The sequence below is a fragment of the Panthera leo genome (genome assembly GCF_018350215.1).
Source record: "Panthera leo isolate Ple1 chromosome F3 unlocalized genomic scaffold, P.leo_Ple1_pat1.1 chrF3_random_Un_scaffold_30, whole genome shotgun sequence".
NCBI classification, from domain to species: Eukaryota; Metazoa; Chordata; class Mammalia; order Carnivora; family Felidae; genus Panthera; species Panthera leo.
This window is the reverse complement of record NW_024962231.1, coordinates 160717-304895: the sequence shown is the minus strand read 5'-3', so window position 1 is coordinate 304895 and position 144179 is coordinate 160717. Positions and strand designations below refer to the sequence as shown.

General features: G+C 46.2%; 2 protein-coding genes, 1 long non-coding RNA gene and 1 pseudogene across 6 annotated transcripts; all 4 read left to right on the top strand.

Moving 5' to 3' along the window:
- Nucleotides 1-48051: 48051 nt before the first annotated feature.
- On the top strand, nt 48052-50475 carry LOC122212812 (annotated as a pseudogene).
- Nucleotides 50476-52194: 1719 nt separating this feature from the next.
- Nucleotides 52195-54993, top strand: LOC122212802. Its single transcript, XR_006199331.1, has 3 exons — nt 52195-52617; nt 54384-54488; nt 54571-54993. It is a non-coding gene; the product is annotated as an uncharacterized LOC122212802 (long non-coding RNA).
- A 9015-nt stretch (nt 54994-64008) lies between these two features.
- Nucleotides 64009-64826, top strand: LOC122212803 (nuclear pore membrane glycoprotein 210-like). The gene is made up of 2 exons (XM_042926767.1): nt 64009-64189; nt 64357-64826. Exons 1-2 carry the CDS (start codon nt 64181-64183, stop codon nt 64669-64671), a joined length of 324 nt encoding a protein of 107 aa, XP_042782701.1. The 5' UTR covers nt 64009-64180; the 3' UTR covers nt 64672-64826.
- A 2282-nt stretch (nt 64827-67108) lies between these two features.
- Nucleotides 67109-140411, top strand: LOC122212801 (nuclear pore membrane glycoprotein 210-like). 4 transcript variants are annotated; one of them, XM_042926764.1, is made up of 8 exons: nt 67109-67412; nt 68489-68620; nt 69730-69888; nt 72965-73056; nt 74671-74845; nt 76242-76417; nt 82909-82999; nt 140082-140411. In XM_042926764.1, exons 1-8 carry the CDS (start codon nt 67395-67397, stop codon nt 140130-140132), a joined length of 894 nt encoding a protein of 297 aa, XP_042782698.1. In that variant the 5' UTR covers nt 67109-67394; the 3' UTR covers nt 140133-140411. The 4 variants fall into 4 exon arrangements, with proteins under 4 accessions (XP_042782698.1, XP_042782696.1, XP_042782699.1 ...); XM_042926762.1 differs by lacking the exon at nt 140082-140411 and adding an exon at nt 115980-116474; XM_042926765.1 differs by lacking the exon at nt 140082-140411 and adding an exon at nt 110597-112693.
- The last annotated feature ends 3768 nt before the right edge of the window (nt 140412-144179 follow it).

Genomic DNA, 144179 nt, shown 5'->3' with positions numbered 1-144179 from the left:
GTATCTTATTGAGAATTTTTGCATCCATATTCATCAGGGATATTGGCCTGTAGTTCTCTTTTTTTACTCTGTCTCGTAAACGGTCTCGTAACGGTCTCTGTCTCGTTTAGGAATCAAAGTAATACTGGCTTCATAGAATGAGTCTGGAAGTTTTCCTTCCCTTTCTATTTTTTGGAATAGCTTGAGAAGGATAGGTGTTATCTCTGCTTTAAACATCTGGCAGAACTCCCCTGGGAAGCCACTGGGTCCTGGACTCTTCTTTGTTGGGAGATTTTTGACAACTGATTCAATTTCTTCGCTGGTTATGGATCTGTTCAAGCTTTCTATTTCCTCCTGATTGAGTTTTGGAAGTGTGTGGGTGTTTAGGAATTTGTCCATTTCTTCCCAGTTGTCCAGTTTGTTCGCATATAATTTTTCATAGTATTCCCTGATAATTACAATGCACCCAATTTACATGAATCAACACGTCAACAAATCGTAATACATGATTTTTGAACAACACTACTAAAGTAGCTCATATTCTGTTTAACTAAAGTTATGGTGCTTTCAACAAAGAAATAGCTAACATGAGAAAGAAGATTCCAGTTTCAATCTGAAGTAAGGTTATTTGTGACAAGTACCATGAAACAATGATTTTATGACATCACTATCTTAAAGAGTACCATTATTCAGAAGTTACAAAGCACCAATACCCATGTAGAATAAGATCTTGAAAAGATGTAAACTTAAGGCAAAAGGTCTCCATTTTTTGAAAATTAATTATCTGAATGATTTGAATTTTTCTTTCAATAAATTAAAAGATCTTTCAACATGAAGGAAATATATACTATGTTCTGACACCTCAAATAATTCTGCAGACATTCAGCTCAGCTGAAAGCTTCTGTAGGACTACTTTCAAGACCAAAAAGTGGAAACCAACAATCAAAAGCCCTTTCTATACTCAAAGACAAGGACTGTGGATATGGGATCTAATGAATAAGAAAATTTAAGTATCACAATAAAATACTTTTTAGAAAACAGAAAGGACTGGCAATATACAAGTTAGGAACAAAAGCATGTATATGTTTACCCCCACTCCCCAAAGTGTTTAAATAAGCACTTGAATCCTATCAGCTAAAGTAACAAAGAAATTCTTTTTGGTGTGTGTGTGTGTGTGTGTGTGTGTGTGTGTGTGTGAGAGTGTGTGTGTGTAGTACTAGGTGGAATATAAAACCACAATTCCGTTTAAGGAGTCAAGTTCTGTAATTCTAATTTGATCAAATGAGTCTGTTGTATTACGTGTTCATAATAAGAAAGTTATACATTAATTTGTACATTATATGATTTATTTTCTTCTTTTTCCTTGAAATCTATGATTAAAGGATAGCTTCAAATTAGTTTGAAACTCACAGAGCAAAAATTATGTCAAATGGCTTTGTAGGAAAAAACAGCCCCTCTGAAAATAAGAGGTCTAAGTAATTATGTGCAAATACAACTTCAAAATAAGGTAGCTGAAAATATATCCTTCTTAGAAGTGTCCCTTGTGTTGTCTCTATTTAGAATATAAATAATTTCAGTGGCCCAAACAGTAACTTTCTTTTTTTAAATATGAAATTTATTGTCAAATTGGTTTCCAAACAACACCCAGTGCTCTTCCCAACAGGAGCCCTCCTCAATGCCCATCACCCAGCCTCCCCTCCTTCCCATCCCCCATCAACCCTCAGTTTGTTCTCAGTTTTTAAAAGTCCAAACAATAACTTTCACTTCAGTTTTTCTTCTCCATGGTGTTTACTCTTACAAGTAAGAGTAATTTTAGCATATGCTAAAAATAAAACTTATGATTCCTATATAGTTATGCTATATTTCAGGTATGGAAGGCTGAACATAAGTAATTTCAACCCAGAACATTACTTGAACATCACAAAAGAAAAAAGAAGACAAAAAAGATTTCTCCTCACATCACTTGGACTACTAGACTATTCATAGAAAAAAAGCAAAATATAAAATATATAGTTTTCAGCTCCATGTAATTATCCGGAAATAAAATTCATTAAATGAGATAAGACACCAGGATTATGAGTATGGAGTACTCAGAGTCGTTCAAAGCAGATGAGAAGACACTTTGGGGAAACGAAATCCATCCCAAACAATATAATTTTATCTCATCAACCCTCTAAACACCACAACTTCACCGCTTATACCATAAGCCTTCTCAACATTTCCCATTTTCTTCTTCTCTAAAAAAAAAAAAAAAAAAAGGTTTTAGAGTCCTAATTTCCAAGTGACATTTCAACCCCCTTATTTTACCTTCATTCCATACTCCTGATTTATAAAAGACCCTAAAGTAATCATTTTCTTCACCTAAGCAGTTAGAAATGACCATGTATTGACTCAAAATTGAGGAATTAAAGGTTAAAAAAATCAACTGAAAATACACTTATTAACATTTATACTTTTATGTAGTAGGGACACCACATAATACCTCATTCTGATTAACCTCTGGCTCTTGAGATAGTGAGGTCAGAAAATTAAAATGAGTAATAGATACGTAAAATACTTGAAGTGTGCATCTATCTTGAATAGGATGAGTTAATAAAGTGACTGAAATTATGTGATTATAAATGTTTACTGTAAAACAGTACAAGATTGATGTTGTCAAATGGGGAAAAAAGAAAAACCTTTAACTTAGACTAAATATCTTCAGTACTGTGGAAAAAGGTCTCAAGGTTGAATAGTAACTAGAGAACAACAGCCACAAAGGAAGACCCTTTCATGCATGCACACACATGAAATAACAAATAAGGAAACCCCAACTCACTACAGTACATCAATGACTGATACTTAAATGATATTTTGATATCTAAAGAAAAGCTAAAATGTTGACTGCCATTGATAAAAAAGCATTTCACCAATTCATACAAATGATACTAAACATTTTTTAAAAGATGTCCTGTGAAAACCAAGCCACAATAAGTTACTGTTTTCCATTAAACATGCTGAATTATTTGACCCCATATTCCATACACTTTTATTGTGTTAAATCCTAACTGTTGTGACAGCATGCTTAGTAACTAGGGTACATTAGTTTACATCTTTTTATAGATAATCTAAGAGGGTTAATTTTTTGTGCTGACAACTCAGAGTCTGGAGCCTGCTTCAGAGTCTGTGTCTCCCTTTCTCTCACCTCTTCCCCACTCATCCACGCTCTCTCTCTCTTTTTCTCTGTCTCTGTGTCTATGTATCTCTCTCTCTCTGTGTCAAGAATAAACATAGAAAACTCAAAAAAGAAAAGAATGACTTTAACCAAGAAGATGAAGACCTCTGTACTTAAACCCAGAAATCAGTGGAGAAAGAATTTGGAGACAGAAATAAGCGGAAAGACATTCCATGCTAGTGGATCCCAAGAATTAAGATTGTCAAAATATTCACACTACTTAAAGCCATCTGCACATTCCCTAGGTACGATCCCTATCAAAGTTTAAGCACGTCTCCAAAACTAGAATAGTCCTTCAATGTGGACAGAACCACAAAAGGCTCTGAATACCAAAGTCATTTTGAGAAGGAAGAACACAGTTGGATGCATCATGGTTTCTGATTTTAAACTAGATCTCAAAGCTACAATAACCCAAGCAGTACGGTATTGGGGTAAAAGCAGACACACATATCATTGGAACAGAACTGAAGGGCCAGGAAGAAACCCACACAGATGTAACCAATTAATTCACAACAAAAGAATCAAGAATATAACATGAGGAAAAGGCAATCTCCTCAATAGATGGTGTCAGAAACACTAGGCACAGAAAAACAACACGCACAGAAAAACAACTTGACACCTATTTAACACCACACACAGAAACGAATTCAAAATGTATTAAAGACTTAAGACCTAAAACCCGAAATATCCTGGATACAAACTTGGGCAGAAGGTGTGGTATCACACAACTATGTCCTGCGTTAGGAGATTATAGGGAAGGCTTTGCAAAGCAGATCACTGCTCTCTGGCCTTGGTGCAAACAGCCAGCAGCAGTTCACTCACCTACTTGGTGTGTATCTGGGGGGCAGGCTAGACTTCACTGATCCAGTGGATGTGTATCTAGGGGTTGGGTTCTGCATGTGCTCACAAAGTCCTTAGAACATGTTGTCGCATGGAATATTTTATCCCATCTATATTTGGTTTTCACCATGTCTTCACTACGTTTCTTTCCAATATGTGGCCCACTGACGTGTTGTACATTGTTTGTAGGCTTAATGAATATGGGAGCTTGAGAGCAGCTCACGGAGATGTCCCTTAAACTCCCTCTCACCTCTCTTGACTTGCATGGAGTCTTAAGCAATCCTTTCTGCTCTCCTTGGCTCTGCTGGACAAATCCAAATGCCAAAACCACGAGGATGTTTTTCATCTCAGTCTAAACACTGAGTTTTTGGATTCGACACCAGAAGCCAAAGGTACGAAGGAAAAATAAAGAAGTGGGACTACATGAAACTAAAAAAAAATGAGTTCTGCACAGCAAAAATATCTTCAAAGGAATGAAAAGGCAACATAGTTAATTGGAGAAAATACTTGCAAACTACATACATGGTAAAGGGATAATACACAAAAGATATGAAGAACTCCTATAGGACAACAATGCAAAAGCAAAGAGCAATGATGAAACTGGCAGAGTCCTCAAGAGGCATTTTTCCAATGAAGACATGCAGATGGCCACCACATACATGAAGAGATGTTCAATGTCACTCCACATTAGGAAAATGAAAAGCCAAAGCCAAAGAGATATCACCTGAAACCTGTCTGAATGATCTTATCAAAAAGACAAGAAATTACAAGGGTTGGGTAAACTGTGGAGGAAAGCGAATCATTGTGCTCTGTTGGTGGGATTGGAACTTGGTGCAGCAGCAGTCGAAAACAATATAAAGTTTCTTCAAAAAATTCAAACTAGAACATCCATATCATCCAGCAATTTCCCTCAATAACCCCCCTAGGTATTACTCAGAACACATGAAATCACTAACTCCCCAAAATACCTTCACACCTGTATTATGCCACATTGTTTTGAATGGCCTGGAGGGCATTATGCTAAGTGAAATACATCACACAGAGAAAGCCAAATACCAAATGCTCGCACATATATGTAGAAACTGAAACAAAAATAAGAAAACAAAATACAAAAATCCTCAAAACATAATAAAACAAACTCATAAATACATAAAGATGATTGCAAAGGTGAGGGGCAGGAAGGAGGGAAATAGACAAAAGACATAAAGGGCAAAAGACATCAGCAAATAAAAAAAGACCATGTCAACGGGGAAATAGAGAGTAAATATGACTTCAATAGCTCAAATTCTAGCTTCCTCTATTTCAAAGACCTTAGTTCATTCCATTACATTCACCAGACCTACCTGAATAATAAGGAATTATGATGACTCAGAAGTTTTTGAAAGATGATTTCTTTACTTAGTATTTCATATCAAAGAGGACAGAGTGCTTAGATTACTAGCTATGTCAGATTTTCAATTATTTTTATGGTTTATTGAAGTATCATTATATCACAAAAATCTCCTTAGATCTAAGTGGACACTCTCACCAGTCAACATATGTACATACCACTAAAACAGTACAATAAAGGTAAGGTACATTGTCCATCACACAACAGTGAGTTTTTCCTCCTTGTTGTAGCGAGCATTTTGTGATGAAAACATTTTGGGTATCGAGCACATGTATCAAATTCCATGCGATGGGATATGAAGAATATAGCAATCATGGTAATCATGAAAATAACAATATTCAAGATAATCATAATCTCCTTAATTCCTGAGAGAGACAACTCACCCCCCACCCCCCAAGGACAAAACAGATGCTTAGGAGCAGCTGCTGCTGAAAGTGGCCTACACCACACCATGTTACTGAAAACCTAAAGTACCAGTCATCTTGATATGTAAGTTTGTGAAAGCCTCTGCTCTTAGGCTTTTGCTTTCAGTGAGGTCATGGTGCTGACTTCAGGATATTTTCAACCTTTGAGACAAGATTGGAACAGTCTATTGAAATGAGATATTCCCATGCAACAAAACAGTGTCCTTGGAAAGAACTGGGACCCTATCGTGGTCCAGACTACAAACAGTCCACAGCACCACACTCACACACACACACACACACACACACACACACACACACACACACACACACCAACAACCTGGGAGAGGGAGAACCCATGGAATGAAAGAGCATTTTCTCAAGAGCTGATTTCAAAAGGAGGCTGAGAGGTAAGCACTGCCTGCTGACATACACATGCACTGGTTTCTAGGGACATGGTGGTCTCAGAGTCAATTCTCCCTCGTGCTGCCTGGTGAGTCCCAGAGGAGATGTGATTCCTAAGGTATGAAACTCTTGGAACACGGGATGAATGCAAGAGAGGAGGTGCTCCACAGAAACATGAAGCACCACGCCCCCCAGATATGAAGAACAAAACCGACAAGTCTGCCTGGAACAAGGAGCTTTTCCATCCGCCTTCCTTGGGAGACTGCGAAGAAGACGTTCCCACCGAACATTTCCCAAAGATTATTTTGTGCTGAATCCCAAAAACCCAGTCCTCTCCAGCACACAACTCCAAGTACAAAAGAGTCTGGACACCCTCTAAAAGAACGAAGCTCCACTTGTTCATCGCCCATTTGCTTTGAGTTCATTGATTGAATGCAAATTGCCTTCAGAAATGAAGAGCTCAAAGGGAGTTGCACAACCCCTAATTCAGACTCCATACCCCATAGTCCCATTAACTCCCATGTTAGAGGACCGCCTTTAGCCAAAAGTGGGGTGGGATCTCCCTGCCCCTGCCCCATCAGAGGGTGCAACCTTGCTACCAGGGGCGGGGTGGGGCAGGGCAGGGGGTGTGGAGGGGGGCGGCAGGAGGCTTGTGTGGACCTGCCGCTTCCACTCTAAATGGCTTCAACAAGTTCCCTGGCTGGGCTCCAGCAACTCAAGCCCACCACCCTGACTCTCCCTGGAATGTTTCTCTGCAAACTGAGGTCCCTGCGCTTCATTTTCACAGGCAGGATTGTTTCATCCTGCTCATGACTGCGACTTCCCTGGCCCTGCCTTGACATTTTCTGACAACCGCAGGTCCACGCGTTCTTTCCGTTTGTTTGCACCTCCACCCTCCAGCCACCAACCCAGTCAGACAGGGTGTCCCCTCTCTGTACCTGTGCTTCTCCCCACCACCGGAGCCTAACCCCCTACTCCATCTCGCACCCTCCTCCTCCAGGGAACCAGGGTACAACCCATAAAGGTCACTCCTATGACCGCAGCCAGAAAGGAGCCCAAGAAGAACCCTGTAGCATGAGGGAGGGGGGTGGGGATGAAAGGGGAAGACAGAGAGGGGCAGGGGGAAGGCCACATGGCACCTTGTCACTAGGATCCCTACCTTGGCAGCGCCGCGACTGAGGCAGGTCCTGGAGGGAGGCTGTGGGTCTCAGCTGCTCCACCTTTAGGCTTCTCCAGATGGTCTTTTGGGGGCACCTAGGGGCATTGCATCATGCTCAGCCCCTGGCAGTGTTGGTGCTCCAGGAGTGCAGCTGCAGCTGAGAGGCGCCTTTGGGAGCACGTCCTGGGACTTGGCCTCTGCCTCCAGGAGCAGCAGGAGCAGCAGGGCCACCACCCTCCGGGGCTGGAGGTTCATGGCTCCCAGTCCTCCCTGCAAGTGCCCCGCTACCGCTACCTCCACAGCTACCTGGACACAGGTGCCAGGCAGCAGCCATGTCCCTGGTGGGGGAGTGGGGTGGGCGAAAGCCCCTGGCTGGCAGAGAGACTTGGTATCTTGGGGTGGCAGGTGGTCTGGGAGCCAGGATGCATAGCACAGCTGCACCCTCAGCTGCATCCCTCACCAGGCTCCGCCCCTGACCCATGCTCCTATGCGCACCCGTGGGCTCACTCCTGCACACCTCTTGGATCCAGGATCCAATTCCCTCCCCACCTCCCCCACCCGCCGCAGGGGACACAGCTGCTGGGTGCCAGGGTCTGCAACACCGCACCTCTGTGCGCCCACCACGTGGTATGACCGCCTGCCCACCAGCCTGACAGCCAGGGGCCAGAGAGAGGGCTCCAGAGACCAGGCTAGTGGGAGAGGGACTGTCAGGTGTCTCTTCCCCAGGTGGAGACCTCCCTGTCATCCCTGAAGAGACCCAGGAAGGTTTTGAAAAGCTGGTTTCACAGGGAGGTGGCTGTACATGAACTTAGTGCTCCCTCTTGCATCCTAGGCCTCTGTGTTTGTTCCTCAGTCTCCCTCAGGCTCCTGCTAACTGTGGACATCTGCAGCTGTGCACCCTCCCCACTCGTGACCCATGACTGAAAGGGCAGCCCTGAGGGACAGGGAGACACACTGGGAATACGAGACTCCTTCCACCTCCCTCCTCCTTGAAATGTCGGTGCTTTTCAGCTCTGCATGCCTTTCCCATGGCCCTACCTGGACTACACCACCATTGGTCCCACCCTCAAGTCCACCCTGCCATCACTGACTTTGTCATGTCCTTCAACTCTGTGGAACTGCCTTTCCACCTCCACTACCTCCCAACCCCCATGTTTTCTTCACAGTGTGCCTCGGATCCCAACTCATCCGTGTGATTTTTCTTTTCTTTTTTTTTCAATTTCTTTTCAATGTTTATTTATTTTGGTGACAGAGAGAGACAGGGCATCCTACGTGCAATTTTTCAACAAGCATCTATTGAACGTGTAAGGTGTACCAGACCCTGATCTGGCGGGCCAGTGTGCAGAGGTGGGCAAGAAAACTTATGCCTGAGGTTTCAAGGGTAGCCACAGGACTACCATACAGGGTGAGGAGGAGTAGAGAGACCAAGTAGTCAAGGGTTTATACGAAAGGAGCATCAAGGGCACGAACCTACACAGCACTGGAAGGAGAGCAGGGAGTCATGGAAATATAGATCAGTGAAGGCTAGTCCCAATCTCCAGCCTTCATCACATGTCCTCACCTGAGGACTTGCAAATAGGCACCCCCAGACTGGACCGGTTAGAAGCAGGACTTACAGGAAAAGCACAAAACTCGTCTGTGGACTTCATGGTCATGGTAAGGGCGCCACCACACAAGCCCACCAAGGGACTCTGGACTCTGGCAACTTGGACGTGCTGTGTACAATGAGGACCTGTTAGGACTCTTTCAAGTGCACCAGTGAAGAGAAAACTAAGCCACAAGCCTAGGAGAATAGAGATGCAAAACCTTTCTCCCCCCAGGGGCAATGTAAATGATCTCATGCTATACAAAAGCCAATGACCTCTGCTAGCATTAAAAAGTTTACCAGTTTTCTGCCTCATTGATCAGTCTCATCCCAGAAGTGGACTCCTGCTTCATTGGCTCTATACACAATTTGCCTGCATTCTCCTTGGAAGCAGCTTCCTACCTACCAGAGCCCTGACGTGTGTCTCCATGTCATGGCACGTATTGAAATGTAAGTGAATGATGTTTCCATTTCATTTTGAACATTATGCTGATGCCTCCCTTCTGGCTCTGCATCTCCACTGAGAAGACTGTTTAGCTGAGTTTACTTTGTGTGTGTGTGTGTGTGTGTGTGTGTGTGTATACATATATATGTATATATGTTCTTTATCACTGTGTAGGGCTCCCTAGTGTGGATGGAATGCTTTGTTTATCCATTTGAGGGACATTTTGTTTGCTTTCAGTGGTTTGGCTATTACACATTACCCTGCAGTGAACATTTGTGCTCAGTGTTTTGTGGGATTTTAAGTTTAAATTCTCTGGGATAAATAAATGTCCAGGAACCTGACCGCTAGCTTGTAGGGTTTATGTTCAGCTATCAAACTGATTTGCCAGAGTGGCTGTGCTATTTACATTCCCACCAGCAATGCATGAGAGAGCCGCCTCTTTCCAACATTTTATCTTTTCACTGTATTAGTTGAACTAGCTCTTCTAACAGGCAGGGAGTGATTACTCAGTCAGTTGTCATTTGTATTTACCTCATGGCTAGCGATGTAGAACATTTTCTCATGTGCTTATGCCACCTGTATGTTGTCTTTGCTGAAATGTTTCTTCATGTATTTTGTCCATTTCCCATTTGGAAAATGTTTTCCTTATTATTTTTTGTTTTGTTGCATTCTGAATGTTTTTATACTGTGTAGATACAAGTTCTTTTTGTCACATGTGTGGTTTGCAAACATGTTCGTCTAGTGTATAGCTTGCATTTTTATCATATTAACAGGATATTTTTTAATGTTTATTATTTTTTTTGAGAGAGACAGAGTGCAAGTGGGGGAGGAGAGGGAGACACAGAAGCTGAAGCAGGCTCCAGGCTCTGAGCTGTTAGCACAGAGACTGATGTAGGGTTCGAACACATGAACAAGGAGATCTTGACCTGAGTTAAAGTCGGACACTTAATGGACTGAGCCACTCAGGTGCCCCTACATTATTTTCAATATAATTTACATTATAGTATCATCATTATAATTATAATAATTATATTTATTATTTATATAATTAATAAAATTATAATATATGTTATATTGTTAGCTAACAGGGTCTTTAAAAGAGCAAAATGTTCTCTCTCTCTGACCCTCCCCCGTTCATGTTCTGTCTCTCTCTGTCTCAAAAATAAATAAACGTTAAAAAAAAATTTAAAAATGGGGCACCGGGGTGACTCAGTCGGTTAAGCGTCCGACTTCGGCTCAGGTCATGATCTTGCGGTTTGTGAGTTCAAGCCCCGGGTCGGACTCTGTGCTGACAGCTCAGAGCCTGGAGCCTGTTTCAGATTCTGTGTCTCCATCTCTCTCTCTGACCCTCCCCCATTCATGTTCTGTCTCTCTCTGTCTCAAAAATAAATAAACGTTAAAAAAATTTAAAAAAGAGCAAAATGTTTTAATCTTGATAAAGTCCAATTCACCATGTATTTTAGTTTCTGAATCTTGCTTTATTGCAATGTGTAAAAATGCACTAAGTTTAAGCCAATGGAAAAATATCCATAATGCACTTTCTTACAGTTTCTAGGGTAGAAATCCAACAAAGGCACCAGTGTGGTCACGTTCTGGGGAGACTCATCTTCTTGGCTTGCGGATGGCCACCTTCTGGCTTTGTGCTCACATGACCTCTCTCTGTATGTGTGCATGGAGAGAGTGTGCCAGCTCTCTGGCATCTCTCCTTGTATGCATGCTAACCTCATCATGAGGGTCCTAAACTTGTGACCTAACATAACCTCATTACCTTCCAAGGCCCCACATGCAAGTTTATGGGGATAGAACTGGAAAATTGTGAATGGGGTGGGAGCATAGTGTAGTCCATAGCATGTTTCTTGGTGGACTTCTTGAGGTTTCAACTCTTTGGTATTTACGCATTTTCTTAGATCATTAGGTTCACATCTTTTGTCAAATTTGGCAAATCAGCCATGATTTCCTGAAACAATTTTTTTTTTATTTTTCTCTTGAAATATATTTTTAGTCCCTACTTTTTTATATTTTCTCTTTCTGAGACTCCTGTGACATAAATATTAGTTTTATTCTTTGTGTTGTCTGTGTGTATGTTTGTATTTTAAAAATTGTAGTCATTATACTTTTCAGTTGTAATTGTCCATTATGTACTTCTTTACACCTTTCTTCCTTTCCTGAGACTTATTCTCATTTGTTTCAAACACTTTTGTAATTGCTTGCCAAAGCATGTTTTTAATGATGTCTCCTTTCAAATCCATTGGGAATCCTAACTCCTAGGTCATCATTGGCTTTGGGGGTCTGTGAATTGTGTGACATATTAAAGATGACATTTCTCTGGGGTTTATTTGGCGAGTGTTCTTAATTATTCACCTTTCATATTTAGGGTGTGTCATAAGACTCTGGATGTTCTTAAATCTGGTGTGTTAGCAAGTGGTGGGTCAATAAGACTGTGACTACCAAATGTAGCCCCAGTTCTGTGCCTAAACCAGAAGGAGCACAGTGAGCCCTGGCCAGACACAGCTGGGAAGATACAGGGCAGCAACCTGTGTGGAAAGTCACATCATCATGGCTTTCTTCTCTAGAGGCAACGATGAGTGCATAGGGTAGCTAAAACACATTGTTTGCCAAATGTATTTCCAAAGATGGAAGGATAAGTACTTGTAAAGACCAAAAGTCTGGTTGACAGTGGGAATTATTGAGGAAAAGTGTGTTCTGTGTGTTGAGGACATTTGAGAAGTTTAGTTTATTCTAGTAGAAGTAGGTAATGATGGGTTTTAATGGGATGGTTGTCATTGATGTTGGGCTTGCTCAAAACTTACATCCAATTGGCTCCTCTTACTGGTGTCTTTAGCCTAAATATCATCCCTCCCAAGACCTGCCAAAGGGAGCCAGGTCAGATAGAGGAGTGAGCCCTGAACTGGTGTGCTGACTTGTATGAGACATGACACATCCACTCTAGCCACACTTCCTGAATGCCTGCTTGGGAATGAACTTTGCCTCATGCCCACCACCACAGTGGAGTCACAGAGGAACATGCTGGTGGTCAGCTCATCTGGCAACCTCAAGGCCAGTCCCTCTCTCTCTCTCTGCATAAACTTGGGACAGGAGTGGGGTCCTCTGACATTCACCTTGGCACTCCATAGGAGATGTGGAACACTCACTATTAATCACAGGACCCGGGGTCTCATGTTCTTCCTTAGGCATACACCCAAGACCATTCCCAACCCTAGTCCAGCCTTTTCTGGGGAGCATGCCTCATGTGCCTGTTTCCTGACAGGTTAATTCTTCCTCTCTTTAGGCAAAACCAGCATCTTCACTTACACTGGAGAACACAGCAACACAGAATGGCTGCAATAAGTTGACTTTTCAGATCACCCCAATTAGACAGGATGAGGGGAATATCCTTGTACCTCCCAATGTATGGATCAGTCACTTCAACCCAAATATCTCCCTACCAGAACTTTCCCCAATATTCCATCAGTCTGGCCCCAAAGATGGGGGAGCTCATTCATTATGGGCTAAGTAAAACATATCTTTGGGAAGTTTTTTTGTTTTTGTTTTTTGTTTTTTTTCCAAAATTAACCCTGACCCTTTCTTGCAAGGAGTCATTTCCCTGAAATGGAAGTGACGTCTATAACCACTTCTCAAAGTCAGATACTTCAGCTCCACATGGGAAACCTGAAGATGAGTTCAGCTTGTTCGTGCTGCATGCCCCTCAGTGTGGCAGCAATGGGAGGACCGGACTGCAGGGTGGAGGACCGGAGGGGCTGAGACAGGTACAGTTGAGCAATGGCCCCGACAGACTCACCAGAAACAGGGTTGTGAGTGTGTCACAGGACAGTGAAGCTGAAGGTGGACCATGATTGCATTGTAGAAACCTTTGTAGACATCTTCTTTCTTCTCTGAAAATGGAGAATGCACTGTGGAGTTATACAAATCCATAGAGATGTTCCCCTTTAGCAAATGGCTCACGAACCGTGAGATCATGACCTGAAGCCGACGTCGGACGCTTAACCGACAGAACCACCCAGGTGCCCCTAAAATGTAAACATCATAAATCACAATCCACTGTGATTTATTTTAGGAATGCATGGGTGGTTCACAATTCACAGATAAAACAATTTTATAAATCATACTTAAAAAGATGAAGGGTAAATAGCATACGATCATCTCTATAGATGCAGACAAAGCATTTGACAAAATACATCATCTGTTCATTTTAACAACTCAACAAAGTGGGTTTAGAAAGTATATACCTTGGGGCACCTGGGTGGCTCAGTCAGTTAAGCATCCGACTTTGGCTCAGGTCATGATCTCACAGTTCGTGAGTTCGAGCCCCACGTCAAGCTCTGTGCTGACAGCTCAGAGCCTGGAGCCTGCTTCACATTCTGTGTCTCCCTCTCTCTCGGCCCCTTCCCTGCTCATGCTCTGTCTCTCTCTGTCTCAAAAATAAATAAACATTAAAAAAATTTAAAAAAAGAAAGTATATACCTCAACATGAAAAAGGCCATGTATAAAAATAAAACATGCTAACATACTCAATGGTGACAAAGTGAAAACCTTTCCTCTATGATCAGGAAGGAAGTACAGATATCTACTTTCACCATCTTTGTTCAACATAATACAGAAAGTGGTAAACATAGCAATAGGACAAGAAAAAAAAAAAAGAAAAGTCATCCAACATGGTAAGGGAGAATGAAAACTTACTATTTGCAGATGATATGATACTATATACAAAAACCTCAATTAATCTACCAAGAAACCACTGGAATTGAAAATTAATTCAATAAAGTTATACAATACACAATTATTATGCAGGAGTCTGTTCATTTCTATACTCGTGATGATGTAGCAAAAAGATAAAAAATCCCGCCTACAATTGCTCCAAAAAGAAATTATAGCTGAAGACTTCCATAATCTGAGACATCCAAATCCAAAAGATATAGAGAACCCCATCAAATTCAACAAAACAAGCCAAAATCAAATACATATTGTAATACAATTTGTAAAATATAGAGATACTAAAAACATCCTGAAAGTAGAAGAAAAAAGAAATCCAAATTCTAAGGAAAGACAAATGATGTTAACAGCAGACGTCCCCCACAGAAACCAAGCCAGCCGAAAGGAGTGGCATGATATATTCAACACACTGAATGGGAGAAATGTGTAGCTGAGAATACTCTATACATGAAGGCTGTCATTCAGAATAGCAGAGATAAATAGTTTCCCTGACAAACAATACTATATTGGTTCATGACCATTAAACCAGACCTTCAAGGAATAGTAAAAGGGAATTCTTTGAGTGAGAAAGACAAAAACAACAAAGACTAGAAGGAAAAAGAGAAAATCTCCGTAAGCAATGACAAAACAAACATGGCAGTAAATTAATAATTGTCAATAGTCACTCTGAATGTAGACTACATGCTCCAATCAAGAGACATAGGGTGTCAGAATGCATAAGAAATACAACACCCGTGAATATGCTGCCTTTAAGAGAATCACTTTATACCTAAAGACACCTGCACACTGGAAGTGAAGGGATGGAGAGATATTTATCATGAAAATGGATGTCAAAAGAAAGCCAGAGGAGCAATACTTACATTAGAGAAACTAGATTTTAAACCAAAGGCTAACAAGAGATGAATAAGGTCGCTCTATCATAATAAAGAGGTCTAATTAACAAAAAGATCTAACAATTGTAAATATTTATGCCCAAATTGGAACACTCAAATACACAGAACAGTAACAAATACACAGGAAGTCATTAATAGTATTAACAGATGTTAATGCCGCAATGACAGCTGTGGACAAATAATCTAAGCAGAAATCAACAAGGTAATAATTGCTATGAAAGACACACTGGACCAGATGGATTTAGCTGATATAGTCAGAACTATCCATATTAAAGAAGCAGACTACACAGTCTTTTCAAGTGCATATGGGACATTCTCCAGGGAGGATCACATACTAGGTCACAAATAAGGTCTCAATAAGTGCAAAAAGATTTAGATAATACTATGATTATTTTCTAACCACAATGCTATGAAACTGGAAGTCAGCCACAACATTTTTTTTGAAAAACCACAAATACGTGAATGTTAAACAACATACTGCTAAAGAATAAATGGACCAAATTAGAAATTTAAAAACATAATGAAAAATATATGGAAACAAATAATAATGAGAACACAGCAGTCTAAAACCTTTGGGGGGCACCTGGGTGGCTCAGTCGATTGAGCATCTGACTTTGGCTCAGGTCATGATCTCACAGTTCATGGGTTCGAGCCTCGCATCAGGCTCTGTGCTGACCACTTGCTCAGAGCCTGCAGCCTGCTTCAGATTCTGTGTCTCCTTGTCTCTCTGCCCCTCCCCCGCTCATGCTTTGGCTCACTCTGTTTCTCAAAAAAACTAAATAAATGTAAAAAAAAAATAAACATTTGGGATGCAGCAAAAGCAGTCACAAGAATGAATGATGAGTTGAGGTGCCTGGGTGGCTCAGCTGGTTAAGAATCTGACTTCAGATCAGGTTGTGATCTTGCTGTTCATGAGTTGAGCCCTGCATCTGGTTCTCTGCTGCCAAGCTCAGAGCCTGGAGTCTGCTTCAGATTCTATGTCTCCCTCTATCTCTGTCCCTCCCCTACTCACTCCTCTGTCTCTCTCTCAAAAGTAAATAAGCATTAAAGTTTTTTTAAAAAAGAATGAATGATGAGTGATTTTAGCATCTTTCCATGTGTTTGTTAGCTATCTCTATATCTTCTTCAGAAAATGGCTATTACTGCCTTGTGACCATTTTTAAGTTGATTATTTGTTTTTTGGTGTTCATTTTTATAAGTTTTTTTTTAATCCATTTTGGATACTAACCCTTTATCAGGTATGATGTTGGCAATGACTTCTCCCATTCTAAAGGTTGCCTTTTAGTTTTGTTGATAATTTAGTTCACTGTGCAGAAACATTTTATATACATGAATTCCCAATACTCTATTTTTTTTATTTCTCTAGCAAAAGAGACATGTCTATTATGAAGTTGCTTCCAGAGGGGAAGATGGCGGTGTGGGAGGACACTGGGCTTACCACGTGCTGCTGATCGCTTAGATTCCACCCACATCTGCCTAAATAACCCAGAAACTGCCAAAAGACTAGCAGAACGGACTCTCCAGAGCCAAGTATAGACAAGAGGCCCACGGAAGAGGGTAGGAAGGGCAGAGAGGTGGTTCGCAATACACGGATTGGCGGGAGGGAGCCAGGGCAGTGGAGGGGCAGCCCGCCCTGCAAGGCAGAGCCCCCGAATTCTGGCTTGCAAAAGTGGAGGGGCTGGACTATGTGAGTTCTGACAGCCAGTGGGACTTAACATCTGGAATGTTAAAAGTCAACAGCTCTGCTCTCAGAGAGGAGGGAGGGTGAGAGGACTCCAGGAGGGAGAGTTGTTGAGCCCAGGAAGACAGAGCTCAGCTCAGCAGGGAACAAAGGCACTGGCAAGTGCAATTTCCCTCTCCCATTCCCCAGCTGAAATTCCAAAGGGAACCAGTTTCCATCACTGAACTTGCTTGCAGCGGGCAAATGCCCAATGTTGTGCTTCTATGGATCCATCTCTCTCACTGGCCTGTCTCCCTCATGGTGCTCTAGGGCCCCTCCCACAGGGGACCACCAGTGGCAAAGCTAGCTAAGCCTGACCCTCCAGTCCCTGTGCACCTCGCAGATCCACCCCTTCTAATACGCCCTTGGCCAGTTCCCATCGAAGCAGCACCACAAGCCTGGCAGTGTGGATGTAGCCCAGACAAGGGCCACACTACTCCACAGTGAGTACTGCCCCTGGGAGAGGGGAAGATAAGGTACACACAAGTCTGACTGTGGCCCAAGCGGTGGGCTGGGGGCAGACATCGGCTCTGACTGTGGCCCTGCCCACCAACACAAGTTACTCCAGACAGCACAGGGGAAGTGGCTGCAGTTTGGAGTCACCTCAGGGACTACCCAAAATGATGAAACGGAAGAATTCTTCTCAAAAGAAACCCCAGGAAGTAGCCACAGCTAAAGCCGAAGCGATTTAAAGCAATATAACGAAAAAATAATTTAGAACAATAGTCATAAAATTAATCGCTGGCACTGAAAGAAGCATAGAGGACAGCAAAGAATCTATTGCTACAGAGATCAAGGGACTAAGAAATAGTCAGAAGGAGCTAAACAATACTATAAATGAGGTGCAAAATAAAATAGAGGTGGCCATAGCACGGATTGAAGAGGCAGAGGGGACAATAGGTGAATTAGAAGATATAATTATGGAAAAAGAGAAAGCTGAGAAAAAGATAAAAAAAATCCAGGAGTATGAGGGGAGAATTAGAGCACTAAGTGATGCAATCAAACGGAACAATATCCATATCATAGGAATTCCAGAAGAAGAAGAAGAGAGCTACCCCAGCTAGCTTCCTCACAGCTCCAGGGGAAAGTGGGGAGTAAAGGTGCTCCCTCCTGTATCTTCTAGTGCCTTCTCCTAGCTGGCTCCAGCCTTGTAGCCAGGCCTGGCCCCTTCCTGAATGTTCATACCTACTTCATTCAAGGAGTGGAGCGATCCAGGACTGCCTGGAAGCACCTCAGTGCCAGGCAGTGCCAAGAGCTCCCTGATGGGTGTGAGATTCTAATTACCACCTCGTGGCTGGAGGCCGTTGCCCTCCTCAGCCCTGTGAGCAGTGGCTCCTCTTCTAACCCAGGTAATTTTCCTTGTAAAGGTTGGGTTGTGCCCCGCCCACCACGTGGTCTTAGGCTGAGCCACAAAATCTGTGGGGTGCTGGCCCTGGGAGGGCACAGGCCTACTACTGGGCCTTCTAGGGACAATTCCTGGATCTGTGCACAGCAAACCCCAATAATGCGAGAGGTTATGGGTCATCTCAGAGGGTTGTTGCCATGCTCAAATAAGCAAACGTGGGGTGCCTGGGTGGCTCAGTCGGTTAAGCGGCCGACTTCGGCTTAGGTCCTGATCTCCCGGTCTGTGAGTTCGAGCCCCGCGTTGGGCTCTGTGCTGACAGCTCAGAGCCTGGAGACTGTTTCAGAGTGTGTGTCTCCGTCTCTCTGACCCTCCCCCGTTCATGCTCTCTCTCTCTCTCAAAAATAAATAAACATTAAAAAAAAATCAAATAAGCAAACGTATGCAAACTTTTACTTTTCATGTAAGTTGTTATGGACTAAAATGCTGCCACAGGGTTAATACTGTAAATGCTAGCTGTCGCTATTGTTGGATTTTAAATTGTAATTTTCTTAGGTCCAAGTTGCCCCAAAGCAGCCAGAAGACCTCCTGAGCATGCTGTCCAGAGCCACATGATGGAGCATCTTGCCTTCAGTCCCTAACACCCCTGGGGGCAGGCAGGGGACAGGCTGTTACATTCAGTATACAGGTGAAGAAGCTGAGGCTCGTGCAGGGGGTGTCCTCATCCCCAGGGGACACTGCTCAGGCCCTTCCAGCCTGCCTGAGTGACCCTGACATCTACCTATGCAGCTTCTGTGTGAGGGGCTGGAGGGGGTGCAGGTGTACAAATCCCACCACTCCCTTGCTCCCTCCAGGACTTTCAGGCTCTGAAGCCAAATAAAGCACCAAAGCTCTCTCAGAGCCTGTGGCCTGGACAAGGGATACCAAACAGAGTTTCTCCTCTCCCAAATCCAGAGGGCTGGTGTCTATGGGAAAATCCCTAACTCTGCTCACCAAGTAGCTGCAGGTACACACACAGCTAACCTGACTCAGCCACCCCATGGTCGAGTGGACAGACACTGCATACAGCCCACACTGACCCCTGCTGCGTGCTGACTCTGCCACTGTGAGCGGAGCCCACGGAAGGCCAGCCCTCATCAGCAGTACCCTTCCTCCCTTGAGGAGGTACCAGTCCTGGGTGGGCAGAGGGCCCAACGGGGCACCTGTCTCCTCCTCTACAGTCCATAGGCCCCACCTGGAACACGCCCAGACCCACCTGGGCAGGCTTGATCGCCACTGTGTTCCCAGCAGCCAGGCAGTCAGCCGTCTTCCAGGAGAGCATCAGCAGGGGATAGTTCCAGGGTATGACGATGCCACAGACCCTGTGGTACAAAGAAGTGGGTCTTCGTCTCTCCACTCGGCCTGGGTGCCAGACTGCATCTGCCAGCTGCTTCCTCTCCCCAAGCCTGACCCCTTTTCCACTCCAAGCATCTTGATATGGTGCCCAAGGTCCCCCTGAGAGAGCTCATCCCTGGCCTTCCAGTCCCTGATGGGGCAGTATGTCCGGCGTGGCAATAGCCCCTCTTCCTGGCAGGGCGCAATGCCAGGGAACATGGTTTCTCATTGGAACTGTCAGACCTGCCTAAGGACAGTCCAGTAGGGCATGACACCAGGCAGTGAGGGGTTGACAGCAGGCAGGGCCAGGGAGAAGGACAGGGATCACCCAGGTGGGCAGAGAGAATATGGGAGAGAGTTGGAAATGGGTGGGCCAGGAGGAAGTCAGCGAGAGTCCTCTTGGGTGAGGCCAGGGTGTAGTTCCATAGAGAAAAGGAAGCAGTTAGCTGAGAAGGCCTAACAAGGCTTGTCTGCTCTGCATTAAGAGATTGTACCCAGCATCTCTGTGCCCCCTTGGTCCCAGACAAAGCCTCTGGGTGAGCAGTGTCTCCATCAAAGGGAAGCCCCTCATGGTCCTGGGGGGCCTAATGATGACACGTGTGGTCCCAGCAGCCTGCTTTCCCCTGACTCCTGTAAAACACAGGGCACTGTCTTTATCAGTGTCAGACAATTAATGAGCCCGTCCACACAGAATTGCTCAGGCTACCTAGCTTGATTTTTTCATCATATTAATGATCATAGTCACCACAGAATGTTTCCCAAAAGATGACTTAGCTGAACCCAGGAAGGGGGAAGAGCGTGTGTGAAGGCTGAGGTTAGGACAATCTGGGGACCAGCACACCATCCTGGGAACAACAGGGTATACTCAGGGGTTTGGAGAGCCACTCCCCACCCCATGTACACCCAGCAGACCCAACAGGATGAGAAAGCGGAGGAAGCACGGTGAGAGTGTCTAGAGAAGAGGGTGAGGTCATCAGGATTGTGGGGGCTCCAAAGGAGAATGGACGTCAGGAAGTCCCACTGTCATGGCTGAACTGTACTCCCCAAAATTCGCAGTTGAAATCCTAACTCCAGAACGTCCTTATTTGGAAATTAGGCCATCCCAGATGTAATTAGGTAAGACGAGATCATACTGAAATAGGGTGTGTACCTAACCCAATAGGACTGATGTCCTTCAAAAAACAGCCATGTGAACAGACAGACATGCACAAGGAGGACACCAAGTGAACATGAGGGCAGAGATTGGGGAACACCCAAGACTGCCAGTAAGCCACCAGAAGCTGGGGAGACGCCTGGAGCAGATTCTCCCGCATACCCTCGGAAACAACCTGAATCTGGAACTTCCAGCCCCAGAATGCTAAGGCAACAAATGTGTGTTGCTTGAGTCTCTTAGTTTCAGTACTTTGTTATGGCAACTCTAGCAGACACATAAACCCGCCCATATAGGGACAACTTTCCCTGTCCCCCAACTCCTGGGAGGCTCTGCATTAGTATCCTCCTCAGTCTGATGGGGACAGACTGCTTGGGAGGCATCTGCAAGAGCAGTGACCATGCAGATTCCTGTGGCTGTCAGCCAGGTGGCCCCTGGTCTCCCTGCCCAGCCCTTCTCAGGCCTGCACAAAAGGAAAGGGCTCCAAGCACATGGGCTATATAGGACTCTCACTCTACACTCTGACACCTGGGCAGGGGAGTTCCTTGTTGTGGGGGCCTGTTCTGGGGCATCATCTACATATTGTGTCCTCTGGGGGACAGGCTGGGTGGGAAGCCCTGCCCTGAGTCAGTGCCACATCCCACCCAGGCTGCCCCCTCTCTGGGAGCTACAGGACAGGGTTTTCCTGTATCCACAGCCCACTCTCCCAACAGGGGCTGCTCTCACCAGCAGGCCTGTCCTTCAGGACCTGGTGTGGTCATCTGTACTCATTTCTCTCAATGCAAATGACATCTGAACACATTCTCCTTCTGACACCCCCCCCCCCACATTCCCAAAGAAGCTGAGTGCCCTTGAACACAACCCACAGGGATGTGAGGTCCCTGCTGGTGGATCCCAGAGGCCCCACATTGTAAGGGGCACAGGGTAGGTGGGAATGCTTGCTGGGTGCTGACCACACTGGGCCTCTGGTGCACATTTGGTGATTTTAGAGGGCATTCGTCAGTGTGCTTCCCTCACATGAGTTTCTCCTGGAGCTGTTCCACGTGGTCCTCATAGCTCTCACTGTCCCATGCCTTCGCACAGCCACACGCCATGCCCTGGTTAGGAGGCCGCAGAGTTCAGCATGGGTTGTGCAGGGGTTTGCTGTCAAGGCCCCAGAACAGCTTCTGTGAGTGCTCTTGGGTTTGTCTCCTTGAGCACCTGTGCCAGTGAGTCACCATAGTTGTGCCTGTGGCAGGGTACATTTGGAGACTGAAAAGTCACTGCCAAGTTGCCTTTCACAAAGGTGGACCCTCTGCTTCTCCCACCCCCCACAAGCAGCGTGAGGAGACTTCTCTCTCCCTAGGCCTTGGGACCATCTGATGGTGAGGCATAGCCCCTCACGTCTGGGTTTAACATCATTTCCCCAATTCCTAGTGTTTTCTATGTTGATTAGGCAGGTGCCTGTCTACTGTTGAGCACTAGTTCCCATCCTTTGTCTATTTCTCTATTATTTTTACACTGCTCCTTGGTGCCCTGTAGTTCTTAATTTTATGCATATTCATTATTATAATCTTTGCACATAAAATTTTTCAGGTGTGCCCTCTGTTTCCCACTATGTTGCTGACTGATACACGGCTATTGTGGGGCTTAAGTAAAATTATACTTATAAGGTCATTGAAACAGTGCTTGGCACGGAGCAGGTACTTTAAATGTGAAAGCTGTCTTATTTGCTAGGATATAAGTCCCCCGAGGGCAGGCAATGCCATCAGTTTTGGTCATCGTTGTATATCCTGCGCCTGAAATGTATGGCATTTAGTAATCGGTGAATAAATAGTGTTTGATAGATGCGTAAAAAGGGGATGAACACTCACACTACAAATTGCGCAAAAAGTGCCTAGTGTGTGGTGAGTCTTTGCCTGGCGCTGTGATTCACCCAATAGGCTCCTTCCTGGTCAAGGCCAGGTTGTGGCTTGCTCTGGCCTGATTGATGGGGATGGTGGAGTCCTGGAAGAACCAAGGGGAGTCACTGGTAGGGGGCTCCATTGTTTCCTTCCCCTTTCCCCCTGGGCAGCCAGACTGTGCTTGGGGCTCAGAAAGGAACAGGGTCTTGTCTCCATCCCGAAATCTCCGTGACCGAGACAGGTAGGAGACCCAAACCTTCCAGACTGGGAATGACAGAGGTATCTGAGGACTTCAGGTCCAGGTGGAGAAGGCAGCCATGAGGGGCAAGGTGCCTCCTGCACTGAGCCTGGCAAAATCCTCAGACAAGAAGCTGGTCTGGGTACAGGTAAGGTCTCTGGCTTTTGAAACTGGTGCAGAGAAGGGAGGAGTTGGGGGGCCAAACTGTCTCTGGAGGCTGTGCTGGCCCAGGAGGCCCCAGCTGGGGGTTGGCTCCAGCCAAGAGTGATGCGGCAGCAGAAGGAGAAACAGATGTTAGGCCTGCCATAATACATGCACCTCTCAGCCCCATGGAGAGGATAAGAGGCATGGAGCCCATTCTGGCAGACCCCAGTGAACTTGTTGGTGATGGATATCTCTGGGGAAGGGTTGACCCATCCCTGCCTCTGGTGGGAAAACCTCTGAAAATGGCTCCCAAGGCCACATCCTGATGCCTAGTATCCAGGAGCTGTGGGCCACCCCTTCCGCAAAGATGCAGAATGGCACAGTTGACCTTAGGATAGGGAGGCGATGCAGATAACCCCAGCATGGCCTCAGGAGCCTCCATAAAGTCAGTTTTCTCCAGTTTAAGAGACTCAGAAGGACGCCAAACCTGAGAAAGGCAAGAGGATTGGGGGGCCAGAGCGAGGCCAGAGCAGGGCCTGCAATAGCCTCGGCCAGCAGCCAGCAAGGACCTGGACCTTCAGTCCTACCACAACAGGAGCTGATTTCTGCCAACACCTGAACAGGCCTACAGGCAGGGTTTCCCCAGACCTCCAGATAAAGCCCAGCCTGGTTATACCTTGACACTGACCTTGTGAAATCCTGGCATGGAACCTAGCCAAGCCTGCCTGAATTTCCCATCTGCAGAAATGAGAGCTGATGGGTTGTTTTAAACCAATACACTGGGGTCATCTGTTATGCAGCATGTAGGCTAACACACTGCCCTAGTTTCCTGCTGACCCCAGCCTGCCTGTGTGAGCTCTCACTTGGTGGGCAAGAGCTTCAGTCCCACGTGAATTTTGTCACACCAGCAAGCAAAGTAGTGGAAGGTCTGGATGGACATGACCAGGTGGGTCTTCAGGGCAGGTGTGTAGGCAGCATCTGCATCCAGAGCTTTGATGGTGGCCAGCTCTTCCTTATGCTCTTCCATGAGGTCCGCCAATGAGGTCAAGGGGTGGGGGAGGGGAGGGAGATTGGCTCAGGATGCGACCAGCCTTGCCTATTCTTTCAGGGCCCTTCGTCAATGAACAAGGGGCTCTGGCCTGCACAGCTAGCTCTGCCACACTCAGATGTGCTGACCTCAGTTTCCTGATCTATGAAATGGGACAGTAAGGTTTACTTTGCTGGATGGCTATGAGGATGATGCCCTTCTGTCCCTCTCTCCTCTCCTCTCTTTTCCTTTCTTCCTTTGTAAAATATGGATGGAGTAACTCTTTTATAACACACGTGATTCTGCAAAGCAGTCCCTCTGCCTCTGTAATAAGGAGGTCACCATCCAAAAAGGCCACCCTCTCTGTCTCTGGACAGCCTTGACCAGGGGACAGCATGTCCAGCTCAAGCACCAGCAGATCCAGTGGAGTGAGCCCCCAAGGATGGCATCTGTCGGGAGGTAGAGGGGGGATGATGGGAGAGATTCAAGGGAAGGTTCGTCTACACAGGCCTCCTGAAGTGTGAGCTCTATGAAATCCAGTTGCCCTCCTGTGATTCCGGTGGGTGTGCTTCTGTGGACAGCCTAGGAATTAGGACTGTGCCCCCTTCTCTGATATAACGGAGCCCAAAAAGCAGAGTGCCCAGGGGACAGGGTGTCCAGAGGAAGGTGGAGGCCACAGACCCAGAGCAGCTCTCAAACTTGTGCACGGGGGAGATCTGGCCCAGAGAGAAGTCTGGGACAAAAGACTGCTGACCAGCTCCTCTCTGCATTCAGCCATGGCATGGCCTAAACACCCCAAGTACACACTCACACTCCCTGGGAAGCCAACCCTAATTCCTGCCCACTCCTCACCAATAACATATCCCTCCAGTGTCCTGATAGCATCCTCTACCTTTCTTCAAACCTTGCGTGACTGTTACAGATATTCACTTAGTTGAGCATTCCAGTACTATTTGCTTCTCCCTGAGGCCTGGGACAGGATTTGGTCCCCTGCTCCCTACTGGACCTGCTACACCCACGGGGCACACAGTCAGTATGTAGCATAAGGCTTGTGAGTGAAACTGTGGGCTGGACAGACACAAGCAATCTAGTGGCGTAGCCACACGGTTACCTCAGACACAGTGACACACCCAGGTAATTTTCTAGTTAAGAATAGCAAAGGTGTAAATCACTTTTTGAGAAGCTTTATAGACCAAATAAGAAAAACACCATGTTGTGGCACTTCAAAGACTAGGGTTCTATCAACTAGAAAAACAGATGTGTCACAGGTATAAATCTGTATTATAAACAAGCCAAAGTTGGTCTTTGTGTATTGGCCTCTAGTTGTTCAAGTCTTCACTGCAGGGTGAGACCTGTCAGCTTAAATGCTTGCTGGATACCCATTTATGTCTCCAATTATTTTAAATGTAGTCCACACGAGCAGACTTTAGCTGTTTGAAGTCTTCTTGCTTTGCATCACCCCTTGACAGCTATTATCGTTGGAGAGATGGACTATGCATTTACAGCTGCTGCCTTCCCAGACCTCTGACCCAAAGATCCCTGCTCTGCTGCTGAATAACTTTGCCAGGACTCGGGAGCCCGCCCTGTCTGATCACCCAACCTCCAAAAGTTCCTTGCACCCTTCCCATTTTGAGTAGAGACCACCCCACTACCGTCTCTGGATGGTCTCCCACTAAGGGGATGTCGCATCCTGAAGCCTGTTGCGTGTTTCTACTTCTCATAGTCCTATCTTTTCCCTCGATCAGCCCCAAGTACCTCCAATTCTTCCAGACAATGTCACTTGCACGTGATGTGGCCATCTCATAAAGCTCTGAAGTAACTATCACCTGAGCACACCATTTGGGAGGCTCAACGAGAACTGAGTAGGATTGTTCACTGTCAACTTTGTTGAGCTGTACCTTTGCCTCCAGCATCCTGTCTACAGAAAGCACCAGGGGGGAAGGCATTGAAGCAACCACCATCATCCCAGAGGTCCTCAGGACAGTCATGAGGAATGGTAAGTGTGGGCTGCCACACAGGCTCAGCCTCACTCCCATCAACCTGGGCCACCACCAGATTCTTGTCTGTGAACCTAAGGAAGTGTCTAAACAAAAGGTGACAGCTTCCTACAGACTCTGCCACCAGCTCTTGGTGGCCCCACTCTGGCAGCTGTGGACACTGGCCTCTAGGTTCCTGAGAGGCTCTATCTTCTCCCTCAATGGTTCTTGGGGCCTGTCTAGTGACTTTCTCTAACCACTTTTCTGGATTTTTCTTCCTAGTATCTCTCACAATTGCATAATGTCTCAACCCTCTAATGTATTCTGTATTCCATAATATGTATCCATGGTGGTCTAGTTTCCTCATTGAACCAGGGGCTGCTCCCTTCTGAGCCAGCAATGGGCGAACCTCCACCATGGGGACTGGGAGGTTGAATGAGGCAGCAAGGCCAGCACCCTGCTTGTTACCACAGGCACGGTACACCCTCCCTGCCCAAGGGCCCAGCACCCAGGCAACCCTGTCCAGACAGCTTCCATTCAGGGATTCCCCAAACAGGCTTCAAAGTGGTAGCAGCTCATGTTTCTGCCTGAGGATCCCCTTGTTTGTATCCCCACACCCGGTCTACCCCTTTGTCAATTATTTTCTTTAAACTCCCTTCTTTAAGGAGGAGTTTCTTTAAACTCCCTTCAACTGACCCATTTGAGCATGCTGTTTTTGGCAGCCCCTGAGGGATGCTATAGGTAGGGCAAAACGGAAAACTGAGTATGCACCTGTAGGAGTAAGTGTTGTTTCAGGTAGGTGTGTGTTTGTGTGTGTGTGCGTGCGTGTGTGTGCGTGAATATGATATGCGCATACTGGGTCATGACATAAAAAGGTCAAGGTCCAGAAAATCTGACAAACATGGGATTCAAGGAAGAGTTCCCAACAGTGGGGTGTCACATATTCAAGAAGGGAACGCCCATGCTGAGATTATTGTTGACACGTGGAGGGGGAAGGAATGGCTTCATTTCTTGCATGGGGATGTTAGCTCTGGTCCCAGTCTCTGAAGCAGGCTCCAGACCTTTGGAATCCTCCCTCCTCCCAGCTCCAGCTCCCCTCTGGGCCATTCCTGTGGAGGGAGTGTAAACTGACTGCAACCATTCTGTGTGCAAGTAGAGGCTCCCTAAGCCAGGATCCCAGACAACAAGTGGAGTAGATGAGAGAGGAGGCCTTGGAGGGGGAAGGTGGAGGGAGAGCAGGAGGGAGTGCAGGAAGTGTACTCACACATCCATCTGTTGGGTTGACGGTCTCCTAGGTCTTGGCACCCCAAACACATCCCCAGTGAAGAGCTGTGGGCATCTGGAGGGTCAGCTTTTTCACCACCTTTTCCACCTGGGAAGGGAATTTTTGCACAGATTCAGTGCAGTGTGGAGTCTTCACAAGGTGCATTAGTGACAGATATGAACCCACAGAGACACACAGGAAACACAGACAGATAGATATCCACTCATGCACACACGTGCACGCGCGCACACACACACACACACACACACACACAGAGCCAAGGGGCCAGGGCTCACGGCCCCTTGGCCTTGTCAGGTCTCTTTAGCCAAATCCAGTCCTGCTGCCCTCCTTATCCCAGGGAGCTATTATGTAGGCAGCGGTGGCAGCTGAGCAATAAGAAGCGATGATGAGCATGGAATCTGAGGTCAGGCTGCTTGGGCTACAACCCCTGTCCTGCCACTTACCCGCTGTGTGATCTCAGACTGGTTGCTAGGCATCTGCAAGTAGGAAGTGCCAGTTGGCAGACAGACACTTGTGAGTCACCAGACATGACACCAACTCCATCGCTCACTTCCCTGTAGACCTGAAATTCCAGACGGAATGGCATCCTCTGAAACACCATCTGTCTCCTGAAATCTGTTCATCAGTCATCTGACCACAATCCTAAGGCCAACCTGGTATCCATCCTGGCCACCTACACTTTCTTCATCAGCTTTTGATCCAAACAAACTATCCCAAATTTAATTCCTATAGTAGCTCGTAGCCTGCCAAGACACCTCAGGATGATTTTTCAAGAGTTTCTTTTAAAAATATGCTTGCAGGGGTGCTTGGGTGATCTCAAGATTCGGGAGTTCGTACCCTGCATTGGGCTCTCCACGGTCCACACAGAATCTACTTCAGATACTCTGCCACCTGCCTCTTTGTCCCTCCCCACATACTCTCTCTCTAAAAATTGAATACAACATTTAAAAATTAAAAATAAGTTTGTAATTATACCATCACACTTCCATATATGCAAGTTGAATGTATAAGATCACTTGTTTCCCTTATTGGGAAAATGTTCTCAATTACTCATTCTCTGTCTCTTTCTCTCCTTCTCTTTCCATATAGCTACCTCCCTCTCTCCCTTTCTTTCTTTTGACATTTCAACAAAAAGAATTTAATGCATGCAGTTGGTTGCACAGGTGATGAAAGAGCTGAGAAGCTATGAGTCAAACCAGAGATTAATAACAGCAGGAAGCCCCTGCCATTACTAGACTAAAAGGACAAATGGAGGAAGTGGTGGTCCCAGAACTAGGGTTTAGGGTCCGCCAGCAAAACTAGAATACTGGAAGGGTGATCTGGTGGAGGCTGGAGCCACAGCAGCAAGGAGGAAACTGCTTGGAAAAAACACCATAGGACACAGAGGGTAGGAAGTACTCTGTAAATGCCACTTCTTAATATCCTACTCTCATATCTTTGGGGGTCAGACTTTGTCCCATAGACAACAATTTCCTCTGTTGCATTTGCCTAACTGTGCTGGCAGCCTCAGGCTATCAGAGTTACCAGGGAGAGTTTGGGATATTGAAGGTGGGCTCTTGAGTGCCCTGGATTCTGGGATGCTCAGTTTTTCCCCATGTGTCATTGAGATCACGGATGTGAGTGTTTGAGAGGTCTGCAGGGCCAAGCCCACGTGGAGGGGCCCAGGACTCACAGAGTCAATGATGCACTCGCTCTCTTTGTTGTCCCCTTGTAGCTTCCTCACTAATAGTTGGATGAAGTCCCCAAAGGTTGTTGCCACATAAACATCCTCATTTTCTAATTCCAGTTCATAACACATCTCCTTCATTTCCTCAACCAGTCTGGAGAAAAGAAGATGGGAAAGTGGGTGTATGGAAGAGGCTTGGCAGACCTGCATCATTCTAGCGGCAGAGGTTATGGTGCCAAACATTTATCCAGAAGGAAACTTCATCTCAACAACCAAACTGTCGGTGTTAATCTTGAACTGGGGTTAAGAGCCCAGTCCATGGATTCACAAGGCCCTAGTTTCAACCTATGGCTCCACTACTTACTAATACCTGACCTTGAACAAGTGGAAAACTCCGAGCTTTAGTTTCTTCACCTGCAAAACTGCAATAATAGCTCCTCTACTATTTTCTGATAAGTAAATGAGATCATCTACATTTTGAGAATAATCAATAGGACATTAAGAATAGTCACTGAAAGATATGTTAAAAGAATGAAAAGGTTGACACTCCTCAGCGGCTCAGGAGGTAAGAGTTCAACTCTTGATTTAGGCTCAGGTCATGATCCCAGGGTCATGGCATAGAGCTCCACACTGAGTTCTGCACTGAGCGTGGAGCCTGCTTAAAATTCTGTTTCTCCCCCTCCACCCCTCTCCTCCAATCTCTCATTCTCTCACTCTCTAAAAAATAATAATAATAAAAAGAATGAAAAGGCAAACCACAGATTGGGGGAAAATATTTCCAAATAAAATATCTAATAAAGGAGTTTTACTCAGAATATATAAAGATGTCTCAACTTTCAATACTAAGAAAAAAACAAACAATCCAAGTGAAAATGGGCAAAAGATTGAACAGATCCTTCGCCAAAGAAGAAATGCAGATGGAAAAAGCATATGAAAATATGTTCAACATCACAAGTTATTAGGGAAATGCAAATTAAAATGACAATGGGATGTGTCTACACAATTACCAGAATATCTAAAATTAAAGTCTGACTATATGTATCACTGGTAAAGATACAGAGCAACTGATCTCTCACACACTTCTGGTGGGATTGTTTAAAATGGTACTTTGGGGGGCGCCTGGGTGGCTCAGTCGGTTAAGCCTCCGACTTCAGCTCAGGACACGATCTCACTGTCCGTGAGTTCGAGCCCCGCGTCGGGCTCTGGGCTGACGGCTCAGAGCCTGGAGCCTGCTTCCGATTCTGTGTCTCCCTCTCTCTCTGCCCCTCCCCCGTTCATGCTCTCTCTCTGTCTCAAAAATAAATAAACCTTAAAAAAAAATTTAAAATGGTACTTTGGAAACCATGCTGGAGAGCAGTTTGGCAGTTTCCTAAAAATTAAACATGTACTTCCCATTTCACTCCCAGATATCTACTCAAGAGAAGTAAAAACCTACCTACAGAAAGAAAATGGTAGAGTAGGAAGCTCCAAAGATCCATTCCTCCACATCCACAGGTATTGAACTGGCATAATTGTCTGAATCAAATGTTCTGGAACTCTACGAGTGAGTCAAACATTTGAAACACCCAGGGAAGAAGATGATGAAGAGGCTGGTAAATGTTAGCAAATTTCAGCATTTGGTGGGGTGTTACTCCCCATCCTCCTGGTAGGAGGAATTGGGGGAAGCTGAACTTGCTCCTGGTACAGCTTTCTGGAGCCAGGGTGGGCAGTAAGGACCTTCCCCTCCCTACATCTAGATTGTGTGTTCTTCGGGCCGATGCTCCTTTTGATCACTGAGGGGCCAGCACAAAAACTGGCAGCCACAGTTTTAACCCTCAAAGACTGAAGAAGCTCCCAGGAGATTTAAAAAGGCAGTACTTTCCCCCTGCTCTTTTGGGAGTCTGACATTTAAGAAAACTGTTTTTAGGCCACTGGCTGATCACAGAGATAACAGAAAGTAAACTTCAATTACTACATACAATGAGGAATAGACACTTTACAAAAAAAGACAAGAAAAGAAAAGAAAGAACAAGTTTGGAAAAGTCACAAATGGATAAATTCAACCCTTCACAAGCAAGACTTAGCAATCACTGAAGGCTGAGAGGATTACTTTTTCAGAATTACACGACACTCAAAATGTCCAGTTTTGAACAAAAAATAGTAAAACACACAAAGAAACAGGCAAATACAGCTCATTTGCAGGAAAAATATAAGAATTTAGAAACAATCATCCTCTAGGAAGACTAAATATTAGACTTATTTGTCAAAGATGCTAAATCAACTCTCTTAAAGATGTACAATGAATTTAAAGGAAACCTTGGACAAAGAACTAAAGGGAATAAGGAAAATAATGTAAGAAAAACATGAGAATATCAATAAAGACATAGGAAATTTAATAATAAACCAAACAAATTCTCAAGCTGAGTACAATAGCTACAACTAAACACTCAGTAGAGAGGTTCAGTATCAGATTTGAGCAAGCAGAAGAAAGGATTGGTGAACTTGAAATTATCCAGTCTGAAGAGAAGAAGGAAAAAAAGGATGAATAAAAGTGAACAGTCTGTGGGACATCATCAAAGTTATCAACATTCTCATTTTAGGAGTTCCAAAGAAGAGGAGAGATAGAAAGGGCAGATAAAATATTTGAAGAAATCACGTTCCAAAAGTTCTCAAGTCTGAGGAAATACATGAATATATACATCCAAGAAGATCAATCAATTCCAAGGAGGATAAACTCGAAGAGATTTACACCATGACACATTTTACAGTCAACTTGTTGAAACCCAAAGAAGGAATTTAGAAAGCAGGAAGAGAAAACTAATTCATCACCTACAAAGGATCCTCCCTAAAATGAAGAGCTGATTTCCCTTGGGGTGCCTGGGTGGCTCAGACGCTTGAGCACTGAGTCTGGCCCAGGTCAGGATCTCATGGCTGTGGATTTGAGCCCCATATCAGGCTCTGCATTGACAGTGTAGAGCCTGCTTGAGATTCTGTCTCTTTCCCTCTCTCTCTGCCCCTCTCCCACTACCAGTTTCTCTCAAAAATAAAATTTTAAGAACATTTAAAAAGTTATTAATACAAAAAAAAAGGAGCACTAAAGAGAATTTCTTGGGCTAAAATGAAAGGACACTAAAGAGTATAACTCCAAGTCATAAGAAAAAAGGTAAGGTTACCATAAGAACACTGGTAAAGGTAACCACAGGGGTAAATATGAAAGCCAGTATTAGTGTACTTTTGGTATCGTTTGCAACTTCTCTCTTTTTCCTATATAATAGCCAAATGCAGAACACAATTATTTTAAATCAATATTAATGGCTATGAAATGCATAAAGATTAATCTGTGACAACACTAGTTGGGGTAGGAATAGAGACATACAGGATCAGAGTATACACTATTGAAACTAAATCAGCATTATGTAAATTACACTCTTATATGTTAATTGTAATAACTTTTAAAAAAGGAATCAAAGTGGTATAGTACCCAGAAAAGGGAGGGCAGTAATAAAGAAACTGAGGAACAGAAAGCATAAAAGATGTACTAAAAACAAACAGGTAAAGAGAAGTAAATCCTTCTTTATTACCAAACTTGTTAAATGAAAATAACCCTCTTATTAAAACATAAATTGAAATGTGGGATAAAATACATCCTCCATCCAGATGCTAGACATTCACTTTAGATGTAAGTACACACAACAAATTAAAAGTAAAAAGATGGAAAATGTATCTCATGCAAAGAGTAACCAAAAGACAGCTGGGTTTCTATATTACTATCAGAAAAAAATAGACTTTAGGGGCGCCTGGGTGGCTCAGTCGGTTGACCATCTGACTTCGACTCACATCATGCTCTCGGGATCCATGAGTTCGAGTCCCACTCGGGCTCTGTGCTGACAGCTCGGAGACTGGAGCCTGGAGCCTGGAGCCTGGAGCCTGCTTCAGATTCTGTGTGTGTCTCTCTGCTCCCCTCCCCCACTCATGCTCGTGCTCTCTCTTTCTGTCAAAAATAAGTAAATATTAAACATATTTTTAAAAAGGAAAAAGAAAAAAAATAGACTCTAAATCAAAACAGGTTATGAGAAACAGAGACTATTAATAAAATGTTCAACACAACAAGAGGATATAACAATTATGAACATACAGGCACCAACAACACAGCCCCCAATATATATATAGCAAAACCTGAAGGAGAGATAGACTTTTCTACAATAGTAGTTGGAGACTAAATTGCCTAACTTTCAATAATGGATGCAACAACCAGAGAGATGAGAAATAAAGAAACAGAGGAATTAAACAATGCTATAAACCAATTGTATACATACAGAACCAACATATACAGAATACTCTACCCAAGAAGAGAAGAATTCACATTCTTCTCAAGAAAACATGGAATATTCTCCGGGATACTATTTGTTAGGCTATACAAGAAGTCTTTTTGCTGTGGTTTTTTATTTGTTTGTTTATTTTTCTGAGAGAGAGAGTGCGAGCAGGGAAGGAGCAGAGAGAGAGACACACACAGAATCTGTAAAAGGCTCCAGGCTCTGAGCTGTCAGCACAGAGCCCGACATGGTGCTCAAAGCCACCAATCGAGTGATCATGACCTGAGCCAAAGTGACATGCCTAACCAACTGAACCACCCAGGTTCCCCAGGCTACACAATAAGTCTTAATACATTTTAAAAGCTTCCAAACTTATACAACATCTTTTCTGATCTCAGTGGAACACAGCTAGAAATCAGTTGCCAAAGAAAAATTGGAAAATTCACAAATAGGTAGACATTGAATGGCACACGCTTAAACAACCAATGGGTGAAAGAAGAAATCACAAGGAAAATGAAAATGCCTTTAGTCAAAGACAAACAAAAACACAACATACCAAAACTCATGGGCTTAACAAAGGTAGTGCAGGGAAATCTGTATCTGTAAATGCATACACTGAAAAAGATCTCAAGTCAATACCGTAATTGTACATCTTAAGGAATTTTTTAAAAGGGTAACCTAAACTCAAAACCAGTAGAAGGAAGGAAATAATAAAGATTAGAGCAGATACAGATAAAAGAGAGAATAAAAGGACAATACAGAAAATCACTGAAACCAAAGTTGGTTCCTTGAAAAAAAAATCAACAAAACTGACAAACAGGACTGACCAAAAAAAGAAAAACAGAAAAATACTTAAATTACTAGAATCAGAAATGAAAGTGATTATACCAATTATACACAAATAAAAAGGATAAGAGAATACTGTGATAAATTATACACCAAAAATTTGATTACCTAGGTCAAATGGACAAATTGCTAGAAACATGCAATCAACATAAACTAACTCATGAAGAAGTAAAAAATCTGAATAGACCCATAAATAGTAAAGAGATTAAATCAATAATCACAAAACCCCCAACAAAGAAAAGCCTGGGGCTGAATGACTTCACCAATCCTTCTCAAAATCATCCCTCCCATAAAAACTGAAGAAGAATGAATATGTCCCGATTAATTCGATGAGGCCCAAAATACCCTGATACCAATGCCAGAAAAAGACACTACCAGGAAAGAAAACTCCAGGCCAATATTCCTGATGAATAAAAATGCAAAAAACCTCCATAAAATACTAGCAAGCTGAATTCACTGTAAACAAGTGGAATTCTCAGTTGCAAGGATGGTTTACCTTATGGTCAACAGGGCAAGGTTTCAGTTATACACGATGAACAAGTTCTGGAGGTCTAATGTACATCAGATTGACTACAGTTAATAATATTGTATTGCGTACTAGAAATTTGCCATAAGAGTAGCTCTCAGGAGCCCCTGGGTGGCTAAGTCGATTAAGTGTCCAAATTCAGCTCAAGTCATGTTCTCTCAGTTCATGAGTTCGAGTCCCACATCGGGCTCAGAGCCTAGAGCTTGCTTCAGATTCATTTCCCTCTTTCTCTACCCCTCTCTTGCTTATGCTCTGTCTCTCTTTGTGTCTCAAAAATAAATAAATGGTAAAAAAATTTAAAAAAGAGTAGTTCTCAGATGCTCTCACTGCCAAAAAATAAAAGTAACTATGTGAGATGGACATGTTAATTGGTTTGATTGTAATAATCATTTAACTATATATATATGTATATGTATATATATATAACTATATATATAACTATATATATATATATATATATTTACATACATACATAGTTATGTTATATATATATAACATATATATATATATATATATATATATAGCTATATATAGTTATATATATATAACATAACTATGTATGTATGTAAATATATCTCAAAGTATACTATTTTATACCTTAAATATTTACATTTTATTAAATAAAGTAAAAATAATAAAATGACTTTTAAGCTATGAAGCAAGAAAAGGCAGTAATGGAGGAAGAAAGGCTTATTTGCTTACATAAGAAGCACAACTGGGTTCTGTCCTCAGTGCCTCTTGCATGATCAGATAAAATTATCCCCAGGTTTTTGATTTAAGGTAGAAATCAGTTAGCTACAGCCTATTTTTATAAATAAAGTTTGACTGGAACACACACATGCAAAGATTTAACATCCTCCCCACTGCCCCCCCTCAAAAAAACCCCCAGCATATTATATATTTTAAAAAAGAAAAAACCTTGACATATTATTGGTGCTAAAAAGCAAACACCACAGTGTTTCAGGGTATAAAAGCAATATGTGAAAATCAGTAGCATTTCTATACAGTAGAAATGAACACTACAAAAATGGAATTAAGGAAACAATTTCACTTACAATCGCATCAAAAGGAATAAAATAGCAATAAAGTACCAAGGAGACAACAGAGTTGTGCACTGAGAACTGTAATGTATTGCTGAAGGAAATTTTAAAAGGCCTGAATAAAATGAAAAAAAAAATCTTCATTTCCCTCAATTAGAAGATTTAATATTGTTCGGATGAACCACTACGCAAAGTGATCTTCAGTTTCAACGATACCTCTATTAAAATCTGAACATGTTTGCTGGTTTTCTTTTGTTTTCCTTTGTTTTGTTTTTACGTACCCAGGCCCCCACTGATCCCCCAAGACAGCTCACAGAACTCATGAAATAGTCATAGTTGTCGCTAAGATTTACTACACGGAAAGGAAATAAGGGAAAAATAGCAAAAGAAGTAGGCATAAGATCAAAGCCAGGAGGAAGCCAGGTGCAAGGTGCCAAGGACTGTCTCCCAGTGGAGTCACAAAGGCCATGCTTACTTCTTCCAGCAATGAATTGTGACAACACAGGTCTTTACACCGTGTCCCCAGAGACTCAGCACCTTGAGGTGACTTCTAGCCATCTAGACACCCGCTGCCTTGTACTTACCAAAACGACTCCCCAATGCAAGGCAAGTGCTCAGCATAAGCCATGTTGATTGCGTGATTTAGAGGCGATTGATTGTAGACTTCCAAATTTTGGTCCAGCATGTAAAGAGTTTGGAGGTCATCACTCCCATTCTCACAAGAAGAAAAAAAAAAACAACAAAAAAAACTTGAAATCAAAACTCTTCTAGGATCCACAAGAGAATTGAGGTCACAGGGAAGAGTGCTGCCCCCAACACTGGAGTGGCACACAGAGAGAAACACAGCTTACTTGAGCAGAAAGACACAAGTAGGAGTTGCTGACAGGACCACTTTAAACCGTAATTCAAGAGTTGCTGGAGGCACCATGTGAACTAATTGGGAATTAAAATTATTGAGAACCAAATAAAAGTAAGTTGAGAACTAGTTGAGAATTAAAAACTCCCCTGGAGATCTGGTCTTATGGGGGACCCACACTTTTGTGAGTTTTACCTCCAGTAGTCGCAAATCAGGTTCTCATGTGAAAGATGGGAGGAAAATCCCTTACTGCTTCTGGCAGGAGGAGGGGAAAGTAACCATTCTGAAATACCCCCCAACAGCGTTATGCTCTTAACAAAGCCTGCCCTCAAGAGAAACTATTTTATTGGAAGTTAACAAACCTGAGGGAAGGGTAATACCTATCTGTGGCCCTCTCCACATTTCCTGAAACCCCAGAATAGAGAACTGAAATAAAGATACTTGTGAAGGTCATATCCCAGGGGTACAGGCTAACTAAAAGACTGAGACCTAATCCTACAACTATCCAAGGTTTCCTTTCCCATCACATCTTAACACTGTATCAAGAGCACTCCTGCAAAATAATAGGGGGTTATTGTGAAAAGAAGGAAGCTTCTCTTTAATTAGTCTCTAGGAAGACCCAAAGGCAACAGGGAACACAAAAACAAAGATGCCCCCACAGCATTCTGCTCTTAACAAGGCCTGCCCTCAAGAGAAACTTTTTTTTTTTTTGGAAGGCAACAAATGTGAGCGAAGGGTAATACCCACCTCTGGCCCTCTATACCTTCCCTGCAATACCAGAATAGAGAACTGAAAGACACTTGTGAAGGTCATATCCCAGGGGTACAGGCTCACTGAAAGACTGAAACCTAATCATACAACCACCCAAGGTTTCCTTTCCCACCACATCTTAACACTGTATGAAGAGCACTCGTGCAAAATAATAGGTGGTTATTGTGAAAAGAAGGCAGCTTCTCTTTAATTAGTCTCTAGGAAAACCCAAAGACAACAGAGAACACCAAAACAAAGATGCTGACAACAGAGAACACCAAAACAAAGATGCTAGAAGTTTTATTCTTTGACACCTACAGCTATAACACAGCCTAACCCCTAACCAGATAAACATAAAACTTCACACTAAAGGCCTATGTACTCTAGTTTCTATTACTCAATATTGTACATCCACCTTTCAACAGAAAAATACAAGCCATGCTAAAAGTAAAAATAAACAGAAGGGACCAAGAAAGGATAAGACCCAGACTCAGATATGGCACATTTTGGGAATATTATATGGGGGAGTTAAAGATTAATATATGCAATATGATAAGGGCTTTAATGGGAAAAGTAGACAATGTGCAAGAAAGCAGTAGCAATGTAAGCAGGGAGATGGAAACTTTAAGAAAGAATGAAAAGGAAATGCTAGAAATAAAAAGTATAGTAACAAATGAGGAATGTCTTTAAGGGTTCATCAGTAGACTGGACAGAAGGAAGAAAAGAATTAGTAAGTGTGAAGGCAAGTCAACAGGAACTTCTAAAACCAAAACACAAAATGAAGAATGAATGAAAAAGAGCAGAATGTCCAAAACTGTAAGACAATTACTAAAGGAATAACATAAATATAATTAGAATATTGGAAGGAAAGGCGAGACAGGAATCACAGAAATATTTGAAGTAATAATTTCTGAGACTTTTCCAAAATCAAAGGGAGACACTAAATCACAGATACAGGAAGCTCAAGAAACACCAAATACTATTAAAAAAAAAAAACTCCATATATACATAAGCACATCATATTCAAAGTGTAGAAAATCAAAGATAAAGAGAAACTCTGGTAAGAAATGAGAGGAAGAAGTGTCTTACTTATAGAAGAACAGGGTGATATTTACATTGGACTTCTCTTCAGAAACCATGCCAGTAAGAAGAGAATGGAGTGAACTATCTAGTGTATTGAAAGAAGTTAACATAGAATTCTGTATCCAGAAAAAAAATATTCTTTTTTTTAGATGTTTGTTCATTTATTTTGAGACAAAGAGTTCACACATATGAGCAGGGGAGATGCAGAGAGAGAGAGAGGGAGAGAGAGAATCCCAAGCAGTCTCTGGACTATCAGTGTGAAGGCAGACATGGGGCTAAGTCTCATGAAACCATGAGATCATGATCTGAATCAAAATCAAGAGTCACACGCTGAACCAAATGAGTCACCAGGCACCCTGACAGCAAAATTATTCTTAAAAAGAGAAAGAAGGGGTAAGTGAGTGGCTCAGTCAGTTAAGGTTCTGACTCTTGGTTTTGGCTCAGGTCATGATCTCATACTTAGGAAGACTGAGCCCTGCAATGGGCTCTCTGCTCTCAGCATGGAGCCTGCTTTGGGATATTCTCTCTCTCTCTCTCTCTCTCTCTCTCTCTCTCTCTCTCTCTCTCTCTCTCTCTCTGTCCCTGGCCAGTTATTGCTCTGTCTCTCTCTCTCAAAGTAAAAATTAAAAACAAAACTTTAAAAAATGCTTTTCAGGGGCGCCTGGGTGGCTCAGTCGGTTAAGCGGCCTACTTCAGCTCAGGTCATGATATCACGGTCCGTGAGTTCGAGACCCGCGTCAGTCTCTGTGCTGACAGCTCAGAGCCTGGAGCCTGTTTCAGATTCTGTGTCTCCCTGTCTCTGACCCTCCCCCATTCATGCTCTGTCTATGTCTCCAAAATAAATAAACGTTAAAAAATTTTAAAAAAAGAAAAAAAATGCTTTTAAGTGAAATAAAAATAAAGACTTTCTCAGAAAAACAAAAATTGAGGAAATTTGTTGACATTACTTGCTTTGTCTCGGAGCCCCTCACACCCTCACGGCGATACACACAGATATACTAGATATAGAGGGGGGAATAAATATACATAAATGTGTGTGTGTGTATGTATATATATATATATATGTATGTATAAATATATGGATAGATAGATAGATACACATGGGTATATATACAGAGTGATAACTATAGATCTATTTTCTTCTCTGTCATCTGGGAGAGCCAAGAAACAAAAATACATGAGTAGAGAGGAGCACACTTTTCACCCATATCTTGGTTTCTAATTCCATTCTTTAATAAAAGGAAGCAAGGGTCCTAGGAGAAATGCCTGATTCCAGGGCTATGGCAGGGAATATACAAGAACATCTTGTAGTGTCACAAAGAAAGAAGAGCTTGGAAAAGGATGGGGGACATGTCAAAGGTATACAAGACACAACTGAAAGAGCTTTCACTAGACAAAGCTTAAACAATCTGAGGGGGGAAATCCGTAAATTAGTATTGGATTTAAGCCAAGAATAAGACATATTTAGAGCTCCATACTGATATAAATAAATGACTTAATAAATAAATAAATGGGAGAAAAGAGACAACTCTCCATGTAGGAAATTTTTAAATAATTTAGGTAAATACTCTGTTTTCAGGAGCCTTGAACATGGGCTGCAGAGAGTAGCTTCCTTCCAAAGAATACAGTATGGAAATGTGAGGAAAAGAGTCAGTTCACAGTAGAGACACCTTCCAAAGAATACAGTATGGAAATGTGAGGAAAAGAGTCAGTTCACAGTAGAGACACCGACAAGCATGAACTCAGCCAGGTGATTATGGTCACTATCAACAGGGATACATCGTGTTGATAGCATGCTCCCTTGATATGTGAGGAGAATGACACTTCATCTCTGTTATTTCCTCAAACCCATACCCCTTTCTAATTATGAGGGAACACATCAGATAAATCTCCACTGAGGGATAGTTTTAAAGGGGGCCAAGATGGCTGAACAGCATGGATGTTCTCAGCTTCTGAAACGCAGCTACATCATCTCCAAACCATTTTGCATACCCAGGAAATCTGAGGATTGACATTAACAATCTGCATAACTTGGCCTCAGAATTCAGCAGGAATGTGCTCTGGAGAGGTGAACTGGGAGAGAGAAGCCATGGAGGGTAAGGAGCTGTTTTTGCAGCAAGAGGACAGAGAAGGGGGGGGAGGGTGTGGTACAAAGGGAGAGTACAGGAAAAGCACTCCCAACAAAAGTAGCTGGACAGAAAGAGAAAGAGTAGAAACAGTCACAATGGACTGAACAAGAAATCTGTTCCCCAAAACCACTGACAGTGATAAAGGAGATGGTTTCAATACCGTTAGGACTCTATAAACAGGGGAGTGCAAAGTCAGAAATTCTGGAGCTCAATACCAGGTGGTTCTCTGGTGAGGAAGCAAGGCAAATCCTCAGAAGCACGCAGTGAGATCCAAGGGGTCCATAGGTCACATGGGGAGAAACCCTTCCCCTGCATGGAGGTCATTTTTTATTTTATTTTTTGAAGGTTTGATTTTTTATTTTTTTTAATATTTATTAATTCATTGTCAAATTGGTTTCCATACTACACCCAGTGCTCATCCCAGCAAGTGCCCTCCTCCCTGCCCATCACCCACTTTCCCCTCTCTCCCACACCCCCATCTACCCTTAGTATGTTCTCAGTCCTTAAGAGTCTCTTATGGTCTTCCTCCCTTCCTCTCTGTAACTTTTTTTCCACTTCCCCTCCCCCATGTTCTTCTGTGAAGTTTCTCAAGATCCATATAGGAGTGAAAACATATGGTATCTGTCTTTCTTTACCTGGCTTATTTCACTTAGCAAAATACCCTCTAGTTTCATCCGCATTGCTGCAAATGGCCAGATTTAATTCTTTCTAACTTCCAAGTCATATTCCATTGTATATATAAACCATATCTTCTTTGTCCATTCACCAGTGGTTGGACTAGGATCTTTCCATAATGTGGCTATTGTTGAAAGTGCTGCTATAAACACTGGGGTACAAGTGCCCCTATGCATTAGCACTCCTGTATCCTTTGGGCAGATTCCTAGCAGTGTCATTGCTGGGCGATAGGGTAGTTCTATTTTTAATTTTTGCACTCAACTCCACACTGTTTTCCAGAGTGACTGCACCAGTCTGCATTCCCACCAACAGTGCAAGACAGTTCCCTTTTCTCCACGTCCTCACCAGTACCTATAGTGTACTGATCTGTCCCTTTTAGCCACCCTGACCGGCGTGAGATAACATCTCATTGTAGTTTTGATTTGTATTTCCCTGATGATGAGTGACGTTGAGATCTTTTCGTGTGTCTGATGGTCATCAGGGTTGAAAAAGCGTCCATTCATGTCTTATGCCCATTTCTTCATTGGATTCTTTGTTTTTTGGGTGTGGAGTTTGGTGAGTTCTTTGGAGATACCAGATACTAGTCCTTTATCCAATATGTCATTTGCAAATATCTTTTCCCATTCCATCCTTTGCTTTTTAGTTTTGTTGATTGCTTCCTTTGTAGTGCAGAAGCTACTCATCTGGATGTGGTCCCAATAGTTCATTTTTGCTTTTCATCCCCTTGCTTTTGGAGATGTGTCAAGTAAGAAATTGCTATGGCTGAGGTCAAAGAGGGTTTTTTTTCCTGCCTTCTCCTCTAGAGTTTTGATGGTTTCCTGTCTCACATTCGGGTCCTTCATCCTTTTGGAGTTTATTTTTGTGAGTGGTGTAAGAAAGTGGTCTAATTTCATTCTTCTGCATGTTCCTCTCCAGTTCTCCCAGCACCATTTGTTAAAGAGACTGTCTTACTCATTGCTCCTCTTTCCTGCTTTGTCAAAGATTAGTTGGCATACATTTGTGGGTCCAATTTTGGGGTCTGTATTCTATTCTATTGGTCTATGTGTCTGTTTATGTGCCAATACCATACTGTCTTGATGATTATAGCTTTGTAATAGAGGCTAAAGTCTGGGATTGTGATGCCTCCCACTTTGGTTTTCTTCTTCAATATTACTTTGGCTATTCGGGGTCTTTTGTGGTTACATACAAATATTAGGATTGTTTGTTCTAGCTTTGAGAAGAAATCTGGTGCGGCAAGGTCAGCAATGCAGTGTGCAGGAGGAAAAGGTGGTCCTTTAGATCACCAGGTTTAGAAAGAATGCGTGGCCTGGCAACTTGAGGGACAATAAGAAATGAAAATGAAATAGGTCAGCTTGTGTTCACAGCTTAGCATTGCATTTTAATTAAAACACAAAATCATAATCTTTTTTTTCCCCCTTGTGGTTCAGCATGTTAACTGGTGGATTACTCCAGCTCACCCAGGGGATGGATTTGGGGGATGAGGTCAGCATGTGATACATTCCGCCTCCTTTTTAGGTTCACTGAGAGCCAGTGCAGTCCTTCCAACCGTGGTCATTCCTTAGCTCCTGAGGAAGGAACAGTCCAGAGTCATTTCCTCCATCCAAATCTGGCTGCAATGCCTGATCCCGCACAACCACTGCAGGCTTCTTCCGAGGGGTCTGAATTGAGAAAACTCTCCAGAATGCATGGAAGTTGTGAGTTTGGGTCCAGAACACTGCAAAAAAAAAATGAATGCCACCACAAAGCGGCTCAAATGAATCTTTTGGTTTCCTAATGGGTATGAAAGTCATGACTAGACTGGAGTCTATCATGCACAATAGCATTATGTTGAAAAAATAATGTACATACCATAATTAAAAAGCACTTTACACTTGTTAACATTTTTAATATATTCATTTTACTCTTGAAAGAGAGATGGAGCATGAGTGGGGAAGTGACACAGAGAGAGGGAGACACAGAATCCGAAGCAGGCTCCTGGCTCTGAGCCATCAGCACAGAGCCCAACACTGGGCTCGAACCCAGGAGCTGTGAGATTATGACCTGAGCTGAAGTACATGCTTAACCACCTGAGCCAACCAGGTGCCCCTTAAAAAACACGTACTTTTTAGAAAAAAAATGCTAACCTTCACCTGAGCTTTCAGCAATAGGTAATCACTGATTGTAGATCACCAGAGCAGATATAATAATGAAAAGAATATAATAAGGGGCAAAAGTTAGCAGAGACCTGGAGGCAGCAAACGCTCTAGGAAAAGTGGCCCCCATAGACTTGCTCTACTCACGGTTCCTACAAACCCTCAATTTGCACAAAACGTAGTGTCTTCAAAGATCAAGAAAGCAAAGCACAATAAAATGAGGTAGGTGTTTCCTGGGTAAATTGGAGGGGGAGGAGTTGTCTACTTCCTTGTTTGGTTACTTCAGGCCCAATAAGGTGGAGGCACATCTCTGCCGATGTCTCCTGCATCTGCTCTCAGGGTATGGGGTCACCATGGGAAAGAGAGAAAGTGGGGGGAGATGAGTGGGGTTATTCTGGAGCTGGGGTGCAGGGAGAGGAAGAATTCCCAGTAGGTAACTACATACTTGACCACTGGCTATCCTTCTGGCCCATTTTTGCTTGTGTCATGTCCTCCTCATTTATATGGGTCCTATGAAGACACTTCTTTCAGATTGTGAGTGGCCAGCACAGATGCATGGGCACTCTGAGGGACAAGGGATTTTGCAAGTGTTTCTTTTGTAAGCTCCCAGTCTAAGCTTGGATCGGCCGAGACAAGTGAGACATTAGGTGCCTTCTTAAGGTGAGATCCTTAGTTGCAGGCAGGGCACAGCTGAGATCCCCTCTTCTGTGAACTGAGTTGTGTTGCCCACAAGCACCTGTGTTGGAGCCCTAGCCCCCACTGGGAAGGTATTAGGAGGCAGGGCCTTGGAGAGGTGGTCAGGGTGGAGCCCATGGGATCAGCAGCCTTATGAAGTCAGTACACAGCTTGCTCTTTTGATTTCTCTTTCTCAGCTGTGTGAGCTTTCCCCAGAACCCAAGCATGCCAGCATGCTGGCATCCTGGTCTCAGACTCTCAATATCCAGACAGTAGGACACCTTTGCCCCAAAACCAGAGGACCCTACCTCTGTCAGGTCCTAGAGAAATAATTTAGCTAAAGGACAAGTGAGGTGAGACCACAGACCACACAGAAGCTGCATGGGTGGGCAGGAAATTGCTTCTGCCTGACCTCTTCCTCCAGCTTTTGTGGGATGAGGACTGTCTGACATCTTGTGTGGGCTACCATGGGGAGCATTTCTGCTGCCTGCTGAGTCAGCAAGAAATCTTGCAGCAGGACAGGGTGTGCACTGCTTCAGAGACTAGCCCCTTCACTGTCTGATGATCCCACAAATTAGAAAGGTCTTCCTTGTTCCAAGTCTTAGGTTCCAGGCACTCACCTGATGCACAAAGATCAGAATCACACTTTGGCAATTCCAAGTGTCAGGTGATATCTCGAATCCCCAAAACCCTATGGCTCACATGATTACCCCTTACAGCCCTTGGTACAGATGACATATCCAAAGCATGTAATAGGTTAAAATTGATCCCAAGCTGTGTGGCTTGTAAGTGACTGCCAGGCAGCCAGGCTTCTGGTGGTGCTCCCATTTTGGACTGGGGTGAGTACCAGATGACCAAGGACTCTTAGCTGCTTCCTCCCAGCAGGCCCATTTGGTTTTACGTCCCTCCTCTGCATAAGATACAAAAGGGGCAACAGTAAAAAGTGACCGTTAAACAAGAGGAGATATGTCAATTCTAGGCATGAAAACATATCCAGGGGAACATGGGTGGCTCAGTCAGTTAAGTATCCGACTTCGGCTCAAGTCATGATCTCATGGTTCATGGGTTTGAGCCCCACATTGGGCTCTGTACTGACAGCACTGAGCCTGATTTGAATCATCTGTCTTCCCTTCTCTCTGCCCCTCCCTCTCCCTCTACCTTCCCCTCCCCCTCTTTCTCTCTCTCTCTCTCTCTCTCTCTCTCTCTCTCTCTGAAAACTAAACACGCCAAAAATAAAAACACACCTAGCATTAGGAATCATGCATGTGCTGGCAAAGGAAAGTCACATGTGTTGGGATCTGTGTGCTGTATGGAGACAGGACTCAAAGAGAACTCCAGATGGGTCACAACCTGTATAGGAGAAATCACACCAGGCCAGCTGAACAGGCAAGTGAGACTTTATTCAAGACTCCTGCAACAGGGAAGAGAGAGAGAACTTTACTCTGAATACAAGATGAGTCTTACAGCCACAGGCAGGGAAAGGGAGTGGATGGAATATTACCCAAGACTGGGCCTCCTGGGTGGCTTCTGACATCGGCTCAGGTCATGATCTCACAGTTCGTGGATTCAAGCCCTGTGTCGGCTGTGTGCTGACAGCTCAGAGCCTGGAGCCTGCTTCGGATTCTGACTCTCTCTCCCTCTGCCCCTCTCCAGGTCATGCTCTAACTCTCTTTCAATAAATAAATAAATAAATAAGTATTTGAAAAGTTAAAAGGAAAATGATCCAGGTCAACCTGAGGGGCACTTCCATCACTGGCCCGTGTGTCAACTGGACCAAATACATCATCTTCATGTCCAAGGACCCTGCCCCTGGGAAGGGATTTTATTCCAATATTCCCATTTCACCATCAAGGAGCTCTTTAAAGAACAAAGAAGCTGTGGAAGCAGAGGGTAGTCTTCATTCTGTACGTCATCAAAGGCAGTCTAGGGTAGATAACTGTCACCACACACACCCTTGCTGTGTGCCTGGATTTTCCCATGTCATTTATGGGGCATCACTCAGCTGTGCACTTCAGTGTTCATTGTATGGAGTGAATGAGCCGAGATGCTGCTTCTTTCTCTCTAAGCAATTTGCCTTCAGGAACTCCAGAGAAACAGAACAAATAGGAAATCGTCTATCTATCTATCTGTCATCTATCTATCTATCTATCTATCCATCCATCCATCTATCCGTCCATCATCTATCTATTATCTATAACCTATCTTATCTAGCTTCCTATCACCTTTCTATCACATATCTATCAATCTAGCTAGCTAGCTCTCATCCTCCTGTCACCTATCTTTCTTATTCTTCTATCTATCATCAATCATCTATCATCTTATCTATATATCTAGTATCTATCTATGTATATATTATCTATCTATCTATCTATCTATCTATCTATCTATCATCTATCTATTGGAGAGATTCCTTTAAAATAATGTACTCTTAGGGCTGTGGAAGTTTGGTGAGTCCTACGGTTGAAGGGGAAGGCTTGCTGGCTAAGGACTCAAGAGAAAGTTGAAGTTCAAATTGGAAGGCTTTCCACCATGGAACTGGGAAGAGCCAGTGTTACAGATGGAACCCAAAGGTACTCTGCTAGAGAGAGCCTCATGGCCTGTGAGAGTTTGGCCTTTTACACAGGCCTTCAACTGATTAGATGGGGTCCACCCACACTGGGAAGAACAGTGTGCTTGACTCAATGTCCACTGATTTCACTGATAATCTCATCTAAGTAACATTCGCAGTGAAACATTCACAATGATGTTTGAACAATTATCTGGCCACTTGGCCCAGACAAATTAAAAGCAATCAACCACACTGTTTCCTAGAGCATGACTGTTCCAATTGGAGTGACTTCTCCTTTGCTCCCTCTTGGCTTGGCATCCCTCTGGATCCATTTACTTTGGGGACCTTGTGAGCAAGCTGCATTATTGATATATTCTTCTGATTTTCCTCTCCTTGATTTAGCTCCCATGCAATGAGTCCCCACAGCAGAGAATGGATTTTGCAAAAATGCAATCATGTAGAATGAAATCTGTTCCTCTGGCATGCAAGTATTCTCTTTATGGCCTGTCTCTGAGGCCACTGAAACTCTGGCCACATTTGGGATTTCCATGCCTCCCTCTCCCACCTCCTTGTCTGATGCACACAGTGACTTTCGTGCCTCGGTGACCCAACTTTTCTTGGCAGATTGACAATATTTTACTCATCGTTCTGCACTCTGAATGTCTGTGTTCCCACAAATTCATCCATTGAGATGATAACCCCCAAGGAGATGATGTTAGGAGGAAGGGGCTTTGAGAAATTAGTAGGTCATGGAAGTGAAGCCCTCATCAATGAGATTAGTGCCCACTTCAGAGAGGTTCCTGAGAGATCCCTTGTCCCTTCCACCGTGTGAAGACACAGCACGTAGACAGTCATCAGTGCCTTGAAAGAGGGCTCTCAGAAGAACCTGACCATACCACAACCGGATGTCACATTTCCAGCCTCCAGAACTCTAAGAAATAAGCTGATTTTGTTCCTAAGCCATGCAGTCTGTGGGCCAGGAACTGAATTGGTGCTCATGGCCACCTGAGATTTTTTCAGGGAGGAAGCCAGAAGTTTGTCCTGACAAATACAAGGCTGTATGGCTCTGCAGAAGTTCATCATGAGCCCAGACCTCAGCCTTTCAGAAACGCTTCGCCACACCCTGGAGCCAAATGCTATGCCTGACCAGAACACTAACACACACCCTCAACTCACTCCTCTGGGAAGGTTAATCCCTACATGGCTGTTATTTCTGAGGCTATGTCCTCCAGTGGCTTGATCCTAACCCCACCCATGGTTTTGGCCCTCAGGGGCACACCCACTAGGTCTCCTCAAAGAACTGAATCAGGACCCATGCCAGGCACACAATGATTCAGTGAGAAGCCCAGAAGTTCTTCATGTCACGTGCAAGGCAATGATGGGCTAGTAAATCTTTACTAGACATTGCAGAGGAGATACCAAAATAATACCAACACAATATTCATGAATCACAGTCAACCGAAGGGTGCTTGGGTGGCCCAGTTGGTTAAGTGTAGGACTCTTGATCTTGGCTCAGGTCATGACATCAGGGTGTGTGAGATTCAGTCTCGTGTGGGGACAGCACAGAACCTGCATGGGATTCTGTGTCTCTGCCCCTCCCCTGCTCTCTCTCTTTCTCTCTCTCAGGTGTGACCAGACAGTTTGAAGGAATGAAGCCCCAGGAAACAGCAGCCAGATACCTTGCTTGCAAGATTCCCAGCAGCCCATTCAGGTGAGTGAAAGACCCACTTCTGGGAAAGCGCCAGAACCTCGGGATATTTTGGAGACCTTGAGAAGAAAAGAGTTAACCCAAATCAGTGGCAACTGCAGGCAACGTCTGATGGCAAATATCTGGCTTGGCCTCTGCCCTTGAGGAGCTGTTAGAAATTAATCTGAGATTTCATAGGATAAGTTCCAGCAAAGTGGGTTGAAAATAGCCTACATGATCGAGGGCTATCCTTGCTGCACTTATGTAAAGAACCAGGACAAGAATCGTGAAAATATACTTACTTTGCAAACAAATTAGTCTCACTTGCACCACAGTTGGAAGTAAGGGGAATAATGTAGGTTTTCGTAGTTGTGATTTCAGCATTTACCATGACCTGAGTAGTTGCAAATAGAGTTTCTTGTGTACAGACCTTCCTACAGTTGCTGTAAAGAAAACCCTCAATTGACAGAGACAGACAGGATGAGTGGACACAGTACCATGGTCCTCAGTCCCCACAGGCAGGACGGGGATCACAGAAAATGGAATTCAAGTCATGACAGAGTGAGTTTGGAGACCATTAGCATGCATATTTGGGGGGGTTAACTTAAGAGAACAATGAAGATTCACCACACAGTTGTGTGGACGTTGGATTCTAAACCTGTTCGCTGTGACCTGTTTGCTATAAACTATGTGAGGGCTGGATCCTTCCAGGCTCTTGCAACATCTCACAAAAAGTCTCCAAACCCACGTGTGCAATTTTCTCCTATTTCTGATTTGGAATCACTGAGGACTAAACTGGCCTTTTCCCAAAGCCATGCAGGCTGAGGTGGGACAACAAGAGGCTTCCAAACCAACATCTAGTAATTTCCACCTGCTGCCTTCAGAACTCAGAACTGGGATTATAATCTGCCCCAATCATTAACCTTTGACCTTTTGTTTCCACGGAAACACCCCTTAACATCCTGATACAAACACGTACACCCCAACTTTGGTGCACCTGAACCCCCACCTCCTGAAATGAGACACAACCACAGGGCGCTGACCTCTTTATAGGACTAAATAACCTGACTTGATGACAAACGAAACACCACGACTGCAGGGCATGTCCAACCCTGTTTACACCACATCTCCCAGGGCCTGTGAGCCTCGGGTCACTGACCTCACCTCCAGTTTCTCAACTGGGACAGGAAGGCTGGGCCAGAGGGGAGAAAGAGCCAGGCTCTGCGCTGAAGGAGGACGCTCCAGATGCCGTCGTGCGTTGTCCCTGCACTGCGGGATCCAAGATGGCCCCTGGGGGAGGAAGGGAGGAGGGCCAGGTGAGAGCCACCAGGTGATTGGACACCTGGTTAAGAGCAATATGAGAGGCTCTTGGTGACTGGGCAAGTGAGCAAGATACGTTGAGAACTTCCTCTTGATTGGATACCGGAGTGACACCAAGATAAGAGCCACCTGGTGATTGGACACAGCAGCGAGCCCATCCTGAGAGAGTAGGAGATAGAAACGGGAGGTCCACTGTAAGTGGGGAAGCGCTTATAGAAGAACTTGAACAAAGAGTCTGGGTCTTCTTAAGAATGTATATGAGGGGGAGTCAAGCTCCTTCTTCCCCCGCCTTGCCAGAAATTGTTCTCTGGGACTGCACGGAGGCGGGGACGGGGGGCGGGGGGGGGGGGGTGGTCCCTGCTCTGCTCCCTGTCACTGCTCCTCAGCAAGCCAGGTCCAGGCTGCTCTGCCTGCTGAGGAGCCTGACACCCTTGCAGCTTGAGGCCTGGTCAGGCCGCTGCGCCCCACCCGCAGTCTTGGTGCTGCTGTGGGTGGGGGCTGCTGGTTCTAGCGGCCCCTGGTAAAACAGCCCCAAGGAGCCCAGGGAGGTGCTGAACACAGCACCGGGCATGCGTGCAACTTCATGTACAACCTGTACTCCACTGAGAGGAGCTGGCTGCTCGAGGAGCTACACCCCCTCCATTCCATTACCACCGCCCAGGAAAAATTGGAAGCGCCATCACCCACAACAGGATAACTGAGATAGGTATTCATCCACATTGCAATATCTTTCATAGTGCTTGGCTTCTTGGATAATGCGAATACGATTGTTGCAGGCATATTGAGATGTCTATTGGAATTTTGGGGGAATATCAACTATGGCAGCTGCTGCTTTGGGAAATCTTGTGTCAGATTTATCTGGACTAGAATTTGCAGGCCCAGTTGAAGCTTTTGCTTTCAGATTAGGCTTGTCAGTTCCTGATTTTACAACAAAACAAGTGGACACGTGGCAAATACGTGTTCGTAGAAACATGGCAAAGCTGTTGGTGTGAGTATTCTAGGAATGTTTCCTTTGTTTTTCTTTGGAAGAGGTGAAGAAGATTAAAAACTGGAAAAGAAAAATTAACCCTCTTAGATTATCTATAAAAAGATGTAAACTAATGTACCCTAGTTGCTAAGCATGCTGTCACAACAGTTAGGATTTAACACAGTAAAAGTGTATGGATATGGGATCAAATAATTCAGCATGTTTAATGGAAAACAGTAACTTATTGTGGCTTGGTTTTCACAGGACATCTTTTAAAAAAATGCGCACGACCGCCCGTGTCCCTGCCTGCACGTTTGTTACAGTGAGCCGACCTCTTGCAAATGGTCTCATATGACCCTTGGTTAAAACAGAGTCCTGGGAGGTGGGCCCTGTTGTGACTCCCACTGGCTTGCCTGGGGTGGTGACAGGCCGAGCTTCCAGGCCAGGCAGGGGGACGCGGATGCCTATGTACCTAGGGTCCCTGCTTCACTACCTGCCCCACCTGCCCCCTTGCCAGGAGGCGGGGAGGGTGGGGGATGAAGCAGCGTCTGGGAGGAAGGAGGGCGACTTGACTTGGGTTGCCCAGGGTGGGTTTGCCTGGGGAGCAAGAGGTAATGGTAGAGTGGTTAGTAATTCAGGGTTTGGAGCCGAACCCCGAAGGGTGTGCTACTCATTCTCGGAGTTGCCTTTTATTTGTTCCTTTTCTTCCCTGGGACTCTGCTTCCTCACCCTTTATATAGGGACGACAGCTCCCATCTCATTGGGATATTTAAGGATCAGGTGAGAACTTGGCTCTGCAAGGAGCCTTGCAAGCCGAATGGCTCTGGAATATTTTGGAGGTTGTAACTGGCGTTCCTATGAAACCCGGGTGGGGGCAGCCTTCCTCTTGGAGGGGCTCGGTGGGGCAGGGAGGAGGTAGCAAGGATTTGGAAAGGTGAGGCCAAGAGAGGAAGGAGAGAGCAGCCTGGCTGGGGGAGGGCTCTAGGGCAGGGTGTCTTGACCTTGGCACTCCTGACCTTTGGGGCCAGATCCTTCCTTCTTGAGGGCTGTCCTGTGCATTAGAGGGTGTTAGGCAGCATCCCTGACCTCTACCCACTAGATGCCTGTTGCACCCCCACCCAGCTATAAAAATCAAAAATGCTTTCAGATATCGCCAAGGCCTCCTTGAAAGGGCAAACTGGTCCCCCCTAAAGGACCACGGGGTGGACTAAGACACCAGGTTGGACGAGCCTATGAAGCATCTTGACCGCTGCACAGCAGTAGTTAGTGACTTGCCCCCCTCCATCGCCAGGATGCCGGGAGCCCTTCCGAAGGCAGTCAGCCAGGTTCAGGGTGCACCGCATGGTCAAGAGTGGCTGTGTCCAGGCCTGGGCTTGGCCACGACATCTGACTTTTGCTTCTCGCAGGTTCCAGTCTCCAGCCACCGCAACCCCCTGCTGGACCTGGCCGCCTACGACCAGCAGGGCCACAGATTCGACAACTTCAGCTCTCTGAACATCCAGTGGGAGTCGACCAGGCCGTCGCTGGCCAGTATCAACCTCAACCTTGGCCTGCCCATGCAGCTGGTGGCCCGGGACGATGGGAGCGGCCAGAAGAATTTGCACGGTGAGCTGGGTGGTGAGCCCAACGACCCAGGTCAGAAGGACAGGGTGTCGTGAAACCCCAGACAGACGAGAGGGGTGCTGAGGAGGGCTGGCGGCTGCTGGGGGCCTTCGCTGGGGACTCCCCTTTATCCAGAACGGAAAGGAAGCAAGTTCACTCCTCTGCTTTGATCCTGCACAGACGTTCTGTGAGGCAGGACCTGGAATCTCTATTTCAGGGATGGGGACACGGGCTCAGGGTGCACAGCAGGTGTGTCTCCCATCCCCGGTTGTACGGATCAGCCAGCCTCTGGGACCCGTGCTGCTCTGAGTCATGCTGCCTTCACAGACCCCTCGGCAGCCACACATGGAGTCCTGTGCAGCTCCCCGAAGCTGCACCGTGGGCCTTTTGCTCAGGGCCCGCTAACTCTTATGGTGCATGCAGTTTAAACAGACTCAGTGATGTATGTTTAGGACTATGGAGATTTAAGACTGCAAATCACAGGGAGGCAGGGGGCAAAACCCGACACCCGTTTTCCTCTCCCTGGACTCAGGTTTGCAGGCCATCTCGGTGCACGAGGCGTCGGGAACCACAGCCATCTCCGCCACCGCGACTGGCTACCAGCAGTCCCACCTCAGCACGGCCAGAGTGGTGCAGCCGGTACGTCCCCAGGCCCGCCGGTGGCGGGGAGGCCCCCGCGTCTGCCTGCATCCTGTCCGGCCTCCCAGTGTCCTGAGTCCCTTTGCTGGGTCGCACCCTCTGTTCACTAACCCATCCCTGAATCGAGCGCCTTCCCTCTGGCTTCTGGCCGCCAGTACCCCTGCCCCACACGCCTGGCATTCAGGCAGTCTGGCCCTGTCACCTCGAGGCCCCGGCGCACAGCTTTGGGAGCCCTCAGCCTCGTCTGTCCAGCCTGTTTCCCCCCGCCCCCCACTCGTGGCCCTGACCTCAGACCCCGCCCGAGGTTGTGCCCAGGTGGCTCGGGCTTCTGTGCCTTTGCAGCTCCAGTCCCCGCTGCCTGGAATGCTGTCCCCTCACTCCCTTACTTCCTGTTTGTTAGGCTCAGCCACAGTGTCAGCCTCTGGGAAGCAGTCCCTGAACCCTGGGCACACAGTAGCTGCCCAAGGCCTCAGATCCCCCTGTGCGCCCCCTGGTATGGTACAGACATCCCTGCACGTACAGACTGTTGCCATCATCTGCATACGCTTGGGTCAAGGCCCGCTGACCCGAGCCTCCCCAGCCCAGCATCTCATGGGCCCCCCGCAGAGGCACTGCTCCTGGGTGGCAAATGGGTGCATGGAAGGGCTCCCCAAGAGTGGTCCTGCTGAATGATACCCACACCAACGTGGGTTTTGAGTAGGGTGAAGGCAGCAGATAATGGCTGGAAGGAGAGGGTGGGATGGGGTTCCAAGGGACCCTAAGTTCCAGCAGACGGGGCTTGAAATTGTCTCCCGGGTGGGGGGGGAGCAAGGGGGTGGAGACCCCAGTGGGAGCGGCACTGAGGCTGGCCCTGAAGGAGCACACCTGTACGCCCCTGGTGGCTTCAGCCCGAGGTCGTCTGTCCCCACCTGCACAGGGAGTCCCTTGGCTGTGGGTGGCCTCGCGGGCCTCCCCCTCCAGGGCATCTGCACTTAGCCTTGTTGGCCTGTGAGCTTTTCTCTAGCAGTACTGCTCACGCCTTCACTTCTGGGTGTCTGCTCATTTGAGAGTCCCCCCCCACCCCCCTCGCGCCTACCTGGCCCTTCGTCGCCTTCACAACCTGTCCTACGCGCTGACACAGGCCATTCGTTTACTGTCCCTTATAATGTAATCCTGACATTGGATTAAATCTGCATCATTGCCTGAGGACCGCTGTCGAACCCCCAGGGCTAGCACAGGGCTGGGCGGGGACGGGTGCTGAAGCAGGTGAGTACAGGGCCGGGTTGGGTCCAGCAGTCTCCCTGGAAGGACAGGCAGCAGCTTCGCATACGGATACGGGCAGCACCCAGGGGAGTGAGGGCTGTGCTGCATCCCCCATGAGCCCCCCGTGAGGACGCCTCCACGCCCCCTCCTCTCAGCACCTATATGCTGTTTGCCCGTGTCCCCGTCCCTCACACAGGGCACTGCAGCAGGTCATCTGCTGTGCACCCCCACTTTCCTGGAGTGCGTGGGAATCACCACTCTCATGGGGCCGGGCCACCTGGGGTGGGGCACCGGCCTTGGCAGAATTCTGGTTGCCTCAAAGGAATGTGTCCTCTAAGCTGGGCTTGAAACATGATGGTTTTACTGGGGCTTATGTCCCCAACATAATGAGTGCCCTGGGGTGACGCCAGGACCTGGGGTCTCCATGCTCCTTCAGGGCAGGGGTCGGTGGGGGGGGCGACCCGCAGACTGGCCAGGGTTGGGCCGTTGCCTATGGATCTAATAGCACTGCCTCACCCCTTCAGCACGACCCTCTCACGCCTGTGTCGGCCTCCATGGAACTCATCCTGGTGGAGGACGTGAGGGTGAGCCCGGAAGAGGGGACCATCTACAACCACCCCGATGTGCAGGTACGGTCCCTTCCACCTGCCACCTGGGCGTGACCCACGGGGGGGCCTCGCCTTCGACACCCAGGCCCACCCTTCCTTGCAGGCTGAGCTGCACATCAGAGAAGGCTCTGGCTACTTCTTCCTCAACACCAGCACCACAGACATCATCAAGGTGACCTACCAGGAGGCCAGGGGCGTGGCCACGGTGAGTACGGGCCCATCTCCACCGTCCTTGTCATCCCTCGTCCGGTGGCCTTGTGGTTATCAGATTGGTTGTGTCAGAAGCAGGTGCTCAATCGCAGCAGATGCGACTTGTAACGTCTTTAGAGTCTCTGATTCATTGTTCGCGAAACTTCCATCATTTGTGACTTTTGTTCCTTCTCTGCAAACTACCCACACTCTTAGTTAGCTAATGGTTTCCTGTCAATCAGTCTGTGAATTAAAACATTATCATATAAACACAAGTCTGACAACCGTAAGGAAGATTGCTTTTTTTAAAACAAAGTTTACTGATTTATTTTGAAAGAGGCAGAGAGAAGAGAGAGTGGGAAACAGGCTCTGTACTGTTAGCACAGAGGCCAACACGGGGCTCGATCCCACGAACTGTGAGATCGTGACCTGAGCTGAAATTAAGAGTTGGACGCTGAACGCACTGAGCCGCCCCAGGCCCCCCAGGAAGATTGCTTTTGAAAGATGTATCTGCTTTTTGTGTTTTCCCATATTCCTTTCTTGACCTTCTTCCTATTCTTGCAAATATTGACTTAGCTGTGCCTGTGATATGGAAGAATTTAGTATTCTGCTTTGGTCAGTGGTTACACCCTTAGTTTTTTCTCCCCCCCCCCACCGTGTTGCTCTGTAGGCTGGCTGATTATTTCTATGCTGTCATTTGTACTTAGCCATTCTCTCTTTGTAGAGCATTTCGGTTGTTTAAATCTCTCTCTCTCTCTTTTTTTAAATAGCCGTATAGTTGTAGCAAAGGGTAAAAACAAACACCAGTATCCTAAATGTCTGCATATCTGCACAATGAGTTATTTTTGCAGTTACGAAAACCGAACTTCCTTTAAAATAAACTCACTATGGAATGTGTCAGAGAACGTATCAGATCACTACCAGAAGTCATAAATGTAGGCGGCCAAGAACAAAGACATGACACCTAAGTCGTGTCATTAAATTGCCACTGTGCTGTTGCCTTTGGGCGGCTCCAGAGGTCCTTTTCTCGGTTTGCATTCACTGACCATCTTGACACGGGTGTCACGAAATTATTTGCCTCTGGAGTGGGATAGGTGGAAAGTAAATAGGGACATGAGCAGGGTTTCCCATGAGGAACGTACCTGGAAGTGTGGGAGAGGCTTAGTTTCAGTGTCAGAGAGTAGTAGGGGGTGGTGGGGACTGTGGCAGAGTGGAAAGCAGAGACTGTGTCTAAGGGACAGCTGCGGTGTGCCTCTAGTGGCCTTTTGTTATTTTTAAAAAGGTTTTTATTTTTGTTTTCGAGAGAGAGAGAAAGCACACAAGGGGGGGTGAGGGGCAGAGGAGGAGAGAGAGAGAGAATGAATGAATGAATGAATGAATCCCAAGCAGGCTCCATGATCAGTGCAGAGCCCAGGGCAGGGCTCCATCCCACAACCCCGGGATTATGAGCTGAGCTGAAATCAAGAGTCCAACGCTCAACCGCCTGAGCCACCCAGGCATCCCTTTCTGTTGGTTTTTAACAACAGCTTAATACTGTGGTATAATTCCTATGCCATACCGTCCACCTATTTAAAGTGTGCGATTCAGTGGTGTCTAATACATTCCTAGGCAGGTGCAGCCATGACCACAGTCAGTTCTGGGGCGTTTTCATCACCTCAAACAGAAACCCTGGACGGTTGAGCCATCTCCTCCCTGCTTTTACACACACACACACACACACACACACACACACACACACATACACACATGAGTGTTGGACTTTGTCAAATGCTCTGTGTCTCTTGAAATATTGATGTGGTTTTTTGTTTCTTATTCTGTTGATATGATGAATGGTGTTAGTTGCCTTTCAGATGTTAAACCAACCTTGCATTCTTGGGACAAGCGCTACTTGATCGTGACATATAGTTCTTTTTATATGGAACTGGGCTAATATTTTGGCGTGCTACTATTTTGGCGGGTTTGTGTCGTTAAGAGTCGTAAGAGATGCTGGTCCGTGCTTTTCTCTTCTGTGATTTCTTTGTCCAGTTTGGGTATCAGGGTGACATTGGCCTCACAGAATGGCTTAGAAGTGTTCCTTCTTATTTTTGGAACAGTTTATGTAGACTTGGTAATAATTACTCTTTTAAAAAAAAATAAATATTTATCCATTTTAGAAAGAGAGAGCAGGGGAGGCGCAGAGCAAGAGAGGGACAGGGGATCTGAAGCGGGCTCTGAGCTGACAGCAAGTGAGCCCGATGTGGGACTCAAACTCATGAACTGTGAAGTCATGACCTGAGCCAAAGTCGGCCGCTCAGCTGACTGAACCACCCAGGCGCCCAGCTAATAATTACTCTTAAATGTCTGATAGGATTAACCGGTGAAGCCACTGGGCCATCATCTTTCCTTCGTGGGTAGTTTTTTGATTATAAATTCAGTCTCTTCGTTTGTTATCGGCCTATTCACATTGTTTCTTTCTGAATCAGTTTTGGTGGCTTGGGTCTTTTGAGGACAGTTGAGGTTTTTCTTTGTTTTTGTTATTTGTTTTTACATTTTTTTACATTCTTCCAGTGGTCGGCCTTGGTCTTTACCTGTCTGTGGAAAGGACGCTTTTCCCTGGTATGGCCCTTCAGTGAAGGGTGAGGAAACACGTCATAATGTTCCTGTTCCTCTCAGAGGCACAGTCTCACATGGCAGGACCTGTGAGGTGTGTGGCCGTAAATCAGAACAAGAAAACACGATCTCTCAGCACCTGGGAATAAATGTGTGCTGCTAGAAGCCCGAGATCATAGGAAGCTGTCCCCTGAGCATTTTTGTTCCCTTTATGAAAGAAAGAATAATTCCCTGGCCATCCCTCCTGCCATGTAAATGAGTGTTTGCTGTCACATCCTTCATATTAAAAGGAAAAGCTCAAATCGTAAATAATTCTGACTGCTTGAGATATGCCTTGCTTTGCTTTACTTCTGGAAATTAAAAATAACTCCCCTGTTATCAGGAAGAGGGAAGTTTCAGGGCCCCTGGGTGGCTCAGTCAGTTGAGTGTCCAACTTTGGCTCAAGTGTCGTAGTTCACTAGTTCGAGCCCCACGTCGGGCTCTGTGCTGGCACTTCAGAGCCTGGAGCCTGCTTCAGATTCTGTGTCTCCCTCTCTATCTCTGCCCCTCCCCCACTCGTGCTCGCTCGCTCTCTCTCTTTCTCAAAAGTAAACATTAAAAAAAATAAAGAAGAGGGAAGTTGCAGTTCAGAAAAATGTGCACAGTGCCAACAATACTTGGGGACCCCTTTACTCATATTTACCTCACACCATACGTTTTGAGTAAGCCCTGAGGATAAACCTACAGCCAGAGAGAGAACTTTCCTCCAAGAACAAATGCTTTGAAGAGCCCGTGTTGGACTGGGCTGCCTCTGTAGGTAGTGAGTGCCCCGTCTCTGGAGGCAACCAAATGGGAGCTGGGACCCTTGTCTGGAAAACTAGAGATGGGATTTCAGCATCAGAGGCAAGTTTCCCCAGGCGACCTGTGAGCCCCTGTTCAGTCCTACAATTCTGCAGTTCCCTGTGCAGTCCCCCTCAGCAACAGATGCTAGGATTCTCCAATCAAGACAAATATTAATGTCCCCATTTTACAGATGGTTCTAGTAAAGCTATAGCCCTTCTCTCTTGCCTGTGGACTGGCCCTTCGCTCGCATGTCTCATTGCTTCGTGGCCCTTATGGAATGGGACACGGTGCCCAGTGCAGACATCCCACAGGACAAGCCTAGCACACTATGGACGTACCAGCAGCAGCCCGTGTGACAGGCCCTACAAGAGTTGCTCTTGCCCCAGAAGGTGTCCTGAAGGCACCTTGAGCCCTGGTGTCTCTGCTTCCCATCACCTGTGCAGAGACCTCTGCACCTCGAGGTGGAGATTGGGATCTGGTTCCCCCTTGCCTCTTCTGTAACCTGCCAGGGAAGTTTTTCATGGAGCGTTGACAATCTGTGACAGATCCTAGCAGCTTCTCTCAGACGGTTGTTTCTGAAGGACGTTTACACATTTCTTTGGCATTTTCCAGCTGCTAATTAGCAACATTCTCATTTCCCTTAATCACAGAGACAAGAAAGCCCACAGGAGTTTTTCAATTAGCTCATAGAAAATGTTTCTTTCTTTCCTATTGATACACATTCGGGATGCAAGAATGGCTTCTGGGTGTTTCGGCTTCTGAGCGTCTGTCTCTGGAAGGCAGCCGCGGAGCTCATGCACCGGGCCCATTGTGGAGCCTATTATGTCCCCACAATGCATGGAGGGCTGTGCGGAATTCTGCTCACACACCCTAAAACTCTGCAAGGGGCCTTCGTTTCAGTTTTGGCTGGGTTGCCCCTAGGAGTGTTTACCCGAGTTAAACTTAGGGTTTCTTTCTTCTCACCGATTCTTTATGTTTCAAACCAAGTCGTTCCAACAGAAGGATCTTATAATCATGCGATTATAAGAGCAGCGGGGAAGGCCTTACTGTGCACCAAACACTTTGTACCTGTAACTAATGCATTCATCTCGCAAAGATCGGTGCCTGTCATGTGCCTGGTCCCGGTCCAGGCACTGGGAGTCCGTGGGGAACACCTCATGAGCCACAGTGTTTCTGCCCATTTCCTTGGTCCCGTGATGCATAGCCGATCATGGTGACATTGTACGTCTGTGGAAGCGTGTCAGGAAGGAAGATGAGGCGGGTAGCAGGTGCGAGCCTCAGGGTTTGAACTTGGGTGTGTCCTGCTTTCCCCCTGAGTGTGACCCGTGGACAGAGGTACCCGTCCCAGTCCTGGCCCTGCAGGAAGGCATAGGGCTGGCTGGGGTCCCTGGCTGGATTTCCACCCAGCATCCAAGCCAGGGTTCTTCTCGGTGTCTGTGATCTTCATGGGCTCGTGGTCACCCCCTCGGGGTCTCGATGGCATCCAGTCGGGGGCACAGACCCCAGTGCTTGCGTGGCACGGCCTGACCCACCGCACAACATTGACAAGCACGCTATATAATAGGAAGCGGGAGCTGATGGCTCCTGTGACGTGTGGAAATATTTATACCGTCCTTACTCTTCTGTGAATGCTACCTATCAAGGGACAAGTCTGAAGTGTGTGGGGGCCCAGGGAAGCGAGGCACCGGGATGATGCGGGCAGACCCTTGGGGCCTGACGGGGGCCAGTAGACGTCACGGCTCCAGCCCACTCACGAGCTGCCTCCGGTGCCACCGACAGTGTCTTAATGAGCAGTAATGCATTCATCGCCTCTGAAGAGATGACAGGACTTTCCTCTGGGCTCAGTGTTCGCTGAAGTTCTCAGGTGGCACCTTCAACACTTGGAAATTAGAATTTGCTCTGGGCTTGGATTTTTCTCCTCCTCCTCTCCTTCATACTCGTGCCTCAATGTCGGTCAAGAAGCAAGTGGACCCGGAATGCCTGCAGAAACAGACGTGCACAGTCTAGAGTTTGCAGTGAGGCAGGCCCCCACTCTGCCTCCAGCTGCCTGGCAGGTCCCCCCGCTTCCCCCAGAGCAGCTTCTTCGTCTCCCAAGGGGCCTGGTGAACTCTCTCCCTTAGAGCTTTGTTCAGGGGGGGTGAGGCGAGCTGATGGGTGCCAGCAGGCAGGCCGGCCGGCCAGGCCACGCAGCGTCTCTGCGTCTGTCTCCCGGAAGGTGGCCGGACCTCCAGCCTCTGGGAAATCAAGCGGAAGACGAATTGATTTCCCCTCGCCACTTTCCGTCTTTGTTTAAAATGTGCAAAATGGTCCTTTTGAAGGAGAGAAAAAAAGAAAATGAGAAAGCTTTCCGTGCATTCCCCTGTGCGAGTCTTTCAGCAGCCAGTGCAACGTGTAATTTCTTCGCGCTGTGAAGGACACGCCAGGTCCTGACAGCAATAACTTCTGCAGGAGGATTAGATCGGAGCCTCGCGTTAGGCTTTCAAAGAAAGCTCTCATTTCTCTCTCAAGTTTTTAAATGAGTTTCCGTTGAGGGAAAGAGAATAAGCCAGGATGAATCGTCTTCGGCAAAACTGGAGGCCCCTGGTTTCAGACCCCACTCCTCGGCCTGTATTTCATTCCGGACTCGTGTGGCAATGGCTCAAATTGCACAGGCATCGCTTTGGAAGGCGAGTGTGATTTCTGCCATGGGATCTTTGTTAATCGACTCTAAGTCATCGTGTGGAATAACTCAGGCACGCCTCATCCGGGTTGATGTGCCCTTGAGCTCAATGACACCGGCAGGGTTTCCAGCTTGGCCGAGCTTGCTAATGGGGCTGGGGCCTGCCTCAGCTCTGGCCTTTTCCGGCCGGCCCCGCCCTCCTCCCCTGCCCACAGTTCCATTTTGGTTGCTCTGGCAGAGTGTGGCAGAAGGAGCCCTGAGCTGGGAGCTTGGGCACCTGGGTTCTCTCCCCAGTGCTGCCCCTCCAAGGCTGGGTTCCCGTCCTGAGTGGGCCTCAGTTTCCCCATATGTGCATTGAAGGAGTTGGATCACAGCACTTCCCAAAGAGATGAGGGTACATGGGGTTTGCAGACTTTTTTTTTTTTTTTTCCCTAGAATTTCTAGGTTTTAGCAAAGCTAAAAGTAAAGCTAAGGAAGCAAGCTGGAAAGTCAGGTTTCTTTGGCGTAACTGCAGTGACCTAGAGCTGTGATCCTGGATCTTGACCTGATTGGTACATGTTTATTGGTACTGTGCTGGGTGCCAGGCTCAGCCCTGAGGCTACAGCTGGCGAGAAGACAGCCTGAGGGAGGATGGACACTAGACCACGGTCTCCATCATGGCCACATTATATGCAGTAAAGCTGCACTAGGAGAAGTGAACAGAGGTAGCTCTTAGCTGTCTGGTCAGGGAAGACTTTTCTGAGGAAGGATGCTTGAACAGGGGCCTGAAGGATGAGCAGGAGCCAGCAGGTGAAGACAGGGTGCAGGGGAAGAACCCCAGATCATTAAGATGGACTGTGTGGTCTGCAGGCAGGCAGGCAGGCAGGCAGGTGCTAGCTGGCTTTGGAGAACAGAGCAGAACTGTGGCTGGAGCCTGACAGTGGTGAGGGATCATGGTTTACAGTGACATTAGAGCCATGGGCAAGGGCCCGCTCATGCCAGGTTCTTCCAGGATGGGCTAAGGATTTGGACTCACTCTCTGGGCAGTCTTTGAAGGATTTAGAAAAAAAATTTTGAGTGCTTATTTATTTTTTGAGAGAGACAGAGAGAGACAGAGTGTGAGCAGGGGAGGGGCAGAGAGAGAGGAAGACACAGAATCCGAAACGGGCTCCAGGCTCTGATCTGGCAGCACAGAGCCTGACGTGGGGCTCAACCCCACAAACCGTGAGATCATGACCTGAGCTGAAGTCAGACACGTAACCAGCTGAGCCGCTCAGGTGCCCCATTTTTTGAAGGATTTTAACCTGGATATGATGTGATCATTTTTGGCTCTCTCATTAGGGTCAGAAATCTGCTTTTTATTTCCCCCACTGGTTCTTGATATTGAAATCCTAGCTTTGCAAGCACTGAACCATTCACTGTCAACATCCCCTGCCCCCCATGACTGTAACACCACAAGCTGCAGGCAGCAAAGCCAGGGTTAGAGACAGGAAGCGCCGCTCTGGATTCACCCACCAGCTCTGTGGCGTACCCCACTTGCCCAGCCCCCAGACCATGTAGTTGAGATACATGCCTTAACAATACAACACGTCACTACAAGGCGGCGAAGCCCCGGCGAGGCCAATGTCTACGTCTCGGACATTCAGGAGCCGTACGTCCGTGTGGTTGACAAGGTCAGTAGCCACTCCCTAAAAGGCCCCTCGCTGCTGATTCACAGAGGCTGGGAGAGCGGTGTTTCTGTGGGAGTTATCTTCCTCGTGCCCTGTTTCTGAGTCCCTGTACCCAGCTCCACCTGCCCCCCCACCCCCACCCCGCCAAGTTGCTTTGAGCTTATGATGTTGTCTCACCTCTGTCACTCCGCGTGTGTGATGTCAAGCAACCTCTGAGGTTATACTTCTTCCTGCCAGTTGACATCGGTAAAGCTCAATTGCGAATCCCACCCGACGTCGTCTCCTCGTGAGCCCCGACTTGGGGATTCTCGGTCTCTAGCTGGTGTAGTTACTAACTGGCCAGGCATACCCCTTGCTGATGGTGAATTTTCTCCCTAGTGTGAGGGCTTTGGAATCTCATCAGCAAATGAGTAAACTGAGCTATGCCAAGTGCTTTTGCAAAAGGAATGCGTAATAGGTCTAGGCTTTTCTTTAATGTAAACAGGGAATTTTTATTACTGCAAATACCTGAAGGAGCTGCAGCCAGGCTTATAGAGGGTTGCTGTCAGGTTCCTATCTTCCTGACTGGAGAGAATGGTTAGTAATTAAAAGGGGAATGTTCGAGCAGCTTAGAGTGCTTGAAAAGCCAATATTCTCTCACACCGCCTCAAATGTTCCTTTTGTGGTTTTACTTCCACTGGTCATTTGCTGATCAGAGTTCTACTTCTTCACTAAGCATTTCTGACTCTTGGTATCTTAAAGTTCTTACTGTACGTATTATATGGTGCCAGATGTGAGCTGTTCAGTCAGTGAGCACTTATGGAACTCCTACTGTATGCCATTCTGGCTGTGTCTTTTCACTCTAACTAGATTCTTAATTCTTTAAGAGCGGAGAGCGTCATTTTTGCATTTAAGGATCCCCAAAGTCTCCAAAGGATTAGGAGACTAATCCTGATGCACAAAGCAGCCCCTCGGCCTACCGACCGCCGCCACACTCGTTCACTGCACAGGCTCTTCTGTGCTCCTGCCGGGCGGGCACTGCGGGGGGTGCAGGACAATGGTGTTGGGCTTCTTTGTGCTGCAGAGACCAGGACATCCTTGTCCTTGACCCCCCACACCCCTCTTTCTTCATCTGAGAAGTTTTGAGGGCATCGAAGTAGAGCACTATTCTCAGGCAATTTATCAGTAGAAATTGGAGAAGTTCAGTGAAATGGAACATCTTGAAGGCACTGGAATGTAAACCTTGACGTGCATCGGAATCCCCTGGAGGACTTGTTAACATATAGATTTCAGGACTCCCCCCCCCGCCCCCCCCACCCCACCGCCCTGCCTCATTCTGGTTTCATAGACCGGGGTGGGCTGGAGAATGTGTATTTCTAACGATTGCCCGGTGACCCTGGTGCTGCTGGTCAGGGGACGGTGCCGTGAGAACCACTGCTCTACGCAGGGGTCTCACATGAATAAAATTGTCTTTCTTTTCATGGGGTTTCACATCTGGTGAAATGAAGCATCGTTGTAAACAACAGAACATGCCCCTGAGAACCACAGATCCTCAGGCCCATGGGCGGGCTGAAATCCTGGGGGGGGGGGCGCTCAGCCCCCCCCCCCCCCCCCCAGAGCTGGTCAGGACCCCAGGCCCTCGCCAGTCCCTTCTAACAGAGGAGGGATGTCCAGGCACCGTGCCTCCCTGAAAATATTCAGGGGTGAATTCTGCCCAGCTGCGCGAGCTTGGAACACGATGGCCCCCTTCTCTCTTGTGTCTCCACACGCAGGTCTTTCCCCCGTTTAGGTTGATACCCAGGAAGGTGACGCTGATCATCGGGGCTATGATGCAGGTAGGAACCAAAGGCCGCGTGCTCGCCCACCCCCACCCGTGGCCCCTGCCTAGCTCCAGGCTGGCCTGCCCTCCTGGGCGCCAGAGGGCTAAGATGGGGCGCTCCGGGCCCTGAGCTCTGAGGATGAGGCGGGGGCTGATGGGCACTGCTATTTCTCCCTACGCCAGATCACCTCGGAGGGTGGCCCCCAGCCCCAGTCCACCATCCTCTTCTCTATCAGCAATGAGACCGTTGCCGTGGTAAACAGTGCCGGGCTGGTGCGGGGGCTGGCCGTCGGCAATGGCACCGTGTCTGGGGTCGTGCAGGCCGTGGATGCTGAGACCGGCAAGCTTGTCATCGTGTCTCAGGTAATGAGCGTGGGCTCCACTGGACGTGGGTGCTTCCGAAGCCTCCCTGGGCATGAGCCCTCTAAGTGCTGGGGTGCACTGCGCCCCTCAAGAGCTGGGGTGCTGGTCAGCTGGGATGGGGAGGAAGTCTGTTAACTGGGTTCTGGCTCTGCTCATGAGGACCACCCCTCTCTGAGGGTCCTGCTTCTGCCCTCTGAGTCCACAGCCCCTGTCTGCCACCTGACCACCCACCAGGGCCAGCCTAGCCAACTTGGGGGCCCCCAAGATCGCTCAGAATTCTCCCGACTGAGTCTCCCCAAGTGCTCTTTTTTTTTTTTCATGTTTGTTTTTGAGAGAGAGAGCACATAAGTGGTGGAGGGGGAGAGAGAGAGAGAGAGACAGAGAGAGAGGATCCAAAGCAGGCTCTGTGCTGACAGCATAGAGCCCAACATGGGATTTGAACTCACAAATCATGAGACCATAACCTGAGCTGAAGTCGGACGCTTAACTGACTGAGCCACCCAGGCGCCCCTCCCCAGCTGCTCCTTAAGGGACAGAGCCTGGTCTTCAACCCCGTCCCTGCCCTGGGGACATTCCAGTGCATGATGGTCACGCAGCCTGCAGCCCTCTAGTTCTCTCAGCACCCCTGCCCCAGGGTGTCTACGGCTACCCTGTTTCCAGACGACGGTCCTGAGGCACAGCTAGTGGGCCAGGGCTTGGGGACATTCTGATGGAAAAGGGGTTCCTGTTAGTTCCGACACGCTTCGTGGATTGCAGTGTGTGTTTTCAGGGGCGTGCGTAGCCAGGCTGCTCTAAGCACGTGGACGATCGGACATCAGTAGGTTTCAGACGCAGAGTTCTATTTCCAGGAGAAAAGGAGACCCTGAATCACGCAGCAATGAACTTAAGTTATCCCCTAAGCCTCTCGGCTGGACTCGGGGACTTTTGCTAAGCGCTTTTCTGGATCAGCGGAGACAATGGAAGGCCGAGCTAGGGGAGTCCTCCCCCCAGGAGGGTCTTCCTGCCCCTCATTAGTGGCACTGACACTAGGCGGGTGAAAGTCGGTTTCTAAGCCCGATAGTTTCCCTTGTTTCCCAGGGGGTAGAGACCTCACCGGGGTCCGGAAGGGAGACAAGAGATGGTTTCCACCTCCTGAGCAGGGCTCAGAGTGCTCGGATTCTCCCTGACGGTGCCCTGTGGAAGTGTCTCAGGGGAGACTGCAGCGTGGACATGACCGTGCCAGAAATCTGGGCTCTAAGAAGAGCATTGTTTTGTGTAACGTGACTGTGGACAGCCTTTTCAGAACCCTGTCACCCTGCTCCTTGTCCAGCATGCAGGGCCCCCTGGAAGGAGTCCATGAGCTCCCATGAGCTCATAGCATCTGAACACAGGGCACCCAAGGGAGCTGGCTCTGTGCACTGCCCTGGAGATGTGCCCTTCTTCCCTGCGGCTGACTTTGATCTGACATTGAGTTCATTGATTTACTCCTGTTTGCCCGAGTTTCAGTGTCTCTGCAAGTAACCGGTTAAGCCACAAAGTCCTTTTGCATCATGGAGGTAGATGCCCTGATTGTACCAATTGATTTTTATAAAGACAAAGTGTCGGGAATGTGAAATCTGCCCTGTGGCATACAGCAGGATTCAGATAGACGTCTTGCAGGAGAAGATGAAGGACCAGATGAAGGACAGGCTCCCCACTGTCTGTATGGAGCCCAATGTGGGGCTTGAACCCATCAACCGTGAGATCATGACCCGAGCCGAAACCAAGAGTCGGACGCTCAATTGACTGAGCCACCCAGGCATCCCACTTCTCTTTGTGGTCTGACCTCGCTGGGCCACCTCTCTCCGTGTGTCTCTCATCGGGTGGGGTGGGAGAGGAACTGGGGGAGGGTCTGGCACCCCTGGGCAGGTGGAGTGACTTTGCCAGCAGTTCCATCTGAAATCCATCTCCTAGAGCCCAGGCAGGCAGTGGTTCAGCCTGAGGCCCATGTGTCCACAAAGTGTAGGGGGTTCTGCTCAGAAGCTCCCAGTTCATCTGTCTAAACCAGATCATAGAATCAGCACCCATGGCCAAAGCGTGGGCCAGGACTGGCAGAAGGAGACTGGGCAGTGAAAGGGACAAAGGCAAGGAAGAGAAGGAAGAGAATGGATGTTTATTGAGTACCTACTATATGCCAGGCATTAGCCCGGATCACAAGACACAGGGTGGGCTCAGTATATAAAAAAGGCTTAAGGGTTTTAGTAGCCTGGGTTCAACAGAGTCAATAGCACTATAAAGAAGCCTGATAAGGTTAATCTTTGACCAGATTAACAAGAGTATAGACTTCAGAATGAAGGAGAATATACAGTCTGCTCTAACGAGACTCTATCTGTATCCCGCATTTGTCCCAACACCCTGATCATTGACGGAGAGTAACACATTAGATTTAGGGTCGGGAGCATCTGGACTCCTGTCTTGTGAGGGCCACCCAACCTAGAGAAGAACAGTGTCCGGTCACTGCCCCCTAGTCTCTCTGGTGCTGACCCGGAACAACTCCATCTAATAGGTCTGCAGGCTCAGAGGACAAGGCTGGGAGCCCCTGGGGAACGGGAGGAACAGTGGCCAGATCTGTGTGGGGTGAGCCACCCACAAAACCAGGCTGCCTTGGGAAGAGGAGGGTGGTGCTGGACATCCGTGAGCACCTTCCAGCCATGCAGCTCCCAAGCTGGCCTTGGCAAGAGCCTCCCTGTTTGGAGGGGTCCCTTGGTGAAACACCTGTTGTTGGCTGATAGTACCCCCCTGCCCCAGCCAGCCTGAGCCCAAAGCCCTTTCCCTAGGACCTCGTGGAGGTGGAGGTGCTGCTTCTCCAGGTGGTGAGGATCCGTGCCCCCATCACTCGGATGAGGACGGGAACCCAGGTGAGACGGGGACCCCTCCAGCACCTGCTGCCGGTGTCGCTGTCTGAGCAGCCCCCTGGCGGGTCTCAGGCTCCGAGTTCTGGTTCAGGCTGAGCTTGTGGGGAGTGGAAGTTGCTGCTAGGTCGCTGTTTCCTCTCCTGCTCAACCCCTGCTTATCTCTGGGGTCAGACTGAGCTTTAGGACGGAGCCCTACCGTTTCCTGCTCTAGGCCTCGCAGGCATTCTGTGTGTTCTCGCTCCCGGTGCAAAGCCCTCGTGGGCATAGCATTTACCCCTCTCCAGTTCTGGGTCCCCCTCCCTCAGCACAGTTATTGAGTGATGCCTGTGTCTCCCTCCCCCGAGTCTGTCACCCTTCCACACCTGGAATAGCACCTGGCAGGGAACAGGAGCCAACACTTGGATAGCAGGACCTCAGGGCTTTCTGTGTGGTGACTCATTTGACACTCATCAACAAGCTGTGAGGTGGCTCCTGGTGTCAGTCTGTATGTTACGGGTGGGGAAATGAAAGCCTAGAAGGCTTATGGCCTCTGCCCAAGGTCGCATGGCTAGTAAGTGCCAGAACTGGAAGTTGACCCAGGCGGCCTGGCATGGAGTCCGTTCTTCCCGTTAGCGGTATTGCCTCCCCTGGTGGGCACTCAGGAAGCACGGGTTGAGGGAGCCCGTGAACCCCACCTGTGCCCATTCCACGTGAGCAGGGAGCCCCTGCTAGATTGAGAGAGGAACAGAGGCACGGATGGCAGGGTGGCCTGGGCTGGGCTGCCCGGGGGCCTGCAGGCCCCCTGGAGCTGTAGGGGGCCACGTCACCAAGGGGGTCTGTCAGCCAAGGTGAGACGCCGTGCACAGCTCAAGAAGGACCGCGTGCGGAGGGGCTGGCTCTGTCTCTTGTTTGCTCATTTGCTATTTCACCAGAGCTTCTCGCCCCTGTGCCAGGCCCTTCTCTGGTTAGGGAAGAAGGGCCCCCATTGCACAAAGGAGACAGGATAGCGCCCGGGCTGCTGGAGGTGCCCAGGGCTTGGGGGGGGGGGCACTCTTGGCGGTGGGACTCTGCTGGTCACGGGCCTGGCTTCTCTCCTGCAGATGCCTGTTTACATCACTGGGATCACCAACAGCCAGAACCCTTTCTCCTTTGGCAATGCCGTGCCGGGCCTGACCTTCCACTGGTCTGTCACCAAGCGGGACATCCTGGACATCCGGGGGCGGCACCAGGAGGTAACCCCCCCCCCAGGGTCCCCTGCCCCCTGCATGCACCGGCGTCTGGAGCTGGGAGGGTTCTCCCCACGTTTCTGCACGTGAGCTCTGCCCCCTCCCTCCCAGGCTGGTCCTGGCCCTGTCCTGCTCTCTCTCAGGGCTCGTTGGGACACCTTCTCCCAGATCCTGCCACCGCACTGTCCACCCCCCACCCCCAGTGACCTGCCTCCGTTCCCAGTCCTCTCGTGACCAGGAATATGGGCTCCTAGCTCTCCCTCCTTCCCGGTCCCGGACTGCCTGCAACCCTTTCCCCTTTAAGCACATTCTTGCTAAGTGCCAGAGAGGGGCGTCGCGGGTAACCCGCTTCAGAAGGCAGCCTTGTGGGGAAGTCACAAAAGTTCCAGGCCGTCACAGGGTCTTGGTCAGGGCCCCTACTCTGTACTTCTGACCTTCTTTCTGAGGCCATGCCTCACAGCCCTGGGGCTTTTTCCAGATTTACCCCAGAGGGCAACCACCCCCACCCCCCTCCCCTTAGCCCTTCTTAGAGGGACCCTGGCCTCTCCTCAGACCTCAGAGCTGGACGAGTAGTTATAACCCCCTCGTTGTGTTGACGAGCCCATACGGAAGGGACATGCCTGTGTGGCCCAGGGAGCCAGTGGGGAAATGGGACAATGGGACCAGGTTCCAGCCCTGGTGACTCTAGTCTGCCCTCCCTGGGTCATACAGGACTCGAGTGTGGGGTGGTTTTGAGAGGTTTCTTCTTGCCTTGTCTGTGCATGGGGGGGAGGGTCCTGTCTCCAGTGCCAGGGGCTTCCTCAGACTGTTCCCATAACACGGACATCCCAGACTAGAGGGTCCCTTCGCGGAAAACTGCCAGGTCTAGCAAATACCTCTCGGTTCATCACCCACCCCACATGCTAAGGGCTCTGAGAAGCTCTGCCCGCCTGGGTTGGGCCAACATCCCCCACATGCACCCGTGAACCTCGTGAAACTCTGCCTCCCGCACCCGTGACAGGTTAGCGGGCCCTGGCTGGAGCGGTGAGGCGACGGCCTTTGAGAACAGGCAGGTGGATGTCGGGGGGACTGGAGCCCCTGGCCCTCCCTGAGAACCTATTTGGTGTCCATCCCAGGCTTCGCTCCGGCTCCCGTCACAGTACAACTTTGCCATGAACGTGCACGGCCGGGTGAAAGGCCGGACCGGGCTGAGGGTGGTGGTCAAGGCTCTGGACCCCGCTGCTGGACAGCTGCACGGCCTCGCCAGAGAGCTCACTGACGAGATCCAAATCCAGGTGAAGGACAGGTGGGCAGAAGCCGCCGTCAGAGGGAGAGGAGGTGCCAACCCAGCAGCCTCTCCCCCCGGGGACCATTCGGGGGCACATCAGCTCTTCTGCCACCCCACACCTGAGGAGTTCTCGGGCTGCAGGGGAGCCCGCAGATGGGGCTGCCTGAGGGCATAGGGTGGGGGCGGGTGGCTGGCAGTCCAGGAGGTCCGAAATAGCTTGATGTATTCCCTAAAGAGCGGGTAATCCTGAGCTGGGAGTCTGAGGCACCTTCATGGTAGAAAGAAGCCAGAGAACTGTCTGAGTGGGGCATTAATTGAATTGTCTGTGTTTATTTCGCAAACACTCACAGACCACTTACCAGAGGCGGACTTGCCATTCCCCAGTCCCCAGTGTTGCCTCACCCGTGAAGTGCCTCCCGAAGCCTGTGGGGCAGGCGCTGTGGGCGTTGCTGCTTGATGATGAGCCTGAGGCCTTAGGGGGGAGGGGTCAGAGTGTGCCCCCAGGTTGCAGTGAGTGGGTGGTGGGTCCTGAAAGGCCTGGAGGGCTGTGCTGTGTGTACGGCCTGGGAGACGGTGTGACCCATCGATTCACAGATGGAAACCGAGCCTCAGAGAGGGAGGGGGCCTGCTCCAAGCCCCCAGAGGAGCCCCACTGAGTCAGGACCAGGAGCTCAGCAGTTTTTCTCCCACCCAGGCCTCAGTGCCTGCATCTCTCTCTCCAGTCTGCCCTCCTCCCTCCCCTGACTATCGGAGCCCCTCAGTGAAACTAAGGCTCTGGGACCCAATAACTTCTGGGATACCTTAAATGGCAAAGAAAAATTGGGGGTACTTGGGTGGCTCAGTCAGTTAAGCGTCCGACTTCAGCTCAGGTCATGATCTCACGGTTTGTGGGTTCAAGCCCTGCGTCAGGCTCTGAGCTAACAGCCCAGAGCCTGGAGCCTGCTTCGTATTCTGTGTCTCCCGCTCTGTCTGCCCCTCTCCCACTCATGCTCTGTCTCTCTCTCTCTCTCTCAAAAATAAACGTTAAAAAAAATTGCAAGAAAAAATTGAAAGCAGCTCCTGAACGTGAGAAAAGAAACAGATCAGGTCCCCTCTTCAAAAAGAAATAAAGCATTTTCTAACCTAGGCGCCTACCTAGTCAGGGGTAAAGATTTTCAAAGAAAGAAACTGTCATTTACCAACCCCCCTCACCTCGGGCTGCACATATGTGCATGCACACACACACACACACACACAAACACACAGAGACACGTAACATACATACGCATGCAGAGACACAGACACGTATGTATACACAGATAAATACAAACACAGACACGTGCAAATATATGTTCTTCCCAGTTAAAAATGAAAGCATGTCTGGCACCTCCTCATTGGATAAAGACGGGGCTTTGCAGCCTTCGAATTCTGTGACCTTGCATGAGTCACTGAGCATCTTTGTGCCTCAGTTTCCCTAGCTGATAGCAGTTGGAGGTTTGGGTATGTCAGAGACTTAGCGATGCTGGATCCAGCCCACAGATGTATTTGATTTGGCTCATTCTGTGCTCTGAAACCATTTTTATTTGTTGCGAACATTGAAAAAGAGGAAGATGTATAAAAATCCAATAGGCAGCTTGTCCTGAAGATACATGGCATTTTTCCACATGTGCCCAAATCAGCAGGAGATGGGAAGCAGCCCCTCCTGGCCCCATTGCCCCCCGCTTCTCCCCGATGGTGAGACCACCTGTCAGTTGCCATTGACCCTGGTGCTTGCATTATTCCTTTTCTTAAACTTGAGTTAACAGGAAAGTAATATCTCTCTTGCACCTTAATTTACCTCTAAAGAGGGACAATAGGGGCGCCTGGGTGGCTCAGTCACTTAAGCATCTGACTTCGGCTCAGGTCGTGATCTTGCAGTTCGTGAGTTCGAGCCCTGTGTCGGGCTCTGTGCCGACAGCTCGGAGCCTGGAGCCTGCTTCGGATTCTGTCCCCCTCTCTCTCTGCCCCTCCCCTGCTCATGCTTTGTCCCTCTCTGTCTTTCCCTGAAAAATAAACATTAAAAAAAATAAAATAAAGAGGGACAATAAAGAATATGCATTTAAGACAAATAGGAGTTAGGAGGAGACATTTTTGCATGTACTTCCTGTGCAGTGCATGCATCCGAGTCAAAATCAGGCTGCTCCACTCTGGGTGCCACCTGCCTAGTGGAAGGACTCCCCTGATGCCAGAACCCCATCTAGCTCCAAAGGTCATTTATCATTCACCATTTCGGAAGTGTTGCCACGCACATTGCTACTGGAATCCTGCGGCTCTTTGAGACAGACATGGCAAGATTATTAGTTTTAGACCCATTTTACAGATGAAGAAATCTAGACTTACATATACGATCAGAACATAGCAGTGCTGGGAGGGAGGGAGTTTTCTTGGAAAACCGAGCCCCTGGGATCCAGCCAGTCTGATCAGATTGGAAGCCAGTGTGGAGCTCAGAGCTGTGCTCAGCATCCAGACCCGGATGCCAAGGAAGGTCCTTCCAAGGGTTCCTAGAGAAAGGGACTTGGAAGGGTGGTGGGCAGTTAGGGTGCATGTAGGGAGGGGTCTGGAGTTACCATAAGTGCAGCAACCATGGGCTGGGGAGCCGTCGAGGGCCCCGGGGCTCCTGGGGAGCGATGATCAGATTCACTCGGACATTACCAGGTTTATCATCTGCCCTGGTTCGCCAACATGCCCCGTACCCACACTGTGTGGATCCCGCAGGACCGTGGCAGGAGGGAGTGAGATGGGGGTTATTCTGAGATGGTCACATTGAGGAGCAGCTGAGCAAGACCCTGGGTCCTGTAACTCTCTACGCTGCCTTCCGTACCCAGAGAGATGTCCCCACCACCGGGAATCTGGGGAGGGGCCCGTGCTTCCTGGCTCCGTGAAGCAGATGCCGTCGGGGCCTCTCTTAAAAGTCAGCCCTCCCCGTCCCATCCCCAGCCACCTGACAGGTGCTGGCAACAGTGATCCTCCTGTCTCCACCCCGTTCGTCTCCCTCCCTGGAGGGGAGCTGGTGCCTGGCCGTGACTCCAGTCGCATGACAGGAAACAAAACTCCCTCCATTCTAGGTATTGGAAAAGCTGCTGCTGCTGAGCCCTGAAACAGAAGCAGAGCAAATATTAATGTCGCCCAACTCGTTTATAAAGCTTCAGACAAACAGGTACGTGACTCAGCGCTTGTTTGCAGCTGGGCTGAGACGCTGCGCTCGGCACCCGACGGCTCATTTGTCAAAGTTGTCAGGAGCCGCGGGTGCTTCAAGCGAACGGCATCTTCCTGGGCTTGAAGTGGGTGCGGCTTCTGCATTTCCCCCTCCCTCCGCCATGGATGTCGTCTTCTGCTGTTCCGCATCACGTGTTCCCAAGGGTCCTTCTTATCTTCCCCGTAGCCTCGAAAGGTTTGAATGCCCACTGCTCAAACCCGCTACCTTAAAGGGAAAGAAGTGCTACCTTGGAAGAGTTAAATTTTCAAATGCCCCTTTGTCTTCAAGGCTTGCTGTTCAGTGTGAATAATTCCTGACCCAGCAGCATGGGCATCACCTGGGAGCCGGTTAAAATGCAGACCCCGGGCCCCACCCCAGACCTGCACGTAACAAGACCCCCACTCGATGGGGATGCACATCGTTGTCTACAAGGCACAGGTGTAAAACACGTCTGCCAATGTCATTCCCACCTTGCATTCAAATGGGGCGCCTTTGGTGGCAATGACTTGCACGTGACCTACAGCTGCACGGTGGGGGAGGGGCTGTAAGGACCACAGGAGTGCTCGCGTGTTCCGTGGAGCGCACACATGTGGTGGTCATTCGTGCATGTGTCTAGATGCCAGGCTGTGTGCTAGGCTCTTGGAACAGGTGCATGACGTGCTGGTGGGGAAGCGAGAAGTACGGCACGAGAAGGGGACAACGAAACAAGGTATAACGGTTAAGCCAAGGCCCAAAGAAGGGCCTTCTGTGCAAGGATTTAGGGGAGGCCTGTCCGAGATAGTGAGGCTTGAGCTATTAAAGGATGAAGAGGAATTCTGCAGGTTCCCAGCAAGGGGTTACTGATGGGGGAGAAAGTTGAAGCAGAAGCAGTAACATTTACTTTAAGGTCATCTGAGGAGGGTCTGTCGGCCTGCATGCAAAGAGCACGGGGAGGGGGACAGGCCCTGGGGGCTGAACACCTTTGCTCCCTGCTGTTTCTTTGTTCTGTAGTAAGCCTAAAAGAGAGTATGAAACACTGAGATGTGTCTCCCACCCAGCCCAAACCACTTTCTGAGCCAGCAGCCCATTTTCATCCCGTTCCCTGCCCTTGGAAACAGGACAGGGCAACACCATTGCTTCCCTTTCACAGCTGGGGAGACGGAGGCCAAGAGAGGAGGCATGCAGCTGTTTGCGGGGCATTGGGACTGCACTCAGCTTCTGCCTGGCGATGGTCTTTCACTGTGCCAGGCTGTCTTATGGCAGCAAATGGGGAAGTTTGCCCCAGAAACGATCTTTGACAGCATATGTCCCATGCAGCTGATGAGAGGAGCTCAGGCCTCAGCCTCTTCTCCCAGAAGCAGCGCCCTCTTTGGAACCATCGGTTTTGCAAATTAAGTTTCCCGTGGGTGACTGATGAGGCTGAAGTTGAGCTGAGCACCCAGGTCCTAATGCACAGTGGGGCTAAGATCAGGCCTTTTCCTTCTCCCAGGAGCCATCGGGAAGCCCAGATGGCTGGACCTCAGGGCAGGGATTTCGGGCCCCTTGCTGTGACCCGCTCCCACACTCTGAAAAACCGAGTCTGCTTTTTTTCCAAAGGGACAGAGCAGCATCTCTGAGCTACCGCGTCCTGGACGGGCCGGAGAAGGTTCCTGTCGTGCATGTTGACGAGAAAGGCTGCCTGACGTCAGGGTCCGTGATTGGGATGTCCACAATCCAAGTGACTGCCCAAGAGCCTTTTGGGGCCAACCAGACCATCCTCTTTGCTGTAAAGGTAGGTTCATGCTTTCCCGCTTTTTGGAGTAATAAAAGCAATCGTGTCAAGGTAAAAAAAAAAATCTCCCCTCGCAGGTATAAAATAGATCTATCACCTTCCAGCTGAGAAATTGTAGGTAAGAATTTATTGAAGAATAACTTGGGAGCAGAGGTCCTAGCTGAAAAGTTCTAGCATCTTCTAGATGTCAGAGCGGAAGATCCTTGGAGATGGATTTCAGTGGCCTCATCTCATAGATGGGGAAACTGAGGCCCAGCGAGGCCCGTGATTTGCTGGGACCAGCACCCGTGTCCTGACTGGGCAGCCGGCACCTGGAACGTGATAGGTGCCTATGCACATTGACTGCATGTGCTGGGCACCCGACACAGAAATGGTTGCATTATACATGTGGCAGCATGTGCAGTTCAGTGACCCATTTTACAGGCAAGGACACTGGGACTCACCATGGAAATGACTCGCTCAGTGAGTCACTTCAGTGGTGGAGAGTCAGGGTCTGGTCATCCGGCCGCATCACGGCGCTTCCCATGTCCCTCTGCCCTCCGTGCTCCGTGGTGACGGGGACTTTCTCCTCCTCGAGCATCCTCGGGTCGGGTCCCCGGAATTTCCTTCCACTATCTCATCATAGCCACTTTCTGAATCCTGGGTGACAGACAAGATACATGACTTCACGTTCGAGATTTTGCCGTGGTCACAGATCTGTTTCCTGAATTAATGTCTTTTTGTTTCCGTAATTAATGCCTGGCAGGGAACCTTCAGCCTGGTTTTTGAGTCGGTGAAAGCAGCTTCCTGCTCATCCTACCTCAGCAAGTATGTACTGAGGACCAGCTGAGTAGAGGTCGCTGCACCCGCCGATCTTTATCCAAGAAATTGGGTCTTCTGAGAGGAGCTAACTTTCTGGCCAGGATAGATTTTACCCGGAGTTGGAGGGCCAGGGCTGCTCTCCCTGGAGCTTGGGTTTCTGGGCTCTGGGATTCTTTCCCTGGAGCACCTGTCAGCACGTCGTGGCTCCTGGTTAATACTTCCTCTGCCGTCCAAGTGGGCATTACTTCCACTTTAAACACCCAGAGAGCCAGGTTTTCGAAGGAAACCGAACATCGAAAGCCCAGGGGGAATTTTTGCCAATGTGAATAACGATCTCATTTTTCAAAGTCATGGGTTTTGACTCTTGTAGATTGGGGGGTTTTCTTCTAGTGAGGCCAGCCCACTGTGTGGGAAGGTGGGATTCTTGTCGCTAGGTTGGGACGCTTAGCGGACCAAGGCCTTTTCTCTTTCCATGACCCCTGAGTCGATCAGCCTCCCGATCCTTCCCGAGGCGGGCCCCACTGGGGGCAAGTGACTCCTCCCTGGGAGGCTGGTCCCCAGGGCAGTCATCACCACACCTGCTCACTGTCCCCAGGTATCTCCTGTGTCTTACCTGAGGCTCTCCATGAGCCCCACCCTACACACCGAGAACAAGGAGGCTCTGGCAGCCCTGCCTTTGGGAATGACCGTGACCTTCACCATCCACTTCCACGACAACTCCGGAGATAGCTTCCATGCTCACAATTCGGTCCTCAGCTTTGCGACCAACAGGTAGGGTGTGGGTGAGGCTCTTCTCCCCCGTGAAGATGTGTGTCAGTTGTACTTGGATTTGATGTATGGGGGTGGCTGAGTCCACTAGACCCTCCGTGCCACTGGAAGGAGAGCTTTGTTCCCTGCAGTCTTGAGGAGGGAGCGTGTCGTGCTTGCAGGACCACAGGGGGAGCACTGGGCTTGGGCAGGAGGCAGCGGTGAGGGGAAGGCAGGGCACAGAGCCTGTACTACCGCGTGGCGGGAAGCTGTTGGCGATGTCCCGTGGCGGGCCGGAGGTGAGACACAGGTGTTGGGGTTTGTGATAAACTTTGGTGTACCCGTGAAAGCCGACTGCAGGGGAGACGTAGCCACCCTGGCCATTGCACTGGCCCTGTGATCAGCGGATGCAAATCAGTGATCACAGACTTTATAAAAGTTGGTCAGAGTAAGGCACACACATTCCAATGCTCTGGTGCCGGGGAGGAAGGGGTCTGACCTTCACTGCATCCCCTTGTGGGTGTACAGGCCTTTCCACGTGACATCTCGCTGACTCCTCACTGCCGCCTGTTTGTAGAGGCCCAGAGAGGTCAAGCCACTTGCTCAGGGTCACGCGGGCTTTGAACACCAGGCTCCACATGAGGTTCATTTTGGCTGGCCCTGTAAATACCCCAACAACCTGGGGTTTCTTTTTAATGTTTATTTTTGAGAGACAGAGCGTGAGTGCGGAGGGGCAGAGAGAGGGGGACACAGAATCCGAAGCAGGCTCCAGGCTCCGAGCTGTCAGCACAGAGCCCGAAGCGGGGCTTGAACTCACAAACCGGGAGATCATGACCTGAGCTGAAGTAGGACGCTTAACCCACTGAGCCACCCAGGGCCCCACCATCAGTCTGTTTTAATTAGACCTCCAGGCGATTCTAAAGGTTGAGAACTACTGCCCCCGGGGGCATGCAGACTAGCTCAGAGGAGGAGAGAGAAGCATCAGGCATAGGAAGAAGGATGGCTTGGGCAGGGGTTCTAGGGCCTATGGGGGGCAGCTACCTTATTTTGAAGTTTATTTGCACATAATTACTTAGACCTCTTATTTTCAGAGGGGCTGTTTTTTCCTACAAAGCCATTTGACATAATTTGTGCTCTGTGAGTTTCAAAATAATTTAAAGCTATCCTTTAATCATAGATTTCGAGGAAAAAGAAGAAAATAAATCATATAATGTACAAATTAATGTAGAACTTTCTTATTATGAACACGTAATAAACAGACTCATTTGATCAAATTAGAATTACAGAACTTGACTGCTTAAACGGAATTGTGGTTTTATCTTCCACCTAGTACTACACACACACACACACACACACACACACACACACACACACACACGCACACACCAAAAAGAACTTCTTTGTTACTTTAGCTGATAGGATTCAAGTGCATATTTAAACAATTTGGGGAGTGGGGGTAAACATATACATGCTTTTGTTCCTAACTTGTATATTGCCAGTCCTTTCTGTTTTCTAAAAAGTATTTTATTTTGATACTTAAATTTTCTTCGTATTCATTAGATCCCATATCCAGAGTCCTTGTCTGTGAGTATAGAAAGGGCTTTTGATTGTTGGTTTCCACTTTTTGGTCTTGAAAGTAGTCCTACAGAAGCTTTCAGCTGAGCTGAATGTCTGCAGAATTAGTTGAGGTGTCAGAACATAGTATATATTTCCTTCATGTTGAAAGATCTTTTAATTTATTGAAAGAAAAATTCAAATCACTCAGATAATTAATTTTCAAAAAATGGAGACCTTTTGCCTTAAGTTTACATCTTTTCAAGATCTTATTCTACATGAGTATTGGTGCTTTGTAACTTCTGAAAAATGGTACTCTTTAAGATAGTGATGTGATAAAATCATTGTTTCATGGTACTTGTCACAAATAACCTTCCTTCAGATTGAAACTGGAATCTTCTTTCTCATGTTAGCTATTTCTTTGTTGAAAGCACCATAACTTTAGTTAAACAGAACATGAGCTACTTTAGTACTGTTTGTTCAAAAATCATGTATGACGATTTGTTGACGTGTTGATTCATGTAAATTGGGTGCATTGTAATTATCAGGGAACACTATGTAAAATTATATGCGAACAAACTGGACAACTGGGAAGAAATGGACAAATTCCTAAACACCCACACACTTCCAAAACTCAATCAGGAGGAAATAGAAAGCTTGAACAGACCCATAACCAGCGAAGAAATTGAATCAGTTGTCAAAAATCTCCCAACAAAGAAGAGTCCAGGACCCGGTGGCTTCCCAGGGGAGTTCTACCAGATGTTTAAAGCAGAGATAACACCTATCCTTCTCAAGCTATTCCAAAAAATAGAAAGGGAAGGAAAACTTCCAGACTCATTCTATGAAGCCAGTATTACTCTGATTCCTAAACGAGACAGAGACCGTTACGAGACCGTTTACGAGACAGAGTAAAAAAGAACTACAGGCCAATATCCCTGATGAATATGGATGCAAAAATTCTCCATAAGATACTAGCAAATCGAATTCAACAGCATGTAAAAAGAATTATTCACCATGATCAAATGGGATTCATTCCTGGGATGCAGGGCTGGTTCAACATTCACAAATCAAAGTGATACATCACATTAATAAAAGAAAAGATAAGAACCATATGATCCTGTCAATCGATGCAGAAAAGGCATTTGACAAAATTCAGCAATATTTCTTAATAAAAAACCTCGAGAAAGTCGGGATACAAGGAACATACTTAAACATCATAAAAGCCATTTATGAAAAGCCCACAGCTAACATCATCCTCAATGTTTTTCCCTGAGCTTTTTCCCTGAGATCAGGAACACGACAGGGATGTCCCCTCTCACTGCTGTTGTTTAACACAGTGTTGGAAGTTCTAGCATCAGCAATCAGACAACAAATGGAAATCAAAGGCATCAAAATTGGCAAAGATAAAGTCAAGCTTTACTTTTTGCAGATGACATGATATTATACATGGAAAATCTAATAGACTCCACCAGAAGTCTGCCAGAACTGATACATGAATTCAGCAAAGTTGCAGGATACAAAATCTATGTACAGAAATCAGTTGCATTCTTATACACTAATAATGAAGTAACAGAAAGACAAATAAAGAAAGTGATCCCATTCACAATTGCACCAAGAAGCATAAAATACCTAGGGATAAATCTAACCAAAGATGTAAAAGATCTGTGTGCTGAAAACTATAGAAAGCTTATGAAGGAAATTGAAGCAGATGTGAAGAAATGGAAAAACATCCCATACTCATGGATTGGAAGAATAAATATTGTCAAAATATCAACACTACCCAAAGCACTCTACACTTTCAATGCAATCCCAATCAAAATTGCACCAGCATTCTTCTCAAAACTAGAACAAGCAATGCTAAAATTCATATGGAACCACAAAAGGCCCCGAATAGCCAAAGTAATTTTGAAGAAGAAGAACAAAGCAGGAGGCATCACAATCCCAGACTTTAGCCTCTACTACAAAGCTGTAATCACCAAGACAGCATGGTATTGGCACAAAAACAGACACATAGACCAATGGAATAGAATAGATACCCCACAACTAGACCCACAAACGTATGGCCAACTAATCTTTGACAAAGCAGGACAGAACACCCAAAGGAAAAAAGACAGTCTCTTTAACAAATGGTGCTGGGAGAACTGGACAGCAACATGCAGAAGGTTGAAACTAGACCACTTTCTCACACCATTCACAAAAATAAACTCAAAATGGATTATGGACCCGAATGTAAGACAAGAAACCATCAAAACCCTAGAGGAGAAAGCAGGAAAAGACCTCTCTGACCTCAGTCGTAGAAATTACTTACTTGACACATCCCCAAAGGCAAGGGAAGTAAAAGCAAAAATGAACTACTGGGACCTTATGAAGATAAAAAAGCTTCTGCACAGCAAAGGAAGCAACCAACAAAACTAAAAGACAACCAACGGAATGGGAAAAGATGTTTGAAAATGGCATATCGGACAAAGGGCTAGTATCCAAAATCTATAAAGAACTCACCAAACTCCACACCCGAAAAACAAATAGCCCAGTGAAGAAATGGGCAGAAAACATGAAGAGACACTTCTCTAAAGAAGACATCCAGATGGCCAACAGGCACATGAAAAGATGCTCAATGTCGCTCCTCATCAGGGAAATACAAATCAAAACCACACTGAGATACCACCTCACGCCAGTCAGAGTGGCAAAAATGAACAAATCAGGAAACTATAGATGCTGGAGAGGATGTGGAGAAACGGGAACCCTCTTGCACTGTTGGTGGGAATGCAAATTGGTGCAGCCACTCTGGAAAACAGTGTGGAGGTTCCTCAAAAAATTAAAAATAGACCTACCCTATGACCCAGCAATAGCACTGCTAGGAATTTACCCAAGGGATACAGGAGTACTGAAGTATAGGGGCACTTGTACCCCAATGTTTATAGCAGCACTCTCAACAATAGCCAAATTATGGATAGAACCTAAATGTCCATCAACTGATGAATGGATAAAGAAATTGTGGTTTATATACACAATGGAGTACTACGTGGCAATGAGACGGAATGAAATATGGCCCTTTGTAGCAACATGGATGGAATTGGAGAGTCTGATGCTAAGTGAAATAAGCCATACAGAGAAAGACAGATACCATATGTTTTCACTCTTATGTGGATCCTGAGAAACTTAACAGGAACCCATGGGGGAGGGGAAGGAAAACATAAAACAAAAAAAGAGGTTAGAGTGGGAGAGAGCCAAAGCATAAGAGACTGTTAAAAACTGAGAACAAACTGAGGGTTGATGGGGGGTGGGTGGGAGGGGAGGGTGGGCAATGGGTATTGAGGAGGGCATCTTTTGGGATGAGCACTGGGTGTTGTATGGGAACCAATTTGACAATAAATTTCAAAAAAAATTTTTAAAATTGGGTGCATTGTGTTGCCACTGTATGTTTTTACAAAGGATTGAACAAAACATCTTTGAGGAAATTTGAAGAAAAAAATAAAAGAATGTATATCAAGGGTTGGTGATGGGTGTTTTTTTTTCCCCCCAGGGATGTTGAAACCAAGCAAAAGAAACAAATTTTATGTGTTTGTCATCAAAGTTACATGTACACAAACCTTAAAATACCAGTCAGCAGTCTACAACAGTCAACAGTATGTTTTCCTACAGGCAGCCACTTTCAACCTTTGCTGCTTCGTGAGTTATTTCGTCATTTCTCAAAACAACTTCTCATGCTACCTTGCAACTTTTTAGTCTTGGGTGTTACCTTTGACCACAGTGTTTTTAAAACAATCTGTTTATGTATCTGCCTCTCCCACTATATGGGCCCTTCGATAGTTCAGATATTAAATTTCTTTATATCTCCAACTCATGGTGGTGTTCTGTAGCCTCAGTCGATGAGAAATGAGGGCACTTTGTCTTAAGCTGTTTTCAGTGATGAAGTTCCAGACATGTGTTTCCCAGTACACCATGGCCACAAGCTTCATGACCACTTTACGTGGACCGAAAGTGCAAAGCCAGGATGCAGTATAGGACACCAGCTTCTCAGTATAAACTGACCCTGCTAATATTAATTGGATCATTTTAGGAAATGCCCTACAAATATGGGACAGCTTCTCAGTATAAACCAGCTTCTCAGTATAAACTGACCCTGCTAATATTAATTGGATCATTTTAGGAAATGCCCTACAAATATGGGACAGCATCTTACAACATTCTCAGTTCCTTAGGTACATCTTTTAACTAAGGGAATTGATTCTGGAACTGGATTTGTATCATGTTTTAGAGTAAGAGGTCAGAAGAGTTCTTTCCTTCTCCTACTATGTCCATGCTGTGATTTTTTTCTGAGCACTCAACTCATCCTGTATTCTGGCTATTGCACCTATTTCTTCTCTAGACCAGCAGTGAAACAGGGGACCATGTCTGGAGGACATCTCTTTTTGAACTTACGCATACAGGTTATGGATTGCCAACTTGCTGATGTTAAGAACATTGAAAATATAGGGGATTAAAGTGAAATATAAAAGGACATTTTTTTTCAATCATTATTTCCCAAAGTGACCAGTTTATGCCTGGTTACAGAATTAGGTTTGACTATTCAGTTTCCTTTCATGCAGTGCCTATAAGCACTAATTTATGATGTCTTTAATTATCAATGTATTTTTCAACTGGTTATCAAAATTTTGCATTTTTTTGAAATCTAAAGCTCATTTTACATAAATGGTAAGGGAAAGAGTTGAGTAAGAAATAAATTCATGAACATAGACAAAAGGAATCTAGAATTTATCTTTTACTGCTTAAAGCTCTTTCTGAAAAGAAATTTTCTGAAAGTCATTTCTGGGTTAAATTCTGAATAGATCTCATAAGTTTGACTTTTGCTCTATGGTAATAGAAGCTCCTTAGTAAGAATGGAGGATCTGAAAGAAGTGTTTAGTTCACATTTACATGGGATGAAATAATGACCTTTGTCTTTCTCTTCCTATCTGCAGGAGCATGTGCAGTGGCATCATGGGGTTAGGGTTCGGTTCCCGGAGGTGGCAAGGGGAAAACAGCCAGCTGTGCAGTGATCTCCAGGGCAGGGTGAGTTGGGGGCAATGTGAGGGTGCCGGTCAGCCTTAGGATTTGGGTTCAGGCGTTGGTGGATCCTGTGGGAAAGGCTTATGCTTTAGCTGGGGATCCCTTTCTGGAGCTCCATCCCATACATGAAAATGTCATGGTGATCTTCCCCCTTCTTCCCTGACAAGATTTGCGAGGTCACGGGCCTCAATTCCATTGATTCCTCAGAGCTAGGACGAGGGACACCTAAGGCCAGAGGCAAGGCTATGGTTAGGGTAGGTCCTGGGCGGAGACATGATCCAAAGCAACAGCAGGCAGTGGTTCCCCAGGATGCCTGAGATGAGGGGAGGTTCAGGTTGCAGTTCAGGCTGAGAGCTTGGGCTCGGGGGCCGGCCAAGTATGTGGGCAGTGTGTAGGACTGAGTTGAAACTCCCCTTCTGTAGCCCCATCATTGCCTTGGAGGCAGCATGGGGAACGTCTTGGCTTCTCACTGAATCATTCTGTGCCAGGCTTGGGCCCTGATTCTGTTCTTTTCATAGATCTAGCGCGTGGGAACCCTGAGGGAAAAATACATTGTTAGGGTAGGTGTATTTCTGGGACACAGCACACCTCAGGGTTCCCCTTGGCATACCTGCCTTCTTGAATATATGGAATCAGAGTGTGACCCAGTGGGTGGATGAGAATTCCCCTCCCTGTACTTACATGAGCACAGAAGGTGATTGTGAAAGACAAGTGCCTTGATCACTGCAGTGTAACCCCTGTACTTCCCAGTGTTATAATTAAAGACTCTCAGTCTTAGTGACATACACTTCAAAGTTTTCCCAACATAGAAAGGGTTAAGGGCATTTCTGGTTTTACCAGGCCCCTTACCCAAATTAGTATTAATTGGATTCAAAAACAAAGAAAGATGGATTGAAATCCAAATAGAATTAATTTAAAACACTTTGACTTCAGTGGTCTTTTGGAAACAGAACTATTATTTTAACATGTTTATTGAATATATTTGGCTTACACTTGTGAAAACAGACAAACAACAACAATAAAACAGCAAACAAAGTTTTCCTGGGCTAGGTTTAAATAAGGAAGGGATGTATCAATATAACAGGTGTCCCTGGTGGAGAACCTCATCATTGATTACTTAAACGTGTATCTATGGGTGCCTATCATTTACAACAAAATAGTATTATATACAAAGAAAAAGAAATCTGTCTAAAACTATTTTTTTATTCTTTAATTTTTCTCTGTTCTCTGTTAGTAACTAATTTCCCCCTTCCTGTCCCCAAAGGTTTTCTGTTAAGTTTCTCAAGATCCACATATGAGTGAAAACATATGATATCGGTCCTTCTCTGCCTGACTTATTTCACTGAGCATAATGCCCTTCAGTTACATCCATCTTGCTGCAGATGGCATGGTTTGGCTTCTAGAAGCACATTCAGCAATAGCCAAATTATGGAAAGAGCCTAAATGTCCATCCACTAATGAATGGGTAAAATAGATTTGGTTTGTATATACACTGGAATGCTACTTGGCAATAAGAAAGGCTGAAAGCAACCATTTCATGTGTACAGGGTTAAGGAGTTTCTCCTCATGCTTAGGGGAAACAGCATCAGTGCATGCGCGCTGGGGGTAAGGAGTTTCTCCTCAGACTTGAGGGAAACAGCACCAGATCATGTGTGCTGGGCATCAGGAGTTTCTCCTTAGACTCAGCGGAAAGATCATCAGTTCATGCGTGCTGAGGGCATCTTCTCCTCAGGCTTTGGGGAAACAGAATCAGTTCATGTGTGCCGTGAGTAAAGAGTTTCTCCTCAGATTTAAGAAGCCTAGGAGCTATAGATGTAGGAAGAATGGAAGTTCCTTTGGTTAGACTTGACTTAACTTCTTGCCCTGAGAAATGGTTTGATTTTGAATAGATAAATTCTCTCCATGGTTTGTGATGTATAGGTATAAAGACTCCAACTAATAATTTATTGCCTGTATGAGCTGAGGCACCAGGAAGGCACGTGACCCATTTCCCCTTAACGTTTACCTATATATTTTTATTTTTTTAGAAATTTTTTTTTCAACATTTATTTATTTTTGGGACAGAGAGAGACAGAGCATGAACGGGGGAGGGGCAGAGAGAGAGGGAGACACAGAATCGGAAACAGGCTCCAGGCTCTGAGCCATCAGCCCAGAGCCTGACGCGGGGCTCGAACTCACGGACCGCGAGATCGTGACCTGGCTGAAGTTGGACGCCCAACCGACTGCGTCACCCAGGCGCCCCTACCTATATATTTTTAAATGCTTGATATTTTACCTTCAGAACTTTCATGTGTTGTTGGTTTAACCTCTTGATACTTATGGAATATCTAACTATTCCTTTGTTGAAAAAAAAGAAGTAAGGAAAGGAATAAATAGAGGAGTAAAGAGAGAAATAAAAGGAAAGAAGTAAAGAAAGAAACAAGGAAATAAAGAAATAAAAGGAAAAGAAAAGAAAAGACCAATCCTTACAGAAAGATGAAATCCTAAGTATCTCTTGAATTTCCTCATGCTCAGAGAACCAACAGCTATGTTTGTAGGTAGGTCCTTAAATTTGTACACACTTCTAAAAAGGTGTCTGGAGGTGAAAATAGTGAAAGTTTGAATAACTGAGTTAATGTTGTAATGGGAGATTACATTGCAGAGAGTTAAAATATTTACTGTGGCACCGAAAAGAATAAAATACCTAGGAATTATTTTAACCAGGAAATAATAGCTCTGTACTCTGAAAACTGTAAACACTGATGAGAGAAATTGAACACAACACAAACAAACGCAAAAATATTCCATGCTCATGGATTGGAAGAATTAATACAGTTAAAATATCCACACTACTGGAGCACCTGGGTGGCTCAGCTGGTTGAGAGTCTGACTTCTGCTCAGGTCATGATCTTGCAGTTCATGAGTTTGAGCCCCGTGTCAGGCTCTGTGCTGACAGCTCAGAGCCTGGAGTCTGCCTTGGATTCTCTGTATCCCTCCCTCTCTGCCTGTCCCCCATTTCTCTCTCTCTCTCTCTCTCAAAAATAAATAAACATTAAAAAAAATGTCCACACTACCTAAAGTAATCTGCAGTTTCAGTGCAATCCCTATAAGATGCCAACAGCATTTTTCACAGAATCAGAACCAATAATCCTAAATTTTGTATGAAACCACAGCAGACCCTGAGTAGCCAAAGCAATCTTGAGAAAGAACAAAGCTGGAGGTATCACAATCCTGGATATCAAGATACATTACAAAGCTGTAGTAATCAAAACAATATGGAGCTGGCACAAAAAAACAGACATGGAGATCAATGGAACAGAGTAGAGAGCCCATAAACAAATTCACATGTTTATGGCCAACTAATCTATGATGAAGGTAGTGGGGAAAAGAGTCTTTTCAATATCATTTATTGAATGATATTGGGAAAACTGGACAGCTACATGCAGGAGAAACTCGACCATTTTCTTATACCATGCACAACACTAAACTCCAAATGGATTAAAGACCTAAATGTTGAGACCTAAAACCATAAATCTATTAGAACAAAGTATAGGCAGTAATTTATTTTGACATGGTCTGTAGCAGCATTTTTCTACGTATGTCAGAGAACAAAAATATAGGGGCGCCTGGGTGGCGCAGTCGGTTAAGCGTCCGACTTCAGCCAGGTCACGATCTCGCGGTCCGTGAGTTCGAGCCCCGCGTCAGGCTCTGGGCTAATGGCTCGGAGCCTGGAGCCTGTTTCCGATTCTGTGTCTCCCTCTCTCTCTGCCCCTCCCCCGTTCATGCTCTGTCTCTCTCTGTCCCAAAAATAAATAAAAAAATGTTGAAAAAAAAAAAAAAAAAAAAAGAGAACAAAAATATATTCTAAAATGGCTCTCATTGTGTCTTGTTGTTTAGATACTGTCTTTAATCCTATTTGCAGCATTCTTCCCCACTTGGTCATTTGGGCAACCTGTCGACCTGTTTACAGGCTGGGAGGGTCCAGCTGAGGCTAACTAGGGGCCTTTGCAGCCCCCTGAGGACCCTTTGCTGATTTGCTATATTAGAATCTATTCTCCAAAGTAGAAAAGATGTATTTTATCACAAAGGCCAATATCCTCATTTTTTCTTACTATTATCTTCATTTAACAACAAAAAAAGCAGGAAACAGCAACATATTAAGATAATTGCAAAATCACTTTCTTTAGACTCTAAGTTCTATGGAGGCCGAGACGATGTCTGTTTTGTTCTCTGCTCTACCTTCATGGCCTCACAGAGCACCAGAGTCCAGGCATACTTAGGAAATGTTTGTTGCATGAATTAATGAGTGACGGTTGTCCAGGAAAGGATGGTGAAGGCTTGAAGGTGGCACAGTGGCTTGGCAGGCAGAGAACACCACTGTGAAACGCGATTTCCAGCTGTCAGCCGAGCATCCATGTGTGTTGTCAGAATGCGAAATGTATGGATGCCGAGAACTGCCTGTCATAGGTGGGTTTGGGGTCAGCAGGGTTGTCGGCCAAGCACCTGGAGCCTGTAAGGCGGACTTCACCTGCCTAATTACAGATGTCCGTCTAGCCACTGGACTTCTCCCTGGCTGCAATTATGGCCTTTGAAGCCACTATACTGCCAGGCGAACTAGAAAGACCTAGCTTGCACTGCAGAAGGACCTATTTTGTTTTTATTTTTAATTTTTTTAGAACATAAATCAAACCAGAGTACTTTCAATTTCCTTCCCATACTGCCCGAGGCCCTCACCAGACTGTCTTGCCTTAGAACATGAAAAATGATAATTTCTTGGTTTGACTGGAGGAAATAAGACCCTCTTGTGATCTGTTTCCCTTGTATCAATCTCTCCTTTGAGGTTAATTTAAATCAGCCTTACACTCTCTCTCTCCTTTACTCTCTTCCCACTATTTTTATTTGGAAATTATATATTATATATCATGGGTCATATGTACCTATGATCCAGATAGAGAAAAAGCACATTTCTGGTGCCTTTGTAGTCCCCTGAGACCCTTTGCTGATCTTGTCTTCACCATTTATCCCCAAAGGTAACTACTGTCCTGAATTGTGTGTTGTTTTCTCCCATTTCTTTATGATTTGACCACCTGTATGTATGTTTCCTTAAATAATACATTGTGTGTTTTTTTTAACCTACTTAAATTTCTTTTTCTTTTTTCTTTTTCTTTTTTTTTTCTTTTTTTTTTCACTGTTTATTTATTTTTGAGACAGAGAGACAGAGCATGAGTGGTGGGGGAAGAGTAGAGAGAGAGAGGGAGACACAGAATCCGAAGCAGGCTCCAGGCTGTGAGTTGCCAGCACAGAGCCCGACGTGGGGCTCAAACTCACGAGCCGTGAAATCATGACCTGAGCTGGCACCCCTGTTTTTACTTACTTTTGAAGGTTTATTTAAGTGGTAACATCCTATGTAAATTCTTTTGTGGTTCATGCAGTGTTATATTTTTGAGATTCATCCATATTGATGTGGGTGGCTGTAGTTCATTCATTTTTTATTCTATTACATTAATATATTAAAATTCATTTAGGTGTTCTATTCAGGATACCTGGGTCGTTTTTAAGTTTTTGCTATCAGGGACAATACTGTGTTCTGGGGCATACTTGCTTCTACAGTTTCTTTAGGTTTCTTTTCGTGTGGAAATGATGGCTCAATATTTTTGTGTATATTCAACTTTACTAGGTAATGATAAATTGTTGTTCAAACTATCATGCCAGTTGCTGCTACCACCAGATATGTTTACGGTTTCCAATCGCTTTGTAGCTTCATAGTTGGTATTAGCAGACTTTTACATTTCTGCTAGTATGGTGGGGAATGCTTCCTCGGAGTTTTAATTTGTATTTCTCTGATTATTAGTGATATTGAGAAACTTTTTATGTATCTACAGGTTTTTGATCACTCCTGAAAGATAGTTGTTACTTTTTAAACTTTTACATAGCTTTTTTCTAAATCTTATAGCTTCAGAGTCAGTTACATTTGTTGTCAATATCTTCCCCTAATGTTTATATGAGGCTGATATTTACATTCTCTCTATGGCCATCTGGTAAATAGAGATCCTAGGAGTGAAACGTGTGGACCTAGAACATGTCATTTCACACGGTTGGGCTTCTGTTTCTATTCAATCAAGTGAGCGTCCTGATGCATTCCCATCCTACTCACTAACAGAGAGTGATGGCGGGAGGGGTTTATATGCATGAAAACCCACTTTGAAAGTAAAGCACCATACACATAGATGGAAAGTGTACTTTTTTCTACATTGTCATTCAGTCTTCATTTCTATACCATAACATCTTCTCTGGAAATCTTTTTTGTTGTTGAGTTGCTTTTTTTTTTTTTTACTTGCACTGGGTGCCTTTTGAAATTATTATTGACATTTTTTTTCACTTGTTATCTATTTGCTTTTCTAGCATAAAGGCTGTAGAGGGCAAATATTTTATCTTGCTGGGTTGTCATTGCATTCCTGGCAATCTGGATTAGTGCCTGGCACAAACTACATGCTCAAAAATGTGCAGTGAGTTTGAGCCAGTGGTATTCGTAGCAGTCCTTTGGCTTCCTTTGGTGGAGCCAAAGGAAGGGAATTGCACCCTTGGGAGCAGAGAGCTCAGTTTTTAGATTTGTAGCTCTGGCCCCTGGTGGGCTGGCACTCCTCTGAGGGCAGATTGCTAGGAAGAGGCCAGAGTTTCCCAGGATTTTTTCTCTGCCCATCTGCATGGTTGCCATCAAGTGTGCTGCTTTTTCAAACCCTGTTGGCTTTTGCTTTGTTGCTATAGAAACCAGAGCTGGTAGTTTGGGGGAAATGTTTGTGCATGTGAATGCTGGGGGAGGGGTGTCATGGAAGTGGCAGAGCTCCAGAGCTGGGTGGTGGCCCAGGACACGGAGTGAGGATCCTGCAGACCTCTCTATGAAGGCCCTGCCTGCTTTGGAGGGCGCTCTCCTCAGAGAGCTTGTGATTTAGAATGGCGCACACTTGGGGAACAGGCGTCCCTTTGTAGGTCTGCAGGGCTTTCCTGGAGCTGGTCCAGCCATTCCGTGGAACATCTGGAAAGTCTTGGCCCCTCTTGGTGCCAAAGCCACTGAGCCCTGGAGACAGAGATCAATGAACTCTTCTTGGCTGCTCCTTAAGCCGTGTCCCAGACAAGTGCTTTTCTGGGAACCAGTGAGTAACACGGATCTTTGAGGCCAAGGCTTGTGTGCTGTGGCAGTGACTTTCACTTTTGATCAAAGGGTGGGTGCAGAGAAAGGGTCTGCGCGGGGAGAGCAATGAAAATTTGGCTTTGTAGGAAATCAGAACCCAAGTGCGGAGCCCTGCTTCCTACTCACTGGTTTTCCAGCTGGAAAATCAGCAAGCTGAACTATTGCCTGATGTTAGTGTTCCTTCATGCTGGGGTGGTATGAGGGGTGGGAGTGGGTTTGAGGCTACAGACTAATTTGGTTCTCACCCACAGGCAATTCTTGCAACCCCTGGGAGAGAATTCTAAAAAAGTGAAGGTTAAAATTTTTTTTTGCACATAATTTAATCTCACACTGGGTTGTGCTGAAGACAGTGAAAAGAATTTATGATGTGTACTAGATTGGGGTAAATATGCCATGTAATTACCTGATATGCACTGATGTTTCATAACTCACATGTTAGAATGCACATTTAATATTTATAATAAAATATATATGTGCATGCAATAGAAAAATATATACAAAGAGCAGAAGGGCCCTGAACTCATCCCTCGATAAATGGTCTCCTCCTTGTTGGGGTCAGTAGCTCAGGATCAGTTCACTTTCAGTGCCATTAAAATAAAAGCCGTTTTATTTTACCGCTTGTGTACACTTGGTAAATGCTCAGTAAGTGCCATTTGAACTGTTGGTAGGAATGTACTTGGAGTTGCCCCTGACCCAGAAATTCTTCTGTAGGGTTATCCCACTGGCAAAGACAAGTTGCTGGATTTGAAATAGCAGAATATTGGAAACAAACAAAAATCCTACAGCTAAGGGGCATTCCGTACCCTCCTGTAATGGAATAAGCAACCATTACAAGTTTTCAGGCTGATTTTTATATATTAACAGAGAGAGATGTTCAAAACTAATGGTTGAGTAAAGTAAGTAAGTTGAAATCATAGATATGGTATGATCGTGCAAAAAGAAACACACACACATATATGTGCTGGACATGTGTACACACACAAAATTTTACCTCTGACAAGTTGGAATGGAAGCAAAGGACTCTTTCCTGCCCCCATGTCCTTTTTATCTTGAGAATATATTTGTAATCTGCTCAACTGCACTCCTCACCATGTTGTCTCCTAGCATACATGACTACTACCTCCTCCGTCAGATTTGCAAGTTTCACCCCACCCCCCCCCCCCGCCATAGCACCCCGGGACCCCTCCGCAAGGTGCAGCTTGGCCTCATTTCTGAAGCCCCACAGAACTCTCTGACTGCACAGCTTACCAATACATTAGGCCTCTCTTAGGTTGTTCTCTGCCTTATTTCACGGTTATCACTGCTCTTCAAATAGACTGTCAGGAGAGAAAGTGACACTGTATGAGGAGACATCAAGTTGTAGCCTGAGGGGCAAGGATCTCTTTGCCTGGCGCTTTGGGCTGTCTGTGCTCCTGGAGCTGAACTTGAGTCACAACCTCTGAGGCCCATTCCCAAGGGCTGCTGTGCTGGGAAACGTATACTACCTCATCCATCCCCTTACAGGTGATAGGAATAAGGGTGCAATACCCAGGGCTTTGCTTGCTGCTAGGACTCAGGGCAGGCAGCCAGTTACTAAAGTCAACTGTGTTCCAGCTCCCAAGACTTGTGCTTGTACACGCTTGTGCACATTCACGTACACACACATTCACATGCATTCACAGTCACCTGTGTGGTGTGCCCCTGGGCTCCAAGCTTGCCAGATGCCATGTCCTCCGCAAGCTCTTCAGAAGCGACATTGGTGCTGGAAACACAGGCGCCCTCACACCCCAGGTCAGAGCGTGATGGATGAGAACAGTTTTGCAAAGAGCAGCCTGCTGGGGCTCTGCTGGAGGAGAAGAGAGAAGTTGGGGACAGTGTGTGTGGTTTGAGGAGCTGTGAGGCTGTGGGAGAGGGCGGCCGGACCTGCAGTTTGTCCCATTAATGTGTGTTTGGGGTTCCTGAAAGGCGGGTGTGTAGGATTAGGCTCCCCATTTCCTGATATCTCGTTAGCATTCAGCCTAGACCCTGTGGCTACTTTGTTTGGAAGAACTTGACTCTTCAGGAAAATGGAGGGTCTTAAGGCCACCCGCTCTATATATAACACCTATACAACATGGCCCTTGGTACTTCTCACATAAAGATAGGAAACTCACCTGCGTCCTCAGGGGATTAAAGTTTAGTCCTGGAGGCAGCCTTGTCTGCAAACACAATACCAGGGTAAACTAACACTTGCAAAGGCCTGAAGTCTTCTCCATTATTCATCTCCACAGTCTGGAGTGGTGTCTGACCTCCCTGCGTCATCGGTTGGTTGAGTGCTCACTGGCCAACTCTTGGGATGCAGAGATGAGGCACATGACTCTACTCGCAAGGATCTCATGCTTTTAGTTGTGGGAAAAGGCATTACAACAGTCAGCGCCAGAGTGTCATTGATTTAAGACTTCTTCCTGTTCAGGATTCATTGAGGCTTCAAGGATGGGCTGGCCAACCCTACCCAGCTTGGAATAGAGGCTTGGAGGCAGAAATGGGCTTTCCCTGGTCAGGAGGGGACAAAGGGTAATGGATGGCAGGCTGTGAGTGTGTGGGAGATGGGCTCTAAAAGGTGGGCAGTAAAGAGAGAGAGACCGGTGTGCCCGGCAGTCCTGGAGCTGTGAGGAAGGCAGAGTTCATGCATCCTAGTATGCAGGAGATGGGCCAGTGGAAAGCCCGAGTTTGACTGTCACTGGCCCACCTAGACTAGCCTCTCACTGTTCTGGATTTCAGTTTCCTTACTCGTAGATGGCAGCAGTAAAACCGGCCTTCCTGCACCCACTTTTTCAGTGGAATATGAATCTCTGATTGTTGTTTAGCTGGTGAGAGAATAAGCTAGGATTTGGCAGGGGTCTGATGGTTCTCCCCCAGAGACAGCTGCATTCTCTTCTCTCTGCCTGCTTTCTGTACCAGAATAGGCATCCTCAGCATCATACCCATTGGCCTAGGGGCCTTGACTCCTCTGACACTGTGTGAAAAATTTTATGTACATTCTGGACACGCATTTTAAAGGCAGAAGGTCTTTGCTCCGGTTCTCAGAAGAATTCAAGACCTCAAAAAGCTTAACAGGAGCTTCTCCGGAGAGTGGTGTTGGGTCCTCCCATGCCATCCTAGAAGGACTTTTCTTCTTGTGCCCCTCCCCACCTCTCCATTTTAGGAATGAACTATGTGACACAATAGACTATTCTAAGCAATTCTTTTTTGCTTGGAAGAAATGTACAACATTGTAATAGAACTATTTCTAAAATGTAAACTTGGGTGCCTTCTCAAGGAGAATGTATGGAACATCACCGACATGTTTAGTATCTTGGATGCTTTTAGGAACATCAGTTATTGGCCTATACTTTCCTAAGGATCCCAGGTTGCTTTGTTTTTAATTGCACTCCTTGTTTTCATAGGTCAAAGAGTTAAAAAGAGATATCTTAATTTATGTAGAATTGTTTGTGTAGAAGCCCAAGGATGGCTCCAGCTTCTCTTTTGAAGTGAAGTGTTGTTTTTGTAAGCAGTACTTGCTGCTTGGGCAATACAGCCAAGTTCTAGACTCCAGAGCAGTGGGTCTTGAACTAGAATGTGCATCAGCATCACCAGGAGGGCTGGTGAAAGTACAAATAAAGCTTGCTCTGCCTGACCCCCAGCGTTTCTGATTCTGTAGGCTTGGGATGAGGCTCCAGAACTTATACCGTTAACAAGTTTGCAGCCCAAGGGTCCTGGTCAGGGGACCACACTCTGAGAACCACTGCTTTAGAGTAGTACTCCTTAAACTTCAGTGTGCATGTTCAGTGTGCCCCTGGGGAAGCTTGTGAAAATGTAAATTCTGATTCAGAAGGTCTGGGTTTGGCCCCGAGATTCTGCTGTTTTCAACCAGCTTCCAGGTGAGGCTGGTCTGTGGAAGATGCTTTATATAGAAAGACTTTTAAGCAGTGCTTCTCAATTCAGACTGAACATTAGAATCACATAACGAGCGTGTGGAAAAATGGGGAAGGAGCAAGAGGAGGAGGGAGAGAAAAAGTTATCTCCCCAAATCCAGATCTCTGGGAGTGGAGTCTGGGCTCATCAGGTGATTGGATACGCACTCAAGGTTAGAACCAGGTTGTCAAGGTTGTGAAGTTGCTGAAAGTCCCCTAATTAAACGAAGTGTTACAGTTTTGAGTATTTGATAGACTAGTGATTGGTTTCCAACCGTGGTTTCACAGTTAAATCATCTGGAAAGCTTTAAAAGATATTGGTACATGGATTAAATAATATGCTTGGGATTTGCTTTAAAACAACATGGTAGTATGTTAACTAACTGGAATTTCAATAAAAACTTAAAAATGAAAAACATGGTGGTGGGGAGAAATGGGTGAGATTATTGATCTGTGGTATTCAATCCATAGCCACCAGCTGCCTGTGACTTTTTGATTGAAATCAACTAAACATTTTTAAAAACTAAAAAAGCAGTTCCTCCACGAAGTGTTTTAGTTTTTTTTTTTTAATGTTTATTTATTTTTGAGGGAGAGAGACAGAGCATGAGCAGGGGAGGGGCAGAGAGAGAGGGAGACACAGAATCCGAAGCAGGCTCTAGGCTGTCAGCACAGAGCCCGATGCAGGGCTCCAATCCACGAACTGTGAGATCATAACCTGAGCCAAACTCAGACGTTCAACGGACTGAGCCATCCAGGTACCCCTATCATGAAGTTTTTTTAAAAGATCCCCAGGCATTAGGAGTGGGGCCCAAGCCTCAGGGGCTTTTGGCAGCTCGCCAGGTGATCCCACGTTTCAACCACTGGACTAATTGAACAGGTGGGCTAAGGCATAATGAGAGCCAGCTGTGTTCTTGACTCTCACAGTCTTGGCTCCATTGCTTGGTGCTTGTCTTCCCCCTCTCCTCTGGTTAATGAGGGTGGAGATTGTTGTCTTGTTTTCCTCTCAGACATGTAGCAAATCTGGAGAAACAGAGTTGAAAAAGCTTTGAAAAATAGGAAGCACTGGGTACAATAACAGGTTTGTTACTTTGCCTTGTCTTCTTTCCTCCCACCCCCAGTCTGGCTTCAGTGAGGCCTTGGAGTAGGGTTGCAAGATACTGCAAATAAACATACGGGAGCCCCAGGTAAATTTTAAATTTAGCTGAAGTACAAGTTACTGTTAGGATGTCCCTGGAGGGGGACGGCCCTCTCACCTGCGCACCGGAAGAAACTGAAGGTCAACCAATTACCGAGCAACAGCACAACCTGGCAGGAGAGAAAGACCCACTGGAGCCTAAACCCAGAACTGCTACAGTTTAAAAACCCTACCCCACCATACCTGGGTGAGACTTCCCTGACTCCCTTCTTGAGTCATGGAACCTCGCCTGGAACCTTAGTTCCCAATAAGGCCTTATACTGCAAAAATTGTTTTTGACTCTCACTCCTATCTTTACCCCGCACAACGCCTGACATTAAGAGTTACCTTCTAATTTTTTAGTGTCAATATGTTCCATGCAATGTTTGGGAGGTATACATACTAAGCACTTGTTTGTATTTTATATGCCTTCCCCGTTGGGCACCTCTTTCCCTGCCACAGCCCACAGTAGGCAGAGGGCCTGAACTTTGTAGCAGCACATCCATGGGGCTACCTCTGCTTGGAGATTTTGTCTGTTAACTATTGCTACAATTTGAGATCGGGGTAACAGGGGATTGGAGGATTTGCTCTTCAAGTTCAACGAAGGAATAGCCATTGATGTAAATCTTTGATTTCTTTCATCAGAGGCTTATAGTTTTCCTCCTATGCATCATGTTAATATTTTGTTAGCTTCATATCTGTTTATACCTGAGCATTTTTTTGGTTTTTGTTTGTTTGTTGCTAATGTGTTTTTAATTTCAAATTCCAATCGTTCATGGCTAGGATATAGGAAAGCAATTGCTTGTATTAGGCAACCTTGCTCTAATTGCTTATTAGTTCCAGGGTTTCTTGTCCTTTGGGATCAGCGGTTCCCAGAGGGTGGAGTTGTGGAGGGGGGTGGTAGGGAGGAATGAGCAGGTAGAGCACAGGGGATTTTTAGGGCGGTGGACTATTTTGTATACAGTAATGATGGACACGTGTCATTATATTTGTCCAAACCCATAGAACATAATACAGAGTGACCCCTAAAGGAAGCTGTAGATGCTAATGTATCAATATCGGTTCATCAGTTATAACAAATGTACCACACTAAGACAAGATGTAAATAAGAGAGGAAACTGTATTTCTGGGGACAGGGGGTATTTCGGAACTTTGTACTTCCTGTTTAATTTTCCCATAAAACTAAAACTACTCTAAAAGCTATTTCAAAGATGATAGAGGGCCTTTGGTGAAATTAAGGTGCACAGGGTCAGCATCTAATTTTGAGTCATATCAGCTGAGAGGCTGACCTGCCACATTATTTGATATTGTGATGAACCTGAGTTTCTTCAGATTCTTTCTTGGTGTTTGGGCTAAGCATGCTGTGTTGTTGTTGTTGTTGTTGTTTTTTTCTCCCTGTCTTTGAAGACTTTAGTGTGTTTACAAGTGCTAGCCTGTGTTTCTAGAATAAGAGGTAAAGAGATTACAGTCATGGTTGCAGCGTTCCTGAAATAAAATGCCGCATTAGAACCGGTGTCACAAGGAGAGTGGCTAGGAAGGGATGGAAGTAGTGGAAGCCTCCGTTTCCCCATCTGAAAATGGGGATGGCAATTCTCTCCTCAGACTAGAGTAATTAAATGAGGTAACTTATGTAAAGTGCTGGGCACAGTGTGAACACTCAGTGATTACAAAGACCCAGGATCTTTGAAAAGAGTCACCCCAGGGGACCAATGGCACTTAGGAAGAACAGGCTTTCCAGAAGACGGAGAGTGAATGCCCTATCCCCAGAAGCATTTGGGAAAACAGTGGACCTGGGGTCCCGGTTGTCTGGGACGTTGTGCAAGCGACTTCTCAGAGAGTAGAGTGCCTCAGGGCCTTCCAGGTGCTTCTTGTCTTGAGATCCTCTGGGGTGTCCTGCTCCTCTCAGAGAGAATGCCATTGGATGTGGACTGAGACAGCAGACATCCCATGAACCACGAAGATGGAAGAGACCCCCTCTGCCCCCCACCTCCTACCCCAAAAGAGAAAGTTCTCATTTGTGAATGGCTCTGCCTTTGAGAGTATTTCATGACCTCCATGATGAGGTCAAATGGAAGGTCCAGCAGGTTCACACACAAGCCTGCAAGTGGGGCTCGAGATCTTTGTCTGAAGGTCCATTTGCCTGGGTAAAACCCTTTACCTGTTGGAGATTAAATGCTTTGAGACCCCTTGTTAGATAATCCAGCACTGAGGAAAAATATGAATAATTGCTCTATTGCTTTGTACTTCTCTTGATGGAAATTAAATCCTGTTTTCTCAGCAGCAGGGGATAAAAACATTTTCTGAGGAGGAATTGGTGTTCCCCACCCCCCCTGAGTCCTTGAGAGCTGGTTATTTAGTGGCATCTCTATAGGAGATGAAAAGGAATTCAGGTAAACAGCTGAAGGGTTTACATGGGACTTGGTTTTTATTTTATTTTATTTTTTTTTTAATTTTTTTTTTCAACATTTATTTATTTTTGGGACAGAGAGAGACAGAGCATGAACGGGGGAGGGGCAGAGAGAGAGGGAGACACAGAATCGGAAACAGGCTCCAGGCTCTGAGCCTCAGCCCAGAGCCTGACGCGGGGCTCGAACTCACGGACTGCGAGATCGTGACCTGGCTGAAGTCGGACGCCCAACCGACTGCGCCACCCAGGCGCCCCACATGGGACTTGGTTTTTAAAGACATCCCAGGGGGTGTTTTCCTTTGCAGAGATGAGGGTGCACAGCAGCAGCTGTGGAAGCTGGGGCATTTGTGAGGAGCGGATGTCTGTGCAGTCCCCTCCCAAGACCGTGCCCAAGCTATGGGGTTGGGCCTTTATCATGCCTTGCTGGAATTGTCCCCTTAGGCCTGAGATGTTTGCTGTCTGGGTCTGGTGACCAAGTGGAGAAGGGGCCACCAGAAGACCTTGGACCAGCTAGACCAGTGACCCGCAGAACTCCTTCCTTTGTTACACAGATGTGTTGACCACCTACCTTGTTCCAGGCACTGTAGTAGACCCTGGGGCTGGACCCTGGACAAAACACAAAATCACTACCCTCGAGCGCTTACATTGTGGTGGGGGAGACAGACCGCGAACAAGATGAGGGATCATTACCTATTTGTAACTGCTAAGGAGAAAACATTAAGAAAGTTGGATATGAATTTTAAGGGGTGGCGGACCCTGAGATGTTAGGGGACCAGGGAGATCTTTGGGTATATTCCTGAAGGAAATCAGGGGATGAGTTCTGCAGAAATGGAAGAAGAACATTCTGGGCAGAGAGAACAGCAAGGGAAAGACTGTGTAAGGGAGCCTGTGTGACTGGAGCAGAGAGAATAAAGAGACAAAGGATAAAAAGCAAGGTCGGAGGGCAGCAGAGAGTCCGCTTACATAGGGCTTTGCAGATCACATTTGGGACTCTTGCCTTTGCCCTGAAGAAAGGTGGGGGTAACGTGGGGAGCCTGGAATGTTCTGAGCAGAGGAGAGGTGATCTGGGTTTTAACAGGGTCTTTCTGGCTGCCGTGCACGAGTGGAAAGCAGAGGAGCAAAGGCAGAACCAGAGTCATGAGTCAGGCCAGCAGTGGAATGGTGTGGCCTGGATCATGGTGGTGAGGATGATAAGGAGTTGCATTTGGGATACATGTGAGCATGTAAGTTGAAAATTTTATTTACATGTTGGAAGTTGCAAGATAAAAGGAGAAATCAAGGATGATTCCAAGATTTTTGGTGTGAGCAATTGCGTGGATGGAGTTGGCCATTAACTGATATGGGAGAGACCGAGAGGGGTGGTGGGTATTTTGGAGCTCTGCCTTTGTTATGTTTTAGTTTGAGACGTCTGGGAGATCTTGAGGGTAGGCATCAAGTAGGCCACAGGATATATGGCTCTGGTGCTCAGGGGAGATGTCCAGGCTGGAGATATGAACTGAGGAGTCAAAAGCAGGTAGGCAGTCTATGGAACTGTAAGTCTGGAGGAGAGCTGGAGGAGAGCGTGACACCTGGGAGCTTTTTTTTTTTTAATACTTACTTATTTTTGGAAGAGTACAGCAGGGGAGGGGCCGAGAATGTGGCGGGGACAGAGAATCCGAAGCAGGTTCTACGCTGACAGTAGTGACCCTGATGCAGGGTTTGAACTCCAGAACCTCGAGATAATGACCTACAGGGGGTTTGGGCAATGCCTGGAGGGTCGAACTTAATGAGTTGTCAAACGCCTCACAGCCATTTTGGAAAGCGAATGACAATAACATCTCTTCCCAGTTAAAAGTGCTAAGTCTTTTGTATTTCCCACCATGTTAGCAGATACCTAGTCCTCAGAAAATGCTAAATTAATGTTTGCTAATTAATAGTACAGTGGGTAGATTTTATAATTTCAAAATTAAGCAATTTTCTACTTTTTGGTACCATGGTGGGAATAATCTATGGGTGCTTGAAAATCCATTTCTGCTTCTCTGATTTTGGTCCCTCTAGGGAATGTGAGATAATAATGCATGCTTCTTGGGGTGCCTGGGTGGCTCAGTCAGTTAAGCACCAGACTCGATTTTGGCTCAGGTCATGATCTTAAGGCTCTTGATTTTGAGCCCCCCATTGGGCTATGCTCTGACAGTGCAGAGCCTGCTTGAGATATTCCCTCTCTCTCTCTTTCTCTCTCTCTCCCTCTCTCCCCCCTTCCCTAGTTTCTCCCTCTCTCAAAATATATAAATACATAAACTTAAAGAGTGCTTGTTTCTCTGTACAATGCTGAGTATGAGAGGTAGTAAGAAACAATGACAGTGGCTCTGAAGTCATGAGTGGTCTAACTCGTCTCCCTACTTCCATTCCCCCTCTTATTTCATCTTCCACAGTCATGCCTGATTAGTTTTAAATGCACTTCTCATCAAATTACTCTACAGCTTAAAATCCTTCAACAGTCTCCTATCACCTGCAAGGTACAAATCTACATTCCCTTATCAGAATACAAGCCCTCCATCATCGCTGTGGTTCTTCCCAGGTCACTTTCAGCTTATCCTCACCTCAGAATTCATAGTTGAACCACACCATTTCACAAATGGACCAAGGTGCCCTTAGAAGCACTAGCTCTTTTATTATTTGTGCTTAAGTCGATTGCATTGCAGCTTGAGATCCTAGATTGTGTCTTGTGTACTTCTTCCAATACTTTTCAGCCATTTAGGATAAATTTTGTTGTTCTTTTCTGCCTGCACCTGTGTGGAGTGGCTAAGCCTACACCTCCAGCTCAGTTAAGACTGTATTTCTTTTTAATCGCTACACCTTTCCACACTGACCTATCAGTTGGGCTTTCCTACTGCTGGTCTTTTGCATATGTTATTCTTTCTGCCTGGAAACTATTGTTGGCCAGATCAACTTCTGATTCTTTATATTATACATTGTCTCTTGTGAATATCATACTGCGGAATTTTTTTAAAAATCCAGTCTGATAGTTCTTGCCTTTTAACTAGAATATCTCTATCTACTCACATTTAATGTAATTGCTGATATATTTAGATTTAAACCTAACATTTTATTCTTTCTACATGTACCCTGGTATTTTAACCTCCTTTCTTGATTTTTTTTACCATTTTACTTTTGCCATTTACTAGTTTGGAAAATGTCTTTTTCTCTTAGTAATTACCTTGGAAATTAACACTTAATTTTTCACACTTTCAAACTTTCAAGTTTAATCAAACTTTTACCCTCTTTTCAGATAATACGAGGCTCTTAGAATAATTACATTTATTTTCTCCATGCTCATCTTACATGCTATTTATTGATGATAAAAATTTTAATTAAAGGAGACTATAAAACATTATTGTTATTGTTTTACATAGCCAATATTTTGTTGATAGTACCACATATTTACTACTTTCTTTGCCATTTGTTCTTTCTTATACTTCAAGTCTATCATTTAGGATACTTCTGCCTAAAGTACATCCTTTATAATTGCCATTACAATTCACATTTCAGTATGCTGATGGCAAACACTCTTGGTTTTTAAAAAAATATTTTGATTACCTTTATCCTTGGATGATTTTGTTGCTTTCGCTGGTATAGAATTCTAGGTAGGGAGTTATTTTCTTTTGGCACATTAGAGGAAAAATTCCACTATCGTGCATTGTTCTCACTGAGAGGATACCCGTCAGGCTGTCACTATTGAAGGTAATATGTTTGGCGTTATTTCAGGATGCCTTTAAGATTTTTCTCCTTATCTTTAGTGGTGTACATTTTAATCGTATTGTGTTAAGGTTTGGCTTTTCATTTTTCCTTCTTAGAACTGAATGAGGTTTTAAAGTTACATATTAATGTCTTTCAAAAGTTCTGGAGGGGCACCTGGGTGGCTCAGTCTGCTGGGCGTCTGACTTTGGCTCAGGTCATGATCTCAAGTTTCGAGCTCTGTGTCAGGCTCTGTGCTGACAGCTCTTTGGATTCTGTGTCTCCCTCTCTCTCTGCCCCTCCCCCGCTCACGCTCTGTCTCTCAAAAATAAAAAGAGACTCTTAAATGCCGAGAAAAAACTGAGGGTTGCTTGGATGGGGGTGGTGGTGGAGAGGGGAAAATGGGTTATGGGCATTGAGGAGAGCACTTGTTGGAATGAGCACTGGGTGTTGTATGTAAGCGATGAACTGCAGGAATCTACCCTAATAGCCAAGAGCACACTTTACACGCTGTATGTTATCCAATTTGACAATAATTATATTAAAAAGCAAACATTAAAAAAAATTTAAGAGGGGCACGTGGGTGCCTCAGTGGCTTAAGTGTCCAACTTCAGCTCAGATCATGATCTCACGGTTTGTGAGTTCAAGCCCTACGTCGGGCTCTTTGCTGATGGCTCGGAGCCTGGGGCCTGCTTCGTATTCTGTGTCTGCTTCTCTCTCTGCCCCTCCCCGACTTGTGCTCTGACTCTCAAAAGTAAATGTAAAAAAATTTTTTGTGATTAAAAAACAGAAACAGAAACAAAAATTCTGGAAAATGTCAGCCTTTATCTCTTCACGTATTACCTCTACCGCATCCCCTTTTCTCTTTCTGAGGTCTTGATTACAGAACACTTCATTTTCTCTTCCTCTGCATTCTCTATCCTGTCTTCTGTATTTTCCATCCTTTCTGTCTTTAAATGGTATACTCTGGATAATTTAGTCTGATTTTTCAAATCTCTCCCCAACTGTATCTATTTTGGTATTAAAATCTTGAGTTTTGAATTGTTGGTACTATAATAATTTCTAGATTTCTACTCGGTTCTTCTTTAAATCTTTTAGGTCACTGGTTTTCCTATTCCTGGTACATATTTTCCAAGTGGTCTTTTTAAAATCTTCCCATGTTGTAAGCAGAGTTTATGGTCTGACAGTTCCAATACTTGAAGTTTTTGTAGTTCTGTTTTTATTACTATTATTTTCAACTAGTTCTTACTCATGGTGCTTCTTTCCTTATGGACTTCGTTATCTTTGGTTTTTGTGCTGATTTGTATTCGGGACCTGTTACGAAGGTGCCTTCCTCTAGTATTTGTTTCTGCTTAATGCCTCATATCCAGAGCCAACTTAAGCCAAGTTTAGGGCTGGAGTCTCTGTCTTATCCCATCCAGGCTGCTATTTCTGTCTTAGATTCTTTGGGCTGCTATAACAAAATACCATAGTTTGAGTGGCTTGTAAACAACAAATTTTTCAGAATTGGCAAATACCCTCAGGGCAAAAGTGGCTCCTTGTGTTCCTATTTCTCTGAAATTTCCCTAGTTCTTCACTACTATCTCATCTACACTTTGATGCTTTATTTATTTATTTTTTGTCTCAAATATTTATTTATTTTGAGAGAGAGAGAGAGAGAAAGACAGAGAGAGAGAGCGCTTGCTCACACAAACAGGGTAGGGGCAAAGAGAGAGGGAGAGACAGAATCCCAAGCAGGCTCCATGCTGTCAGCACAGTGCCGCACGATGCAGGCTGAATCTCATGGACCACGAGATCATGACCTGAGTGAAAATCAAGAGTTGGATGCTTACCTGATTGAGCCACCCAGGCACCCCTATGCTTTTCAGTGGTTTAAAGAATAATTTTATCTGACATTTTTTTTAATCTGCTCATTATTTTTGGTGGTACAGTTGGCAAACTACCATTACCTAGTCTACCATTACCAGAAACTGGAGGTCTCACTTTGGATGTCACTTCTCCAGCAGAGAATTGGCTAAGGCCAGTGTCCATTATGTCTCTTCCATATACACTTTCATAACCCTGTTTTTATCTTCATACATTTATCTCAATTTATACTTTTATGTGTATTTTCATGATTAAAAAAATCGGCCTGGATGGCTATGTGGGGGCAGAGAGTGTACGTATATCAGTGTCTAGCACAGCGTCTCATTCATAGTAGGTGCACAGTAAATAACTGGTCTCTAATAAAATGAATGCAGAGGAGTATTTGTTGGGTATGTAGGTTCTGGCTAGATGCAAAGGACTATGGTGGTTTGAATACAGTTCTATCAAGAAGCACAATTTGTCACAGTCTCATGGATCAGTAAGTGAGAGCTAGATCCTAAGGGCTTGGAACAGGCCTTTCAAGATTTCAGGGACTGCAGCTGGCATTTGAACATGCCCACCTTCTCTATGCAGCATCTGCCAGAAGAGACCAAACCACAGAATCAAGGCAATCCACGTGTAAGACATGCTGTGTTTGAATTTTGTCCCGTACATCCTGAAAAACAAAGGGTGAGCACATCTGGAAGTCTAGGTGTACACCTTTAAAAATATCTAGGTGTACACATTTCAAATCGACAGAATTTGCAGGCCTCACTAGTATATTTTGATAATGCATAGCACCAATAACCTTCAAGTACCCGAGTCAGAAATTTATGAATAGAGTTATTATTGCAATTTAGAAGCTTTTGTATTCACAGTCCTTAGTAGGCCCTCAGTGCATTAAGCAATTCTAGCTTATAATGGCCAGTGCTTAGGGCACCTAGGTGGTTCAGTCGGTTGAGTGTCTGACTTCGGCTCAGGTCATGATCTCATGGTTTGGGATTTCAAACCACACATCGGGCTCTGTGCTGACAGCTCAGAGACTGCGGCCTATTTCGGATTCTGTGTCTCCCGCTCTTTCTCTGCCCCCTCTCCCCCAACTCATGCTCTGCCTCTCTCTCTCTCAAAAATAAATAAACATTAATTTAAAAAAAAAAATAAGCAACACTTACATCATGCTTGCTATATCTCAAGAAGTATATTAACTATGTTCTATAAATTTACCTAATCATTTCAATATTGTGGGGTAGATGCTCTTATCCCCATTTCTATAGTTGAGGAAACTGAGGCCCAGTGTGATGGAGTAACTAGATCACAGAGTAAGAGGCAGCATCAAGATTTGAACAGAGCCCTTCCCTATGGCTCTGATGTGTGTCTTCTTAATCGCCCACTCTAGTGTTGCAAGGAACAAGATTGAATCCTAAGTGGCTTTTCTGAGTCTATCCAGGGCTGCGTGGCGCTGTGCATGTTAACCAAAGACTAAGAAGCTCAGTGGTAGCTCCAGGACCTCTGGAGCTTTGTGCATCTTTATGCCATGGCCTCTGCAGGGGCATTTGCCTGTCTTCCACTGGATGTTTGAGTTATTTCAAAAAAAAACTAATGTGTCAGGTCTGGCTGGCTTAGGGAAATGACATTTTTCTGTGGAAAGAAAAAAAAATAAGTAATTTTTTTTTAACGTGTAAAGAATAAATGGCTATGTTAGAAGGGGTTCTCTAGTGACATGTCTTGCCTACTTCCTTTGTATTTTGTGGGGATGCAGTTACTCCTCTGTGGAGAGCAGGTTCCAGCTTTCATGGTGGGGCTGTCGCATTGTACATGACTATGTAGAAGCTGGGAAGGGACATGTGGGAGTTAATGCAACAGCTTTGCCCTGACAGTGTAAGTCACACAGCGATCTGAGGCTGTGGGATTCTGGGGATTTCTTCGTTGGGAGGGCTACTCTGTGGTGTTGGGTCCTCCTAAAACAAATGGGCTCCAAGAATACAAAGACGTCTTGGGGATTTGCATTCAATGATGGGGGGAAATGATGCTTGGAAAATTTCTGTTGTGGGATAAAAAGTCATTGATCGCCTTTTCCCAAATGCCTTTCCTCACCTTGATATTTTGGTGGGCATTTTTCTTTTCCTGCATTACCCCCAAAACCAGCCTAATTCTCAGCAACTCTCTGACCCTGGGGACCTGTCCACAAATGGAGGAAAATGATGAGGAGGAAAGTGAATGGAAAGTGCCTGGTGAGTTAGAGTTCAAGATTCCACCTGCCCCTTTGGAGCCTGCACTGCACTTTCTTCTGAAGTCTTCATGTGGCACCTCTGAGTTCACGGGTTCCTGGGTATCTCTGGCTTCTGTCGCTGGCCCTGGCAGGGCCAACCTGTGTGGAGGAAAGCAGGCTTCCTTCAGAAGGACTTGGATATTGTTAATAAAGCTGGCCACCATTTGGAAATCTAAAGGTTTGCCATTTGCTCCTCCAGACCTGGACTGAAACCACATGCCACAGCAATGTGTAGCAATGACCAGTCACCACAAAACTATTTGGCTATCTGGGCTTTAAATCTTAGTGGGGGGACAACAAAATGAAATGAAACAAAACAACTCACATACACAAGTGAATGTCTTAGTCCCAGTCTTAGGTATTCACTGTCACTGCTGTAGCCAGACACTGTGCGTGGTCATTGTGTGTGTTCACAGCATTTCAGCTGGCCGTGTGGGGGCTTCCCTACAAGATTGCTCATGAATAGAGCCAAGTAGAGATTTTGATTTTGTAGAGATTAACTGGACATTGAGTTTGCATTGATTGGAAACTGTAGAGCAATTGCAGGGCACTTGGGAGAGGACTCTGAAGGCCCTGCAGGGGTGACCCTTGGCTGGCCCTAGGGTGTGGGTGAGGGCCCCAGGCCCATTACAGGCTCCTGAGCTGTGGCCAGTGGCTGATGCCCCAAGGGAGCTAGGCCTCAAGTGTGAAAGGTTCCTGGGGTGAGCTCCCTGTGTGTTAGGGTTACAGATGGAGCTACTTCCCTCTGCATTGGCCATTCTGTTGGACTCCTCCTCCCGGCTCTTCTGGATGGGGTTTTGCTTTTCCTGGGCAGGAGGAATTAAATTTATACTGTATTTTTCACACATTGATAGGTGTTCTCATGGCATGTGCTAAAAGTGAGCCCGTACAACTGTAGTGCCTGTCTCTCATCCCTGCGCGGATCATGTCTGGTCCATATCTTAGGAGGGACTTCTCTTCTCTCCCTGTCACACTGTGGGGAAGGGCAGGTAGGGCTGGCAGGTCTGTTTCTGCACAGCTGGAGTGGGCACTGGAGATCAGGGCATAGGTCAGGCAGGGGAATGGGGGAGACCATCATTCTCCCAGCATCTCCTGGAGGAATGTGCAGGCTCCAACTTTGGGGAAAAGTCCTAAGAATCTTTCCTTGGAAGTTTCTGCCCTAATTGTCAGTGTTATGCAGAGCTGAAGTTTATTTTTCCCTTTCCTGCAGAGCAGCTTGGAATCCTTGAGCTTGCTTGAGGTCTTCTGGGGCACGGAGCAGATTTTAGGCAAATGCTTTAACAGTGCGTGACTCTGTGGATGGGTTATCAGCACTTGTCCCTGCCATGAACATTCTAGGACACGTATTTTTGAAAATCAAGACTGTTGTGAACATCTGGGCGCCTGAAACCAGCCCTGTTTTAGGTGGAAGGGACATTGGGGAGAGATGTCTGGAATAGCAGCCAGGAAATGGAGTGAGAGGGCTTCTGGGTTCAAGTGCTGTCTGTCCCTGGATAAGAAGTTACTTGACCTGAGTTCAGTTTGTCTTTAGTAAAATAAGCTACTATTTACTTATTTGTTGAAAGGATGCCTATGATAATGTCTCCATTTTATTGATGGGTGGTCCAAGACCCAGACGTGACCTGCACAAGGTTTCCAGAATGAAGGCAGGATGGCAATGAGGCAGTCGGCCTGGGTTCAAGTGCAGCTTCCCCAACTGTAGCCCCTGTGGCCCCGGGCAGGACATTCAGTCTTCAGAACCTCCATTTCTTTATGCGTGAAATCAGAGTAGTGTCTTGTCTTGACACCTATGACAGTGTTACAGGAATAAAGGGAGGCGGTGTAGGCCCTGGAAACTGTAGGGAGTGTTACAGCTGTAGAGCGTTACTAGCTTTATAGCTTCCTGGTGACTGAGCAGGGCTGAGACTGAGCTTTCTGGGATTCCTGGCCTCTGGGCTCTTAATGTGATTTTTAAACATATGTTCATGGCTAGTTTTTCTACTGTAAAAGTAATACTTAGCATAAAATTTCAGCTAGGACAAAAGGGTGTAAACTGGAGAGGGAAAGACATTCCTCCCCCAATCTGTTCTATTCTCCAGAGATGACTTCTGTTTACTTCTTCTGTAACCTTCCAGAAACTGGGCACATGGACACACACAGACATTAACTTCTATAAGTTATGTAAACAGATAATCTCTTCTATATGGGCTATGATTTTTTTCCACCAGGAGCCCAAATGATGAAAACCCAGGTCACTCCCCGGATTTGGTTATTAAGAAGCAGTGCCATAATGAGCAGAGATTTTTTATCTTGGTACCTCTAGATTTTAAAAAATGCTGAAAGCAGTTCTTAGCAGCTCACCACTTTCAGAATTATCTCCTTTGCACTTGGCAGAAAGAATCTCTCCTCAAAAAATTATGTTGTTAATGCTATGGTTTTCCACTGGTCCTCCCAGTTAAATTTAATCACATGTGTGACATCCAAATCAAATGATGTGTGTGTGTGGAGGGAAGGACCTGACAAAACTTCCCTTTTTGGATCCGAGAGAATATAGCAAAGCTGTCTTGAGGCAGCCCTGTTTGCAGAGCCCTCCTTCTTGGGACATTTATATTTCCAGCCTACTCTTCAGTGTCCTTGGATAAAGCTGTTGCCATTAATTGGATCGTAGAAGATGGCAGCATGTATTTTTAAAACATGTCTCCCTACACACAAATCTAGCCAACTTTGTTTTAAAAATCAGTTAATCTACATGAATTCATGTATCCCTTTGATTGTATTGGACCTGCCTGCTCTTTGAGCACTACACAATCATCCCCTAGTCTGACTTCTTTGCCTGTCATTGGCAACAAATGGGGTTTAGTTCCATGGTTAAAGCAAACACTTCACACATCCTAAAGTGAATATTTTAGGGTTAGAGCACCTCCTAGGATTTCATTTTGCAATGTGAAATGTTTTCTCTTATGGCTCAAAAAAAAAAAAATCCATAGATTTACAGGGTTCTGGTGCTTTGGTTTTTATGTTATTTTCGAAAAATGTTACATGTAAGACCATTTAAAAAAGCTAAATCCTATTTTAAATGCGCTAGGGAACCTTAAAGGAATCCTGTTGAGTTATGTGTTTTGCTTTGTCTCACTGAAGTCTTTTTGGTAACATAAGTGCAAGAATCAGGTGTGGAGAGACTGTTGGGCCCACCCCCTCTTTAGGGTCTGGATCCTTTCCTCAGGGCTCCCTGATCAGAGACTTCCCCAGGGGCCTCCCTTGGCCTCTTGTGATGGACCCAGCTCTTGCTGGCAGGTATAACCCTTACCTGCCGTAGCCCATGGGCTCTGGGCCCCACTCTGTGGCTGACTTCTGCTCTGGGTCCTGGAATGCATGGTGAGTTGATTTCAGAACTGTCCTCAGCCCAGGGAGCTCTGGCTACACGACTCTCGGTCCCCTTCTGTCACTTGTCCCAATTCCTACCCTGCTGCTCTGCTGCACACTGACAGCACTGACCTCCTTCCCCTTGGTCTGGCCACTGCCTGCTTTCCGGCCTGTTAGTCTAATTCTTCCCAAGAACTCCTTGCCTTGTGGCTCTCTGTTATCTTAGAGCAGCACTTTGAGATTGTGTCAAGAGCATTTGCTTCAAGGGGTCATGGCATTTCAAGGCTAGCAGTGATACAAACCTGCCATAGTAATTTCCTGTTGTGTCAAAAACAAGAAACAGGAATGATTCTTGCTCAAAAACAAAAACAATAGCAACAACAACAAAACACAAACAGAGCCATGGAGGTACAGGAAATATTCCAGCTATCTTGTGGCACAGCACAAAAGGATAACTGACCTGAAAATAGTAACCCTGCGATGGGTCTTGATAGTACTGTTGAAATAAGATGATTTTTGAGAAGAAACAAACAAACACACAAAAAAAACCTTTCCAATGCTTGGCTGTAATCTAAAGGAAGCATTGCACTTTATTGCTCTGATTTTCTTTTTATGAGGCTCATAAAACTTTGTCTCTAAATTCCAATGTGCTGAAAAGTTATGAGTATTAAAGATTTAGCCAGTATATTTCAAAGTATGGAAAATATACTTTTCTTGGTTATGATTTCTGGATCCTAATAATAATTAGTAGTAATAAATACCACCCTTCAATAATAATAATAATAATAATAATAATAATAATAATAATACTCTTCCTCGTCTCCCACCAACACCCTTCCCCCTACCCCACCCCTGCTGCCCAAAGACCTTTCAGGGTACTCTTCTTTTCTGTCTCCCTTTGAGGTGGATCATGTCACTGCCCCCACTGGGCAGAACAGGGGGTCTGCAACTCACAGTTTAAATGGCATGGGTTGCAGTTAGAACCCAGGTATATTTCTTCTTCTGGTAAACTCTGCTGCCTGGGATTTACATGGTTTCAACTTCTGGTGGCATGCAACATATAGTTGCCACTCCAGCAGTTTTGGCATCATTACTTACTTGAGAGGCAGGCATCTATGTCGACCTGACCCAGGATGCACACTTGGTTTCAGAAGGCCAGGTTTTCATCATTTTTCCCACAGTCAGCCATACAGGAGGCTTCCTGCCTGGATGGAATGTAGACTATGACTATTCAGAATCCCAGTCATTACAGTGCGACTGAGAGGTTAGGTCATCCTTGCAGGAACACAGACAGAGCTGGAGTATGGATCAAGGTTCAGTTTCAGGAAGCAGAATCCACTATAGCAAACTGCAGGAGGAAGGGATTTGTTGCAGGGAATTGACTGGCTTGAATTATTAAGAGTTCTGATGACACTGTTCTCCAGATGGAGGTTTCACAACTGAGTGTCCGAAAGCCATACTAGAGAGCTGGACCACCAAAGAAGCTGCTACCTCTTCTACAGTGATGGAGCAGCATCCCCAGGACCACGTTGGCACTGCCATGCTTAAGAGGCTGCCTCAATCAAAACCAGCCACACTGCTGTGATCTATACCCACACATGGGTGTTTTATCCTGCTCCTGGCACCCATGAAGCTGGCATCTGCATGCTGGAACCTTGGCTAAAACCATCATAGAAGAACTGAGTGCCTCTTGGACTTGGCTTGCTGTGGAAGGAGTGACAACAGAACTATGACCTCTGCCTCACTTTTGCTTTCCAAATTTCCCAACAGTACATCTAAATGGCCCCGCTGAACTCATATCTGGAACCTTAGCCCTGAGAGATCTGGGAGATGTGGTTCTGGCTTTGCATCCCCTGCAGAACAGGTGAGAACACTGGGAGAGGAATAGCATGTGTGCTGAAAGCCAACCCTTTGTGTCCTCCATGCTTGATGGTCAGTAGAAATGGGCCTTGATTTTTGAGTCAGCTGACATGGACAGAAATGAAGTTATAGCCAGAGCATGGAATCATCATAAATCTTTCGGGGTTTATGTGTTAATGACTCCAGATAACAGACGGCAAGGAGTTAAAAGCAGCAAAGGCCACAGGTTTGCCCTCTGGTTTCTGCTTAGCTTCTTTGGGACTATTAAGCTGTAGCTGCAACATCCCTTGGGGGAGTTCTAGAAAATTCTAATCTCACTGGATGCTATTAGGGGAAATGATCCATTACAGCCCTAGTTGTAGTCTTTACTATACTAATATGTGTGTGAATCTCTCCTCAGCGAGAATACAGAATGCAAGTTTCTCCCAACTTGGTCATAGGAAAGCCCTGCTTTTAAGAGACATAGAAGTAGTGTTCCCTACCATATGTGGGGGAACACACATTCCTTCTAATTCAAAGAGGAAGCAAGGGAGTTCCTTGGAGGAGGGGTTTATTTTATTTCCAAGGAACTGAACCTTTTCTGTAGCCTCAATCAGGAACATTTACCATCGAAATGATAGGGTTTCCTAAAGGGAGGGTGACGCTGTGTCCTTCAAGGAGAACCAGAAAGGAGGGGACATTCACCTGCCTAGTGAAATGAGCCTGTGTGGACAGAGGGGGTTCCCTTAGGCACCCAGATGGCACATTTAGGGGCCTCTAAGGAAGTAGGCTTGTAATCACTAGAAGTTACAACCATAATAAAGTGTTAATGAGCGATAGGCCACATCTCATGTGTGTTGATCTGTTACAGAAGCAGGTGGTGCTGCAGGGAAGGAATTGCATTTAGCTCAAGGAAAATAAAGTCAGCAGGAGAGGGAGCTCAGAGTCACTGCTGAGTGTCCTGGGTAGAGAGGGGGAGGTAGGGATGAGTGCAGGGGACCTCTGTGAGTGACAGCTGCAGCTGAGGGCAGGGGAAGACAGACCCCCGCTTAGAAGAATTTGCAGCCAGGATGGCGGCAAAATCCCAGCGATGGAGATGAGGACTGGACCGGTAGTAAATGTAGTCAGTAAGCACCTTCTGAAACTCCAGTGATGCAGAAGAGGGTAAGAGGAGAACCCTTCAGAGATGGACTTCTCTCTTATAGCTCATCTTCCATTGATTTTAATTTTCTGCCTTTACCATCTGACACAGAGGTCATCTGTGGCAAGGGTGTGTCATTCTCAAGCCAGCCCTTTAGGAAGTTTCGGTCAAAGCACTGAAATGATGCACCAGGTTTTTTAAAAAATCTCAGTGTACACCTCTGTTTCTGAACACCAGGTGGGTTCCCACAGGAGGTCAGTCCGCCATGCCTTAAGTAGATTTATAGGCAGCTTTCCCAGGAACAGGGACATGGGATTTACACAATCAAAAGGTGGAGGTTACGTCTCTGTGGTCGTGAGCATGTTTCTGACTCCTTATATCTTTATGTGCTCTGGTTCACTGACCCTGAGATTATGGGATGGATGGCAGTTTCTTATGTCTACAAAGGTAAATCATGGGTATCAGTCATTCTCCTCCAAGTCACCCTGAGGAGCAGATGGGGCAGGGAACTGTATGCACTACACAGTGGGTATTATCACCACTGCTTCCCCTTGGTGTGCTCTTTGGGCTGAAATCCCTCCATGCTGATTCCGTTACTGAAGCACTATCTCCCACCTCCCACCCCTGTAAGCTCTTTAATAAATGGAAGTTTTTGCATTATGACTAAATGCAAGCTTTTCCTAAATGCATGGAGCTCACTGCTTACTATCCAACCTGAGCAATTATCACACGGTCATGGGAGATTTCAATCCCTTCTCCATTCATGCTTAGACTCTCAAGACAGCCATTCAATTTTGATATCTTGAATCTTTTAAGGTTTTTCTTGTGGAAATTTTCAACATCAAAACTAAAGAGAATAGTAAAATAAATCCCATGTTGAATCTATACTTGTACGCAGTTCTTCTTTCGCCTGGATTATTTTGAGGACAAAATTATCATTAAATATATTTTGATGTTACTCTACCAGCCCTCTTCTTTCTCTACCTTATCTCTCAATATTTTTACAAAAAATTTTCCAAACATTGCATCATTGTGGACTTTTAACTCCTGTGAGAGGCTTTTCAGATTTTTCCCAGAGTGACCAAATGAAATTCGGATCCTTCTGTAGGTGTATCCAGAGTGCCTGCCCTACCCACAGTGTTGTGCTAGTGTGGGAGTGGGCCAGGTTTTGATGGGTGGGGTAGAGAAAGCCAACGGAGGTAAGTTTAAGAGAAGATGTGGGGGCGCCTGTGGGGCTCAGTGGGACTCTTGATTTCGGCTTAGGTCACGATCCAGGGATGCAGGATCGAGCTGCATGTTGGGCTCTGCCCTGAACATGGAGCCTGCTTAACATTCTGTCTCCCTCTGCCCCTCCCTACCCTTAAAAAATGTGGGTTCTGTCCTGGCAGCACCTAAAGCCTAGTCAGTGTATCTCTGGCTAATAGAAGTGAGTACAAAGGGGGTACCTAGTGAGCATCTGTTCAGAGGCGCTAGAAGGGTTCAACTGACAAGAGGCTGTGCCATCTGGATGTTTGGGGACAAAGGCTTTGAGGAGAGGCACAGAGCATGGATTGGATTTGATTGATTTTATTTTTTGTATTTTTTAAAGTTTACATCCAAATTAGCATATAGTGCAACAAGGATTTCAGGGGTAGATTTAATATTTTTACCAGTATGATTCTGACTAAAGGAATCTGTTGGGGGCCTATTGAGTAACTCAGGAATCTCCAGGCTGAAGCAGGGCTGGAGAACCACAGTCTGTCAGACTACAGGAAGCCCGGCCCAAGTCAAACCACAGAAGCTCTCTGGCTTGATTATGGCCCCAGGTCCAGCCCTGATCGCTGCTGGATGCCTCCCCTGGGACTGAATCCTAAACTGTCCCTATGTCCTTGTCACCCCTTGAGTTTTGCAGTTCAGGTGGGACCATCTGGGGGAGGTCATACCTCTGAACAGAGGCTGCCAAGGGGAGGGGGAGAGGACAGTCTGTCTCCTTCAACTACTCTAGAAGATATGGGCTCTGCCTTCCATCAAGAAGCATGCGATGGGGTGGGGGATGTTCTTCCGAGATAGAAAAGGGTTTCGATGCTAAGCCCCTCAAAACAGAAGTGTCCACTCTGAGCATCACTGTCTTCGTGGACTGTTCTCTCTCCAGTGCTCTCAGCAGGGTCACAACATCTTCGTTTTCCTTAAGAAAGCCATTTACATTCGTCATTCCTGGTTTTCTGTTCCCATGGCAACCTCAAGAGCCCAGGGCCCCCTCACCAGCAGGTGTCTCAGAGCATCTGAGCAGGTTCCTTCTGGTGGCTCCCACCTGCAGGCCTCCCACTCGGGGCCGCTGCTGCACCCATCCCCACGAAACAGCACGGTGGCTCGAAAATTCTTTGCTATCCTCCTGTTGCCTGGAGGATGAAGACTCACTCCTTCCATTGGCCCTGCCTTCCACAGTCGACATCTGGTCTCCATTTGCAGCCTTGTCTGTCATTCTGGAAGCTCTTCTCCCTGACTAAGCGGGTCCCCAGGTACACTCTGTGCCTTGCTGGCTTCGTGCTTTGTCCGCTGACAGTTCTGTTGTCCAGAAGACCTTAGTTGCTGCTGCCTACACAGCAAAGTTCTCTTCCACTCAGGTTCCGTGTACATCCCCAGAGAGAGGGGACTGCCTGCATTCAGCCTGTGGCACGTGTATGCATTTACTGGGCCCCTTCATGCCCCACGTGTGTTCATGTAGACTGATGAGCTCATCGGACAACATGCTGCAGCTCCTCGTATTTCTCTTACATGCCAGCACTGTGCTGAGCACATGGGAGATCCCCGGACATTTGATGCTTTATTTTTTCAAAGAAGGAATGAAGAGTGGGGGGGGGGGGGGGGGGGACATTAGACGCAGGGAAGGTCAAATGTAAAAGGCAGAGGTAGAAAACCATGAGCCTAAGTTGAGGTCAGGCAAGCTAGCATGGAAGGTGAGTTTGGGAAGATGGGGCGGTTGTGTATCTGCTCTGTTTGTGGAGTACACTTGGGTTGTGTGCTCTGGGCGTACTCTGAGCACCACCTGGTTTGAAACGATGTTCCGAAGGAGGCCGAGAGTCCAGCAGCGAGGCTTTCTGGAGATTTCAGCATGTTTTTGTTTAGATAGAGGCAAGAGTGGCATATGCTCGAGCACCAGTGGGGAACTTTGAGATAGATCATTGTGGTCTTTGCAGCAGGAGGGTTCAGAGAGCTCAGAAATGCATAGGTGTCACTAATTCACCTTCCCACCCTGCTGGCTGGGCTTGCTGATGACAGGTGACTTCTCATGGGCAGCATCCTCAGGCATTCAGGAAATCACCTTGATGCAGTCCAGGGCCTTCTGCCCACTTTCCCATAAGTCTCGTTCATCTGTCCAGAAAAGTGTTCAAAGGGGGCCCTCAGTTTAGGCTGACAATTTACATCCCTCACAGAACCCTCAGGGCCATGTCCACAGCAAAGATCAAGTAGGGAGGAATGAGAAGGAAGAGTAGGGGCACCAAGAGAGTGTCAGGCTGGGCAATTGGTGGAAGCAGAGGAGTGACCCGTGCCTCCTGAGGCCTGTGGTGAGTGGGCAGTGGAAGGAAAGGCCCATGAGAATGACTTCCATCCGGTGGGGTCAATGTGGTGGGGCACTGAAGTGATGTTGTCCTTCAAGATCAGCCTCTATCTCCCTCATCACAGCTGGCTCGTGTCTTTTCTGCTCAGGGCCTCCCCAGAAGCCCATCTTCTCCTGCCTCAGGGGCAGGTCCCTTCTTTTCAGACAGCCATTCATCCCTATGCAAAGACTCACTTGAATTATGGGTCTTCTTTTTGTTCAACAGCCAGGCTGGTGCTTGGAGCCTGGAACTGGCTTGTTCTGTGTATGCCCTAAGGTACTTAGCACTGTGCCAAACAGCATGGGGGGAAGGGGGAGGGCCCAGCTCTAGGGCCATAATCCTGCCTCTCTGCTTCCAGGTGAAGATCTTTACCTTCAGTGTGTTCATTTGTAAAAAGGACACACATGTATCTCATTAAAGTGGTCAACCTATAGTGGGCATTCAGCACATGCTGTCCAAATGAGCACCCCCTCCCCTCCCCTGCAGCCCATACATGTTACCACACAGGTTCCGTGCATAATAGTTATTCTGTCGATACATGCTGGTAGATGGTGATGAGAGTTTAATGGCATCTGTTTTTGAAGGTTTCTTTTAGGGCTCTGACTTCATCCTGCGAGCATTCGGATCTAGAATCACTGGGGGGACCTGGAACTTATGCTGAGGGATTAAGGATGCAGGTTTGATGATAAAGGAAGATTAAGGTAACTAATTGCTTTGCTGAGAAATGAATATCTGGTGAATGCCAGGTAGAGGCCTCTTAAGAGAGAGGAAGTTAATCATTCAGTAAAGGGAAAGATAAAAATTAATAGGATAAACCTAAGAGGAAGAGTAGCTGGGATGCATGAGGCAGCCTGGCAGGGTGTCAGGGAGGAAGCTTTCTCACCTTCTTCAGTGTGAAGAAGCTTTCTCACCTTCTCCAGCTGCTTTTCTTAACCCTGGGGTTGGGGTAATGCCAGTGCTCAGAGTTGATGCGAATACAGACTCGGCCGTGTATGTGAGACACTCTCCCCATTGCCTGGCACACAGTTAGATGATGTGACCACTTCCCTCTGAAGGGGAAATACCTGACCATTTTCAAAGTGGGTCCAATCCTGTTATCCATGCTCCTTTCTGGGCCTGAGTAGACTCAAGAACTGAGATGGACAGGAGTGCCCGTTGATGGAATTAAGTTGTAAGGGTTTGGCTGCATGCTGAGAAGAATGTCTGCCAAGAAATGTAACTTTTGTAGCATAAAGGGCGTAGATTGGGTGTGTTTTCACAAGTTGATTTCTGTTCTGGTTCATTTTCACTCGTGGTCACACGATAGGGTGTTGGTGTGTTCCTCCAGAACACAGACAGCTGCGACGGTAGCTCCCCAGCGGCAGCGAGAGGAGGCCTGACTGTCTCCGGGTACTCTAATGGCATTTGACTGCCCTCAGACTGTGTGGGTAAATGGTGCATGGGACCAAGAAAGACAGCCATGTGGTGATTTTAAAAAGAGTAACTGTAGGACACGAGGAAGGCCTAATTCATTCTTTACTTCTTCAGTTTGGTTAGGAGAAAAATGCTTCTCTGAATTTATGCAAAGTGATCATGTTTTATTCATCATTTGGTAGAAGTTACTCTTAAGGCATGTAGCGCGGGTGATGTGAGCTTTGCCATCTCAGCCAAGTCACATGTTACAGAGCCCTTCTGCTCTGTTAAGGGCTGGGGAGCCCAAGTGGAGGAGGGCACGCTTCCCATCCCAGTGTGTCAGGGAACCAGGAGTTGTCTTGGCAAGATGAGATAGGTACAGGGGTACAGAAGTGCTGTGGGGCACAGAGGATGGAGCCACTAATATGGAAAGGTGGGGGCATGAGCAAGGGTTCCAGAGGAGCCGGTGTGTGGGCCATGGCCAAGGCTCTCTGCATGAATATGTGTCCATGAGGAAGGCCTCAGGTGTCGGAGGCACTTGACAGAGAGTCACAGCACTTTAGGATGGCTGTCCTGGACAGGCCTGAGCCGGGGCAGTCTGCCACAAAGGTGTGTTTATTACATGGATGTTGCCCCTGCATGGTGCCCAGCAGTAACCTCTTTCAAATACATGTAGCTCTGCCTACAGGTGGTCTACACAGGCTCAAGCACCTCTCTGCTCCATTCTGTCTCCTGGGAGTCTCACCTTCTTATCCTGCTTCAAGGATAGTGTGACCAACCACCTGAATGCTTGTTTTTCCCCTTCAGCTTCTTTTCTGTATTCCCCTTCCCTGCCTTTGGATATATATCGGATTTATACTTTTGAATCAAGACATTGGCTTTTTTAAACTGGCAAACAGCACAATATACATATTTTCCATATAAGGGTATATCAACTCAAAATTGCCTCTTATCAAAGGAGTAAAATACACACACATTTTTATTTGAATGGATTATGGAGAAAATGTACACACTTGGTAAATAATCCTGAGATAAATATAAATGTGTTTGTAGGTGACCAGCAGTGACCCACTGTGGCCCATAGCTTCATGTGCTGCAGGGGTATACGAGAGAAAAATAATGACCATTAACTGGATTGGTAGTATCATTACATGTAATATTATGTCCTTTGAAATAGCTAAAATTATATTAAACATACACTTAAATAATTTAGCAAGTTCTTTAGTTCCATAACTAATATAGGCATTTCTATTGGTTTCATCTATCCAGCCAGCCAGCCATCCATCCATCCATCCATCCATCCATCCATCCATGTAATGTGAGCATCCCCCAGATTCTTATCTCCTACCTTAAGACCTCTTGTAGGATTTTCCACAGAACCCTGCCTGGTAAATACTGTTCAAGGCTGCATGTCCATGGGTCTGAGGAATCAAAGCTCTTCCTTTTGGTCTGCCTACCCATCTTGTTCCATGCCAAGAGAAAAAAGTCATTTGGTGGCTTTTATTTAAAATTTTTATTTTACAAATCAGAGAATGAGTTTATGTAGGTTAAAAGGATGAATGAATAACTAGTGTTAGAGAATAGCATGCAGTTGACGATCTTCAGAAGAAAAAGGTGCATTTTGTCCAAGATAACTGCTGTCTGTCTGGAGGGGCACCAGAAGATGGTGCCACGTTTTCTACAACTGCATTTGGGGACTTTCATGGCAGAGATTACCTCTGCCTCCTCCCCTGGTCTGTGTAGCTGAAGTAAGAGGAGCCAAGGGGAAGCTTAGAGGGACATAGATGAGAGGGAATATTGCAGTATGGTGTATGATTGGAGAGAGATCTTTTCTCAGCCGCCCAGATATCTTTTTGTTAGTCTTCTATAAATTCCACCACTAAGGATTCAGTTCATTTAGAATTGGCTGTTAATGATTCTGATGAGCACTGCTGTTAGCCAGGGTATGGTGGGAGAAACACCCTGATAAATTGCTAGAAGGATCTAAATTTGCCCAATATTTTATGTAATTTGGCAATATGTATGTCAATCATTTAAGAAGTATGTGCGTTTTCTTACCCAGCAGTTGTACTTCTATCAATCACCGCTAAGGACATACCTGGGCAAGCACATAAGAGCCACATGGATGGCTAGCCACTGGTGATAGCTTAAATCTCCTTAAAAAATTAAGTATATTTTGTGTACCTATCCAATAAAATACTATGCACATAGTATGCACTATTCCACATATTATTCTAATTTTCTTTGACTTGAAATATTATTCAGTATTGTTGAATGATCAAGCAGATTCCAAGTAATATGAGTTCATTTTTGTAAGAAAAACACAAATAGAAAGCATGAAACACTATATATTAAAATGATAAAATTAGTTATCTTTGAAGGAGAATATGGATATTTTTAAAATGTGTCCTTTTTCTCGTGTTTACTTAAAATTCTAATATAAGCATACATTAATGGCATAAATATAATTTTTTATGGACAACCTTTCTTAAAGTACAGTCCCAAAGTGGTAGAAAACTGTCTTAGGTACCTATCGCTGTACAAAAAAAACTACCCTCAAACTTAGCTACTTTACACAAAAGACATTATCTTACAATTTCTGTGGGTCAGGAATTCAGGAGAAGCTTAGTTTTTCTGGTTCTCACTCAGGGACTCTCATGAGGTAGTCAGTCGTCTCGCTGGGACTGCAGTCATCTGAAGGCTTGAATGGAGCTGTTGGATCCACTTTGCAAACACTCTTTCATGGGTGTTGGGAGGAGATCTCAGGTTTTGCCATGTGACCATGTCCATAGAGCTGTTTGAATGTTGTCACAATATGGCTGTTGCTTCCCCCACCGAGAGTGAGCTGAGAGAGAGCAAGGAGGAAGCCACAGGGGCTTTTATGACTTAGTCTCTGAAATCACACATCATTTCAATTTATTTATTCATTAGAGGCAAGTCACTGAGTCCATGCATCCCACACTGAAAGGTAGGGTAGTGAACTCCCCCTTTGGAAGAGAGGGGTATGAATTTGTGGACAGATTTTTAAAACAACCATGAACATGTGAGATCATTCGCAGTCGTCATTAGTATGGTTAGGATCTCTTCACTGGGAGCCATCTTTCCTCTCAGAGGGTAATTGAAGACATTCCTAAAGAATGGGAGTTTTGGTCTTGAGATTAGTATGAGCTTGGGTAGTATTTCAGGAATAGGAAGCCACTAACAAGAAAGAGGAGTGAGTGTTTGGAATCTAGAAACTTGGTTCTACCATATATTCCTCACTTACCATTGGTAAATCCAGGTCCTCTTTGGTTTTCCTGTCAGGTTATGCCGTGGATCAAATAAACTAATGCAGTTGAAGGCCCTGTGTAAACCATAAAGTAATAAAGGAAGCTGATTGCTGCTATCATTATCACCATGACCATTGTTGTTGTTGGAAGGAGGTACTTCTGTGAGATGAAGGAGTGGGGCATAAAAATGGACTGGGGATTGAAAACTATTCTAACCAGATTAGTATTCCATAGGACTTGCTCAAAGGCAGGAATGGAGAAGGCCTGTCTTGACCATAAACTCATGTGAGACTGTGACAGTTATTAGGGATTTCTGTGAAGGACTGCTGTCTTGGTCTTTACGCAACACTGAGGCTTAGACTTTGAGAAAGGCAACAGTTGGGGTAGAAAGTACCAAGAAGGCAACATTCTCTCACCTTTGGAACCAGAAAGTCCCCAGTTTTCTTAGACTTGTTATCCATACATTTACTGCTTCAGGAAATATGTATTTATTCCCAGCTGGGTATCAGGCCCTCTACTAAGGGATGTGGCAACATGTTTAGGTAGGCAGGAAAGACTGATATGCAGTCATTTCGAGTAGAAGACTGAGCCTTGGCGGGTGGCCTCACCCCTGAATCCTAGGTTTGAGTTGCAGGAAATAGTTTTCTCAGATGGCCATATACTCTCAGAGTTCACATAGCCCTAAAAATTTTATGTCTTTAGAAATTACAGCTTTTTCCCTCTGCTGTTGTTTATAGGCTCTCATAGTGTCGGGCAAAGATAAAGCCAGGCAGTTGCATTCAGATGGCCATAATTTTACTCCTTTTTCCTTCCAAGTCTTAATGGCCCATACCACACCGTTTCCAGAGGCCTTTTCATGCTCGTCCACAAGTGACAGGCCTGAAGTTAATGCTGCACAGAGCAGCTACTGCCTGAGGTCCCTCTTGCTGTTTGCTGGGGCTGTTTGACACTAGTATGAGGAGAAAGCTATCCAGCAAGTGGTTCTCTTTACTTTCACTTGCTGGCAGGTATAGTGTAAGGTGAGTCTAAATATTCAGAAGTAATCCTGTGCTAATTAGCTCAGGCTGAACCGTGGAAGTTAAATTATTTTTGTTTAGTGGCTTGGGACTGCTGACTATGCACTAGGTGGTACGCCAAATAACGTGCAAAGGTTGTTCTCATTAGATCCATTAATCTACAACAGACATAAGGAGGAACAATTGGTGCAAGTAAAATGCAATTCACAACCCAAAATATGAAAAACCAAGACAAAGAAACAAAACGATGGAAAACAACAAGTTTTGATGATGAGAAATTAGAAGCAGGTGGAAAACAGAATGATGTTTCCTCAGAAAGTTAAACCTAGAACCTACTGTAAGATTCAGCAGTTCTGCCGCCGAATGGACACCCCAGGGAATTGAAAGCAGGGGATTGAGCAGATACCTGTACACTACTGTTGATAGCAGCATTATTCACCATAGCCAAAAGGTGAAAACAATTCAAATGTCCATTGATAAATGAGTGACTTGACAGGGTGTGGTATAGGTCTGTAATGGGATTCTCTTCAGCCTCTAAAGGAAGGCAATTCTGGCACAGGCTACAGTGGGGATGAGGCTTGAGGACATAATGCAAAGTGAAACAAGCCAGACACAAAGGGACAGATCTTGTATCTTTCCACTAATATGAGGTAACTAGAGTGGTCACATTCATAGAGACATGAAGTAGAATGGTGGTTACTGGTGGAGGGTGGGTGGAGGGATGGAGAATCAGTGTTTAATGGGTACAGATTCCGTCTGGGAAGATGAGAAGGTTCTGGAGATAGACAGTGGTGATGCTTTGCACAATAAAGTGAACGTCCTTAATGCTTCTGAACTGTATACTTAAAATGATTAAATTAATACATGCTATGTAATATATATTTTGTCACAATAAAGTTAAACGTTTTCTAATGCAAGTGGTTTACAAATTGATGCTGCTACGCCCAGACCTAGGCACTGGAGACACAGCATTGGACCAAACATTGGGCTGTGGGTCCCATAATTGTTGGCAATTTTGACATATAAACTAAGTGGAAAGTCGTGGGAAAGCTGATGAAAATCAAGTCTTTCTCATCCCCGGGGATTTGGGTCAGAGTTGGAGCTTCTGCCAGGGGAGTAGTGACTGATGTGAGGGGTACACTGTGCATGGCTCAGGAGACAAGTCTGAGATTGATCTTTGATCATTCATGGTGCAGGAGAGAAGCCATCTCATGGCTCTTCTAGGGAAACTGTCCATCCCCCACCCCCACCCCCACCCCCGAAATTTACAACAATTAGAATATGGGTGCATGAATAGACATAATTCTGTCAACAAACATTTACCAAGGCCCATTGGATGCCCAATCCATTTTGCACTAAGTGGCTGTAGTTAAGCAGGACGAGTCTTGCCCCCAAGTAGCTTCAAGTCTGGTTGGAGAGCCAAAATATATAGAAATGAAAGAATCAGGAAATAATAGCTAAAAAATCAGGATATGTGGATCATATCAAGGCAAGCTATCATATCCAGGCAAAGCAGGATATGTGGATCCCTCAAGGCAAGCTATATGTGTCAACAATAGGTGCTGATTGAAAGATCAGATAAGCAAGGAATGGTCACTTTGGGCTGAAGAGGTATGAGGTCAGGGACCTTTTCAGAGCATGTAGAGCTTGGAGAAGGCCTTGACAGAGGGCCATAACTGAACAGGTCTGTAAGCGAGGCTAGGAAATGACTTTGGAAGAACCCAGAAGAACCCCGGATCCAAGTAAGGAATAGAAATACTAACTCCAGGGTTAGTTGTTAGTTAACGCAAGCATTCATCTGTTTCTAATATCCAAAGTGTTATCTGTAGGGCTCATAAGTATTAAAAGGGGGAATTGGAGGCCAGTGGGCTCTGTGGTCAAATAAGTTTGGATAGTGCTAGAATAAGCAAATGAGATTTTCCTTGCTGCAATACTCCTCAGGCCTTTTATATGATGACATTCACAGTGACTTTCCCAGATGGGCATACATAACATGCAGTTTCCTGTTTATTTGACCACAAACCATGTATTTTCTCCAGGAGGTTCCTGCAGGAATAGGGTTGCAAAGAATGTAATTGAGTTGGGGAAATGCTAACCTAAATGATTTTACTTCCATGTGTTTTTTTCAGTGCAAGTCACTAGCAATAAAGTCATGTTTTCAGTGGTCTGAATGCCCAAGTGGATTCATTGGAAGGATTTTAGAGGGACTTCATTTAAAGAAACCAGCAAATAAGTGGCCCTTCAAGGATGGAGCTTGAATTTAAATACCATCTTTGTTCAGATGTTATTCCCCAGGATATGAATACACACATAACAAAGGCTTTAAAAAATATTGTCTCTGTTACTGTTATGCCCTTGCTTCTCTTAAAATATGGGGAAGAATGTTGTATCCACAGCATAGCCTCACTATAGAGACAGAGCCTCGGACGTTCGCTGGCACAGAGGACTTGCCAGATAAAATACAGGATGCCAGCTATATTTGAATTTCAGGTCAACTCTGCATAATTTTTCAGTATAACTGTGTCCCCAGTACTGCATGGGACATAATTGCACACAAAAGTATTCATTGTTACCTGAAATTGAAAGTTCACAAGTCATCTGGTATTTTTTATTTTCTAAATCTTACACTCTTTTCTGAGATGCTCGGGGAGCCTAGCCACTCTAGGACCAGAAAGTGACTAACAGTGTAAAGGCAAGGTAAAGTGGATGTATGCCAAGTTCCTGAGAGCCTAGGCCCTCCCTCCAAGGAGATGTGTGACTACAGCCTCAAGCCCCCTCCCTGTGGTCACCCACATTCTCCTGGGCATGGGAGAGTTTGTATGTGAGAGGTCATAGCCTTTATTTGGTTCACACAATTTTGCAAACAAATGTCACAATCAAAAGTTTACTCCCCAAAGCACAGATCTGAAAATGAAAAAAGCCAATAGTTTTGTAGGAAGAAGCCAGTTGTGTCTGAACCTAAAAGTCTTGAAACCAAAAGAACTGTAAATGGAGGTTGGCCAGGGAGGGCTATCCTTGGTTGGGATACACAGACTCTGGTGTCCCTTTCCCTGCTGAGAAGTGGAATATCTCTGTTCCATGTTTAGTGATGGGATGGTTGTTACTAAAAGGTCAGGCCTTATCAGCGGTCTCTGCTCAGGGATATCATCAGGAGGAGAAAGAATCAAACCAAATTCTTTGTGGGAAAGGTCTCCCCATGACCTGCTGGGTAGCTGGACTGCCGACCACACCTCTCCTCCTCTTCCTGATGACTTACCCCCCCCCCCCCACTTCCTCTCTGCCCCAGGAGCCCACCTTTCCCCAGCTGTGTGTGGGACATGCTCCTGACAGCAGGGACTTAGGAGGTTGGGGGCAGCTCCTGTGCAGTGAATGGGTGTTGGTGGCCCTGAGTGAGGAGTCAGGGAACACTGGGAAACTAGGGTGTGGGGGCCATATATGAGGGTCAGGGCATGGAGCTTCTGTTGATCATTGAACAGGCACTGGCATGGACTCCAAGTCGCCTCTGCAGGCATTGTGACACACTGGTGCCACCCATGTTAATCACACCACTGGTGCTTGCTGTATCCTATGGCAATGGCAGCCGCTTGTTAATTCAGTGAATCTGGGGCCAAGCAGTGGAATAGGCCACTTCATGTGGGCTCGGGGGAAAACCCTGGATTATGAGCATTCTTGACTTATGGTCAAGGCCCAGGAAATTCTTTGCTTGTCCTTCAACATCCCTGCTGCCCCACACCACCACGCGTTTTGGAATTTGGTAGTGGAAAGAGAGGGGGGCTCCAAAAAAGTTTATTCCAGAGGTCAAGCTGAATCCTAAATAATGAGTCCATTAAATTACACAATCAATATCCCAGCTTCTTTTTTTTTTAATTTAATGTTTTTTATTTTTGAGACAGAGAGAGACAGAGCATGAACGGGGGAGGGGCAGAGAGAGAGGGAGACACAGAATCGGAAGCAGGCTCCAGGCTCTGAGCCATCAGCCCAGAGCTGGATGCGGGGCTCGAACTCACGGACCGCGAGATCGTGACCTGAGCTGAAGTCGGATGCTTAACCGACTGAGCCACCCAGGCGCCCCACAATATCCCAGCTTCTAAACATGATGTATATTGATGAGCTGACTGCTAGGAGACTAGTACTAAGGGAATTGGAATCCATTTTAGTGGGGCCAAATTGGTTGTTGATGGGCCATAGTAGACCATGACTTTATAGTCAGCTAAATATATCCTGAAATCTAGCAAAACACAGCTTCCACACATCGGAGCCCTTTGTGCTTTCCTGAAAGCCTGCCAGAGCAGGCTGAGCTGAGCCCTGTATCATGGCCCTGTGGGCTCTTCCTAAAAGAGGTGTTGGCTTGGGCCCCAGCAGAAGCCTCTGCAGGTACTGGGGTAAACAGGAGCCTGACATGAGGGTGGAGGCTGGGGGCAAAGCCCCTCAACTGTGATGTGAAGGCAGGATGTGTATTGAAGGGCTCACGGGGACTAGCTCTTGCCCCTTGCAGTCCAGAAGCTCATGTGTTTCCCTGAACTGCTTCCCCAGCTCTGTTCTCAGGATCCCAAGCTGGGTGAGACATGGCATCTACACTGGAAAGGCATTTCCTTTAAGGCCATTATTCCAAGAGTCTCAGTGGGAGGAGGGCAGTTTGTGCATAGTATGATGTGTGTGCATGTGTGTGTGTCTGTGTGCGAGTGTGCATGGGCTGAGGGGAGTCTGGAGGAGGGCTACCTTCAGTGGAGCTGCTCCCACCTGCATGTCCCTAGGTCTGGAGAGGGACGTGCTTTGTGGTAGTACGTGGGAATCTCATATGGATTCTCCTAATTAGCTGTGCCATGGACACTTGAACAGTCTTGGCCCCTGGACTATTGGGCATCTCCTGCCCATCGGGGTCACTGCTAGGCATGACGATGCTGAGTCTGAGAGTCTAGCCCAGCTCACAGGGTACAGGCAGCCCTGCCTGGGCCGAGACCGCAGGGCCAGGTCACTGCCAACGTTTACAGAACAGGTTTGTGGAGGCAGGAAGTTGAAGGTAATTAGGCTAATTAAACCCCTATAGCTCACCAGCTGCAAAATTGCTCTGAGAGACTCTGAAGATTTAAAATTGTGTGTTTACTAAAAGAAAGCCCAAACTCCCACAGTTAAACCAAGGTGAGCCCTTTCCATCTGTGGGGCTATGCATGCCTTGGTTTAACCCGGTGGGAAGGAGGGTGCAGGGTGCGTGTTTTCCCTGATTGTCTTTCACTTGGTTCTGAACACAGGCCTGGATGGTGTTTATCTCTGGGTCACCCCTCGATCTGGGAAGTGGGGGGGGCTTCTGTCTCTGCCTTGACAGGGTGGTGTGCTCCTCCCCATGTCCCTTGATTAAGGGGCAGCAGGAGCAAATACCATGATGTGTTGCTGCCTCTGCCCCTGGGTGTCAGTATTCCAGCAGCTTCCAAGATGCCTGGCTGAGCATGCAAGCCTGGTGGAGGGGCCCAAACCAGCAGTGACTGAAACTCCTGTTGGAGACTGTCCCACCATTGGCTGGGGCAGGGTTTTGCAAGGTGTCTGCCTATTGTCCTCCATGCAGGCCACACTGGATTCTGCTGGTCAGCCCAGATCCAGAGAACCTGGTGGGGGGCCCCTGGTGAGTTGTAGGGGGCACATAGGGGGAAATCTCTCATGGCCCCCCACAGGCACCATGTGGGGAAGCCTCCTTGGTCAGCCCCAGAACAAGACAGGGGAGGTATGTGGTAAGAGACAAATGAAGGGAGTCCAGGGGGCATCTGGTAAGTTAAATTGCTCAAGAGCAAATGTCAAATGATGGGCTCTAGAAGTGACTGGATCAGCAATGGAGGAGAAAGCCTGAGAAAGAAGAAAGTCAAGGCTTACATATCACAGAGCATCAGACTTGGAGTAACAGAGTTTTAATTGGATTGGCAGTTGGCAAAGGGAGAAATAGATCAACCCCCTGTTGAGCAACTTTCAGGAGTCAGAGGCAAGAGCAATAAGATACTGAGGAAACATTTGAATGCTCCAGATTGTATTTGCGTTCAGAGGTCAAGAACTTCTTTGAGGCTGTTGTGTGTTTTCTAAAGAGCTCCTGGGGGTCACTCTCCTGTGCATTTAGAAAAAAAAAACAAAAACAAAAACAAACTAAACTTGCCTGGATTTGTCCCTGACCAGGTGGTAGCCAAGGATGGAGCACATTTCTCTGAGGGCTTCCTGGTGGAGGAGGATGAAGAGGGTGTGGCTGACCTTTATCATGCATCTTGTGTATTCCCCCAGCCTGAGAGCCAGTCTAGACAACTGTCAAGGCAGGACTCCTCTCTGAGTCCCTGTGGAACACCAGCCTGGAGCTCCACCTGGAATCACAGCACCCCTCTGCCAGTTTCCACAGGGGTGACCGTGGGCAAACTCCTTGACTCTGGGTCTCCGGGTCTCATCCTAAACCAGGCCCTGTTGTGCCAACTCAGGTTCAGTATGCTTAAGGTGCTGAGAGCTGTGCCCTCAGCCTATCTTAATGAATAAAACACCTTGTCCAGAATGATCTGTTCATCCAAGTTTTCACTTCCTGTAATTCTGTTTCATCTTCTACAAACCTCTAAGGTGTAGAGGGACTTTCACCCCATTTTAGAGATGGGGAAAACACAAGGGGACTTTGGAGAACTTGCCAGAGTGTCCATGGCTGGTTAGTGGATGAGCATGGTGGAAACCAAGGAGCCGAGCCATCGACCATACCACCTTCAGAGGGGAAGGAATTGCATCTGAGTTTCTCCACTTTCCCTCAGTTTCCCAGTCTCGTCATCCACTGTAGGGGCCCAACCCCTGGGCATGGGATGAATACAAACTAATAGATGACAAAGTCAGTCCTAATCACCTGGAGGAAGTAAGTGCTCAGGAAGCAGCCAAGCCCCTGATGGGGGAGGGGACTGCACTGCAGGCCAGGCACTGCACAGCCTGTAGAGGGGACCAACCCCACAGTCTAGGCTTAAAGGCCCAGCGTGCAGCCTGCTCCCAACTGCTAAGTAAGTGTGACTGGAAGTGACCACTCCAGCCTCTCAAGTTCTTTGGACAGAGGCTTAGTGAACAGGAAAGGTGAATTTCCCACAGCACTGAAGAGGCTGAGGTCACCTGTTATTCCTGGGTGGAGAGGAGGAGAAAGCTGATCTGGCCTATGGGCTTCTTGCCGAAAAGTGGCACACTCCGGGTGGTGGTCCTGCTGTGCACCAAGTGATCAGGAGGCAGGGGCTGCCAGAACTCATCAGAATCAAAGCAGGGGGGAGAAGCTCACCAAACACGAGCCAAGGAGTGCTCACCCCATCTCCTACCCCTTGGGTACAAGAGCAGAGCTGCTTGGACTTGAATTGTACCAGGGGAGCCCGGGCATCACATTACAATGCAGGTTCTGACTCAGTGGGTCCAAGTACAGGCACAGGTTCTGCATTTCTCCCCAGCTCCCAGTCTTGCCCATGCACTGTTCATGGACCTGGTCCAGTGGTGAGGGTGTAGAGGGTGCATGGGCATGGGCCAGGTATCTTTTCCCATCAGTGTGCACTGCTTCTATTTATGTTGTGCATGGGTTTTATTTTCCTTCTTGGGCTCACAGGTTTCTCAACACCAGCCGGATGGGAACAACTCACTCAGGCTGGTGAGGTCCTACTGGGGAAAAGTGGAAGACCTCTCTGAGAGCGTATTGCTCTGCTCTTCCCGAGAGGGAAGTGTTATCCTCCCTAGAGAGAGGGGAGTGGCCTGGCTGTGCAGCTGGCAGATTGGTACCTCCTGCTCCATCCTCTGAGCCCTGCAGTCATCTGATCAGGTAGCTTTCTACTTAGCGCTCTGATTTCTGTGTTCAATCGATTGGCCACACTTTGTGCCACAAAATATGCATGACTGAGTTTTGACCTTGAAGCCAGCCAGACAGCCAGCCAGCCAGCCATGCAGGTTTCTGTCTTTCACTGTCTCTTTGAACTCTGAAGAAGGTTAGGGAGGAAAAACAGCAAGTTGTTTGACTAAAATAACGTCATTAGTAATGCAACCTAATTGCATTAAACCCTGCATTTATTAATACTACGATAATAGCACTCTTTTCCATTTGTCGGTTATATTCTATTTTACAAAGCAAGCACGTTCACCACCATTATCTTATCTGATACTCAAAAAGCCATTAGGAGATAAAAGATTATCATCTTCAGGAAACTGAGGCTCAGATTGGTTGATGAGCTTGCCAGGATCACAGGGCGCTGGGGGAGACAGAATTGGGATGTGGGTGCATATTCATATGGAGTGGAATTAGGTGAAGCAGTTGCTGATCCCCTGGGTCATAATTCACCCCAGCCCAGGCATCGTGATGCCATACCAGAGACGACACTCATAGTGTGGCCTTCCTGCAGCTGGGTGTTAAGAGTCTTCTTGAAATGACAGTGGTCACATTGTTGCTTAAGTGCATAGCTGAGAATGCTCTGAAGTTTAAAAAAGTGTTTTTAGAAAAAGTGAATAGAGTGAACAAAGTCAGAGAAAACCAAGCCATAGAGAAATAAGCTAGAAAATGTGTTGTAAGTTAGTTGTTCTCTCACTTTCTCTCAACTTCACATGTGTGCACACACACTTTGCCTGGTTTTCCTGGCAAGGTTGACATCCCTCAGGGAAGCATTTAGAAAAGCCAGGCAGGGGGTCATTTGTGTGGTGCATGTTGGACTCCTTTCTGGAATGGTTCCTCCAGGTCACCACACCTTTCTTTTGCCTTTAGGCAGGCATTTCAAGCCACTGGCCTTGACAAGGTGGGATGGACAGGTGGCCAGCCACAACTGAATTTTCCCCAAACCTTGTTTAAGTTATTTCACATGCTGCTTCCAGTTGCCATAGAGACCGTCTACTGCCTTCTCCCTCAAATAGAGCTGGAATCACACTTGTGAGTATGTGCAGAGTGGCAGTGACAGAGCTGCATGTCTGTGAGCAGCCCCTGCTGGTAAACTTGCCCCCATCCGAGTGCCCAGGAATGTGTGAGTGGGGCCCTGAAACTCACCCCACATGGTACTTACAGCAAAACAAGACACCTGAAAACAATCCCTTCTAAGCTTCTTTTGTAGTTAATGATTCCAGGAAAGTACTGCTAAGTTGCTGTATAAAAAGAAAAAAAAAAAAAAAAAGTGACCAAGCACAAGGAGAGCCTCACCATAAAATGGGCTCTGAAGGCCAGTGTTATTGGGACCCAGTTCTTCTGGAGTCCCTACAACTGCCTGCACTGTTCCAGGTGGGGTAACTGGGAAATGAGAGGAGGTGGTGGTGGGGAATCTAGAGAGTACTCAGACAGGAATCCTGCTCTGAAAGGATTTGGCATCTGGAGGGAAGACCATAATGTACGCATTCTCCAGCACTGTATATGGGTTCCAGCTGTGCAGTGGAAAGGAAACTGGGAGCGCCTCTCCTAGAGGCAGGCTGTGGATCAGATCATAAATCTTCCACTCAGGAGCTCAGGGACTTTGTTGGCTTCTTGGTATCTGGGCACCTTGACTTCTCAGTCAGGTGGCTACCAGTGCAAAGTGAAATGGTGCACACTGAAGAGCCTAGGATGGTCTTGTATGTAGCAGGCCCTCCCTGAACACTCCTAGTTCCATCCTTCTTTTCCTTCCCACCTATCAGAGGAGGGTAGAGCAGTGGCAGAGGGGGAGGAAGGGTGTAAGGGCAGGGGAGAGTTGGGAGTGGGGAAGGTGTTGGAGTGGATCACTGTTTTCCACATTAGCTGCACCAATTGCTGTAGGTGGCCCACAGCAGTGCACTGTTCCTGAAACCTAAGCAAAGGCCTGTGTCTTCTGCCTTTACCAAAGAGATATGCACCTTCAGCACTGTCAGCCTGAAGGGATTTTCCTTACAAATTTCCTCTGACTGCAATCTAGGGAAAAGGCTTATGAATCAACGTTAGGAAGTGATCCATTCTTTAAATAACAAACAAACAAAAACCATGTGTCTTTTTTGCTGTAAGCACCTTCCCCAGCCCTACTGCTACACAACCTTCCCCAACATTTCTCAAAACAAACAAAAACAAAAACAAAACCAATGAATCACTGAGGAAACAGGCCCTCGGAGCAGATCACGCCTGCAGAGGGCTAGGTGATGAGTGTGCTGCTGGTTCAGAAGTGCATTATGGATGCAGAGCATGATGGTCCCTTGGGACAATGGGTCACCAAATCCTAAGTGTGACTAGAAGCAGCTGTGACTCCAGTCCCGGCAAGGGGTGCATGCTCCTGGGCTGTATGTGGTTTCGTTTCTGCTAAACCCTGGAGGCCAGATGAGAAATTGATTTTAAGGAGTATTCTTTGTAAGCCCTACCCAAAGGCAGAGGATGGATTGGTTAGATGACCACTCAGAGCCTCTGTGCATTTTCAGAGACTTTGGGAATCTGAACTGCTAATGGTATCTGGCTTCAAGAACTGGAGGCAGTGTGGCTCAGCAGTCACAGGAATGCACATTGACAAAGAAAGTAGAGAAAAATAGGGAATGTTTAGTTTGCTAGGGAGCCAGGAGAATATTGCCTAAACCTATTGGTAACTGAATTTAAAGAAGAACCCTGAGAGTGGCTTCTCACTAGTGGGGCATATTGGTCATAGCAATACGGAAAACAACTGGATGAAAGCAAGTGTTTCCCAAACGTACTCCTAATCTCACTGGATCCTTACAACACTCTGAAAGGCAGGAAAGGTGTTATCTTGCAGGATAGATGAGATGCAGGGTACTTGTTCTGGCTGAAGCCATCAGGCTTGTCAGTGACAGATGGAGGCCCGATGATCCATGCCACCCTAGCTGCAGGTCAGTGGCACTGCCCTCTGAGAATGCTCCAGGTGCAATGAAGGTCAGAGAGGAAGGAAATCACATACAGCTATCACCCCCACCACCTTGCATCTGCTTTGCCTTCAGTTGAGGGAGGGGGGCACTTTGCCTTGGAACCTTAGCTTCCTGCGGGGTGGGTGGGGGCCAGGTTCTGCCATACACTACAGAGCCTGACTACAGAGGGGTTGAGACTCCTAGCCCAAGCCTTTGTCAGAGAAGAAGGCATCTGACAGCTCCTGGTGGGGGTGATCATTCAGGAGGCTGGAAAGAGCCTCCATGGGGGCATTCGTGAGACAGGCTTTTCAGGTGGCCTGGAGTGGCCTCAGAGACCCATCTTAGAAGCATATCTCACCAGAAAAGCCACTGGAGGAGCCAGGACCCATTCTTGGCCCCTGGCTTCAGCCAGGTGGGGGCTTCTAATACAGAATAGCTTTCAAAGGAAAAGCTTTAGAAAGTCTGTGACGTGGAAGGTTTGGAAATGACCAAACAGACTGAGTTAGCTCAGGTGTTGGGAAAGGACCCACCTGTACATTTGTAGTGTACTGCCTGGGAGCCTCCTGGGGGCTGCCAGCTGACTCCCACCAGAGCTGGAGTGAACGTCTTGATGAAGTTCAAGCCAATAACTCACTGGGCCACTCGAGATAGGACAATAGCAGTGATGTTGCTGCACTGTATGGAATCGGCACTCAGGAGCAAGTTAATGAGGGAGCTAGACAAGTACCCCATGATATATGTACTCTCTAACCCCTGGATTTATGGAGAAGACAGAGCCTGTGTTTGCTTTGTGTAAGGAGCGATCATGGTCGGACACAAAGAGGATCATTGGGTTCTGGCATTCATTGAATTAGATGATCTCATCTGAGAGCTTCTTGAAGTGGGAGGCCAGTTCTAATCTCTCCAGCCCATTTTTAGGACTTAAGGTGCAAAGGCCTACTTAAGCATCAGTAGACCAGTTTTTTGTCTACTTGTCCATCTACTCAGGCAACTCTAATACATTGAGCACAGCTCTGGGCTTCTGGGACTGTAACCTGTCGTCTACCTAGTATATAGTCAGGGAAAGAAGCCAGGTGTATAAATAGACATGTGATTGTGCAATGCACTGTGTACCCCTCATCTGTGATAATTCCAGGACTAGAGTGATAATGCCGCAGCCAAAACTCGAGTGTTTATTCAAGTCCTAGGAAAACAAGGATCCCTCACCCCCCACTTTTTTATTTCTGAGATTTTATTTGTGACCTACAAATTTAATGGAACCTAGTACTTTTCTTCCTAGGTAGAAACATGAAAAAAGCCAAGAGCTACTAGTGGATGCAGTTTCCTCTGCATTTGCAGCAAAGTGTAATTCACACGCTGGTTTCTGAAATAACTTATTGGTGACTTAAATTAGAAGTATGGGTATAGTTTAAGTGTTCTGAAGGCATTAGGGAGTTTTACTACATAACTGTTAGGGAGATAATAAATCCATGTGTGAATTCAAGAAGTAATGATACAGGCCGGTGTAGGGTAAATGCCACAGCCCCTCAGATAGCTAAGGTGGGTGGATTGCAGGTCCAGGGACTGAATATGGGGACACAAGAGACAAATTATGTTCAGTCGTGTGAAGTTGGGGGTGTCTTGAGGACAAAGAGCTGGTGACTCTCTGGGTCTGGAGCTTTGAGGAGTGTTCCATGCTGTCGATCTAGATTTGGGAATTGCCAACATTTGGAGAATCCAAGTGCCAGATGGTCAAGGAAGTGTGTGGAGGAGAATCTGACAAAAAGCAGGAGTCTAAGGAATCTCCAGATGCTTGGACAGGGAGAGGAAGAAGAATCTCCAAAGGAGGAGGGCTGACCAGAGGAGCTGAAGAAAAACTGGGCGGTGGAGGTGGGGGATGTTCCCCAAACCAAAGAGCCTGTTGGCACAAAGAGGTAGCTAGTTTCTGATGTTCATGAGGGATCCAGATGAGAGCAGGGCAGCAACACCTGTTGGAATCTAACATTCTGGGTGAGAGACAGGCCAAAAGGAAATTGAGGGCAAGGTCAGGTGCACTGAAGGGACTAGGAGGGGCCACCTTCAGGACTGTAAGGGGAGGAGAAAGTACAGGTCAGAGCTTTTAATATCCACCCCCCCCCCCCCGAGGTGGGGGCTGTTGTCTTCTGATTACAGAGGAGACCAGGCTCAGAGAGTTGAAATATTTTGTCCCTTTTCACATTACTATTACAAACAGAAACCCTGCTCTCACACACCCCCGTAAAGGTTATTCAGTGTTTCCCAAAGGTACTACAAACAGAGCATGGCGGCGTGGGGATTCAAATCCCAGTATGCCTGGCTCTGAAGTCTGGGACTTTACTACTCAAAGTGTGGTGTGGGGACCAGTAACATGGGCATCACTTGGGACCTGATGAGAAATGCAGCTTCTCAAGCCCCACCCCAGACCTACTCAGAATCTCCTGAATAAAGTTCAGGTGAGATACATGCACTTTATTTTTTTTTTCTTTTATTAATATTTATTTATTGGGGGAGGGGCAGAAAAACGAGGAAGGGCAGAAAGAGAGGGAGAGAGAGAATCCCAAGCAGGCTCCATACTTTCTGGGCTGTATATAGCACAGAGCCTGACACAGGGCTCAATCCCACAACCCCAGGATCATGACCTAAGCATAAATTAAGGGTCAGACATCACCGACCAAGCCACCCAGGTGCCCCAAGATTAAATTTCTTTGAACTGCTAAGGGGCCTGGGTGGCTCAGTCAGTTAAGCATCCAACCTCAGCTCAGGTCATGATCTCATGGATATGTGGGTTCGGGCCTGAGTGCTGACAGCCCAGAGCCCACAGCCTGCCTTGGATTGTGTCTCCCTGTCTTTCTGCTCCTCCCCCACCCAGGATCTGTCTCTCTCTCTCAAAAATAAATGTTAAAAAATTATTAATAAATAAATACATTTCTTCGGGCTGTTAAAAGGTCACCTGTTCCCTCCTTCTTTGAAAGCTCAGCCTTAGAGGTGGAAAGGCTTGGATGTGAATCCCAGCACTACTGCCTATTCAAGGTATTGACTAGGTATTGACTGGCTAAGTTACTTTAACCACTCAGAGCTTCAGCTTCCTTCTGTAGAATGAAGATACCTGCACAGGGTTCTTATGAGAATTCAGCGATGTGACACTGGTTAAGTGTGAATAGATGCTCAATAAATGCTCCCTATAATTGTAGAAGGAATTCATCTTTTGACCTGAGTTGCCTCGAACAGAACTCTGGAGCAAAGAAAATGCTCAGTAAAGGAAAGAAACAGGGATATGTGCCCTACCTGCCTGAGGCCTCCTCACTAAGATTCTACCCCTCTCTCCTAGATGAACAGTCTTCCCATAGACCTCTCCCTGTCAATCCATAATGCTCTCCTTAATCCACTCCTATTTTGTCTGCCTATCCTCCAAAATACAGCTTAGCTCACTCAAAGCCTCCCTCCTCTATTTTAGTCCCTGAGGTCGTGTGCCTCCCATTTTAATAGGTAGTCTCTTGGCCTCTGCTGTCCCACAGCTTTTCCTTGATCTGAAGTGAAAATGCTGGAGGGCAGAGATTTTATTTTGTACCTCATTTGTGCAGCACCCTCTTAACCCTCATTTCTCTTCCCCACCCTGAAAAAGACCCAATAGTGCTAAATAAAAACCCAACAAATAATTAGTATTTAATGCAAGGCAGAGGGGGGCAGGGCAAAGACTCCCGTTTTATATAGGATGAAGAGGTGACCACCATGTAGGAAAAAACCAAAACTAGCGACGGGTGAAATCTCCCGGGGGGTGGTGGTGGTTTCTGTTACTGGGTACAGTTTCAGACCTGCAAGATGAAAAGAGTTGTGGAGATAATGGCTGCACAACACTGTGAATGTTCTTAATGGCACTGACCTGCACACTTAAAAATGTTTATGATGCTGGGGTGCCTTGGTAGCTCGTTGGTTAAGCATCTGACTTCAGCTCAAGTCATGATCTTGTTCATGGGTTTGAGCTCCACATAGGGCTCTGTGTTGACAGCTCAGATCCTGGAGCCTGCTTCAGATTGTGTCTCCCTCTCTCTCTGCCCCTTCCCTGCTCATGCTCTGTCTCTCAAAAATAAACGTTATTTTTTTTTAAAGAATGCTTATGATGCTAAATTTCATGTTATATATGCTTCACCACATACAATTATTCTTTGAAAATATTAATTAAGTTATTTTTTATAAAATAATTATTTAAGAGGTGCCTGGCTGGCTCAGTCAGTGGAGCATGGGACTCTTGATCTCCAGGTCATGAGTTCAAGCCCCACTGTGGGCCTAGAGCCTACTTAGAATTAAGTAACTAAAAGGTTAAAAATAAAAAGCCAAATTAAAATATCTAAAATTCCTTTCTAACATAAAAACAATTAAAATTTTAAATTAAAAATGTTTACTTTAAAATTCTCTTAAAATACCGAGGAAAAGGTAGAAAAAAACAAAAATCTCAAAACTCCTGAAGAAAAATGAACTGATCAGTTGTATCTCCTTCCATCTCTACTCTGAGACCAGTCTTTAACTTGTTCTTCCCTGTATTCCTAATACCTGGCATGCAACAGTCGATTCTGCATACAGAAAAATCAGTGGATGAACACATGGTGCATCAATGAAAGCACGATTAACAGAGGTACCAAACTTCACCGCAAATGCAAGCTATCCCACCAGTCCATACCGTTTTGTTAAAGATTTTCTCATGCCGCATTTGGTTGTAACCAAGTATCTTTAAAATCTCTCCTCCCTGTTGTAGAAAATGGTAATGCCAGAATGCCAAAGCCCCGCCCAGGCTAAAGTTGCTGACCATGAGATGTTTTGAAGAGACCCAAGAGCCTGGGCCTAGACAGGCACCTTTCTTCCTCCAGTTAGAAATCTAAATTTAGCAAACTACTCATTCAAAATAGCCCAGCGAGGGGCAAGGGTAGGAAAGTGAAAGAAAGATTATCTCATGAAGACATACAATGTTTGGTAAGATCATCTCATTCCACCACCTGCATGCCCCAGCTTATTCTGGACAGGAGATACATGCACTTTAAAGTGTGAGAAGCACTGCTCTGTGCTTTCCTCCATACCACATGTTAATAATCCAGGTATCAGGTAAGAAGGACCCAAACTACCTTGGGAGAAGAGAAATGGGGCAAAAGGTGTGCATTTCCCTTCTCTGAACAGTTTGAAAAGCTGCATATGCTCAGGTGGTCCTGAGGAGCTCCCTTTACCAGGAAGGGCATGCACTGGCCACCAAGCCATGGGACTGGGGCCATGATGCCTACCTTGACCAGACACAGATGGAGCACCCTGGGCTCTGGGTGAGTTCTCCTGCATTCAGATGCAAAGGAATAATTCAGATGCAAAGGAAGGAAACACCCTTTCCATTGCTAGTGTAATTGAGCTGTGTAGATTAGCCTGATCTTTGTTGCCTCTTCAAAGCTCTCCAAAGGGAAGATAACTCTTGTGCAAGAGGTGTGTTCAGATGTTTTGGTTCTGAAAGATTCAGTAGGTGCCTACCTATGAGGGGTTTTTGGGGTTTTGTTTGTTTGTTTTTGTTTTGTTTTGTTTTTAGCAGCCACCTCCTTAAATACTTTTTTTTAAACGTTTTATTTCTTTTTGAGAGAGATAGAGAGAGTGACAGAGTACGAGTGGGGGAGGGGCAGAGAGAGAAGGAGACAGAATCTGAAGCAGGCTCCAGTCTCTGAGCTTTCAGCACAGAGCCCAATGCAGGGCTCAAACCCATGAACCATAAGATCATGACTTGAGCTAAAGTCGGATGCTTAACCAACGGAGCCACTTAAGCACCCCTGAATATCTGTTTTTTTGAGTGAGCTGTTTCCTTCAGGGTTCTTCCTGATCCCTTCTCATCTATACCTAAAGCAACCAAACCGAATGCAAAATGAACGAAAGGATGTGAGATTTTCAGTATTTTTCAAAGTGACCCATAGTTGGTTTAGTTGGTTGTGAAGTGAATTTAGTGAATCTCAAAGAACTTTATACACACACACACACACACTAAAAAATATCAAAGCGCATCATATGCGGTAGGGGCAACATTTGTTCTGTGAAACTTCTCTTTCAGTTATATAAATGTGTGTGTCCCCAGTTTCTGTGCCAAAAATAGTTTTTCATACCCTGTCCCTAAAAGGATAGCTGTTTCCCCTTTTGCTCATGCCTCTGCGTTGTCTCCAGCCTTTTCGCTGTGCCTGTGCCAGACGCCTTGTGAGATATGTTTTAAACCAAAAGAACAGAAGGGACAGGTGGACTGATGGCAGAGGTTTGGGGAACAGTTGGACAATTTGTCACTCCCCAAGACCACTCAGGACTGAGTGCCTACCACCAGCAGTGGACATCACAGCAGCTAGAGCCTGGATTACAAACAGCATACAACTTCTTTTCTCCTGATCCTTCCCCACCCTGGGATTTCTACCTTCCTCAGTTGACAATCAGGTTTCAATTTAAATGTGTTCCCTCCTTGGGGCTCTGGGTGGCTCAGTCAGTTGAAAGTCCGACTCGGGCTCAGTTCATGATCTCGTGGTTTGTACTTCGAGCCCCATGTCGGGCTCTGTGCTGACAGCTCAGAGCCTGCTTGGGATTCTGTGTCCCCCTCTCTGTCTGCCCCTCCCCCACTCATGCTCTGTCTCTCTCTCTCTCTCTCTCTCTCTCTCTCAAAAATAAACATTAAAAAAATAATAAAAAATGTTCCCTCCTTGAAGAGACCCTCCCTGACCACCACCTCACTCACTCTCTTATAATACTCCATTTTAAGAATCTTCATTACCAACACATGAAATGATCTCATTTATTTGTTTATATGTCTATTTTTTCTGGATACCACAGTAAGAAACAATATAGGTTCAGAATCGAAACTGGGTTAGAACACGAAATACCCCCTTTACTAACTGTGTGACCTTGGACGAATTGTTTAACCTCGCTGGGCCCCCAAGTCATCATCTATGAAATGGGAATGTAGGACTTATCGAAATGAGAATTATAGGATCCTTAGGTGAAGTAAACGAGTTAATGTATGTCAAGATTTCAGCAATGCCTGACACATAAGTGCTATTCAACTGTTAGCTATTATCAGCAATCTTAATAATAATCATTATTACGATTCTTACCCTATCTTCCCCCTGGAAGGTGAGCAACTTGCTGGCAGAGATTTTGTCTGTTGTTCTCTGTGGAATCCCCAGTGCCTAAGAAGAATACGTGGCACATATACCTAATAATATACTAAATAAATATTTTCTGAGAAATACGTCTTTGAAAGCCAATCCCAACCGTACCTTTAAGTGCAGGAGATGGCCACATAAACAACTCATGATAGTGCGGTGGGTACAGCACAAAAAGACAGGCTGAGTGAAATGTGTACCAGTACAGAAGAGGAGGGAATTCATTCTTTCTCAGAATCTCATGGAGGTGTTCACAGAAGAGATCGTCTTGACAGAGTCTTGAAGGTCTGAAACCCTGGAGAAGCAGGACAGGTCAGGGGATGGTCCTGCAGGAGAACCACAGCTACACCTAACGGTCCTGTCTGTCGTTTCAGGCGGCTGGAGTGCTAAGCGGGGCGTGGACACAGGCATGGGGAGACTGCTAGGCCGGCTTGTGAAGTATCTCCTGTTTGTCATGTGAAGACATTAGGGTCTTACCCTGACTGTAGTGGGGATCATTGGAGGATTACAATAAGGGGAGAAGCGTACTCAAGTTTACCATCTTGAAAGTTTGCCCTAGTTGTAGGGAGGAGACTGGACTGGCTAGGCTTTAAGAGACGAAACAGGGAGACAGAGCATTGGGAAACTCCAAATGAGAAGGAATGAGAGCCTGACAAAAGAGTGGGGGGGTGGTGAGGGTGGAGGGAAGGGAGGCTTTGAGAAACCAGTAGGAGGTAGACCTTGTCAGGCCTCTGGGATGGACTGGATGTGGGTGGCTTTGTGAGAGGAAGTAGAACCCAGGACAACCTGTATTTCTTAATTATGCCTCTGGGGGTTTGGGTGAGCCTTTAGCCAAAGCAGGGAATTTAGAGAGGGGACTCATTTTATGTGTGACATTTGTACATAGTGAGTTCACCTTTGGACATTTTAATCTTGGCAATATCAAAGCGAAGACCTTTGGTAGGAAAGGAGGTTGACATGTGTTGAGCATCAACCATGTTCCTGGAACTGTGTTTGGAACCTGATTTAATTTGTCCTGTCTAACATTTAGAACAACACTTTGAGAGACGCAGCATTATTACTGTTTATTTTCTAGATGATGAAACGGAGGCTCGGAGAGGTAATAAGCCCCACTTTACGTGGTTAACCATGAAGAACAGTTAGTAGACCAGTTTGACTAAGCAAGACTGAATGAAGCGCATACAAGAGAAGGATTAGAAAATAAAGTAATAAAGGCAGTTTGGGGACAGATCGTGGAAAACTTTGAAAGGAAAATCAGAGACTCGGGTGAGAGAAAGCTTGGAAAACACTTTGTAAACTATAAAATGCTGAGCAACTTGTGGAGTTCGAGTTGTCGCCAAACCACACTGCAATTAAAAATAATAAAATAATAACAACGAAGGGCGCCCGGGTGGCTCAGTCGGTTGAGCATCCGACTTCAGCTCGGGTCATGATCTCACAGTTCGTGGGTTCGAGCCCCGCGTCAGGCTCTGTGCTGACAGCTCGGAGCCTGGAGCCTGCTTGGGATTCTGTGTCTCCCTCTCTCTCTGTCCCTCTCCCACTCGTGCTGTCTCTCAAAAATAAATAAAAATGTTAAAAAAGAACAATGATAACAATGAGTGAATTATAACGTTTAAATCTGTAATTATTAAACAAAATTCAATCATGATGCCTTCCCCCTCAGTCTTCTTACTGATAGGTCCACAAAAGAATACTGAACACATAGCAGTGACCCTTCTCTCTCCCTACCACACGAGCAACATATCTGGTTTGAAGGAAAATTCTCCCAAGGAAAGATGATAACGTGGTAGAGATGAGAAGAAAGACGGAGATATGAAAAGCAAACACGCGTAGCTGGTCCCAGCTGCTGTGTCCTCACACTTTGGGGTGAAACCCTCAAGATACTCTCCGTGGTCATTTCCACTGTCAGGCTGCAACTCAAAAACATTAGGATAAAATGACCAGGTCTGTCATCTGGGAGTTGTTTGAATGTCAAATGAGGGCTGCAGTGCTCTGTAAATGCTTTGGGTGGGCTGAATCATAGTCGATGAGGTGCCCCTCAAATGTCAATCAAAGTAAGCCGCGTGTGTCCTCCTCGACTCTCGATTTCAGAAATACAAACCCCGAGGCCCTCTGGGCTGCCTGGCATCGCTCCCTCCACGTTCTTTCTCTTCATGTCTCTGGCTCCTCTTATCTCACGCCTCTGACCTTTGTCTACATTACCTGACACTACTCTACAGCCCCTAGACCAGCACCGTCCAAAAGAAATGCGATGTGAGCCACGTACACAATCTCAACTCTTGTTGTAGCCACATGAAGAAGCACAAAGAATGGGGGTGAACCTAATCTCAATAAATTTTACTTAACCCCAGCTATCTAGAAGATTATCATCTTAGCAGGTAATCAGTATTAAAAATTAGTGATGAGACACTTTGCATTCTTTCTTTTAAACCGTGTTTTCAAAATTCAGTATGCACTTTATACTCACAGCACGCATTTCAGGTGCTCGAGAGCCACATGTGGCTCGTGGCTACTGTATGAGGAGCACAACGCAGATTAGAACTCAGTCGTGTGAGGTGTGAAATTGCCCATTCCCTTGCTCAACCCTGCATTCCAGACATATGTGCATTCCACATGGGCTCCAGGAAAAGGGATGATAGAACTGGGTGTTGAAGACTCCATGCTGTAATGACGTTACTCAAGTTTATCTCCGTCTGCGTGGCAGAGTAAAGATCTCAAAAGAGATCAACCAGCATTCTCATTGGCCAGATGATCCCTACCCACCGCAGCCCCCAGCCCGAAGCATAGCTGAGTGGCCTCTCTTCACTTCCAAAGAGAAAAGCCTTTAACCCCACAACCACTCCCCACACACCCATGGGCCTGGACCTCTGCCTTGGCCCCTGACATGGCATGGATACTTCTTGAACAGAAAAGAAAAAGGCATCAGACCCACTGTCCGGCTGCCTGATCACTGAACACAGAAAACAAAGGCGACAGGGGGGCCTAAGGGAAGATTTTAAACAGAAAGTAAACATCCTTTAGGACTGTCCTCAGACAGCCCCTTTGGGGCTAAGGGATCCCACAAACTAAGTTCTGGGGATTTTCCTCTTGACCTGAGGGCAATTACGGTGTGACTTTAGGTAGGTCATTCTACTCTCAGTGCCTGTTAGGAACTGCCTCCATCTTGGAATGGGGCCACCCAAGCAACAAGTGACATGCAGGGTGAATAGATGTCTCAAGCCAAGTGGAGACCAATGAACGAATAGTGTGGTTGTTCTCTCGCAGAACCTATGGTTTGCCTTGACCTTTACTCTAGGAGATAAGGCTCGCCGCTGGAGCAAACTGTGTGGCTGACTGGTCACAGCCATCTCCTGGCAGTCTGCAGCCCATGGCCCTTCCTTGAAGCTGCCCAGGCTGGCAGGCTGCCTGGTTCCCTCTCCTGCTCGGCTGAGCAGCACAGCACCCGGTACAGCCGAGGGCGGTTCTGTGCCCCACCCTCCTGCTTTCTGTGGCCTCCTCCTTTGTGAAGGCTACAGCATATGTTTTATTAAAAGGGAAAGAGGAGGGAAGGCAAGAGGTTATGCACATGGGTGTGCTCAAGAATCTTAAGATTGAAAATCTTCTGCTCAATGCTAAATGCCTAAGGGCTTTGGCATTTTGCCAGTTTCAACTAAACCCCCAATAGGGACATCTGGGTGGGGAAATCGGAAATGGAGGAAAATCGAGACTCTCTCTTAGGAGATTCTGTTTCTAAACCACGAGGAGATTTCTCTCATGTTTTCTTGAAATTTGCCTGATTCTTCCCCAATATCTTGACCGAAAATTTTGATACAATGTTGATAAGGTCCCTGACCGTGAGCATTATTTTTCTCATCATGTATGATTAGACTTGAGGGTGGTTAGAAGGCTAGGTAATTTTCAACGCCTAATGAGGTATCCAAGGTCTGAGAGTAGCTTCCTCTAGGCCAATAGATGCTTTAAGTAATTAACGCAGGTGTATGGTATTTCCAGGATCCAAGGGAGAAACGACCCAGGGTAAACCCCAAGGAAACGTGCAAGCCTCGAAATTTCCAGCATTCTAACTATGCCTCAGTTGGCATCTCTGTCAGCTGGAATCCTTTCTCCATTTCTTCCTCTCCAAGCAAATCCCACCCCGTCCCCCATGGCACAACTCAGATTCTCCTTCCTCGGAATACTGATAGCTCTCGTTATCTGTACAAATCAATCATGGATTAATTAGGTCAGCCTCATGAATCTCTTGTATTGAACTGCTGTTGAGAATGTATATTGTCGTTTATCTTTTTCCCAGATGTAGCCTCTTTTCCTAACTAGACTGTAAGATCACTGAGGGCCAAGGCAAGGTCTTCTAAGACTTTTATCCCTCGCAGCGCTTAGGTCAGGGCTGGAGGCAAAGCCCTACGTCACTGCCACTTCCTATTCCTGTGAAGCACAGAGCAATCGAATGAAATCTCAGTTACCGAGATGAAACCATTCCTTAGGAGAAGTCGGGGGAGTCTGGGGTTGGTCCAGGAGGGCTGAGCCCCAGACCCCATTCCATGGGACCCCAAGTAAAGCAGTTCATCCTTCCAAGGTTCTCGGCCCTTGCTTTTCCAAGAAGGAAAGCTCCACTTCTTAGGGTCATCAAAGATAAGTGAGACAATCAGCTGTGCGAGCCTTAATTAGATGAGCTCCCTGAAATGCTCTCGGCCCATTGGAAAAGGATGCCACTGTAAAACGGATACAAGCTCTTCTTATTTAAGAGAAAGAGTTGAATCACCAAAAATACACTGCACAGTGGGGAAAACAAAACACTAACCAGGAAACCTCGACACTAAGCATCCCCGTCAGCAGAAAGTGCCCACGCAGCTGTCTCAAGTCCCTCCAGGTTCCCTCTTGTTTGTGAGCTAGGGAGGGATTCTGGAGCACCGTCTCAGAAGGGATCTCTTATGTGGTGCTCCCCGGTGGCCAGCCTGTGCCTTGGGACAGGCGATCAGAAGGAGTTGATGACGCAGGGATGTTCTGTGCCCTCTGGCCTTGCTCAGTAAACAACCTGTCAGTAGGGCCAGAAGGGAACGCCCAGAGGATGATCTGCCCCCATCCTTGAGCCTGGCCCAGTGCTGGTAGAGCACCCTCCCCAGTCCTTCCTTCCTCTCCTCCTTCCTGGTGCCCACACTGCAGTGTACATCACTCCATT

Coding starts and splice junctions, on each gene's coding strand:
- LOC122212801 (XM_042926762.1), top strand. Junction 73,057..74,670: donor ATAAAGCTTCAGACAAACAG/GTACGTGACTCA, acceptor TTTTTTCCAAAG/GGACAGAGCAGCATCTCTGA. Junction 74,846..76,241: donor CCATCCTCTTTGCTGTAAAG/GTAGGTTCATGC, acceptor CACTGTCCCCAG/GTATCTCCTGTGTCTTACCT.